The following is a 121,896-nucleotide window of genomic DNA, read 5'->3' as shown; positions in this document are numbered from 1 at the left end:
AATGCTACAGTTATCCATGATGCGACAACTAGATGGAGAAGTTTCGAGATGTACGTTTGAAGTGTTGAAATCTTACATGATCAACTTTCCTGTGTGTTCAAGGCTTCTTTTTACGGTCTATGGCGCGAGGAAACTGCGCAGACAAGGTGATCTAAACTATCTGATTGGCCAGCAGTTACCTTCAGTTACCTTCTACCTTCAGACACATGAAATGGTTCAAAATGGGAACACTTTGCCTTCCCAGAGCTAGGGTTGCTGAATCAAGTGCACATACTGCCAACAGTGCGAAACAAATAAAAGACGTTGGAATGCAAGGCTTTATCGTTGGGTTTTTACAGAAATGTTTGGTGATCGACTAGGAATCCCTTGGAGATCAACCAGACGATCACGAATGACCGGCTGGTGACCACTGTGCTAGGCTATTATCCCCCTGTGTGTTTTCTCTCTGTAGAGAAGCCGTGTGCCCTGTTCTGTTCCCCATCATTAACCCTGTGTGTTCTCTCTGTAGAGAAGCAGTGTGCCCTGTTCTGTTCCCCCATCATTAACCCTGTGTGTTTTCTCTGTAGCGAAGCCGTGTGCCCTGTTCTGTTCCCCCATCATTTACCTCCTGTGTGTTCTGTCTGTAGAGAAGCAGTGTGCCCTGTTCTGTTCCCCCATCATTATCCCCCTGTGTGTTCTCTCTGTAGAGAAGCAGTGTGCCCTGTTCTGTTCCCCCATCATTATCCCCCTGTGTGTTCTCTCTGTAGAGAAGCAGTGTGCCCTGTTATGTTCCCCCATCATTAACCCTGTGTGTTCTCTCTGTAGAGAAGCTGTGTGCCCTGTTCTGTTCCCCCATCATTATCCCCCTGTGTGTTCTCTCTGTAGAGAAGCAGTGTGCCCTGTTATGTTCCCCCATCATTAACCCTGTGTGTTCTCTCTGTAGAGAAGCAGTGTGCCCTGTTCTGTTCCCCATCATTAACCCTGTGTGTTCTGTCTGTAGAGAAGCAGTGTGCCCTGTTCTGTTCCCCCATCATTAACCCTGTGTGTTCTCTCTGTAGAGAAGCAGTGTGCCCTGTTCTGTTCCCCATCATTAACCCTGTGTGTTCTCTCTGTAGAGAAGCTGTGTGCCCTGTTCTGTTCCCCCATCATTAACCCTGTGTGTTCTGTCTGTAGAGAAGCAGTGTGCCCTGTTCAGTTCCCCCATCATTAACCCTGTGTGTTCTCTCTGTAGAGAAGCAGTGTGCCCTGTTCTGTTCCCCATCATTAACCCTGTGTGTTCTCTCTGTAGAGAAGCAGTGTGCCCTGTTCGGTTCCCCTGTGGGGAGAGATTCCCCCATCCTGGTGGCAGAGAGAGTGATGGATGGAACACCATGTGGACCATACAAGTCAGACCTGTGTGTCAACTGCAGGTGTCAGGTACTTACACACATGCACACATATGCAAACTCAATGCATGCAGATGCACAATCTCACACACACAAGGCAGACTTGTGTGTCGATTAAGAAAAATAATGTGTTATGCACATTCCACACATGAGAATCCCGGTGCTGGGTTAAAAGAAAACGAAGATAAAGAAATTATAAGAAATTCCTGTAGCCATTAAGCACTGGGGACCAGCAATATTCTGTGTCCACACCTCTCATTTCCTTAGAGTTGTGTGTCAATGTCAATGGACTGCTCAAATCAGAAGTGCTGATGGCAATTATACTGAACAAAAATATAAACACATGAAAATGCAACAAGATCCCCAAAATGTTGTGAACAAATTTGTTTACATCCTTGTTAGTGAGCATTTCTCCTTTGTCAAGATAATCCATCCACCTGACAGGTGTGGCATATCAAGAAGCTGATTAAACAGCATGGTCATTACACAGGTGCACCTTGTGCTGGGGACAATAAACAGCCACTTTAAAATGTGCAGTTTTGTCACACAACACAATGCCACAGATGTCTTAATTTTGAGGGAGCGTGCAATTGGCATGCTGACTGCAGGAATGTCCACCAGAGCTTTTGCCAGAGAATTGAATGTTAATTTCTCTACCATAAGCTGCCTCCAACGTCGTTTTTGAGAATTTGGCAGTACGTCCAACCGGCCTCACAACCACAGACAACGTGTAATCATGCCAGCCCAGGCCCTCCATATCTGGCTTCTTCACCTGCGGGATCGTCTGAGACCAGCCACCCAGACAGCTGATGAAACTGAGGAGTTTTTCTGTCTGTAATAAAGCCCTTTTATGGAGAAAAACTCATTCTGATTGGTTGGACCTGGCTCCTCAGTGGGTGGGCCTGGCTCCTCAGTGGGTGGGTCTATGCCCAGTCATGTGAAATCCATAGATTAAGTCTTAATGAATTTATTTCAATTGACCGATTTCCTTATATCAACTGTAACTCAGTAAAATCGTTGAAATTGTCACATGTTGCATTTATATTTTTCTTCAGTATAGCTATAAGCGGTGCAATGTTTCTGGCTGTTCCTCCTACCCTTGGCCTTCCTCTACTACCCTGCCCCACTCCCTCTGTCCTGTGACAGAAACCCTGCTCAGTCAGAGAGAGATGATGGGACCTGTCAGTAGTTTACTGGAGTAGGGTTTTCTCTCTGTAGGTCACTGGATAAGGGTATTCTCTCTTTAGGTCACTAGTGAAGAGTTTTCTCTTTGTGCTGGTGGATTTAATTGTCTCTTACAATATGGCAGACTGGTGGCTTCAAAGCCTCTCATTGGCCAATACATAGAAATCTTCCTAGTGGTTGTCTCACTGGTGAATGTTATAATAAACTGTGCCAGCCTGTAGAAAGTTCTATCTTGTTTTGTTATATTCCAGACCTCATAGTTTTTTATGCTTTTAGAGTTTTCATACATTCATTGCAGTCGGCGCCCCTCTGTCTGATTCATATCGCTTCATTTCTAATGATAGTTGTCGATTAGATCGACTGATTGCAATTGAATCGCGTGTTCACTACATAAGTGAATGAAAGCTCTTAACATTTGCATATCCAAACCTTCTGTCTGCCAGCCCCCGTATCGAGAAGCGACACCTCGACAAAAATATATTGAATGTGGGCGGAACTTCCGGCTGAGTGCACCCGGAAGATTTGGATGCAAGTTTCTCAGACGTTCATCCATATGTTCGCTTTTTATGTATCGATCACTGGTTTTTATTTAATTTAGGTAATTTTATAAACTCAATACCGGGACGATGTTGTCTTTAGATTTCCTTGATGATGTCCGGCGGATGAATAAGCGCCAGGTATGTACGATAATATTGTTTTTGATGTTGTGTGAATGTGACGGATTTTTCCAAGGCTAGTTAGCTAGCTATCTAGTTATGCTAGCAACATTAGCCGGCTGGTTAATAACACGTTGCTTAAAATGTCAAGTCGGCTATGCTAACTAGCTACCCAGCTTTCCGTGTGGTCTTAATCATGTGCAAAGAAAATTACCCTGCTAGTTAAATACGTTACATCGCCTATTGAACATGCATGATAAACTGGGTTGTCAAAATAACTAGCTTGCCAACTTCCAAAATCAATGTAGCTTTAGCCAGTACAATTTCCTCTCTGCCTAAATATGGTGTTACTTCAGTCTTCTTCAAACCTGGTGCTGAGGACCTACAGTGTGCAGACTTTATTCCAGCCTAAGTTACTAGTTTCTACTAGATCCTGCTGATCACCAAACCCTTTATTAAGTGAAACATATGTATTAGTACTGGGTTGGGACAAAAGCCTGCACACCTGGTCCCCAGGACCAGCTGTTGGTAGATATAGTTATTATGAAGTTGTTATAAGCGAACACTAGCTTATCCTTGTCTCCACCTGACAACCTGTCTTATTTGTTTTCAGCTCTACTACCAGGTGCTGAATTTTGGTATGATAGTGTCCTCAGCCCTGATGATCTGGAAAGGACTGATGGTCGTGACAGGCAGCGAGAGCCCTATTGTTGTTGTTCTCAGGTAAAGCATTGGTGTTGGATTTATGTAGATGGTGTGCTTTTCAATACACTCGAAGCGCTTTACATAGTAAGGGGAAATTTGCCACTTTCACAACCAAAGTGTAGCACCAACATACCTACTGTTTGTCTGAAGCGCATCTGCTAATTTTCAGTAACCTGTCTATCCTTGACTGTAACATGTCCTTGGTTTCAGTGGAAGTATGGAACCTGCTTTCCATCGAGGAGACCTTCTGTTCCTGACAAACCGGGTCGAGGACCCCATCAGAGTCGGAGAGATTGTGGTCTTCAGGATAGAGGGCAGAGAGATCCCCATAGTACACAGAGTACTAAAGATTCATGAAAAGTTGGTCTATGATGTTTCTGTAGTTATTGAAATGCGCTAGTTCTCTCTCAGGATAGTTCTCTTTGTTTGTTACAAGTTTAAGAAGGCCTACTTCCCCCAAAAAGTTTGTATTGCTACATAACTCAAACGAGGCTCTAAATATTCTATAATATTTCTTACCTCGTATATGTTTTTTTAGTATATGCTGGGTAACTGAATAAATGTCATTGTCAGAGCAACTTCATAAGCTGCTCTGGGGCCAGGAAATCGATGTAGGACATCCAAACTAAATCTAAATGTTTTTTATCTCCAGGGAAAATGGCGAAATCAAGTTCCTGACCAAAGGTGACAACAACTCTGTAGATGACAGAGGGCTGTACAAGCCGGGACAGCACTGGCTAGAGAAGAAAGATGTGGTGGGACGAGCCAGAGGGTGAGCATTTATCTCATTCCACTAGAGTGATACTAGGCTTAGTCTGCTGTATGACTTCAGTCTCATGCTTCACTTCACTGGATCTATATGATACCATTTCCCTTGAGATATTATTTTGTGCAAAACTAAACTGAACTTGAGTCTGTGCTCATCTACCCTGTAGTAGTGGAAGGGCTCAAGCATGGTTTAAAGTTATCCATCACAGTGATGGATTTGAGATCAGTGTAGATCCGCAATAAACATCTCAGGGGGAAAGGTGGGGGGCTGATTTGGAGATCACATATCCTAATATGAAGTAATATTTTCCCAAATAAATGTATATCAAATATGTGATTTTCTCTGTTACACTGTGTGTACTGAACTGACATACTGTTGCTGACACTCGGATGTTCAGATGAAAATGGCAGTTTAAACGTTAAGAAAAATTGTCCATTTGTCACATCCCAACACTCGAGGCGCATTCAAGTTGCGAGAGCAGTTTTGGCAAATGTATTTTGAAAGCGGGTTTGGCCTTTTTAAAACAACATTTTAAGAGGAGGATCCCAGTTTTCCATTGCTACCACGTTTATTTCTCTACTCCTTCAATTATGCGAGTGGCATCATTTTAGAAATGCTCTGGTTACAACAGAGCATGGTTTAGGCACTTCTGCGCAAAGTAGTGATGGGTAGTTTGCGAACAAACTGCTTTTTTTAAACGATTAGGTTATTTTTCGCAAAACATTTTTTTTCTTCAGTTTATTTGACTCCCTGATGTGCATACTGTTGCTTTTTGATCTCCAGACATCAACTATCTGCAGATAAATTATAAAAAATATTCTCTGAAGATGGTAATTCCTCAGTGCAGGAACCATACTGTGAGGAGAGACCCTCATTCTGCACTACGCAATTTTTTCAGTGCTTTACAGTTTTTTGTCTTTTTGTTTTTGCAAGCCATCTAATAATTCGGTCAGGACAAAATGTATTTGAACTCAAATTTCACGATCTGACATAATGGTAGGTAACATTTTAGGCTTTAAATTAGGGGTTGACCATTTTTCATGGTTTTATGTACATTTCTAAGCACTACTGATGAGGAGCCGTTTGAGAGCCAAATGATCCGGCTCACCGAAAAGACTCTGAATCAATATGCAACAGCTCTAAAAGGGGCAACGGTGTCTTAAATGGGCAATGACAGTTTGTAATAGAAACCAAAAATATCACATTTTTCGAGTGAATATTAATTAATTCATATACAGTATATTTATAATAAAAGTATAGTTATTAATAACAATCAGGATGTTGTGTCCAATGGGTAAATGCAGATGGACAAACTCCATGCTTCAGCCTATGTACATTTTAGTCACTATGGTGCATCAGTTGGGCTACAGGTGATATTGCTTATAGCATATCTGATAATATAGACCATGCATAGGCTATATGCATGGTCCAATATGATTTTACCAATATTTTATTGGACACATTTCTGGAGGTGGTAATTTAATTTGAAATGGTTTCAGCATAATTTTATTTTCATTTTGGAGTCGAATGTCCCTTTACAAAGTCAGCAGAACTGAGCTTCTCAGTCTTCTACTTACAAATTATCCCAGGGTGGACCCCGGACCCCCTAAGGAAGGGGACTGGAATTGGTCAAACTCGCAGTTCAGGTCTAAAACATGTACACATATCCTCTTTCCCTGAAAGCATGATGGCCATGACTTTCTTACATGAAAGGGCAGGTTAACTTGACCCCAGAAAAGTTTCAGTCACAGGAATTTTTTTGTTGCTTTAACCCTTCTCAAACTTTAAAGTACTACTTAAGTAGTTATTTTTGTGTGTGTCTGTAGTTGGCTTTACTATTTATGTTTTTGGTGAACTTTTACTTCACTACATAAAAAATTAAAAAAACACCTTTTATTTAACCAAGTAAGCCAGTTGAGAACAAGTTCTCATTTACAACTGCGACCTGGCCAAGATAAAGCAAAGCAGTGCGACACAAACAACAATACAGAGTTACACATGGAATAAATAAGCGTACAGTCAATAACACAATAGAAAAAAAGAAAGTCTATATACAGTGTGTGCAAATGGCCTGAGGAGGTAAGGCAATAAATAGGCCATAGTAGCGCAATAATTACAATTTAGCAAATTAGTACTGGAGTGATAAATGAGCAGATGATGATGTGCAAGTAGAGATACTGGTGTGCGAAAGAGCAGAAAAGTAAATAAAAACAATATGGGGATGAGGTAGGTAGATTGGGTGGGCTATTTACAGATGGACTATGTACAGCTGCAGCGATCGGTTAGCTGCTCAGATAGCTGATGTTTAAAGTTAGTGAGGGAAATATAAGTCTCCAGCTTCAGCAATTTTTGCAATTCGTTCCAGTCACTGGCAGCAGAGAACTGGAAGGAAAGGCGGCCAAAGGGGGTGTTGGCTTTGGGGATGACCAGTGAGATATACCTGCTGGAGCGCGTGTTACGGGTGGGTGTTGTTATCGTGACCAGTGAGCTGAGATAAGGCAGAGCTTTACCTAGCATAGACTTCTAGATGACCTGGAGCCAGTGGGTCTGGCGACGAATATGTAGTGAGGGCCAGCCGACTAGAGCATACAGGTCGCAGTGGTGGGTGGTATAAGGGGCTTTGGTAACAAAACAGATAGCACTGTGATAGACTGCATCCAGTTTGCTGAGTAGAGTATTGGAAGCTATTTTGTAGATGACATCGCTGAAGTCGAGGATCGGTAGGATAGTCAGTTTTACTAGGGTAAGTTTGGCGGCGTGAGTGAAGGAGGCTTTGTTGCGAAATAGAAAGCCGATTCTAGATTTAATATGAGTCTGGAAGGAGAGTTTACAGTCTAGCCAGACACCTAGGTATTTGTAGTTGTCCACATATTCTAGGTCAGAACCGTCCAGCGTAGTGATGCTAGTCAGGCGGACGGGTGCGGGCAGCCAACGGTTGAAAAGCATGCATCTGGTTTTACTAGCATTTAAGAGCAGTTGGGGGCCATGGAAGGAGTGTTGTATGGCATTGAAGCTCGTTTGGAGGTTAGTTGTAGTGTCCAAAGAAGGGCCAGATGTATACAGAATGGTGTCGTCTGCGTAGAGGTGGATCAGGGAATCACCCGCAGCAAGAGCGACATCATTGATATATACAGAGAAAAGAGTCGGCCTGAGAATTGCACCCTGTGGTACCCCCATAGAGACTGCCAGAGGTCCGGACAACAGGCCCTCCGATTTGACACACTGAACTCTGTCTGAGAAGTAGTTGGTGAACCAGGCGAGGCAGTCATTTGAGAAACCAAGGCTATTGAGTCTGCCGATAAGAATACGGTGATTGACAGAGTTGAAAGCCTTGGCCAGGTCGATGAATACGGCTGTACAGTACTGTCTTTTATCGATGGCGGTTATGATATCGTTTAGTACCTTGAGCGTGGCTGAGGTGCACCCGTGACCAGCTCGGAAACTGGATTGCACAGCGGAGAAGGTGCGGTGGGATTCGAAATGGTCAGTGAAATGTAAAAGTCTCACCCCCTTTGAAGAGGAGGATGACCACGGCAGCTTTCCAATCTTTAGGGATCTCGGACGATACGAGAGGTTGAACAGACTGGTAATAGGGGTTGCAACAATGGAGGCGGATAGTTTTAGAAATAGAGGGTCCAGATTGTCTAGCCCAGCTGATTTGTACGGGTCTAGGTTTTGCAGCTCTTTCAGAACATCTGGATTTGGGTGAAGGAGAAGCTGGGAAGGCTTGGGCAAGTAGCTGCGGGGGAGACGGCGCTGTTAGCCGGGGCTGGGATAGCCAGGAGGAAAGCATGTCCAGCCGTAGAGAGATTGTTATTGACATTTTCAATTATCATGGATTTATCGGTGGTGACCGTGTTACCTAGCCTCAGAGCAGTGGGCAGCTGGGAGGAGGTGCTCTTGTTCTCCATGGACTTTACAGTGTCCCAAAACTTTTTTGAGTTAGAGCTACAGGATGCAAATTTCTGTTTGAAAAAGCTGGCCTTTGCTTTCCTGACTGACTGCGTGTATTGGTTCCTGACTTCCCTGAACAGTTGCATATCGCGGGGACTATTCGATGCTAGTGCAGTCTGCCACAGGATGTTTTTGTGCTGGTCAAGGGCAGTCAGGTCTGGAGTGAACCTACATTTTTTGAAAGGGGCATGCTATTTAAGATGGTGAAGAAATTACTTTTAAAGAACGACCAGGCATCCTCGACTGACGGGATGAGGTCAATATCCTTCCAGGATACCCGGGCCAGGTCGCAGAAGTGTTTTAGGGAGCGTTTGACAGTGATGAGGGGTGGTCGTTTGACCGCGGATACAGGCAACGAGGCAGTGATCGCTGAGATCCTGATTGAAAACAGCAGAGGTGTATTTGGAGGGCAAGTTGGTCAGGATAATATCTATGAGGGTGCCCATGTTTATGGATTTAGGGTTGTACCTGGTGGGTTCCTTGATGATTTGTGTGAGATTGAGAGCATCTAGCTTAGCTTGTCGGACTGCCGGGGTGTTAAGCATATCCCAGTTTAGGTCGCCTAACAGAACGAACTCTGAAGATAGATGAGGAGCAATCAATTCACATATGGTGTCCAGGGCACAGCTGGGAGCTGAGGAGGGTCTATAACGGGCGGCAACGGTGAGAGACTTATTTCTGGAGAGATTAATTTTTTTAATTAGAAGCTCGAACTGTTTGGGCATAGACCTGGAAAGTACGACAGAACTTTGCAAGCTATCTCTGCAGTATATTGCAACTCCTCCCCCTATGGCAGTTCTATCTTGACGGAAAATGTTGTAGTTGGGTATGGAACTCTCAGAATTTTTGGTGGCCTTCCTAAGCCAGGATTCAGACATGGCAAGGACATCAGGGTTGGCGGAGTGTGCTAAAGCAGTGAGTAAAACAAACTTAGGGAGGAGGCTTCTGATGTTAACATGCATGAAACCAAGGCTTTTTCGATTACAGAAGTCAACAAATGGGAGGGCCTGGGACATTCCTAAAGAAAATAATGTACTTTTTTGCTCCGTACATTTTCCCTGACACCCAAACATTTTTCAATTCACACACTTATCAAGAGAACATCCCAGGTCATCACTACTGCCTCTGATCACAAATGCTTCGTTTGTAAATTATGTCAGTGTTGGAGTGTGCCCCTGGCTATCCGTATATCGAAAATGTTGCCGTCTGATTTGCTTAATATAAGGAATTTGAAAGGATTTTGCTTTGACTTTTGATACTTAAGTACATTTTAGCAATTCCATTTACTTTTGATACTTAAATATATTTAAAACCAAATACTTTTAGACTTTTACTCAAGTAGTATTTTACTGGGTGACTTTTACTTGTCATTTTCTATGAAGGTATCTTTACTTTTACTCAAGTACGACAATTGAGTACTTTTTCTACCACTGTATTTAACTATTGAAGATGTAATGTTAGGTAATAATTTACTTGAAATATACATCATAACAGCGTCATGACATTGTCATGAACATGTCATCTGATGTTGAAGGTCAATTTTGTCTCCAGGTTTGTGCCATACATAGGAATCGTTACCATTCTGATGAACGACTATCCCAAATTCAAGGTAAGATATTTTACATCGTCATCACTAGAAGGAAAATCACAATAAATTTTATGAATTGTTTACTAAATTCAGCCTTATTAGGAGCGTTATGCAGGTACTCTAAAGGTTAGAGCCTGACCAGCAGCCAGACACTAAACAGTGGGAGAGTAACTGGCAGACGGAAACGTGTTGGTTTCAGATCCTCGGAACAGGGATACTAGTGTTTTGTTGTTCTTCCCCTTCCCAGTACGCTGTTCTCTTCCTGCTGGGTCTGTTTGTCCTGGTCCATCGGGAGTGAGGAAGAGACTACCTAACTATCTGCCACGGAGGAAGAATTGGAAATCCCCACCCCACCATGCCTTTCAAGACAGAATTATGTTGATTATGTCAAATGAAGTTGCTTTTTCTGTACCATATGTTTTGAATTGTCTAGAAATGTGGATAGTGTTTACATTATAAAAAACAAGCGTTCATTATTTTTGTGAGGGAAATTAGATATAAGTTAAGTAGAATAAAGAGCTGTATTTCTTTATTTTATTTTTTTCAGAACATGAATCCAACATTTTAGATGGTTAATTGTGTATTTTGTTTTCACTTTTAATGAGGTTTTGCTTTGCTTGAAATATTGAATGACAAGTGATATGTTTGACATTAAATATGACATCTGTTACCCTCTATCCTGCATTCTGGTAACTTATGCATCTAGTGTTTTTTCTTATATTCAAGCATAACTTCACTAAAACACATTTGTGCATCTTCAAAATTCCATTATTTTACATGCAGGCTAAATATGACATTTACATTTTAGTCATATAGCAGACACTCTTATCCAGAGCGACTTAGTTAGTGCATTCATCTTAAAATGGCTAGGTGGGACAACCACATATCTCATTCATGGTAAGCACATTTTTTATATACACTGAACAAAAATACATAGTGTTGGTCCAATGTTTCATGAGCTAAAATAAAAGAACCCAGAAATGTTTAATATGCACAAAAAGCTTGTTTCTCTCAGCATTTCTCCTTTGCCAAGTTAATCCATCCACCTGATGTGTGTGGCAAATCAAGAAGCTGATTAAACAGCATGGTCATTTCATAGGTGCACCTTGTGCTTGGGACAATAAGCAGACCTCTAAAATGTGCAATTCTGTCACCACACAATGCCAGATGTCAGGGAGTGCAATTGGCATGCTGACTGCAGGAATGTACACCAGAGCTGTTGCCAGATAATTGAATGTTAATTTCTCTACCATAAGTAGCCTCCAACGTTGTATAAGAGAATCTTGCAGTACATCCAACCGGCCTCACAACCACAGGCCAAGTGTATGGCGTTGTGTGGGCGAGCAGTTAGCTGATGTCAACGTGAACAGAGTGCCCCATGGTGGCGATGGGGTTATGGGCAGGCATAAGCTACAGACAAAAACAATTGCATTTTATCGATGGCAATTTAAATGCACAGAGATACTGTGACGAGATCCTGAGGCCCATTGTCGTGCAATTAATCCGCCACCATGACCTCATGTTTCAGAATGATCATACATGGCCCTATGTAGCAAGGATCTGTACACAATTCCTGGAAGCTGAAAATGTCCAAGTTTTTCTATGGCCTGCGTACTCACCAGACATGTCACCCATTGAGCATGTTTAGGATGATCTGGATCGACATGTACGAGAGTGTGTTCCAATTCCCGCCAATATCCAGCAACTTTGCACAGCCATTGAAGAGGAGTGGGACAACATTCCACAGGCCACAATCAACAGCCTGATCAGCTCTATGCGAAAGAGATGTGTCACGCTGCATGAGGCAAACGGTGATCACACCAGATATTGGTTTTCTTATCCACGCCCCTACCTTTTTTTTTAAGGTATCTGTGACCAACAGATGCAGATTTGTATTCCCAGTTGTGAAATCCATAGATTAGGGCCTAATGAATTTATTTCAATTGACTGATTTCTTTATATGATCTGTAACTTTATAATCTTTGAAATTGTTGCATGTTGCGTTTATATTTTGGTTCATTATATATGTGCAGTCAAAAGTTTGGACACACCTACTCATTCAAGGGATTTTCTTTTCTTGGGTTGAGGTTGGAAATTGTGGAGGCCAAGTCATCTGATGCAGCACTCCATCACTCTCCTTCTTGGTCAAATAGCCCTTACACAGCCCGGAGGTGTGTTGGGTCATTGTCCTGTGAAAAACAAATGATAGTCCCACTTAGCGTAAACCAGATGGGATGGCGTATTGCTGCAGAATGCTGTGGTAGCCATGCTGGTTAAGTGTGCCTTGAATTCTAAATAAATCACTGACAGTGTCACCAGCAAACCACCATCACACCTCCTCCATGCTTCACGGTGGGAACCAAACATGCGGAGATCATCCAGTCACCTACTCTGCGTCTCACAAAGACACGGCGGTTAGAACCAAAAATTGCAGATTTGAACTCATCAGACCAAAGGGCAGATTTCCACCGGTCTAATGTCCAATGCTGGTGTTTCTTGGCCCAAGCAAGTATCTTCTTCTTATTAGTGTCCTTTAGTAGTGGTTTCTTTGCAGCAATTTGACCATGAAGGCCTGATTCATGCAGTCTCCTCTGAACAGTTGGTGTTGAGATGTGTCTGTTACTTGAACTCTGAAGCATTTCTTTGGGCTGCAATTTCTGAGGCTGGTAACTCTAATGAACTTATCCTCTGCAGCAGAGGTAACTCTGGGTCTTCCTTTCCTGTGGCGGTCCTCATGAGAGCCAGTTTCATCATAGCGCTTGATGGTTTTTGCGACTGCACTTGAAGAAAGTGTTCTTGAAATGTTCTGGATTGACTGACTTTCATGTCTTAAAGTAATGATGGACTGTAATTTCTCTTTGCTTATTTGAGCTGTTCTTTCCATAATATGGACTATCTTCTGTGTACCACCCCTACCTTGTCACAACACAACTGTTTGGCTCAAATGCATTAAGAAGGAAAGAAATTCCACAATTTAACTTTTAACAAGACACACCTGTTAATTGAAATGCATTCCAGGTGACTACCTCATGAAGCTGGTTGAGAGAACGCCAAGAGTGTGTAAAGCTGTTATCAAGGCAAAGGGTGGCTACTTTGAGAACCTCAAATATAAAATATATTTTGATTTGTTTAACACTTTTTTGGTTGCTACATGATTCCATATGTGTTATTTCATAGTTTTGATGTCTTCACTATTATTCTAAAATGTAGAAAATAGTTCAAATTAAGAAAAACCCTTGAATGAGTAGGTGTGTCCAAACTTTTGACTGGTACTGTATATATATATATAAAAATCAGTCAAGGCGTATGAAAACGTTCGGAAGGCACTGTATGTCAAAAGGGCAAACATCAGTTCAGAATATTGTAAAAAAACTAAAATGTATATATATATATATATACATTTTAGTTTACAGTACCAGTCAAAAGTTTGGACACACCTACTCATTCAAGGGTTATTCTTAATTTGAACTATTTTCTACATTTTAGAATAATCACCGTTTGCCTCAACTAAAATGTATATATATACATTTTAGTTTTTTTACAATATTCTGAACTGATGTTTGCCCTTTTGACATACAGTGCCTTCCGAACGTTTTCATAAGCCTTGACTTCTTCCACATTTTGTTGTGTTACAGCCTGAACACACAATAGCCCATAATGACAAAGAGAAAACATGTTTTTAAAAATGTTTGCACATTTATTGAAAATAAAATACAGAAATGTTTCATTTACATAAGTGTTCACACCCCTGAGTCCATATATGTTAGTCACCTTTGGCCTTGATTACAGCTGTGAGTCTTTCTGGGAAAGTCTCTAAGAGCTTTGCACACTTGGATTGTACAATATTTGCACTTTATTATTTTTTTTAATTCTTCAAGCTCTGTCTAGTTGGTTGTTGATCATAGCTAGACAGACATTTTCAAGTCTTGCCATAGTTTTTCAAGACGATTTAAGTAAAAACGGTAACTAGGTCACTCAGGAACATTCAATGGCATCTTGGTAAGCAACTTTAATTCAATGGCCTTGTGTTTTACGTTATTGTCCCGCTGAAAGGTGAATTTGTCTCCCGGTATCTGTTGGAAAGCAGAGTGAACCAGGTTTTCCTCTAGGATTTTGCTTGTGCTTAGCTCTATTCCGTTTCTTTTTATCCTAAACAAACTCCCCAGTCCTTGCCGATGACAAGCATACCCATAACATGATGCAGCCACCAGCATGCTTGAAAATATGCAGAGTGGTGCTCAGTGATGTGTTGTGTTGGATTTGCCCTTAAAACATAACGTTTTGCATTCAGGACATACAATGAAATTATTTGCCACATATTTTGCTGTTTTACTTTAGGATGAATGTTTTGGGATATTTTATTTAATTCTGTGCAATGCATTATTTTCACTCTCGTTTAGGTTAGTATTGTGGAGTAACTACAATGTTGTTGATTCATCCTCAGTTTTCTCCTTTCACAGCCATTAAACTCTGTAACTGTTTTAAAGTCACCATTGCCCTTATGGTGAAATCGCTGAGTGGTTTCCTTCCTCTCCAGCAACTGAGTTAGGAAGTACGCCTGTATCTTTGTAGTGACTGGGTGTATTGATACACCATCCAAAGTGCAATTAATAACTTCACCATGCTCAAAGGGATATTCAATGTCTGCTTTTGTTATTTTTACCCATCTACCAATAGGTGCCCTTCTTTGCAAGGTATTGGAAAACCTCCCTTGTCTTTGTGGTTGAATCTGTGTTTGAAATTCACTGCTCGACTGAGGGGCCTTACAGATAATTATATATGAGGGTACAGATATGAGGTAGTCATTCAAAAAATCATGTTAAACACTATTGTTACGCACAGAGTGAGTCCATGCAACTTATTATGTTACTTGTTAAGCAAAGTTTTACTCCTGAATTTATTTAGGCTTGCCATTCATAGCAAAGGGATTGAATTATTATTGATTCAAGACATTTCAGAAGAAAAAAAATGATGAATTTCTAAGAATGTCTAAAAACATAATTCCGCTTTGACATTATGGAGTATTGTGTGTAGGCCAGTGATGCAAATCTCAATTTTATCCATTTTAAATTCAGGCTGTAACACAACAAAGTATGGTCAAAGGGTGTGAATACTTTCTGAAGGCACTGTATATGCTCTCATGGTGAGGAGGAAGAACTAAGAATAAACAAAGTTACTATGAAGATGTTATGAAGGATAAATATTTGCCTCTTCAAATCAAGCGTTTTAAAGCTTTGGGACGCAACCTGACAAAGGGCCTTATTCAATAAACACTGTACAGCATCCAAATATTCTTGAGACGCGGCCAAACAGTATTCCTCCCACACCGTTAAAATTGTTACACAATAAAACAATAAATACAACCATATTTTATACATTATTTATTAACAGATATTAAGGCAGATTTTGCTCACGGTCTTCAGCCTTTACAGTTTCCCTGATGGTATGAGTTAAAATTCTAAATAACCGTGGGTGGTCACAGTCTTAAAATCATCTTGCATTTATGGAGGATGTTGCTATTGTAGAGTGATAGATGGTTTGATGGTGGTAGACTGGGATTTTAAAGCACAGCAGTTACCGCAGTTTGTTTTACTTCACATTCAGACAATCTTAAAAGGACATGCAGTCTAGATGTGGTCCTCGTTTGCTTATACCATTTCTAATTTATCTAATGGTGAATCCCTATACGTCTTTATATAGAATACTGGAAATCCCTCCAACATAGTCTAATCCCCACCAAAGAGTTAATCAGGTATGTTTGGGGGACACCAACACTTTCCAGGTCTCTAGGGAATTACCTGCATTGACTCAGTCTGTAGGTACTTCACACATCCTTCAGGCACTTTAAGATGAAATAACCTCTAATCAGTGAGCCCTTCAAATTCATGGTTCCATGCGAGTCGAGTCCAGCTCGACCACAGACCTCAATCAACCTTTCAAGTATTGTCTTTGTCAAGGTAATTTCATTTATTAAGAGGCAGTTTCCCGGTCACAGATTGCGTTTAGTCCTGGACAAAAAAGCAACTTTTAAGCCATTTTATTCCCTTTGTGTTATTGAAAATTGCTTGTAAGTAAACATTTTCACGGTTAAGTTTACACCTGTTGTATTCGGTGCATGTGACAAATACAATTTGATTTGATTTGATGGAGATTTTACATTGACCATGCTTTTATTCCAGAACTAGGCTTAATCTGTGCCCTGAGAAACCACCCCAGATGTCTGAACGTACTTTGTCTCTCTTGCATCAAACTCCTTCATCAATGCACTTGGTTGTCTTGATAGTCCATTCATACTATCCTAATTTCTGTCACACAAACCCACGGCACCCAGACTAAATGAAGGAACAGTGTGACTGGTGTCTTGGATGTCAAAGGTTAGACAGGGGACAAAACCAAGTAGTAGGCCTAGTTCTCTTAACGTCCCAGTTAGCACCCTGAAGTGTCAAAAAGGACACTGTCTCAACAGCTTTAGTTCTAGGGTGAGAATCAGCAAGTCCTCTTCTGCATCTCAAAGGGCACCCGATTCCATAGTGCACTACATTTGATCAAAGCACTACGGGCCCTGGTCAAAAGTAGTGCACTACATAGGGAATAGGGTGCCATTTGGGGTCCAAGCCCTCCTGTCCTAAGACCGGAGGCTGAGGTCCGCGGGACTGAGACCGACGGTCCAGTGACCACGACTGCCTGTGTGCCACAACTGACAGCCAAATGTCAGGCTACTCATGTGGAACTAAGGCCTTGGGGGTGTCTTGGCAGGAAATAATGTTTGCATCCCAAATGGCACCCTATTCCCTACATAGCCCATGGTGCTCTAGTCAAAGTAGTGCACGATGTATAGGGTTCCATTTGTGTTGGCCTGAATTTCCTGCCATGCATCCATGGTGTAAGGAAAGCTGAAGGGATCTGTTGTGGGCAGAGCTGATAATGGACCTAATTTACACCTCCAATCATTTCTCCTAAAATATACATTTATCTCAAGGGGCTAATACCGACTTCTCTGTTGATAATACATATATATAAGTAGAGCTGCTGCATCACCCCCAGAAACATCTGAATAATAAAAAAAATATGAATAAAATGTTGTTGTTTTTTTTAAAGGAAAAAAATGTACTCAAAAAAGTACTGCCTTTGCTAGTCCTGTATTAGCGGACTGATAAAGCCGTCTGTAATATGATCAACCACTTCAATAGTTGCATTGCAGAGTTCTCCAAAATAGGCCTATTCATCTATAGATTAGTCTTCTAAACTAAGAATATTGGAATATTCCCCCTGCAGTGCTCTTAATTGAGTTTACTATGGACTAATTCATTATGAAATAATTGACATGTTGACATCGACATGTTTCCACATAGCTGTTGACACTGATAGGCTATGTTTAAACCACCTGTTGTTCGAGCTAATCGCCCGTAATTTACGCAGCAAATATCATTTATAGATTTAAAGATTACGCACGAATCATTATGTTGTGACCGATTTAAACTGTGAGAATGACTGACCGCTTGGGTTTGGTCAACAACCATGCTTGTGAATTGCTCTGCATAAAATTCCCCTGACTTCGTGTCGTTGTCACGCAAGAGAGCCCACCCAGATCAGCATGGTATAAATGCAGCATCGGATGGGGTTGAAAGTCTGTCACGAATAACTGCGCTTCTATTGCCATTTGGAAATTTTGCGAGAGTTCTATAGCCTATTTCTTCCGTAGAGATGTCCGGATTTTTTTTGAACGTTTGCCAACTTGGTTTTTTTACCCACCTTGTGCTTTTTTCTTACATTTCTGTAACCACTTCAGTGAGTTTTGATTTAACCGAACTTGGAAATAAAGTTGCGAAAATTAAAGTTAATCAAAGAGGGAATCTTTGGGCGACAGGTAAGGCATGCGAAGGCTATTCTCAATCTCATCTACAACACAGCATACAATTGTGAAAGTCAAATCTGGCATTTATATATATTTTATTCCTAATTACAACAATGGATTAACTCTAGCTCTTATCAAAGACAGCTATATTTACTCTTTCAGAATATAGACTTTCAACATGTTAGGAAATATTTCATTTCACTTGAGAATCAAATGACCAAAATATAACTTTCTCTTACCTCCAAGGTCATTTTATGGGCAAGAAGAGTGTCATGGATAGCCCTCTGCTCCAGTCTCCCGATGAGCAGTCTGTGGATGCGTTCGAGGTCGCCTTGAGTCCGGAGCAGAACGGGATGGGAAATCTCTTCCAAGATATGCTGAGGGTCGCGTTGCAAGCACAACTCATAGATGACACAGAGAACCGCTCTAAAAACCAGGTGAGCTATCAACAACACCAACCTGTATATGACCATAGATTTATCTGTACAATTTATAATGAGACTATCTTGTGTCAAAATTGCATTGTTTAATTAATGGCATTATCTTAACCAGGTGAGCCTCAACCGGTCTGACGAGATTTAACTGTGCAGTAGAAAATACATGTCTACTGCATTATTTAATGGCATTTTCTTAATATCCCATAGGAGACTGGATTGTTGATGAAGATATTAGAGAGCTACATTCAAAACAACAGAAAGTGATGCAGAAGTCTATCATAATGTTCCTTATAACCAAGCAGAAGTCATCCAGTCTATGTCTATAAAGGTTTTGGTGAATATGGAATCAAATCTCATATGCTTTAACATGATTGTAAAATGTCTGTTCAGTTTACAGTTGACCAAAATGCTATTTGCAATGTCACTGGATCTGAAATGAAGGGTGAATCAAATGTACATGTGTATTTATTGTTTTTGAGGATGTGCTGCATTGTATTGTTGATATTAAATTATTTATATTCAATAAAACCAATTATTTTCTAATTCTTTGACATTTACCGTACAATAAATTATTAAAAGGTTCCAAAAAGGAAAAGTTAAGGTTTTCATACTTGAGGTATGAACAGTTTATCAGGGTTGCAGAGTATGTCCTGTATACTGGACGGTTCTGACTTAGAGTATGTGGACAACTACAAATACCTGGGTGTCTGGTTAGACTGTAAACTCTCCTTCCAGACTCACATTAAGCATCTCCAATCCAAAATGAAATCTACCTTCACTCATGCTGCCAAACATACCCTCGTAAAACTGACCATCCTACCGATCCTTGACTTCGGCGATGTCATTTACAAAATAGCCTCCAACACTCTACTCAACAAATTGGATGCAGTCTATCACAGTGCCATCCGTTTTGTCACTAAAGCCCCATATACTACCCACCACTGCGACCTGTACGCTCTCGTTGGCTGGCCCTCGCTTCATACTCGTCGCCAAACCCACTGGCTCCAGGCCATCTACAAGTCTCTGCTAGGTAAAGTCCCCCCTTATCTCTGCTCACTGATAGCAGCACCCACCTGTAGCACGCACTCCAGCAGGTATATCTCACTGGTCACCCCTAAAGCCAATTCTTCCTTTGGCCGCCTTTTCTTCCAGTTCTCTGCTGCCAATGACTGGAACGAACTGCAAAAATCACTGAAGCTGGAGACTCATATCTCCCTCACTAGCTTTAAGCACCAGCTGTCAGAGCAGCTCACAGATCACTGCACCTGTACATAGCCCATCTGTGAATGGCCCATCCAACTACCTCATCCCCCATACTGTATTTATTTATTTATCTTTCTCCTTTGCACCCCAGTATCTCTACTTGCACATTAATCTTCTGCACATTCTACCATTCCAGTGTTTAATTGCTATATTGTAATTACTTCGCCACCATGGCCTATTTATTGCCTTACCTCCCTTATCCTACCTCATTTGCACATACTGTATATAGACTTTTTCTACTGTTTTATTGACTGTATGTTTGTTTATTCCATGTGTAACTCTGTGTTGTTGTATGTGTCAAACTTCTTTGCTTTATCTTGGCCAGGTCACAGTTGCAAATGAGAACTTGTTCTCAACTAGCCTACCTGGTTAAATAAAGGTTAAATAAAAAAATGTAAAAAATACTCCAGGGAATTGTAAGAACGGAATCCGTTAGTTTTACTGACAAAAATAATTCCTCGTCCCCTCATAGCCTACACACATAGACCAAAAACTAAGGGGAACGCAGCATACCATCGTAATAATCATTCCACAATGTGAAATTCAAGGCATGATATCATCAGGCACTTCAGAAGACCAATAAAGTTATTTAATAACACAGAGAGATATGAACAAGACCCATTCTTCACTTAAAATCGTCTCATTACTACTTGTTGACTGGAAGACTAGTCTACTAATTGACTACATTCTCATGTGTTTGTCTCCTGAAGCTTTAATTGAAGACACAGAGAGAAAACTCCAAATTGATCTGACTGATAAATAACTTTTTATTTTTTAATACAAAGATTCTGTACTTGAGAATAGTATAAATCACATTATCACCATAATGCTCTGACTAATAAATAAACATTTTGATTCTGTCCTTGAGAATTGAAATCCCATTATGTTGTGGAAACAGGGTTTATTAAAAATGCACAAAACAGTACAAGTGGATAGATATTCATTCTGTCAGTTTCTGTCCCCTTTAACACTGATATTGACTGATATTCCATAGGGGCCTAAACCAGATGACTTTAGTCAGCCAGGGAAGAGAAGCTTCACTTTTCCTCAGGATTATAGCAGGACTGAGAAATCAACAGATTGTACTCACAGCGTGAGTGAGAGAAAATAACTTGCTTTTTATGCGAGCAAATATAACAAGTGTGTACTAAAAATCAAGTTGAAGCAAGCAACACTTACTTACATAAACACTACATGTGGGCGCCTTACATAAATAATGTATATTCATGATTTAATGTTTAAATCTTGTCTTTAAACTGAAAAAAATCAATATGGTACTCACATTCACCATTTCTCTCAGTATCGTCCAGTCTCTCAGTATTCAATCTCTTATTATCCAACTCATTTTTTATTATCTGGCTTTTTTTGCATGAAGGGATGATCTCTGGCCTTCTCAATCAATAATGGCAATGTAATGTATTTCACCTTTATTGCCCTGAGACAACCCATTGTATTATAAACTGAACCAATAACATTAGCCAACTGTATTTCAATGACATTTACATTTATGGTAGCCAATAGCCACATTTCCCCATCTCACCTGGGTGCTTGATCATTCAGTAAGGTCTGCACCCTGGGTCTGCTCACTCCCACCACACATCTGCCACTTCAGTTCAGACCCACTTCAAACATTCTGTTCACGCTCAAAAACACACCTGAGAACACACCTGTTTAGGATTCCTTTTAAATAACCCAATGGCATTCTCTTTGATGTCTTTGTGTCCTCACCTGTCTGACTCCTCCCTCATGTCTGATGTCTGATGTTCTATTGTTTTGCCTCTGTATTTGTCAGTTATCTCTCTACTGCTCTGTACCAGGGTTGGGGTCAATCCCATTTACATTCCAGTCAATTCAGAAAGTAAACCAAATTCCAATTCCATATTTTTCTAATTGAAAAGCATTCAAATGGGAATTTCAGCGTATTTCCTGAATTGACTGGAATTGAAATGGAATGGACCCCTACCCTGGTCTGTACTGTCTGATGTTTGAACTCTTCATTTTTTTTATCATTATGTTAGGTGACCTCCTATGTCACAAATAAATGCCATATCCTCAGCACCCAATGTCTGAAAAGCACTCCTACAATCCAGTCAGAGGTCTCTGTATAATAGAGGTTAGATGATTGATTAGATGAGGAAGTTTTCTAATGAAGTATATTAGGTATTGTCCTTGTGTTCTCTTCACACAGCATGAATGTATTTGTCACTCTGGGTCTTGATTACTTCCAGCTGTGTAGTTCTAATACACTAACACCTCTTCTCACATTGTTGTCTTATGTGGTTGATTTATGATTGTTCCTCTTCAAATGTTTTCTGATTGAAGTTTCCCAGTTGTAATTACTGTTTATAAACTGGGTGGTTTGAGCCCTGAATGCTGATTGGCTGACACCTGTGGTATATCAGACCGTATACTGTATGCCGCGGGTATGACAAAACATTTATTTTTACTTCTCTAATTACTTTGGTAATCAGTTTATAATAGCAATAAGGCACCTAGGGGCTTTGTGGTGTGGCCAATATACTATGGCTAAGGGCTGTATCCAGGCACTCCGTGTTGTGACGTGCTTAAGAACAGCCCTTAGCCATAGTATATTGGCCATATACCACACCTCCTCAGGCCTTATTGGGGATTGGGGATGACACACAAGTATACATAATATATTTTATACATGTAGGTTACACATTAATATTACCATATTATGCATGGTAACATGTGTTGCATAGTGTTATTATCATTATTATTACTAGCCTTGCATAGCTCCCAGATACACCGTCAGTATGGAGTAGGAGGAATACATTCTCCTACACAGAATTCATTCAGCTATATTGAATTAGGCTATAATCAGTGGCCCCTCGACTAGCCTATGTACATGCATGACACCTCTGGGGAAATGCTTTTACATTTAATTAGGCTGTCTCTTCAGAATGATATGCTAAATCTCAAAGTGTCATCATGATGTAATTTGTAGATACAGTAAATAAATAAACAAACAATCAACAGTTTGAATGGTCAGATGAGGTAACACCCACCCATGTATAGGCTACAGTGTAGCACATCATACCATAGTCTTAATTGTATTTCGTAATGAACAGTTGATTTAATTGAAATGTAATTGTCTTTCAGTGACTAATAGCTCGCAGCCTTGCACACATCGCACCGAATGTGTCTGCCGATCGTCCCGCGCGCTGTGTTTTGACCACCCACTGCAGACGTCTGACTGCCGACATTTTTCAAGCGGTTCCACAGGTAAAATAGGTGCGCAGTGCGTTCGCAAATTACGTTCCGAGGTGTTAAGTACTCTCGGCCAGTAAACGCTATTGGTGTGTCTGAGCCCTAAGAAGTGCATGACTGTAATGTTTTCAATGTTGGTCATTGAGTAAGTAGTAGGCGGCATCCCCAGTTAGAGTATGACGTGCTAGTCCAGCCCGCCGGCCCCCAACACTAGATCTCCACTGACATATGCTCCTTCTCTCCTTGGGGAAGAGAGATTGAATTTATCATCTCAATGGCCTTTCCTTGCTTCCCACTCACTCCAATACCCAAATCCCAGTTTTGCCTTCCTTGCGTGGTAGAATATACACAGTGATCTGTCTCCTCTGACAGTCACATACACATCTGCTGACATGTCTAGCTGGAGGCTGATAGGATATTAACCAGGTTAATGATGAGGAGGGCAACAGGCAGACAGACAGCCGAGGAAGCAGTCATTTGCTCTCATGAACGCACTAATGTTGATTGGGTGGACAGCTTCTTTATTAAGAAAGTAAACTATGTCCTTATATCACTTGATAGTGACACAGATATCACATTCATATAGATGACTCAAAGATATCCTGTATGAAGCCAATTTCATTTGCTTTTGGAGTTGTTTTGTGGTAATCATCATTTTGCAATGTTGGGTTGGCAGATGTTTTGTTTTTCTAAATTTACAGGGAGATATGAAGTGGTTTAAATGTATTTTGGGGCAGTAACTCCCAGCACCACAAATAACCTAAGCGTGTTAGTGTGTGTGTTAACCCTCTTCTGAATGGTTTAATTACCCCCACAATAAAAGTATACTGAAGGAACAGGTCAAGCCATTGAAATGCTGATGGTGAGAGAATGAATCATTACGCTTCTGTTTATGACATCAGTATGATGAGTAGACTGATTCCAATATAACAACAATTGTTCCTGGTTCAAATGTATGTTTGTAAAACAAAGATTATAGCATATGCCTGGACAATTTGAATGAAATACTAACAGTTTGTCTTGTTAGTTAGGTCATGATTTCCCGCCCTAAACGGATCCAAAAAATACATTTGCTCTGAATACCAATGAAACTCTTGGTGAAAGTTAGCCATAGAGACTTGTTATCATGATGCAAAAATGCATTTGGCTCCCGCTTATATTACCTTTGGCTGACTGATAGATGGATCTAGGTAGCATTTAATAGCTCAATAAAGGAAAGGCTTTAGGCAAGGGCTATAGCCCACAACCCCAGAGATAATGTAGACCCTAAGGTATTCATTCTGTCTAATTTCAAACCCTTGATGTTGGCTGTCAGGTAGAGGTAATTCATCAGTTTTATAATGCAAACTCACGAGACCATACCGGTATGTGGGTTTAACCGTTTGAATATAATCAACACATAAAACCCAGTGGATCTGAGAAAGACATTGGGAACACATTGGGATCTGCGTGCTTTGAGAAACACACAATCCTCTCACAGGAGTTTTGAGTGTGTGTGCATCAATATTTTGTCTCCTGTTGTACAGAAATTGATGCAAGTCAAAGCTAACAACTGAGGGGGTATACTGCCACCTTCTGGTATGAATGATCATTTTCCTGTCTGAGTTTTTCTAATCTTTTGCTGCTTACTCACTGCCTATCAGTTTTTAAACCCTCATTTATGGTAGCTATTAGTATAGGCCTTGTATGTGTGTACTATGTACGGTATGTGTGTATGTGCGTCTCATATTTTGTGTTTGATTGATATATTTTTGATCATTAAAAGCTACTAGGCATGTTGGAGTTAATTGAAACTAATCTGTAATCTATTTTAACAAAACAAGTTATACATTGTATCAATTCATAATGTTACAGTATCCTACAGTTTACTGTCTGCAGGTACTGCTGGATATTGGGCGGTCTTTATTTGCAGATGATGGGGCCTTCTGGAAGAGGGGAAGATATGTACCATACATAGTCAGGAAAGTACAGGAAGAAATTGATGAGGTAGAGCGGTGGGCATTAATGTGGGGATTCAGGTTCTTTGTAGAGAAAACTCAGACAATGTTCTTTACCAGGAGGAAAGTGGTAGATGAGGTACGCCTGAGGTTGTACGAGAGAACTGGAGAGTGTGGGGGTCTTCAGGTTCCTTGGGGTGTACTTTGACACTAGGCTGACCTGGGCAGAACACATTGAGAGAGTGGTGGGAAAGTATAAGAAGGTACTAAATGCGATGCACTGTCTGACAGGGATGGAATGGGGGGCTGTGTATTCCTCACTGAGGACCATGTATGTTGCATTGATTCCATCTGTAATAGACTTTGAGCGTATGGTTCAGCAGCCCGGACCTCACTGAAAAGATGTCATACAGGCACTAGGACTCAGAATATGTAGTGGGGCATTTCGGACCTCCCCAGTGTCAGGTGGAGATGAGGGAGATGCCATTGCAGATTAGGAGACAGCAGCTGGCAATTAACGATTGGCTCAACCTATAGGGACATGGGGCGTCTCCTCCTGTGAAAGGGGTGCTACAGGCATGCTGGGAACATGAGCTTTGGGTGATGGGTAGTTATTCCCTCCGTAAGGCAATCAAACAGGCAAAACGTCAGTACAGAGACAAAGTGGAGTCGCAATTCAACGGCTCAGACACGAGACGCATGTGGCATGGTCTACAGACAATCACGGATTACAAAGGGAAAACCAGCCACACCGAAGTCTTACTCCCAGACAAGCTAAACACCTTCTTCGCCCGCTTTGAGGATAACACAGTGCCACCGACGTGGCCCGCTCCCAAGGACAGTGGGCTCTCGTTCTCCGTGGCCGACGTGAGTAAAACGTTTAAGCGTGTTAACCCTCGCAAGGCCGCCGGCCCAGACGGCATCCCTAGTCACGCACTCAGAGCATGAGTAGACCAGCTGGCTGGAGTGTTTACGGATATATTAAATCTCTCCTTTATCCCAGTCTACTGTCCCCACCTGCTTCAAGATGGACACAGCTGATTGCATAAGACAGCATCCAACAGGAAGGTGTGATTTTTGCCAGGAAACAGACAGTGGTGCATGTGCTGATATAGTGTGAGCAGTATGAAAGGGAAGAGAGACTGAGATCCAGTATGAGGGAGAAGGGGATACAGGAATTGAGTTTAATGAGCATACTAAGTAGAACATCATCAAATCAAATCAAATGTTAATGGTCACATACAGATGGTTAGCAGATGTTATTGTGAGTGTTGCGAAATGCTTGTGCTTCTAGTTCTGACATTGCAGAAATATCTAACAAGTAATCTAACAATTCTACAACAACTACCGAATGCACACAAATCTAAGTAAAGGGATGGAATAAGAATAAATACAGTTGAAGTCGGAAGTTTACATACACTTAGGTTGGAGTGATTAAAATTCGTTTTTCAACCACTCCACAAATTTCTTGTTAACAAACTATAGTTTTGGCAAGTCGGTTAGGACATCTACTTTGTGCATGACACAAGTCATTTTTTCCAACAATTGTTTACAGATTATTTCACTTATAATTCACTGTATCACAATTCCAGTGGGTCAGATGTTTACATACACTAAGTTGACTGTGCCTTTAAACAGTTTGGAAAATTCCAGAAAAGGATGTCATGGCTTTAGAAGCTTCTGATAGGCTAATTGACATAATTTGAGTCAATTGGAGGTGTACCTGTGGATGTATTTCAAGGCCTACCTTCAAACTCAGTGCCTCTTTGCTTGACATCATGGGAAAATCAAAAGAAATCAGCCAAGACCTCAGAAAAGAAATTGTAGACCTGGTTTGGTTCATCCTTGGGTGCAATTTCCAAACCTCTGAAGGTACCACGTTCTTCTGTACAAACAATAGTACGCAAGTATAAACACCATGGGACACGCAGCCGTCATTCCGCTCAGGAAGGAGACGCGTTCTGTCTCCTAGAGATGAACGTACTTTGGTGTGAAAAGTGCAAATCAATCCCAGAATAACAGCAAAGGACCTTGTGAAGATGCTGGAGGAAACCGGTACAAAATAATCTATATCCACAGTAAAACGAGTCCTATATCGACATAACCTGAAAAGCCGCTCAGCAAGGAAGAAGCCACTGCTCCAAAACCGCCATAAAAAAGCCAGACTACGGTTTGCAACTGCACATGGGGACAAAGATCGTACTTTTTGGAGAAATGTCCTCTGGTCTGATGAAACAAAAATAGAACTGTTTGGCCATAATGACCATCGTTATGTTTGGAGGAAAAAGGGGGATGCTTGCAAGCGGAATAACACCATCCTAACCGTGAAACACGGGGGTGGCAGCATCATGTTGTGGGGATGCTTTGCTGCAGGAGGGACTGGTGCACTTCACAAAATAGATGGCATCATGAGGAGGACAATTATGTGGATATATTGAAGCAACATCACAAGACATCAGTCAGGAAGTTAAAGCTTGGTCGCAAATGGGTCTTCCAAATGAACAATGACCCCAAGCATACTTCCAAAGTTGTGGCAAAATGGCGTAAGGACAACAAAGTCAAGGTGTTAGAGTGGCCATCACAAAGCCCTGACCTCAATCCTATAGAAAATGTGTGGGCAGAACTGAAAAAGTGTGTGCGAGCAAGGAGGCCTACAATCCTGACTCAGTTACACCAGCTCTGTCAGGAGGAATGGGCCAAAATTCACCCAACTTATTGTGGGAATCTTGTGGAAGGCTACCCGAAACGTTTGACCCATGTTAAACAATTTAAAGGCAATGCTACCAAATACTTATTGAGTGTATGTAAACTTCTGACCCACTGGGAATGTGATTAAAGAAATAAAAGCTGAAATAAATAATTCTCTCTACTATTATTCTGAAATTTCACATTCTTAAATAAAGTGGTGATCCTAACTGAACTAAGACAGGGATTTTTACTAGGATTAAATATCAGGAATTGTGAAAAACTGAGTTTAAATGTATTTGGCTAAGGTGTATGTAAACTTCCGACTTCAACTGTACATATAAATATATGGATGAGCAATGACAGAGCGGCATAGGCAAGATGCAATAGATGGTATAAAATACAGTATATACATATGAGATATGAGTATGAGTAATGTGAGTAATGCAAGATATGTAAACATTATTCAAATGGCATTATTAAAATGACTAGTGATACATTTATTAAAGTGGCCAACGATTTCAAGTCTGTATGTTGACAGCAGCCCCTCTGTGTTAGTGACGGCTGTTTAACAGTCTGGTGGCCTTGAGATAGAAGCTGTTTTTCAGTCTCTCGGTCCCAGCTTTGATGCACCTGTACTGACCTCGCCTTCTGGATGGTAGCGGGGTGAACAGACAGTGGCTCGGGTGGTTGTTGTCCTTGATGATCTTTTTGTCCTTCCTGTGACATCGGGTGCTGTAGGTGTTCTCGAGGGCAGGTAGTTTTCCCCCTGTGATGCGTACCACCCTCTGGAGAGCCTTGCGGTTGTGGGAGGTGCAGTTGCCGTACCAGGCGGTGATGCAGCCTGACAGGATGCTCTCAATTGTGCATCTGTAAAAGTTTGTGAGGGTTTAAGGTGACAAGCCAAATTTCTTCAGCCTCCTGAGGATGAAGAGGCACTGTTGCACCTTCTTCACCACACTGTCTGTGTGGGTGTACCACTTCAGTTTGTCCGTGATGTGTACGCCAAAGAACTTAAAACTTTCAACCTTCTCCACTGCTGTCCCGTCGATGTGGATGTGGGGGGGGGGGGTGCTCCCTCTGCTGTTTCCTGAAATCCATGATCATCTCCTTTGTTTTGTTGACGTTGAGTGAGAGGTTGTTTTGCTAACACCACACTCTGAGTGCCCTCACCTCCTCCCTGTTGGCTGTCTCATCGTTGTTGGTAATCAAGCCTAGTACTGTTGTGTCGTCTGCAAACTTGATGATTGAGTTGGAGGCGTGCATGGCAACGCCTCTTGTCCAAATGGGTTAGGGCAGTGTGCAGTGTTATGGCAATTGCATCATCAGTGGACCTATTGGGGTGGTATGCAAATTGAAGTGGGTCTAGGATGACAGGTAAGGTGGAGGTGATATGATCCTTGACTAGCCTCTCAAAGCACTTCCTAATGGCAGAAGTGAGTGCTACAGGGCGATAGTAATTTAGTTCAGTTACCTTTGCCTACTTGGGTACAGGAACAATGGTGGGCATCTTGAAGCATGTGGGGACAGCAGACTGGGATAGGGAGAGATTGAATATATCCGCAAACACACCAGCCAGCTGGTCTGCACATGCTCTGAGGACGCGGCTAGTCATGCCGTCTGGGCCGGCAGCCTTGCAAGGGTTAACATGTTTAAATGTCTTACTCACGTTGGCCACGGAGAAGCAGAGCCCACAGTCCTTTGTAGCGGGCCGCGTCGGTGGTACTGTATTATCCTCAAAGCGGGCAAAGAAGGTGTTTAGTTTGTCTGGAAGCAAGACGTCGGTGTCCGTGACGTGGCTGGTTTTGTTTTTGTAATCCGTGATTGTCTGTAGACCCTGCCACATACGTCTCGTGTCTGAGCCGTTGAATTGCAACTCCACTTTGTCTCTAACTGACATTTTGCTTGTTTGATTACCTAGTGGAGGGAATAACTACACTGTTTGTTTTCGGCTATAATCCCAGTCATGGTTAAATGCGGTGGTTCGTGCTTTCAGTTTTGCGCGAATTCCGCCATCTATCCACGGTTTCTGGTTAGGGTAGGTTTTAATAGTCACAGTGGTTACAACATCTCCTATACACTTCCTTATAAACTCACTCACCGAATCAGCGTATACGTTGATATTATTCTCTGAGGCCACCCGGAACATGTCCCAGTCCGCATGATCAAAACAATCTTGAAGCGTGGATTCTGATTGGTCAGACCAGCGTTGAATAGTTCTTAACACAGGTACATCCTGTTTGAGTTTTTGCCTAAAGGAAGGGAAAGGGAGCAGCAAAATGGAGTCGTGGTCAGATTTGCCAAAAGGAGGGTGGGGGAGGGCCTTGTATACATTGTGGAAGTTAGAGTAGCAGTGATCCAGAGTTTTGCCAGCGCGAGTACTACAGTCAATATGCTGATAGAATTTATGCAAACTGGAAACCATATATCCTGAGGCTGCATTTATTGTCGCTGTGGATTTTAACAAAGCAAATTTGAGAACAAGGCTTCCTAAAGTTCCTTGAGGGCCGTCGTGGTATCGGCTTGAGGAGAGATATACACGGCTGTGACAATAACCGAGGAGAATTCTCTTGGGAGATAATACAGTCAGCATTTGATTATGAGGAATTCTAGGTCAGGTGAACAAAATGACTTGAATTCCTGTATGTTGTTACGACGTACACTGAATCCAGGTGGCATTATCGACTCCTACAGCATATCCCAAGAGAGCCATGTTTCTGTGAAACAGAGTATGCTACAATCCCTTATGTCTCCCTGGAAAGCAACCCTTGCCCTAATTTAATCTACCTTGTTATCTAGAGACTGGACATTAGCAAGTAATATACTTGGAAGCGGTGGGTGGTGTGCGCGCCTCCGAAGTCTGACCAGAGGATCGCTCTGTCTACCTCTTCTCTGGCGGCGTTGTTTTGGGTCAGCCTCTGGAATCAGCTCAAATTCCCTGGGTAGTTCGGACAAAGGATCCGCTTCGGGAAAGTTGTATTCCTGGTCGTAGTGCTGGTAAATTGATGCCGCTCTGATATCTTATATTTCTTCCCAGCTGGATGTAATAACACTTAAGATTTTCTGAGCTAACAATGTAAGAAATAATACATTAAAAAATAAAATAATAATGCAACATTTCCTAAGGACTCTCTGTCAGCACCCTTTTATTTACATTTTTTACATTAGATACAGTGTAATTGTTTATATTTTTTATAGGAGAAACAGGGCTGGCAGGTAGGATTTACGTATGATTCCTCTCCCTCTAGCTCACACTCCAATACAGTAGGTAGCAGTAATGACCCATAACAGTGGATGCCATCCGCCGATAAACCCCACAGAAGAAGTTTACCGTCGGGTTGTTTTGATGATCTCATCTGCACACGTGACATATCCGCTCTTTTGGCGATTTTGTTGAAGAAGGCAGTGGGGCAGAACCTACCACTGCACTGAGGTATAATAAGAACGGACAGGACAGCCATTTTTTATCATAACAACATCCATGATCCAGCCGAAATTACAGTAACATATTTGGATTCCAGCGCAACCATGGGCCAGTGTGGGATTACTTCATCAAAGACCGTCCTGGTGTTTCTGAATTTAATATTCTGGGTAAGATATCACGAACTTGTTTCAAAACATGTATTTGACGCTAGGTAGTCAAGGTTGAGATTAATTACAGTACGCAACAGAAATTGCTAACGTTAGCTGCAGCAAAGGGAGGCGTCTGCTAACATTAGCTAGCTCACGTTAATTCTCTACAAAATGAATATGTGGAGCTTTCCAACCATCTTGTCTAGTTTGTTTATTAAAATATACATTGTTTCTGAAATGTATGTTTTGCTGTTATTGCAAGCACGGGTAGAACAAGGACAGGTAGCCGGCAGATCCGACCCGTTGGTGGGCAGGACAGCATTCCTGTGTATATAAGACACTTTCCGTAAATGGCTGCTGTTGCCACATGTTAGCTAACATGTGGAAGAAAACGTCTGAACGACTACTAGTTTTAATTATACAATCTTCTCAGCGTAACAGTTGGGATAATGGGACAATTCGGAGTACAACACATTTCCCATCCCTGGATTAAAGTACATTTAACGAGTTATATCTCGCGCCGGCTTCGCGGTGTCAGAGACTAATGCAGCTGTGAGCAAGCGTGTCGGATCTGCTGGCTAATGCCGGACAGGCATTTGCCATTGTTGTTAGATCTAGCTTTTAGCTAGCTAACCGTCTGACATTTAATGCTGCAATTTGTTGCATGAAACCCCGCGAGATTGAATGAAATACTGCATAACGGTGGGTAAGACTATATGCACGATTGTAGTTTGTGCCAGTCAGTTTAGCAGAAAACGTATCACCACAGAGAACAATGAAAAACATCTTTGGTATCACTGTGAGAGACCTAGCTAGCCTTCTAGCTAACGCCTAGCCGCCATGCGCCGATGTCCCCGACATTTCATTGCAGTATCAGTGTTTTCACAAATTAGTATTTCATATTGTTTAGGCCTAACCTCTCACCCAATCTCATCTGATAGTAGCCTGACTACTCACACTAAATTATTACGCTGCTCTATCGTTCGCGACATACTTTAATTACCGAGAAGAAACTAACGGGCGTAGAGTTTGGGCCGAGCAAGGAGTCTGGGTAGCAGCCAGACAAATCTGATAGTGCTTGGTAATACAGTGTGCTACAATGTTCACTTAGCTTAGTTTTACATGACTGAGGATTCCCCTGTTTTCTTTTTTTTTTTAAACAACATTTCCAATTGCAATATAATAGCAAAAAAAACATAGGACATCACTACACATGTATTTTTCTCTGAGGAAACATAAAATAGCATGAAAGTAAAATCCCAATACATGAATTGCCAGTGACAACAGCTTTAAAAGTTAGTGTTTTTAAAAATATTGACCAATTGTAGATATTTTATTAAATATTGAATTTCAAGGGAAAATATATTGCATTTAAGGACAGATTTCAAGTAGTTTTGTTTTTATTTGAATAACATTGTCTCATTGTAAATACCTGGGTCATATTAATGAAATAAAAAATTGTAATTACTTAACTGACTCCAAAATAACTTAAGTCACACTTTATCACAAAAAAGGCATATGTCCTCTTAAGTCCATGAATTTAGACAAGTTATTGCAAGGGTATATTTTGTGCAAGTTTTTAAAGTGAAACTGAGGATACCCTTGCTACACACCAGCAGCTAGCCAGTGACCACATACCAACATTGTTTTAACAAACACACACAAAGCTATGTCTCAGTCTGCACACAATATTGGAGTTTCTTTCTGATAAGCAAAAAAACGTTGGATGTTACATGCCTGACCCAGACTCTTTCTCTTGCTCTGTCTCCCTCTCACTGCCCCCTCTCTAGGCTGCAGCTGGAATTCTGTGTTACATTGGAGCCTATGTGTTCATCACATATGATGACTATGACCACTTCTTTGAGGATGTGTACACCTTGATCCCAGCCTCCATTATAATAGCAGTCGGGACTCTGCTGTTTATCATTGGGCTGATTGGATGCTGTGCCACAATACGGGAAAGCTCCTGCGGACTAACAGCTGTAAGTATTGAAAAGCACATGGATAGAAATGTAATTTGTATAATGCAGGTAAATGTAATTTCTAGTCTTTGGACTAGATGTTGAATTGATCATATCTCTTCTCTTTGCTCTGCAGTTTGCTGTCATTCTCCTGCTGGTGTTTGTCACAGAAGTTGTTGTGGTTGTTATTGGCTATATCTACAGAGCTAGGGTTAGTATTGGCCTACTGTCTAGTGTCTTATCACACAATAACAATAGAAAAGGGTGAATGGGAATGCAGTTTGTTAGAATTTAATATGAATGGTACAATTCTTGCACAGATGAAATTGATGTTGTTGCTTGTACTCAGGTGGAAGATCAGGTGAACCACTCCATTCAGAAGGTGTATGATGAATACAATGGCACCAACACAGATGCCCCCAGCCGTGCCATCGACTATGTGCAGAGACAGGTGACAGATTTATTTCTCCTGACATGTTTAAAAAAAAATCACTATAGGCGAGTTTGCAGGTGCCTACAACAGTCTCACTCTCTCTCCCCGTCTCTCTCCCACCCTCTCCCCCGTCATAGCTCCACTGCTGTGGCATTCACAAGTACTCTGACTGGAGGAATACTCGCTGGTTCAAAGAGTCCAGAAACAACAGTGTTCCAGTCAGCTGCTGTAAACCCAACATCAGCAACTGTACTGGAACCATGAGCCGGCCTGGTGACCTCTACCCAGAGGTAAGAGAGAACACGCACACCCAAGCGTTTCCTTTAGCCGGTAAATAGCCCAATGAAAATAAATATTGTCTATAAATGGTCCTTTGTAGCTCAGTTGGTAGAGCATGGCGCTTGTAACGCCAGGGTAGTGGGTTTGAATCCCAGGACCACACCAACGTAAAATGTTTGCACGCATGACTGTAAGTCACTTTGGATAAAAGTATCAGCTAAATGGCATTTATTACAAATCCCATTGGCTATGCATGGTGATTGGTTCAGGTTGTCTTTCAATCGTATCATCTCTCTACTATGCCTGTCTGTCTTGAGAGTGCGCTCTCAGTAGAGAACTTACAGCATTGTATCAACTGGTACCGGCCCACAAGGTTTCCCATGCCAGTCAATCTGAAAAGTGTTCACTGTATTTTAAAGAGAATTTACAGACATCATACAAGTCCACCAAGGAGGAATATTTAGATGAATTCATTTTGCTTCCCCCCTCTTCCTCCTAATCTAATGCCTAATCAAGTATCTTAAAATGCTGGATACCGTGCAAATCAAGTTAGCTAGTTGGCTAACTAGCTACCGTACCAAGAATGGAGGCACAGAACTTATTTTTAAATTAACACTGAAACAGGATATTATGCAAGGAGCTAACGTTCACTTCGTAGGCCCTCATTTCTCCTTGCATATTTATTGTAGTCACTTGCATGTGGTGTCAATGAATTGTCAGTGGGCACTCCTAGAAAACCATTACCTAACACATGACGGCATTCAAATGGGAATCTATTTGATTTGGTTGGACATTCGACCGGCACATTTCCTTCCTAAAGAAAATACTGACATACACACACATGTTTTTAATATTTGTATTTTTTTCCTCTAGGGCTGTGAAGCTCTTGTTGTGAAAAAGCTGAAAGAAATCATGATGTATGTCATTTGGGCTGCTCTGACCTTCGCTGCAATACAGGTAAACAAATATAGGCAGGTAGCCTAGTGGTTAGAGCGTTGGACATGTAACCAAAAGGTTGCAAGATCGAATCCCCGAGGTGTCAAGGTAAAAATCTGTAGTTCTGCTCCTGAACAAGGCAGTTAACCCACTGTTCCTACACCGATATTTGAGTCCTTCTGTAATAACATCTGAACCAGGTGCATGTTAACTAGAGCTGCAGTAATGTCCTCCTGCAGTGGGAGTCTCTAGTCTAGTAGGCCTCGAGCTGCTGCTGAGAAGCTGACCTGATTGTGTCAAATCGCTTTTTCAATGTTTCAACACTACCTTATGGGGACATCACAACATGGGTTCTGCTGACCAGTCACTTCCCTTCTCCTTATGAGGATAACTTGGTCTATTTGTGGAGTCACTGGATGCATGTGATTATGAAATGCAGTCTCATGAGTCATAATGTAGCTGCAGGTGTCCCAAACAGCCACGGTTGTCTCTGGGATGGGGGAGATCAGGAAGAAACATATCCACCAAAAAGGTGTAAAGTGGTAGAAAACTCGAAGTTGAAGCACTCTAGTGGGTTTTAATATAGAGAGCCTTTATTCTCCAGGCATAAAGAGCATTTAAAGACCAACCCTGATGAAGGCATGCGTCACATTGTGCAGGTGTTAATGCTCAATGTACCCGGTTAATGAAGACTAGAGTGCCTCGACCTGTTTTTTTCCCCCCACCTTTTTTGTAGGTATGATTCTTCTGGTTCTCCTTTTTGTTCTCCTTCATTCGAAGAACTTCACTTCACACACCAAGTTCTCTTCAATTAATCAAATCACGTGTGATGGCATGGCACGGCACAAGGCAGGGACAGAAACCCTGCACTACTGTCGCTCTAGGAGCAGGACTCCTGGAAATTCTAGTCTTTCACAACAAGACTATCTGGCCAGTGCACGTGACATTTTATTCTGGGTGCAGCGATGATGATAATGCTACCTATGCATACTGTTGTACTCCTCCTTCTGCCTGTAGATGCTGGGGATGCTGTGTGCCTGTGTGGTGCTGTGCAGGAGGGGGCACGACCCGGCCTATGAGCTACTGGTCACCGGAGCAACCTACGCATGAGGAGGACACCGGCCTGGCCCGCACCAAGGGCTCCACCAATAAGAATAAAGAAAAGAAGCCTCAACTGACATGTCCACAATTTGTAGTTTTCAGCAGTAGTAAGCTCAAGCACACCTTGCACAGGATAACTATTGGGTATACACTGGTGATTTGGGGGGGGGGGGGGTCTGTGAAAATAATTATTTATTGAACATGCTTTGTAACTTTATTTTAAATGTTTGTTTTTTAGACACTATGGAACGCCTAAGGCCAAAGTTGTTAAATGGCAAATAGATATTGTTGTTTTTCTTTTGCTCAAGAAATACAGCCTTGCCTATTTTCTTTTCCCTTTTGGGGACCATGGGAGGATTAGGGGCTCTTTATAGAAGAGAACTACTGCTCAGTGCAATATGTGGAATGTACTCCTTTCTCATGTGTCAGTTTGCACTATGACTAGAGCTCTGGAGGTATTTAAGGAATATTTAATCATGTGAATATTAGAAGTACCTTTATCTATGAGGGACCCTGTAGTTTACCACTAAATTGTGAGTCAGTCAACCCATCTCCAGTCTCCATTCATAGGTAGTGTAGAGGTACTTTACCAGTGTTACCTAAGACCCATGTGTAGATAGAGCTTTGTGTTACAAGTTGGTACATATGTAGGTGTTTTCCGACACACACATTACATTCTAATACCAAGTATGAAAGGGAAGGGGTGAATCTCAATTGTATTTTCTTGATTCCCTTGTCCTTTCTCATTGCCTCCTTTTTAAAATGCACTGGAGGAGAAGATCCAAGTGGAGAAACCTCAGATCTGTGCATTGAGAAGCTGAGGAGGGAGGACATGAGGAATACAATTGAGTCACTCGAGATTCAAACCTGCCTGGGAATTTGATGTAAACCACCAAAGAATTGGGTTTGGGACTGAGGGAGTCACTTTTGTTTTGTATTTTTGTGGCATTGTGTATTATTTTTCAAACAGAAGTTGATATTTAGACTTGTAGCATTGCAGAATATAATGTGAAACAAAATCATGTAAATAGATTGTGGAGAGGAAAGAACTTTGATTGAAATAAACCTCCTAAATGTAAACTAAAACATGTTTTATTGATCAACTGAAGCACCCCTTTTCAATGTATCTTCAAAGTAAACATGACATATTTTATGAATCAAATATCAAATACAGTACAGCTGTTGGTCTTGATTCAGATACACTTCTACTTTCTCTCGTAGATCACTTCTCAGGTTGGTGTAGACAAGTGCAGTTATTTTATCCTCACACATATTTACAGTTGATACAGTTTAAATATTGACTAGTTTTCTGTATGGTATCTGAGATTCCCTACAGGGCTGTGAAAAAGTATTTGCCCCCTTTCTGATTTTTACTTTTTCATATTTTTGATTCTGAGTTTTCAGATCTTCAACCAAAACCTAATATTAGATTAAAGGGCCGGAGTTTACAAATGACAACAAATTAATAAAGTTATACAACACCCAATTCCCCTGTGTGAAAAAGTAATTGCCCTCCAACGCTCAGTAACTTTGTGCCACCTGTAGCTTCAATGACTGCAACCAAATGCTTCCTGTAGTTGTTCAGTCTCACATCGCTGTGGAGGAATGTTGGCCCACTCTTGCATGCAGTACTGCTTTAACTCAGTGACATTTGTGGGTTTTCAAGCATGAACTGCTTGTTTCAAGTCTTGTCACAACATCAAAATTGGGATTAGGTCTGGACTGTGACTAGGCCATTCTAAAACAAAAAAAATGGGATCCATATCATCCAAATAGTTGATTCAAGTTTGCAAAAAAGCACATGCATGATCATCAAGACTCTTGAATGTTCTATGGACAGATGAGTCAAAAGTATAACTTTTTGGATGACATGGGTTCCATTATGTCTAGTGAAATCCAAACACTGCATTCTACACTAAGAACCTTATACCCACAGTCAAGTATGGTGGTAGTGTGATGGTTTGGGGATGCTTTGCTGCCTCAGGACCTGGACGACTTGCCTTAATAGAAGGAACCATGAATTCTGGTCTGTATCAGAATTCTACAGGAGAATGTCAGACCATCCGTCTGTGAGCTGCATCTGGGTTATGCAGCAAGTCAATGATCCAAAACACAATCAAGTCTACATGAAAGGGCTAAAAAGCAACAAATGTGTTTTGGAATGGCCTAGTCAAAGTCCAGACCTAATCCCAATTGAGATGTGGCAGGTCTTGAAACGAGAAGTTCATGCTTGAAAACCCACACGTCTCTGAGTTAAAGCAGTTCTGCATGGAAGAGTGGGACAAAATTCCTCCACAGCGACGTGAGACTGATCAGCAACTACAGAAAGCTTTTGGTTGGAGTCATTGCAGCTAAATGTGGCACAACCAGTTATTGAGTGTAAGGGGGCAATTACTTTTTCACACAGGGGCATTGGGTGTTGCATAACTTTGTTTATGAAAGAAGTATGTAATTGTTGTGTTATTTCTTCACTCAGGTTCCCTTTATCTAATATTTGGTTTTGGTTGAAGATCTTGTAAAATTCAGTATAAAAAATTAGCAAAATTAGAGAGAATTTGAAAGGGGGCGAATACTTTTTCACAGCACCTTATGTATGTAGTATGCCTGTTGGGTGAAAAGACTGACAATCTCTGTTGCAGCATAGCCTAATAGTTAATGGGGAACACACAGTCATGACTCATGTTTCAAGTCAGTTCAGTGAGTCATCTCTACTGCTGGAGAATCTATTACTCCGAAGTCTTGAACGAAGGATCAGAACATCTGAGTAAGAAGCAGAAAGGGGGTCCGCATAGTAAGGTTTTGAAGACTAAAGTATGTATGGGTGATTGTGCATGAGTATGTGTGTGTGAATCCGTGTACCTGTGTGCATGAGTGTGTGCGCGTGCGTGTGTGTGTCCATGCATGAATGTGTGTGTGACTATGTCTAGACTTTGGCCAGGTAGGAGCCAGGTACCAGCCCAACCTGTCCGTTTCTCTCCACTGTCCACCAGCCGTCTTCACTCTGTTCTATCACCAACACCACATCCCCTTTAGACACTGACAGCTCCTCTGGGTCCTGGGAGCACAGGGAACATATTGTTAGTAGTAGAAGTATGAGGCTTTGAATTACTGTATGGCTCATATACAGTACACACATACAGTATAATACAGATCAGTGGAAAAGTTTATGTAAACATGATCCATCAATATCTCAACTAGTTATATTTAATGTCAGACGCATCACAGAGTTCTGTAATGACGTCTGTAACTTGACACATGTAACCGTGTACGCAGGTTTCACCTGTAACATGACACATGTAACCGTGTACGCAGGTTTCACCTGTAACATGACACATGTAACCGTGTACGCAGGTTTCACCTGTAACATGACACATGTAACCGTGTACGCAGGTTTCACCTGTAACATGACACATGTAACCGTGTACGCAGGTTTCACCTGTAACATGACACATGTAACCGTGTACGCAGGTTTCACCTGTAACATGACACATGTAACCGTGTGTGCAGGTTTCACCTGTAACTGTGTGTGCAGGTTTCACCTGTAACTGTGTGTGCAGGTTTCACCTGTAACATGACACATGTAACCATGTATGCCGGTTTCACCTGTAACATGACACATGTAACATGACACATGTAACCGTGTGTGCAGGTTTTCACCTGTAACATGACACATGTAACCGTGTATGCAGGTTTCACCTGTAACTTGACACATGTAACTGTGTGTGCAGGTTTCACCTGTAACATGACACATGTAACCGTGTTTGCAGGTTTCACCTGTAACATGACACATGTAACCGTGTTTGCAGGTTTCACCTGTAACTGTGTGCAGGTTTCACCTGTAACATGACACATGTAACCGTGTTTGCAGGTTTCACCTGTAACTGTGTGCAGGTTTCACCTGTAACATGACACATGTAACCGTGTTTGCAGGTTTCACCTGTAACATGTCACATGTAACCGTGTTTGCAGGTTTCACCTGTAACTTGGCATCTGTATTCGTGTATGCAGGTTTCACCTGTAACTTGACACCTGTAACTGTGTGCAGGTTTCACCTGTAACTTCACACCTGTAACTGTGTGTGCAGGTTTCACCTGTAACTTGACACCTGTAACTGTGTGCAGGTTTCACCTGTAACTTGACACCTGTAACTGTGTGCAGGTTTCACCTGTAACTTGACACCTGTAACTGTGTGCAGGTTTCACCTGTAACATGACACATGTAACCGTGTACGCAGGTTTCACCTGTAACATGACACATGTAACCGTGTACGCAGGTTTCACCTGTAATACGACACATGTAACCGTGTACGCAGGTTTCACCTGTAACATGACACATGTAACCGTGTACGCAGGTTTCACCTGTAACATGACACATGTAACCGTGTATGCAGGTTTCACCTGTAACATGACACATGTAACATGACACATGTAACCGTGTGTGCAGGTTTCACCTGTAACATGACACATGTAACCGTGTATGCAGGTTTCACCTGTAACTTGACACATGTAACTGTGTGTGCAGGTTTCACCTGTAACATGACACATGTAACCGTGTTTGCAGGTTTCACCTGTAACATGACACATGTAACCGTGTTTGCAGGTTTCACCTGTAACTGTGTGCAGGTTTCACCTGTAACATGACACATGTAACCGTGTTTGCAGGTTTCACCTGTAACTGTGTGCAGGTTTCACCTGTAACATGACACATGTAACCGTGTTTGCAGGTTTCACCTGTAACATGACACATGTAACCGTGTTTGCAGGTTTCACCTGTAACTTGGCATCTGTATTCGTGTATGCAGGTTTCACCTGTAACTTGACACCTGTAACTGTGTGCAGGTTTCACCTGTAACTTCACACCTGTAACTGTGTGCAGGTTTCACCTGTAACTTGACACCTGTAACTGTGTGCAGGTTTCACCTGTAACTTGACACCTGTAACTGTGTGTGCAGGTTTTACCTGTAACTTGACACCTGTAACTTGACACCTGTAACTGTGTATGCAGGTTTCACCTGTAACTTGACACCTGTAACTGTGTGCAGGTTTCACCTGTAACTTGACACCTGTAACTGTGTGCAGGTTTCACCTGTAACTTGACACCTGTAACTGTGTGTGCAGGTTTTACCTGTAACTTGACACCTGTAACTTGACACCTGTAACTGTGTATGCAGGTTTCACCTATAACTTGACACCTGTAACTGTGTGCAGGTTTCACCTGTGCAGAGTAGTCATAGAACACCATGAAGGTATCATCATCCTCATCGGTTGTCACTGCAGGCAGGGCCGCTGCAGCTGCAGACTGGAAGCCAGGTATGGCTGCATACACTCCATCTGAACTCTCAGGCACTGTTTGACCAACAGGTGGCGCCGCTGGCTCGGAAGTTGAACCCTCACTGATACTCATCTTTGAACCAGAGTTTCGTGGCAGAAGATTGGAGAACCTGCACAAATATTTTTCATGTCACATTCTCAAATATATATGAATGTGTAGATGATGTATAGCTATGATAATGTAGTGATACAATGTCCATATTAGAATTCCTATGCATTCAACTGTTATTCCAGTGTTACAAAGTGATAGAGCTTGTTTCGCAGAAACACTATGGGGTGGTTTCCTGGACACAATTTAGCCTACTCCTCAATTGTCTTCAGGAAACTGCCCCTACGAGTCCCAAGTTCTGCTAACTGACCTTTTCCTGACCCCTCCCCCTCCGAAGCGAGCGCTGACGTTGTTGTCGCCCGTTGGCGATGGCTCCCTCTCATAGTAGTTCTCAAACACAATGGGGTCTAGAGAGAAGAGGATGGAAGTCCACAGAAATTAAGCATAGCCAATAGAGCTGTATTGCGTATAATATTACAAATGGCAAATGTTATTAAGAGGAACTGTTACACTTGAAAAGCAGAGACACACAGTACAAACCCGTTACAATTACTCTAAGAAGTGTTTGCCATTGGTGCCAATGTTGACAGCAACCCTGGCCCTTCACGCTCTGTTCATGTATTCAGTGATCTCTTACCTGGTGGACTTGAACCTGTTGTCTTCATCTCTATGAAACAGTTGTTATCTGCTGTGATGTCACACGTCTCCAGAATATTCCTCACCTCCTCGTAAAACTGTAAAAAAAACATTTCTCATATTCATGCTCAGTCTTCAAAGAGGCTTCATTGATTTAAATTGTTCTGGGTTGACAAATAGGATCCATTTCGGTTGATCACCAGATACATTGCATGTTAGGCAGTGTAGTACTGGTACTAATAGAGTTTAATGTAGACAGTAGTTCATGGACCCATACATAATCCATTTGCTTATTGTCTGAAGTGTGGTCATTGTTGAGCTCACCTCGTCGTCTTTGACACATTGCATAGAGAAGTGATTACAGTGGTCCCAGAGGGCACACCTCAGGATAGTGATGCGGTCCACCTCCTGCTGCTGAAACACCTGGAACAGCAGATACCCACATACAGTACACACCTTTAATCATCTATCCCTATATATACACACTGAACAAAAATATAAATGTAACGTAAAGTGTTGGTCCCATGTTTCATGAGATCCCAAAAATGTTCCATACACACAAAAAAACGTATTTCTCTCAAATTTTGAGCACAAATTTGTTAACATCCCTGTTAGTGAGCATTTCTCATTGCCAAGATAATCCATCCACCTGACAGGTGTGGTATATCAAGAAGCTAATTAAACAGTATGATCATTACACAGGTGCACCTTGTGCTGGGGACAATAAAAGGCCAATCTAAAACGTGTCGTTTTGTCACACAACAGAATGCCACAGATGTCTCAAGTTTTGAGGGAGTGTGCAATTGACATGCTGACTGCTGGAATGTCCACCAGAACTGTTACCAGAAAAGTGAATGTTCATTTATCTATCATAAGCCACCTCCAACGTCTTTTTAGAGAACTAGGCAGTACGCCCGACCGGCCTCACAACCGCAGACAATGTGTATGCTGTCATGAGGGCGAGCGGTTTGCTGATGTCAACGTTGTGAACAGAGTGCCTCATGGTGGCGGTGGGGTTATGGTATGGGCATAAGCTACAGACAACGAATGCAATTGCAATTTGAATGCACAAAAATACCGTGACGAGATCCTGAGGCCCATTTTTATATCTGTGATATCTGTGACCAACAGATGCATATTGGTATTCGCTGTCATGTGAAATACATAGATTAGTGCCTAATGAATTTATTTAAATTAACTGATTTCCTAATATGAACTGTAACTCTATAAAATAAATGAAATGGTTGCATGTTGCATTTATATTTTTGTTAAGTATACAATCTGGCTCAAAAGCGACTGCAAACATTAAGGAGGCTAACCAGGCGTAACCAGGCTCTGCATACATTAAGGAGGCTAACCAGGCGTAACCAGGCTCTGCATACATTAAGGAGGCTAACCAGGCGTAACCAGGCTCTGCATACATTAAGGAGGCTAACCAGGCGTAACCAGGCTCTGCATACATTAAGGAGGCTAACCAGGCGTAACCAGGCTCTAAATAGCTTTACAAGCTACTGTAATAGCTGATTCATCAGGCTTACCTGCTCAATCGGTAACATTCAATATTGTGCTTTGAGAGGCACCATGCTTGATTGTGAATGACATACTCTGACCTACACTCTTCGAAAAAAAAGGGTTCCAAAAGGGTTCTTTGGCTGACGTCATAGAGTAACCTTTTTTGGTTCCATGTAGAACTCTGTGTAAAGGGTTCTACATGGAACCCAAAAGGGTTCTACCTGGAACAAAAAGGCATCTTCAAAGGGTTCTCCTACGGGGAAAGCCGAAAGAACCCTTTTAGGTTCTAGATAGCACCTTTTTGTTCTAACAGTGTAGTCTATTCTGGATGTATGTACATAAGCCACAAGGGGGTGTTATACTGAGAGATATAGGCCTACTCAGACATACTGCGGAAGGGGGTGTGGTGTGCTGTGGTGTGAGGTTGTAGTTGGGCTAGTAACAGTTGTGGGTGGGTGCAATGTGAAAAGTTGTTGCTGTGTAACAGAGAGCTCTAACCTCACATGTGCTCTTGTGTGTTCCCTCCCAGTCCTGACGAACTCTCTCCAGCTGCTCTACGTTCAACATGTATTGTTTCTCTGTACAGGTGGAGCACAACAGGGGTTAGGGAATACTTTACATTTATTGCATCCTAAGCAGTCTTCTTTACTTGGATTACAATAATAAATAAATGTTTTTTAAATAATCAGATAAATGATAATACATTCGTAATGGATTTACAGATTCATTGATTCATTCATCCATTGATATTATCACCAACAAAGAAAAGTACAGAATATTGTATGGTATGATTGAGACCTGCTTCAGTGACGGCTTGTCTGCATTGCTTGGCCTTGTGTTGTACCTGAGAAAGACAGCAGTAGAGGAACTGGTCATGCTCTGAATCAAAACGGGACTGCTAAACCAAAAAATAAAAGAGACAGTTCTCCTTTAGAAGAAAATATCAGGATGTGTTCTCTTTACTCTCCTGACTCTCTGTTCCTCTACAGCACACAGAACAAACATTTCTAATAAATAGATAACTAAATTCCAGGGATTGCCTTCATTTCGTTGGACATTCATTTGTAAATGCCTTGCATTATAACCAACTTAGACTCACAGAACCAGTCTAGTTTACAAGAAAATAAGAAAAAAAGAGGTGGGTAAACTGATCGCTGGCCGTGGTGAAAAAAGTAACACTTCCTATTCTTTCAATGCATTTTTCTACAAAAGGTGGATGAACTGTTGGGAAAAAGAAGAAAGTGGGTAGACTGCGTTTATTTGCGTTTTCCTCCACTATACCACTGTTTTACTTGTAGTAGGAAAACAGTAACAAAGGGAACTGTTTCGTAGCCTTCTCTGATACTGAGAAATTGAGTTGCAGTAGCACAACAAGAACTAAAGTTCATTCGGAGAGTATTCAGACCTTTCCCCATTTTATTACGTTACAGCCTTATTCTAAAATGTATTAAATCGTTTTTTTTGTGTCATCAATCTACACACAATACCCCATAATGACAAAGCAAAACAGGTTTTTACACATTTTCACAAATGTATATATAAAAAAAGGAAATATTACATTTACATTACTATTCAGACCCTTTACTCAGGACTTTGTTGCAGCACCTTTGGTAGTGATCACAGACTCAGAGTCTTCTTGGGTATAACGCTACAAGCTTGGCACACCTGTATTTGGGGAGTTTCTCCCATTCTTCTCTGCAGATCCTTTCAAGCTCTGTCAGGTTGGATGGGGAGCGTCGCTGTACAGCTATTTCCAGGTCTCTCCAGAGATGTTCGATTGGGTTCAAGTCCGAGCTCTGGCTCAAGGACATTCAGAGACTTGTCCCGAAGCCACTCCTTATCTTGGCTGTGGGCTTAGGGTTGTCCTATCCGAAGGTGAACCTTTGCCCCAGTCTGAGGTCCTGAGCACTCTGGAGCAGGTTGTCATCAAGGATCTCTCTGTACTTTGCTCTTTCCCTCGATCCTGACTAGTCTCCCAGTCCCTGCCGCTGAAAAACATCCCCACAGCATGATGCTGCCACCACCCTGCTTCATTTTAGGGATGGTGCCAGGATTCCTCCAGATGTGACGCTTGGCATTCAGGCCAAAGAGTTCAATCTTGGTTTCATCAGACCAGAGAATCTTGTTGAATCTTGTTTTTCATGGTCTGAGAGTCCTTTAGGTGGCTTTTGGCAAACTCCAAGTGGGCTATCATGTGCCTTTTACTGAGGACTGGCTTCCGTCTGGCCACTCTACAATAAAGGCCTGCTTGCTACAGAGCTGGTTGTCCTTCTGGAAGGTTCTCCCATCTCCACAGAGGAACTCTGGAGCTCTGTCAGCGTGACCATCGGGTTCTTGGTCACCTCCTTGACCAAGGCCTTTCTCCCCCGATTGCTCAGTTTGGCTGGGCGGCCAGCTCTAGGAAGACTCTTGGTGGTTCCAAACTTCTTCCATTTAAGAATGATGGAGGCCACTGTGTTCTTGGGGACCGTCAATGCTGCAGACATGTTTTTGTACCCTTCCCCAGATCTGTGCCTCGACCCAATCCTGTCTCAGAGCTCTACGGAAAATTCCTTCGACCTCATGGTTTGGTTTTTGCTCTGACATATACTGTCAACTGTGGGACCTTATATAGACAGGTGTGTGCCTTTCCAAATCATGTCCAATCAATCAATTGAATTTACCACAGGTGAACTCCAATCAAGTTGTAGGAACATCTCAATGGATGATCAATGGAAACATGAGGCACTTGAGCTCAATTTCGAGTCTCATAGCAAAGGGTCTGAATACTTATGTAAATAAGGTATTTCTATTTTTATTTTTAATACATTTGCAAACATATTATGACAACCTGTTTTCGCTTTGTCATTATGGGTTATTGTGTAGAGACTGATGAGTAAAAAATATAATTTAATCCATTTTAGAAGAAAGGCTGTAAGGTAACTAAATTTGGAAAAAGTGAAAGGGTCTGAATACTTTCCGAATGCACTGAATAACTAGGTGTATTACATGTGTATAATTGCAGGGTTGGCAGTGGTGTTACCTTCTCAGACTGGTTTGGTGTTGTGGCTGTGTGTGTGTAATTCCAGGTATGGAGGATTACAATACTTTCTCAGACTGTTTGGGGGCTGTGTGTTTGTATAGTTCCAGAGTTTGGGGAGGTGGTGTTACCTTCTCAGACTGTTTTGGTGTTGTGGCTGTGGTGCTCCTGTCAGCAAGCTGCTCTGCCTCGTCTGCTTCTTTACATTTCTGCTCATAGGACTTCTTAGACTGGAGATGGACAGAAGAGACATTCAGGGAATCATCATTGAAGCAGCCACAGTGGTCTGTGGTGTCATGTTTTATGTAACAATCAATAAAACCTGTAGCAATGTTGGATCTCTGTGAAACTGTATGTAACTGTATGCAATGTCAAAATGGCGAATGGTGCAGTCCTCACTCAGCAGTTTAAGCAAACATTTAGGTCAATATGTATTTCTGGCTTCAGATTGGTTGTTTCTTGTACAGGATAATCAGTCTTCACCGCTTTAGCTCCATTTATGTCACTCTGCCATTGGCTCTTGTCACTTGTCTCACCACAGAGTAGCCTAACGATGTAGCTAATCTATTCGGTATGTAAATGCTCGCATAGAGAATATGGTTATACAGTGCCTTCGGAAAGTATTCAGACCCCTTGACTTTTTCAACATTTCGTTGCGTTACAGCTTTATTCTAAAATTGATTAAATAAAAAATGTAATCCTCAGCAATCTACACACAATACCCCATAATTATAAAGTGAAAACATGTTTGTAGAATTTTTTGCAAATGTATTAAAATAAAAAACAGTATTCAGACACTTTGCTATGAAACTCGAAATTGAGCACAGGTACATCCTGTTTCCACTGATCATCCTTGAGATGTTTCTACAACTTGATTGGAGTCCACCTGTGGTAAATTAAATTGATTGGATATGAGTTGTAAAGGCACACACCTGTCAAATAGGGTCCTACAGTTGACAGTATATGTCAGAGCAAAAACCAAGCCATGAGGTTGAAGGAATTGTCTGTAGAGTTCTGAGACAGGATTGTGTCGAGGCACAGATCTGGGGAAGGGTACAAAACATTTCTGCAACATTGAGGGTCCCAAAGAACATAGTGGCCTCCATCATTCTTAAATGGAAGAAGTTTGGACACTAAGACTCTTCATAGAGCTGGCCGCCCAGCCAATCGGGGGAGAAAGGCCTTGATGAAAACCTGCTCCAGAGTGCTCAGGACCTCAGACTGGGGTGAAGGTTCACCTTCCAACAAGACAACAACCCTAAGCACACAGCCAAGACAATGCAGAAGTGGCTTTGGGACACGTCTCTGAATGTCCTTGAGTGGCCCAGCCAGAGCCTGGACTTGAACCCGATCAAACATCTCTGGAGACACCTGAAAATAGCTGTGCAGCGACGCTCCCCATCCAACCTGACAGAGCTTGAGAGGATCTGCTGAGAAGAATGGGAAAAACTCCCCAAATACAGGTGTGCCAAGTGTCATACCCAAGAATACTCAAGGCTGTAATCGCTGCCAAAGGTTCTTCAACAAAGTACTGAGTACTTATGTAAATGTAATATTTCAGTTTTTTATTTTTAATACATTTGCAAAAATGTGTAGAAAACTTTTTTTTCTTTGCCATTATGGGGTATTGTGTGTAGATTGATGAGGGAAAGAAAACAGTTTAATCCATTTTAGAAGTCAAGGGGTCTGAATACTTTCCCAAGGCACTGTATACAGGGTGTTATACAGGGTGTAAGTATGATACTGTAATGATACTCACGAAAATATGCCCAAGTTTATGTATATTTGAGCAATAAGGCCCGAGGAGATGTGATATGTGGACAATATGCCACAGCTAAGGACTGTTCTTCCCCTTTACGCAACGTGGAGTGCCTGGAATACAGCCCCTTAACTGTGATATATTGACCATATACCACAAACCCCCGAGGTGCCTTATTAGTATTTTATAAACTGGTTACCAACGTAATTAGACCACAAAAATACATGTTTTTGTCATACCCGTGGTATACGGTTTGATATACCAGCCATCAGGACTCAAATCACCCGGTTTTTAATTGAGCATAAATCATGAGACTATGAGAGGTGAGATCCATATTGATGCAGACCAAAATGTTCATTTTCAAGGCCTGTGTTATCCTACCAGTTCCCCACTATAATAGGGCCAAAGTCTGTGGTTGGTGTGTAGGTGTGTGTGTCTATACTTTGTTTCCTACCCTCTTCCTCTTGCAGAATTGCACTGTGATGTATGTTCTCTCTTGGGTAGCTCACCCATCTCTGAGACGTAGCTAGGTCTACTGGGTGTAATGTCAGCCTTCCTCTTTTCTGGGTATGAACGCTTACACTGCACTCAGAAAAACAGGTTCCAAAAGTGTTCTTTGGCTGTCCCCATAGGAGAACCCTTTTTGGTTCCAGCTGGAACCCTTTTGGTTTTCAGGTGGAATCCTTTGGGTTCAATGTAGAACACTCTGTGCAAAGGGTTCTACCAGGAACCAATAGGGTTCTTCAAAGGATTCTCATTTCACATTTAAGTCATTTAGCAGACGCTCTTATTCAGTGACTTACAGGAGCAATTATGGTTAAGTGCTTTGCTCAAGGGCACGTAGGCAGATTTTTCACCTAGTCTGCTCTGAGATTCAAACCACTGACCTTTCAGTTACTGGCCCAATGCTCTTAACTTAAATGCTAGACTACCTGCCACCTGTCTCCTATGGGGACATCTGAAGCACCCTTAAATTCTAGATACCTATTTTTCTAAGCATGTGGATAAAGTCCCACTTTCAGACTGTTATATTACCATCTGTGTATGTACCTCAGTACTTAAGCTGACTTACTAAGTCAGTATGTAATTCCCTGAGTAAATAGTATGCCTACCTCCATGGTCTTCTTGTATAAGGACACCTTCATCTTCTGAACTTTCTCCATAATCCCCTCAAACTGAACGAGGACAAACAACATGGTTGAAATTTACTGGCACCTACTGGCACAGGTTTTCAAAATGTATTTTCAAAATGAAATAAGCACTCAATAACACATTTCAAACCTTTTTCCTCTGTTCTTTCTGTCGCTCTCTGAATATTTCCATCTTCTTGATCTCTTCCCGTAACATTCCGGATAGCTGGATATGCAGATTCCCGATGTTTTCAATTTCTGTCAAAGGAAACAGTTGTTTTAGTAAACTGTCATTGGGCTTTGTTGTGAGAGATGCAGTAGACAGGATAAACTTACGTGTTTTAAGTTGATCAAAGGAGGCTTTCAGAGTGCTGAAAAAATAGGAATGATGCATTTATCAATAACAGGTAGTGTAGCATACTAAATACTAGTTAAACACAGTATGCATAAACAGATTGCCAAATCACTGCATTCAACTGTATCTAGATATCAATGACTTGTCATGGTGCCACCTGTCAACAGAGGGCAGCAGACACTGTCCTAGAGACATTAACGACACTCTGGTGTGTCCAATTTATTCATTATGATTTCCCTGTTAAAAGAGGTGTGTTTTCTGTTGTCTTTTGCAGAAGCTTGAATTGTTTACCGTGTGCGGTCGTTTCCTGAGTGAGGTTTTGAGACTTAGTGTTTGTTGTTTTTTCATGTGTACTGTGATCCTGCGGCTACTGTTTCTCAGTAAAGTATGTTTATCCTTAACCACTGATTCCTCGTCTGGTCTCTTCTCTGCACCTGGGTCCAACCTTACCACGTCACAGCAAGCTTCTGCACCAAACGGACCCAGCAGAGATCACTCAGATCAAGAATGTTGTAACCCACCAAGGAGCACTGCTGGGGCGGCAGCAAGAACAACTCTCCCAAATATCAGAGACCCTCCTGGCACTTACCTACTCCCTCCAACCACAGTCCAACCTTAACCCAAGTGGGGCCAATGTCCAAGTCTCATCGCCCAGCGCTACAGATGTCGCCGTAGTTCCTCCAGGGAACCTGCACCGGGAACCCAAGATCCCAGCCCCTGAGCGGTATGACGGCCACCCGGGAGGATGCAAGGGGTTCCTTCCTCATTCAGTGTTCTCTGGTGTTCGAGCTACAGTCCTTCTCATTCCACACCAATCGGCCATGATCGCCTACATCATCTCTCTACTCTCGGGCAAGGCCCTGGCGTGGGCAATGGCGGTGTGGGAACAGCAGCCACCATCCTGCAGCTCCATATTAGCCTTCATTGCTGAGTCTTCGACCACCCAGTCGGCGGAAGAGAAGTGGCCAGTTGCAGACTTCGCCATTGAGTTCCACAACCTCGCCTCCGAGAGTGGGTGGAATACGGAGGTCCTGTTAACTGCTTTCCACCAGGGTTTGTCTAACTCCAAGGATGAACTGGCCTCTCGGGAACTGGGAGAGGACCTTGAGTCCCTGATAACGCTGGCAATCAGGATCGACAACCGCCTTGAGAATGCGTGAGACAGCGCCTTTTTGACTCCACCCCAGTATCTCGGTTTCCTGAGCACCTTAAGCCCCCGGAAACCAGCATTGAGGAGCCCATGCAGCTGGGACCCACACGTCTGAGTCCACAGGTGCATGACAGGTGCATTCGTGACGGCTGCTGCCTCTACTGCGGAGGTCTCGGCCATCTCTGTGCTACATGTCCAGAGCTGACGGGAAACGCCAGGGCTCGCCAGGACAAGGGGAGACCCTGACGAGCTGTGCAGCTACCTCCCAATCACTGTCTGTCACTACTCGCAACCATCCACTGGGACAACCGTCAGCACCAGATTCAAGCCTTCATGGACTCCGGGGCCACAGATAATGTTATTGATCAGGACTTTGCCAGATAATTACCAATCACCTGCGTGAAATGTCCCATCCCTCTGCAGATTCAAGCCCTCGATGTACGGCCCATTTTCTCCAGTCAGGTGGAATATCAGACCAAGTATATTCTACTGCAGGCTGGGGTGAAACACTCAGACTCTTAGTTTTCTTTTGATCGCTGCTCCCGAGAACCCCCTTATCCTAGGGTACCCCTGGATAGCACTACATAACCCACTATTTTCCTGGTCCAAGGGATACCTACTAGACTGGGGTAAGGACTGCCAGACTAAATGTCTAAGACCCCCACCAAGAGCCTCGCCATGTCCTCCTGCATCCCTTGAAGTCCAAGACTTCTCCGCTATCCCTCCTGAATACTTCAACCTCCTGGAGGCCTTCAGTAAGAGGCAAGCCACCACCCTTCTTCCACATTGTTCATACGACTGTGCCATAGAACTCCTACCCGGCTCCACACCTACTCAGGGCCGTCTGTACTATCTCTCAATCCCTGAAGCAGGCTTCGTGGGTAAGAAGGATGGAGGCCTGCGTCCTTGCATCGATTACAGAGGGCTGAACTGGATTACAATCAAGAATCGTTACCTCCTACCCCTGACCTCCGCCGTCTTGGAGTTGGCCCAATTCTTCACCAAATTGGACCTCCACAACGCTTAAAATCTGGTGAGCATCAGGGAGATGAGTGGAAAACTGCCTTTAACACCCCTAGTGGACACTATGAGTATTTAATCATGCCCTTCGGATTATTGAACTCACCGGCAGTCTTTCAAGCATTGATCAATGACACTCTTAGGGATATGTTGAATCGGTTTCTCTTTGTTTACCTCAATGACATCCTGATCTTCTCCAAAACCCTTCCGGAACACATACTGCACGTCCGCCAAGTCCTGAGACGCCTCCTGCAGAGCCAACTATATGTCAAGGTAGAGAAGTGTGAGTTCCACGTATCCCAAGTTTCCTTCCTGGGTCACATTATCTCAACCGCAGGCATCCAAATGGACCCCAAAAACGTTGAGGCGGTCGCCGACTGGCCCCGTCCCACCTCACTCAAGCAGGGCCAGCGGTTCCTCGGGTTAAACAATTTTTACAGGCGTTTTATACTCAACTTTGGTGCAGTGGCAGCGCCTCTCACGGTCCTAACCCGCAAGTCAATTTGCCCAGCGTCGTCCGGGTTTGGCCGGGGTAGGCCGTCATTGTAAATAAGAATTTGTTCTTAACTGACTTGCCTAGTTAAATAAAGGTTACATTATTATTATTTTTAAGTCCCAGGCCCGTTTTTACTAGACTCCTGAGGCTGACAGGGTATTCACGGAGCTCAAGGGATGTTTCACCTCTGGACCCATCCTCGTTCATCCTGATCCTACTCGGCTCTTTGTGGTAGAGGTGGAAGCCTCGGACACCGGAGCAGGGGTGGTCCTTTCATAGCAGAACGAGGAGGACAAGAAACTGCACCCATGCGCTTTTCTCTCCAAGTGTTTCTTGCCAGCGGAACGCAACTATGATGTAGGCAACTGTGAGCTCTTGGCAGTTAAGTGGGCCCTTGAGGGGTGGAGACACTGGTTGGAGAGGGCACCTCATCCTTTCATGATCTGGACGGACCATAAGAACTTGGTCTCCATTCAAGAAGCCAAGAGGTTGAACACTCGCCAGGCTAGGTGGGCTGTTTTTAAACGGGTTCGATTTCACACTAGCCTATCGCCCAGGATCCAAGAATCAGAAAGTATACGTCCTGTCCCACCAACACGATACCTCTAACGCCCATCATCCCCAGCTCCCGCATTGTGGACCCTGTGATATGGAGTACTGAGACCACGGTCCGACAAGCCCAGACAGGAGAACCTGACCCAAGGCGATAATGATTTCCCTGTTAAGAGGTGTGTTTTCTGTTGTCCTTTGCAGAAGCTTGAATTGTTTACTGTGTGCGTTTGTTTCCTGAGTGAGTTTTCAAGACTTAGTGTTTGTTGTTTCAAGTGTACTGTGATCCTGCAGCTCCCGTCCTCAGTAAATTATTATGTTTATCCTTAACCACTGATTCCTCGTCTGGTCTCTTCTCTGCGTCCAACTTTACCATGTCACTTGACTGGCTTATTAGCAATGGTGCAAAGATTAACTGTGCGAACAGGAAACTGGATTGAGGATGCACACACAAACATTTTCTCTCTCTCTCTGGTGGCAATGATTCCACGAGGGCTAGTATGTGTGACTTAATGGCATTGTGTGCCACTACTGAACCCTGACTCTATCATTATTATGTTCTAACAATACCACTATATTATTCTATTGACTACCTATTATATTGCCTGTGAAGTGGTTGTGGCATATAAGCAAGTAGCAGGCGCACCACGCCAGGTTATGGCAAATTATTTAAAGAAAAAAAAGAACATTACATTTGATTTGGGCCAACGTCTCCCCCCCCCAAGTTATTTGTATCTGTTATGACAACATTTTGGCTAACTTATGCACAGTAGGTATTATGGAAATTGTCCAAACATATCATCTCTATATATGTATGTAACCAGCCATTTACCTGATCTCTGTCTGCCCCCCAGCTTTACGTGCTATTGTCACCAGATCCTTCCCATACCTCTCTTCTGCCATGGCCCTGTAAACAGACAAACAGGCAGACTTAAAAGTGCTGTGTTTTGTAGTGTAGACCAGTCTTTGAGTTGTATGAACATTCCGATTCAGTGTGCAATCACTGCTGACCATCCCTGCGTGCATTTTGTATGAAGTTTTAATGACGTCAGAGAAACCCTACCTCATCTTCAGCAGTTCCTCCACATCTTTGCACATCCGCCTGCCATCACATAGTCTCTGAATCAGAACCTCATAGCCCAGATGATTAGTGAAATCAACTCCCTACAGAGAGAGAAAGAGATGTGTTGTAATCCATAGTTACACAATAGTTACAACATAAACGTTTGACTCTAAACTGCCCATTGGTTTTCTCTGTATTTAGTGGCACATACTGAACAGTTAGATTCCACAGAAGTTGGAACTTGTTTAGGGATTGGTTCCCATAGAATGGGGTCTTGTGTCTTTACAACATGGTATATGAACCTGGTGAAATTCACAAAGCATTTAAGATTAATATTACGTTTTCACTGAAATGTGCCTTGCGTCATAACTTGTTACAGTACTTACAAACAACAGACAATATAGTCAGAAGACTGTCCAGAGGACCGTAGAATATTCACTTTGAACAACTTTTAGTTGCAGACAGCATAATAGAAACCCATTTAATATGTTCTCTTTCATGTCTGAAGATGACAGGTAGATTATCAACTGTTGCCTTGGATGCAAATCTATCTGGAAAATGAGAGGGCTAAATTCGTAACCACCGTGAGCAGGAAGGGAGCCATAGCAACCAACGCCTCAGGGAACACCTGTGGAAAAATACTATGATACCTCACAAGTTAAACAGAATATAACAAATTAAAATGAGGAAATTGTGGTGAAAGCACAGTGCATATCCTACAGTGCATATCTAAGGGGTTAGCAGTAAGAGTTGAACGCAGACCTTTCCAGCTTTCCCACATCACTCATTTCAGTTCCAAATTTCATTGGCATGTTATTACTGTGGACATCATATTCTGTCAGACAATTGTCATATTTTAGAAACCTAATACCTGTTTGCTTTAAAAGGCTCACTACACTTTCAAGTCTGTAAATGGTTGAGAATCAACAAAATACTAATATTTCTGGATAGAGATTTTTAAATGAGTTATCAGTAGACTATCTAGTTATATCTAGTTACACACACCAACGCAGAACATTAAGAGACAAAGGTAGCAGACTGAGTGAACTTACCCAAAAGGCATCTTTAAACAGCAAGGGAGTCATTCTGTGTTATACATGTACTTCCTCAAAGTTCAATGTTAATATCCTCTTTATCAACTTTTACAAAAAACATAAACCACTTAAGTTTTACAGATTCCTTATTGAGATAATATATATATATATATATATATATATATATATATATATATATATATATATATGAAGGACAACTCCAGAATGCCTCAGCTGTTATAACTGCAATATCACTGTTGAACTTTGAATTGGGCTTGAATGAGGAAGAAGTACCCTGTGATGTCACGATCCACAGACACAGCCTCTTGCTGAGATATGTAGATAACTACAGTTTTGATTATTATTTGAATAATATATCATATAGAATTTCAGACCTAAAACGGATTCATAGACTATATTGGGCACAGCTTGTGCCCTTGTTCATGAAGAATAGCCATTGATTTGATTATATCCAGGGTGTATCACATCTGGCCGTGATCGGATTTCCATAGGGCGGCGCACAATTGGCCCAGCGTCGTCCGGGTTTGGCCGGGGTAGACCGTCATTGTAAATAATAATTTGTTCTAAATTAAATGACTTGCCTAGTTAAAAAAAGGTTTAAAAAAATACACTAAAATGTATTATAAATAATATCTGTATAAATATAGTTTTTTATTTATGTTTAATAATATGTTTGATATGCCTACAGTATGTGCTTTCCAATTAACCGCTGCTTGTAAAAGCCATCCTATCCACCTGTGAACATCAGACAACTAACTGAACTTTAACAGCTAACAAATACCGACCTCTAGTGGTTTACTCAGGGAGATACATAAACCATCCCCTTGAAAGTTGAAACAACGTAGCAGCACAACGTTAAACATTAGGCCTACATGTTGTGGTTACATATTCAAATTCTTGAAAAGGACCATGCAGGTAAAATGCCATCAACGGGACGGGAAGTAAACCAAGAGGCAGAATGATATCGAGGTTCGATCCAATAATTAATAGCGTCGATATTTATTTTCTGGTCCTCTGATGTGTATTTTTTTCAACAACTTGCTAAATAGGCTCAGCCTACGCTCGTACCTATGACAAGATGACAGCGTCATCCTTCAGAATGGACATCCCATGGACTGGACATAGTAAGGCATGTGTACGTTTGGTAAATTTTTATTTTGCACTATTCTCAGTGCCGCCACTTGCCCATGGGTATAGGCCTAAGTATCACATTAAGGTACTGGTCCCCATAACTGTTTTTTGTTGCATTTATACACTGGAATATGGAGTATTGTTTTTCTAATTTCAACGGGAGTGCAAATAAACATACTTTATTCAGATTAGGGCTACAATAAATTAATGTTTCACAATATGACCACAAGAGGGAGACACAGACCTTTTCTGCTCTCCTCATGGCACTAAGCATTAACGCACAATAAAATACTGTATAGGTCCACCAAATCCCACTAGACCGAAAATCGACCCAAAACCTAAATCTCAGTTTTATGTTTCAATTGTGCCCTGGGTATGTGTGACTGAGGACATGGTAACACATGGATGAACAAACACATGAAAGCCTATTGATTTTCAGAGTGAGAAAGGATGGCTGTGTGGTGTCTCAGTCTCTCACTGTCCTCCTGATCAATAAGATGTGTGAAAATCCGAAGGTTCTCTCTCTCTCTTAGCAGGGGAATCACCTAGTTACTATTATCTACCCAGAGACAGAGACAGGTTACAGAGGGCATTACAATCAATACAGACAGTTCAGCACTAGAATTATAGCACTCTGTCTGACAAAACGATAGGCCTGAGGTACTGGGCTTGCAAGTTAACATTTTCAACTCCTCAGTATTGTTTGTCATCAACTCATTTATTACCAATAATGCCACCGGACCCTAAATAATCCCAAGGGTTTTAGTGATGGAGCTTTGCCCCTTCTCTACACTCTTAGAAAAAAAAAGGTGCTATCTAGAACCTTAAAGCGTTCTTCGTCTGTCCCCATAGGACAAGGGGGGGGGGGCAAAGTATGGCCTGCGGGCCGTATCCGGCCCGATGGGCACTTCAATCCGGCCCGCGAGACATTTACAAAAAAAATATATGTATATTTTTTTTTGTAAACATTTCTTCTCCCCAATTTCATGGTATCCAATTGGTAGTTACAGTCTTGTCTCATCGCTGCAACTCCTGTACAGACTTGGGAGAGCGAAGGTCGAGAGCCATGCGTTCTCCGAAACACAACCCTGCCAAGCCGCACTGCTTCTTGACACACTGCTTGCTTAACCCAGAAGCCAGCCGCACCAATGTGTCAGAAGAAACACCGTACACCTGGTGACCGTGTCAGCGTGCGTGCGCCTGGCCTGCCACAGGAGTCGCTAGTGTGCGATGGGACAAGGAAATTCGGCCTGCCAAACCCTCTCCTAACCAGGACGATGCTGGGCCAATTGTGCGCCGCCTCATGGGTCACCCAGTCACTGCCAGCTGTGACACAGCCTGGGATCAAACCCGGGTCTGTAGTGATGCCTCATGCACAGCGATGCAGTGCCTTAGACCGCTGCACCACTCGGGAGGCCCCCGCAAATTGATTTTAACAAACAATACGTCCCCAAAAAATCCGTCCCTCCGTTGAATTTCAATATCCTGATGTGGCCCTCGAGCCAAAAAGTTTGCCCACCCCCTGCCATAGGAGAACCCTTTGAAGGACCCTTTTTTGGTTGCAGGTAGAACCATTTTGCTTACAGGTAGAACCCTTTCTACAGATGGTTCTACATGGAACCCAAAAGGGTTCTACCTGGAACCAAAAAGGGTTCTCCCATGGGGACAGCCGAAGGACCCTTTTGGAACGCTTTATTTTCTAACAGTGTACATCATCCTCAAAAGTTTTTAATCCTTCCAGTCTGGATGAATAGGGGAATTGACATTTATCCAGCCTATTAGCTATGGCTACTGATTCCTGCACCCCAGGGTCCGTGTGAGCAGGTCTATCTACGTGTTGGACCCCGTGTGAGGGCTCTAATGGAGGGTCAGGCAGCACTAGAAATCAGCTGTGTAGTCATGTCCTACCCAGGCCAATGGGTCCACATACACACACAGCCTCCACACAGGGGCTCCCTAGAGTGGCAGTTATTGAACTGTGACAAACGAGCCGTGTCAGGGCCAGGACTAGCCTCCTACCTGGGGGAATGACCTTCCCATTAACCAACCACTGGTGTATTCCCCCTCCTCAGTCTCCTCAGATAGGGTTACACAGGGAGGCAGATCATTCACCGCAGTCCATTGTCCCCACTGCCATAGAGTTTTTCCCAATGACTGTATGGAGTTTTCACCCGTTTCAACTTGTGAAGTTATTTTCCACTCTTTTCATTTCCAGGTCCATATTGTTATGTCCATTCAGTATGTGTGTATTGGTATACAGTATGTAGGTGTGTGTGTTGTGCAACTGAGCATGCATATATTCCTATGACTTGACCTGAGTGTGTTTGCCTGCCTGAGTGCTTGCTTGCGTGTGTGAGGCTCTGTGCCTCTGGGGTAGTGTGAGTGACTTCACTGCTTTCACACATTTTCCATCCCTTCATCCCTCCTTCCCTCCATCTCTCCATCCTCTATAATCTCCAATCGACTATTGGCACCAGCCCTTTATCGCCACCTCCCCTCCGATGCCCTGGGTACGTGTGTGTGTGTGTGTGTGTGTGTGTGTGTGTGTGTGTGTGTGTGTGTGTGTGTGTGTGTGTGTGTGTGTGTGTGTGTGTGTGTGTGTGTGTGTGTGTGTGTGTGTGTGTGTGTGTGTGTGTGCGTGTGTGCGCGTGCGTGAGCTGTGTATCCCCTTCTCCGACTCTGGTGAATAGGAATGCAGTGAAGTGAGCATTGATTGGTCACGTTAGTGGAAACATGTTAGTATCCTGACAGATGGATGGATAATGATGTGTAGGCAGCAGTGCAGGGGCCTGTAGTTGTTAGTGAGATGATCCGCTGTCATAATAATACAGTTCATAAAACCAACAGCTGGGGACCGTCCCAAATGGCACCCTATTCCCTAAATAAAGCACTACTTTTAACCAAGGCCCTGGGCTCTGGTCAAAGGTAGTGCAGTCTGGTCAAAAGTAGTGCACTTTGTAGGGAATAGGGTGCCATTTTGAACACTGATTACAACCCAGGACCCAAGACATTGAAGCCAATGAACAAAGCGAGCTGAAGCGAGCCTTTGGCTTTCTCACATTTGATCTAAATCTAGCTTCAAATGAAACATTTATTAGCAGGTTAATCAGCCGTATCACTCCTAAGATCGAGGGGCTTAATCAATCTGATCCTCCTCGTCCATTACTCCCTGCTGTGTTCCCTATGGCTACTGGGGTCTGGGCAGCAGGGCCGGGGAAGCTCTCTTCCTCTCTCTTTCTCGCACGCACGCACACACAAACACACAGTTGTATGTTGATGTGGATTTTCTGTTAAATATTTGATCAGCCCTGATGTCACAGTCTGGTAACCCATGGCTACAACATTTTGGATCCTTTAGTTGTTGTTTTCAACGTCCTGTGGTCTGGTCCTATAAAGAATAGTTGAGTTCTCCTGAAAGGGGACAAATAGATGTTCAGAAGAACCAGAGGGGGTGTAGCAGGCTGCTAGGTGACCCCAGTGAGAGGGTGCATGCCAGGGGCAGAACCTGCCCCCTGCCTGGGTCCCACTGACCGACTGGATGCTTGTGTTGGTCTAATTTTCCCCACGGCTGGTCCCTCCATGGGGACCCCTGTCCTCTACATCTGCACCCAGGGCTCCCCATACTGCTTTGCCCTCCTACACATCCCACTTTCTTTCTTCTCCTCCCCCTCCGCTTAGGCCTCTTCATGTTTCTATCCCTCCTGGTGAGGCTCTCAAGGCCTGGCCTTTTGCCATCCCGGCCACTGTGTGTGTGTGTGTGTGTGTGTGTGTGTGTGTGTGTGTGTGTGTGTGTGTGTGTGTGTGTGTGTGTGTGTGTGTGTGTGTGTGTGTGTGTGTGTGTGTGTGTGTGCGTGTGTGTGCGTGTGTGTTGTGTGCGTGTCCGGAGAGATAGGAGTAAGGCTGCTAATTTGCTATGTGGGTTCAGAGAGCTGACCAGACACACTAACATGTTACACACCTCACAGCCCACACAGAGAGCTGACCAGATACACTAACATGTTACACACCTCACAGCCCACACAGAGAGCTGACCAGATACACTAACATGTTACACACCTCACAGCCCACACAGAGAGCTGACCAGACACACTAACATGTTACACACCTCACAGCCCACACAGAGAGCTGACCAGATACACTAACATGTTACAAACCTCACAGCCCACACAGAGAGCTGACCAGACACACTAAAATGTTACAAACCTCACAGCCCACACAGAGAGCTGACCAGACACACTAACATGTTACACACCTCACAGCCCACACAGAGAGCTGACCAGATACACTAACATGTTACACACCTCACAGCCCACACAGAGAGCTGACCAGATACACTAACATGTTACACACCTCACAGCCCACACAGAGAGCTGACCAGATACACTAACATGTTACAAACCTCACAGCCCACACAGAGAGCTGACCAGACACACTAACATGTTACACACCTCACAGCCCACACAGAGAGCTGACCAGATACACTAACATGTTACACACCTCACAGCCCACACAGAGAGCTGACCAGACACACTAACATGTTACACACCTCACAGCCCACACAGAGAGCTGACCAGATACACTAACATGTTACACACCTCACAGCCCACACAGAGAGCTGACCAGACACACTAACATGTTACAAACCTCACAGCCCACACAGAGAGCTGACCAGATACACTAACATGTTACACACCTCACAGCCCACACAGAGAGCTGACCAGACACACTAACATGTTACACACCTCACAGCCCACACAGAGAGCTGACCAGATACACTAACATGTTACAAACCTCACAGCCCACACAGAGAGCTGACCAGACACACTAACATGTTACACACCTCACAGCCCACACAGAGAGCTGACCAGATACACTAACATGTTACAAACCTCACAGCCCACACAGAGAGCTGACCAGACACACTAACATGTTACACACCTCACAGCCCACACAGAGAGCTGACCAGACACACTAACATGTTACACACCTCACAGCCCACACAGAGAGCTGACCACCAGACACACTAACATGTTACACACCTCACAGCCCACACAGAGAGCTGACCACCAGACACACTAACATGTTACACACCTCACAGCCCACACAGAGAGCTGACCAGACACACTAACATGTTACACACCTCACAGCCCACACAGAGAGCTGACCAGATACACTAACATGTTACACACCTCACAGCCCACACAGAGAGCTGACCACCAGACACACTAACATGTTACACACCTCACAGCCCACACAGAGAGCTGACCACCAGACACACTAACATGTTACACACCTCACAGCCCACACAGAGAGCTGACCAGATACACTAACATGTTACACACCTCACAGCCCACACAGAGAGCTGACCAGATACACTAACATGTTACACACCTCACAGCCCACACAGAGAGCTGACCAGATACACTAACATGTTACACACCTCACAGCCCACACAGAGAGCTGACCAGACACACTAACATGTTACACACCTCACAGCCCACACAGAGAGCTGACCAGATACACTAACATGTTACACACCTCACAGCCCACACAGAGAGCTGACCAGACACACTAACATGTTACACACCTCACAGCCCACACAGAGAGCTGACCAGACACACTAACATGTTACACACCTCACAGCCCACACAGAGAGCTGACCAGACACACTAACATGTAGATGTTGTTGCTTTTTTCTTCTCTTTCAGTGATGGCATCCATTATTTAGACAATTACAGTGGTAACGTGGCTGTTATCTGAGGCATTACCCCAGAATGACAGCATCAAATCTTAGATGAAATACAGTCGGCTGAAACATTTCTGGCTTCTCTACTATAGTGCTACTTCTAAGGATGAGTCTATCGAATACCTTTTAAAAATAAGACACAATTACATATTCCCACCAGCAGGAAGGGCTGTTGAGACTTTTCCTTTTCTTAACGTTTCCTCTGACATTCCTTTTGTTTTCTGGTTAGTATCACAATGCTGTGACGGCTCCTGGTGAGAGAATTATCACTGGCCATTGCCCTGGTCATCCTGCACAGGCCAGCGATTGATGACAGAGGGTAAACACTCACTGTGTGTAGCTGAAAGGTGAGGGACAGACTGTCTAAAGGTGCCATTGTGTGTGTGCGTGCGTGTGTGTGTCCGTGCCTGCGTGCTGCATGCATGCGTATATGAACAGGGAGGAAGGACCTTCCCCCCGTGACTTGCTCTGTCTGTGTGACTCAGAGTTTAGCAGAGTTCCCCAGCTAGCCTCAGTAGTTTAGCAGAGTTCCCCAGCTAGCCTCAGTAGTTTAGCAGAGTTCCCCAGCTAGCCTCAGTAGTTTAGCAGAGTTCCCCAGCCAGTCTCAGTAGTTTAGCAGTTCCCCAGCCAGCCTCAGTAGATTAGCAGAGTTCCCCAGCCAGTCTCAGTAGTGTAGCAGAGTTCCCCAGCCAGCCTCAGTAGATTATCAGAGTTCCCCAGCCAGTCTAAATAGTTTAGCAGTGTTCCCCAGCCAGGCTCAATAGTTTAGCAGAGTTCCCCAGCCAGCCTCAGTAGATTAGCAGAGTTCCCCAGCCAGCCTCAGTAGTTTATCAGAGTTCCCCAGCCAGCCTCAGTAGTTTAGCAGAGTTCCCCAGCCAGACTCAATAGTTTAGCAGTGTTCCCCAGCCAGGCTCAATAGTTTAGCAGAGTTCCCCAGCCAGCCTCAGTAGTTTAGCAGAGTTCCCCAGCCAGCCTCAGTAGTTTATCAGAGTTCCCCAGCCAGCCTCAGTAGTTTAGCAGAGTTCCCCAGCCAGACTCAATAGTTTAGCAGAGTTCCCCAGCCAGCCTCAGTAGATTAGCAGAGTTCCCCAGCCAGCCTCAGTAGTTTAGCAGTTCCCCAGCCAGCCTCAGTAGCTTAGCAGTACCCCAGTCAGCCTCAGTAGTTTATCAGAGTTCCCCAGCCAGCCTCAGTAGTTTATCAGAGTTCCCCAGCCAGCCTCAGTAGTTTAGCAGAGTTCCCCAGCCAGCCTCAGTAGTTTAGCAGAGTTCCCCAGCCAGCCTCAGTAGTTTATCAGAGTTCCCCAGCCAGCCTCAGTAGTTTATCAGAGTTCCCCAGCCAGCCTCAGTAGTTTAGCAGAGTTCCCCAGCCAGACTCAGTAGTTTAGCAGAGTTCCCCAGCCAGCCTCAGTAGATTAGCAGAGTTCCCCAGCCAGCCTCAGTAGTTTAGCAGTTCCCCAGCCAGCCTCAGTAGCTTAGCAGTACCCCAGTCAGCCCCAGTAGTTTAGCAGAGTTCCCCAGCCAGCCTCAGTAGTTTATCAGAGTTCCCCAGCCAGCCTCAGTAGTTTATCAGAGTTCCCCAGCGAGCCTCAGTAGTTTAGCAGAGTTCCCCAGCCAGCCTCAGTAGTTTAGCAGAGTTCCCCAGCCAGCCTCAGTAGTTTAGCAGAGTTCTCCAGCCAGACTCAATAGTTTAGCAGAGTTTGCCCAGCCAGCCTCAATAGTTTAGCAGAGTTCCCCAGCCAGCCTCAGTAGTTTAGCAGAGTTCCCCAGCCAGCCTCAGTAGTTTAGCAGAGTTCCCCAGCCAGCCTCAGTAGTTTAGCAGTTCCCCAGCCAGCCTAAGTAGTGTAGCAGAGTTCCCCAGCCAGCCTCAGTAGTTTAGCAGAGTTCTCCAGCCAGCCTCAGTAGTTTAGCAGAGTTCCCCAGCCAGCCTCAGTAGTTTAGCAGAGTTCCCCAGCCAGCCTCAGTAGTTTAGCAGAGTTCCCCAGCCAGCCTCAGTAGTTTAGCAGAGTTCCCCAGCCAGCCTCAGTAGTTTAGCAGAGTTCCCCAGCCAGCCTCAGTAGTTTAGCAGAGTTCCCCAGCCAGCCTCAGTAGTTTAGCAGAGTTCCCCAGCCAGCCTCAGTAGTTTATCAGAGTTCCCCAGCCAGCCTCAGTAGTTTATCAGAGTTCCCCAGCCAGCCTCAGTAGTTTATCAGAGTTCCCCAGCCAGCCTCAGTAGTTTATCAGAGTTCCCCAGCCAGCCTCAGTAGTTTAGCAGAGTTCCCCAGCCAGCCTCAGTAGTTTAGCAGAGTTCCCCAGCCAGCCTCAGTAGATTAGCAGAGTTCCCCAGCCAGCCTCAGTAGTTTAGCAGTTCCCCAGCCAGCCTCAGTAGCTTAGCAGTACCCCAGTCAGCCTCAGTAGCTTAGCAGAGTTCCCCAGCCAGCCTCAGTAGTTTATCAGAGTTCCCCAGCCAGCCTCAGTAGTTTATCAGAGTTCCCCAGCGAGCCTCAGTAGTTTAGCAGAGTTCCCCAGCCAGCCTCAGTAGTTTAGCAGAGTTCCCCAGCCAGCCTCAGTAGTTTAGCAGAGTTCTCCAGCCAGACTCAATAGTTTAGCAGAGTTTGCCCAGCCAGCCTCAATAGTTTAGCAGAGTTCCCCAGCCAGCCTCAGTAGTTTAGCAGAGTTCCCCAGCCAGCCTCAGTAGTTTAGCAGAGTTCCCCAGCCAGCCTCAGTAGTTTAGCGAGTTCCCCAGCCAGCCTAAGTAGTGTAGCAGAGTTCCCCAGCCAGCCTCAGTAGTTTAGCAGAGTTCCCCAGCCAGCCTCAGTAGTTTAGCAGAGTTCCCCAGCCAGCCTCAGTAGTTTAGCAGAGTTCCCCAGCCAGCCTCAGTAGTTTATCAGAGTTCCCCAGCCAGCCTCAGTAGTTTATCAGAGTTCCCCAGCCAGCCTCAGTAGTTTAGCAGAGTTCTCCAGCCAGCCTCAGTAGTTTAGCAGAGTTCCCCAGCCAGCCTCAGTAGTTTAGCAGAGTTCCCCAGCCAGCCTCAGTAGATTAGCAGAGTTCCCCAGCCAGCCTCAGTAGTTTAGCAGTTCCCCAGCCAGCCTCAGTAGCTTAGCAGTACCCCAGTCAGCCTCAGTAGTTTAGCAGAGTTCCCCAGCCAGCCTCAGTAGTTTAGCAGAGTTCCCCAGCCAGCCTCAGTAGTTTATCAGAGTTCCCCAGCCAGCCTCAGTAGTTTATCAGAGTTCCCCAGCGAGCCTCAGTAGTTTATCAGAGTTCCCCAGCCAGCCTCAGTAGTTTATCAGAGTTCCCCAGCCAGCCTCAGTAGTTTATCAGAGTTCCCCAGCCAGACTCAATAGTTTAGCAGAGTTCCCCAGCCAGCCTCAGTAGATTAGCAGAGTTCCCCAGCCAGCCTCAGTAGTTAAGCAGTTCCCAGGCAGCCTCAGTAGCTTAGCAGTACCCCAGTCAGCCTCAGTAGTTTAGCAGAGTTCCCCAGCCAGCCTCAGTAGTTTATCAGAGTTCCCCAGCCAGCCTCAGTAGTTTATCAGAGTTCCCCAGCGAGCCTCAGTAGTTTAGCAGAGTTCCCCAGCCAGCCTCAGTAGTTTAGCAGAGTTCCCCAGCCAGCCTCAGTAGTTTAGCAGAGTTCCCCAGCCAGACTCAATAGTTTAGCAGAGTTCCCCAGCCAGCCTCAGTAGTTTAGCAGTTCCCCAGCCAGCCTCAGTAGCTTAGCAGTACCCCAGTCAGCCTCAGTAGTTTAGCAGAGTTCCCCAGCCAGCCTCAGTAGTTTATCAGAGTTCCCCAGCCAGCCTCAGTAGTTTAGCAGAGTTCCCCAGCCAGCCTCAGTAGTTTAGCAGAGTTCCCCAGCCAGCCTCAGTAGTTTAGCAGAGTTCTCCAGCCAGACTCAATAGTTTAGCAGAGTTTGCCCAGCCAGCCTCAATAGTTTAGCAGAGTTCCCCAGCCAGCCTCAGTAGTTTAGCAGAGTTCCCCAGCCAGCCTCAGTAGTTTAGCAGAGTTCCCCAGCCAGCCTCAGTAGTTTAGCAGTTCCCCAGCCAGCCTCAGTAGTGTAGCAGAGTTCCCCAGCCAGCCTCAGTAGTTTAGCAGAGTTCTCCAGCCAGCCTCAGTAGATTAGCAGAGTTCCCCAGCCAGCCTCAGTAGTTTAGCAGAGTTCCCCAGCCAGCCTCAGTAGTTTATCAGAGTTCCCCAGCCAGCCTCAGTAGTTTATCAGAGTTCCCCAGCGAGCCTCAGTAGTTTATCAGAGTTCCCCAGCCAGCCTCAGTAGTTTATCAGAGTTCTCCAGCCAGACTCAGTAGTTTAGCAGAGTTCCCCAGCCAGACTCAGTAGTTTAGCAGAGTTCCCCAGCCAGCCTCAGTAGATTAGCAGAGTTCCCCAGCCAGCCTCAGTAGTTTAGCAGTTCCCCAGCCAGCCTCAGTAGCTTAGCAGTACCCCAGTCAGCCTCAGTAGTTTAGCAGAGTTCCCCAGCCAGCCTCAGTAGTTTAGCAGAGTTCCCCAGCCAGCCTCAGTAGTTTAGCAGAGTTCCCCAGCCAGCCTCAGTAGTTTATCAGAGATCCCCAGCCAGCCTCAGTAGTTTATCAGAGTTCCCCAGCCAGCCTCATTAGTTTATCAGAGTTCTCCAGCCAGACTCAATAGTTTAGCAGAGTTCCCCAGCCAGACTCAATAGTTTAGCAGAGTTCCCCAGCCAGCCTCAGTAGATTAGCAGAGTTCCCCAGCCAGCCTCAGTAGTTTAGCAGTTCCCCAGCCAGCCTCAGTAGCTTAGCAGTACCCCAGTCAGCCTCAGTAGTTTAGCAGAGTTCCCCAGCCAGCCTCAGTAGTTTATCAGAGTTCCCCAGCCAGCCTCAGTAGTTTATCAGAGTTCCCCAGCGAGCCTCAGTAGTTTAGCAGAGTTCCCCAGCCAGCCTCAGTAGTTTAGCAGAGTTCCCCAGCCAGCCTCAGTAGTTTAGCAGAGTTCCCCAGCCAGCCTCAATAGTTTAGCAGAGTTCCCCAGCCAGCCTCAGTAGTTTAGCAGTTCCCCAGCCAGCCTCAGTAGTGTAGCAGAGTTCCCCAGCCAGCCTCAGTAGTTTAGCAGAGTTCCCCAGCCAGCCTCAGTAGTTTAGCAGAGTTCCCCAGCCAGCCTCAGTAGTTTAGCAGAGTTCCCCAGCCAGCCTCAGTAGTTTATCAGAGTTCCCCAGCCAGCCTCAGTAGTTTATCAGAGTTCCCCAGCGAGCCTCAGTAGTTTATCAGAGTTCCCCAGCCAGCCTCAGTAGTTTATCAGAGTTCTCCAGCCAGACTCAATAGTTTAGCAGAGTTCCCCAGCCAGCCTCAGTAGTTTAGCAGAGTTCCCCAGCCAGCCTCAGTAGTTTAGCAGAGTTCCCCAGCCAGCCTCAGTAGTTTAGCAGTTCCCCAGCCAGCCTCAGTAGTTTAGCAGAGTTCCCCAGCCAGCCTCAGTAGTTTAGCAGTTCCCCAGCCAGCCTCAGTAGTGTAGCAGAGTTCCCCAGCCAGCCTCAGTAGATTAGCAGAGTTCCCCAGCCAGCCTCAGTAGTTTAGCAGAGTTCCCCAGCCAGCCTCAGTAGTTTAGCAGAGTTCCCCAGCCAGCCTCAGTAGTTTATCAGAGTTCCCCAGCGAGCCTCAGTAGTTTATCAGAGTTCCCCAGCCAGCCTCAGTAGTTTAGCAGAGTTCCCCAGCCAGCCTCAGTAGTTTAGCAGTTCCCCAGCCAGCCTCAGTAGCTTAGCAGTACCCCAGTCAGCCTCAGTAGTTTAGCAGAGTTCCCCAGCCAGCCTCAGTAGTTTAGCAGAGTTCCCCAGCCAGCCTCAGTAGTTTATCAGAGTTCCCCAGCCAGCCTCAGTAGTTTATCAGAGTTCCCCAGCGAGCCTCAGTAGTTTATCAGAGTTCCCCAGCCAGCCTCAGTAGTTTAGCAGAGTTCTCCAGCCAGACTCAATAGTTTAGCAGAGTTCCCCAGCCAGACTCAATAGTTTAGCAGAGTTCCCCAGCCAGCCTCAGTAGATTAGCAGAGTTCCCCAGCCAGCCTCAGTAGTTTAGCAGTTCCCCTGCCAGCCTCAGTAGCTTAGCAGTACCCCAGTCAGCCTCAGTAGTTTATCAGAGTTCCCCAGCCAGCCTCAGTAGTTTATCAGAGTTCCCCAGCCAGCCTCAGTAGTTTATCAGAGTTCCCCAGCCAGCCTCAGTAGTTTAGCAGAGTTCCACAGCCAGCCTCAGTAGTTTAGCAGAGTTCCCCAGCCAGCCTCAGTAGTTTAGCAGAGTTCCCCAGCCAGCCTCAATAGTTTAGCAGAGTTCCGCAGCCAGCCTCAGTAGTTTAGCAGTTCCCCAGCCAGCCTCAGTAGTGTAGCAGAGTTCCCCAGCCAGCCTCAGTAGTTTAGCAGAGTTCCCCAGCCAGCCTCAGTAGTTTAGCAGAGTTCCCCAGCCAGCCTCAGTAGTTTAGCAGAGTTCCCCAGCCAGCCTCAGTAGTTTATCAGAGTTCCCCAGCCAGCCTCAGTAGTTTAGCAGAGTTCCCCAGCCAGCCTCAGTAGTTTATCAGAGTTCTCCAGCCAGACTCAATAGTTTAGCAGAGTTCCCCAGCCAGACTCAGTAGTTTAGCAGAGTTCCCCAGCCAGCCTCAGTAGATTAGCAGAGTTCCCCAGCCAGCCTCAGTAGTTTAGCGAGTTCCCCAGCCAGCCTCAGTAGTTTAGCAGTTCCCCAGCCAGCCTCAGTAGTTTAGCAGAGTTCCCCAGCCAGCCTCAGTAGTTTAGCAGAGTTCCCCAGCCAGCCTCAGTAGTTTATCAGAGTTACCCAGCCAGCCTCAGTAGTTTAGCAGAGTTCCCCAGCCAGCCTCAGTAGATTAGCAGAGTTCCCCAGCCAGCCTCAGTAGTTTAGCAGTTCCCCAGCCAGCCTCAGTAGCTTAGCAGTACCCCAATCAGCCTCAGTAGTTTAGCAGAGTTCCCCAGCCAGCCTCAGTAGTTTAGCAGAGTTCCCCAGCCAGCCTCAGTAGTTTATCAGAGTTCCCCAGCCAGCCTCAGTAGTTTATCAGAGTTCCCCAGCCAGCCTCAGTAGTTTATCAGAGTTCCCCAGCCAGCCTCAGTAGTTTATCAGAGTTCCCCAGCCAGCCTCAGTAGTTTATCAGAGTTCCCCAGCCAGCCTCAGTAGTTTATCAGAGTTCCCCAGCGAGCCTCAATAGTTTAGCAGAGTTCCCCAGCCAGCCTCAGTAGTTTAGCAGTTCCCCAGCCAGCCTCAGTAGCTTAGCAGTACCCCAGTCAGCCTCAGTAGTTTAGCAGAGTTCCCCAGCCAGTCTCAGTAGTTTATCAGAGTTCCCCAGCCAGCCTCAGTAGTTTATCAGAGTTCCCCAGCGAGCCTCAGCAGTTTAGCAGAGTTCCCCAGCCAGCCTCAGTAGTTTAGCAGAGTTCCCCAGCCAGCCTCAGTAGTTTAGCAGAGTTCCCCAGCCAGACTCAATAGTTTAGCAGAGTTCCCCAGCCAGACTCAATAGTTTAGCAGAGTTCCCCAGCCAGCCTCAGTAGATTAGCAGAGTTCCCCAGCCAGCCTCAGTAGTTAAGCAGTTCCCCAGCCAGCCTCAGTAGTTTAGCAGAGTTCCCCAGCCAGCCTCAGTAGTTTAGCAGAGTTCTCCAGCCAGCCTCAGTAGTTTAGCAGAGTTCCCCAGCCAGCCTCAGTAGTTTAGCAGAGTTCCCCAGCCAGCCTCAGTAGATTAGCAGAGTTCCCCAGCCAGCCTCAGTAGTTTAGCAGTTCCCCAGCCAGCCTCAGTAGCTTAGCAGTACCCCAGTCAGCCTCAGTAGTTTAGCAGAGTTCCCCAGCCAGCCTCAGTAGTTTATCAGAGTTCCCCAGCGAGCCTCAGTAGTTTATCAGAGTTCCCCAGCCAGCCTCAGTAGTTTAGCAGAGTTCCCCAGCCAGCCTCAGTAGTTTAGCAGAGTTCTCCAGCCAGACTCAATAGTTTAGCAGAGTTTGCCCAGCCAGCCTCAATAGTTTAGCAGAGTTCCCCAGCCAGCCTCAGTAGTTTAGCAGAGTTCCCCAGCCAGCCTCAGTAGTTTAGCAGAGTTCCCCAGCCAGCCTCAGTAGTTTTGCAGTTCCCCAGCCAGCCTCAGTAGTGTAGCAGAGTTCCCCAGCCAGCCTCAGTAGTTTAGCAGAGTTCTCCAGCCAGCCTCAGTAGATTAGCAGAGTTCCCCAGCCAGCCTCAGTAGTTTAGCAGAGTTCCCCAGCCAGCCTCAGTAGTTTGAGTTTCTCAGCCAGCCTCAGTAGTTTATCAGAGTTCCCCAGCGAGCCTCAGTAGTTTATCAGAGTTTCCCAGCCAGCCTCAGTAGTTTATCAGAGTTCTCCAGCCAGACTCAATAGTTTAGCAGAGTTCCCCAGCCAGACTCAATAGTTTAGCAGAGTTCCCCAGCCAGCCTCAGTAGATTAGCAGAGTTCCCCAGCCAGCCTTAGTAGTTTAGCAGTTCCCCAGCCAGCCTCAGTAGCTTAGCAGTACCCCAGTCAGCCTCAGTAGTTTAGCAGAGTTCCCCAGCCAGCCTCAGTAGTTTAGCAGAGTTCCCCAGCCAGCCTCAGTAGTTTATCAGAGTTCCCCAGCCAGCCTCAGTAGTTTATCAGAGTTCTCCAGCGAGCCTCAGTAGTTTATCAGAGTTCCCCAGCCAGCCTCAGTAGTTTAACAGAGTTCTCCAGCCAGACTCAATAGTTTAGCAGAGTTCCCCAGCCAGACTCAATAGTTTAGCAGAGTTCCCCAGCCAGCCTCAGTAGATTAGCAGAGTTCCCCAGCCAGCCTCAGTAGTTTAGCAGTTCCCCAGCCAGCCTCAGTAGATTAGCAGTACCCCAGTCAGCCTCAGTAGTTTAGCAGAGTTCCCCAGCCAGCCTCAGTAGTTTATCAGAGTTCCCCAGCGAGCCTCAGTAGTTTATCAGAGTTCCCCAGCCAGCCTCAGTAGTTTAACAGAGTTCTCCAGCCAGACTCAATAGTTTAGCAGAGTTCCCCAGCCAGACTCAATAGTTTAGCAGAGTTCCCCAGCCAGCCTCAGTAGATTAGCAGAGTTCCCCAGCCAGCCTCAGTAGTTTAACCTCTTGGGGCTAGGTGGGACGCTAGCGTGCCACCCGTGGTGCACTCCATCAACAGCAGGTGCATTTCAAGAGCGGCAAATTTGAATCCAAATAAATGTCAAAATTCAAATTTTTCAAAAATACAACTATGTTACACCATTTGAAAGATAAACATCTCCTTAATCTAACCACGTTTTACGATTTCAAAAAGGTTTTACGGCGAAAGCATAAATTTAGAGTATGTTAGGACAGTACATTTACAAGAGTTGTGTGTAATGTTTTGTCAAGTCAAAGACAGGGTCACCAAAACCATAAAACCAGCTAAAATGATACACTAACCTTTTACAATCTCCATCAGATGACACTCCTAGGACATTATGTTAGACAATGCATGCATTTTTAGTTCTATCAAGTTGATATTTATATCCAAAAACAGCGTTTTACTATGGCATTGATGTTGAGGAAATCGTTTCCCTCCAATAACCGGCAGTCAAGTCAGCGTCACAAATTAAATAATTAAAATTAGAAAACATTGGTAAAATATTATATTGTCATTTAAAGAATTATAGATTTACATCTTTTGAACGCAATCAACTTGCCAGATTTAAAAATAACCTTACTGGGAAATCACACTTTGCAATAATCTGAGCACTGCGCCCAGAAAAATACGCGTTGCGATACAGACTAGACGTCATGTTGGGGAGATCTAAAATCGAAAATACTATGTAAATAATCCATTACCTTTGATTCTCTTCATCAGATGTCACTTCCAGGTATCACAGGTCCATAACGAATGTAGTTTTGTTCAAAAAAGCTCATCATTTATGTCCAAAAATCTCCGTCTCGTTAGCACATGATGTAAGCCAGCCGGACTTCTCGTCATGAACGAGGGGAAAAAATATATTTCCGTTCGTTCAAACATGTCAAACGTTGTATAGCATAAATCATTAGGGCCTTTTTAACCAGAACATGAATAATATTCAAGGTGGACGAATGCATACTCTTTTATAACGTATTGGAACGAGGGTACCCAACATCAACTCGCGCGCAAGGTGTCTAATGGGCCATCATCGTTCCATGGCTCTTGTTCGGTCAGATCTCCCTCCAGAAGACTCAAAACACTTTGTAAAGGCTGGTGACATCTAGTGGAAGCAATAGGAAGTGCCAAAATATTCCTAAACCCCTGTGTTTTTCAATGGGATAGGTTTAAAGTCAATACAACACATCAGGTATCCACTTCCTGTCAGAAAATGTCTCAGGGTTTTGCCTTCCAAATGAGTTCTGTTATACTCACAGACACCATTCAAACAGTTTTGGAAACTTTAGAGTGTTTTCTATCCATATATAATAAGTATATGCATATTGTAGTTACTGGGTAGGATTAGTAACCAGATTAAATCGGGTACATTTTTTTTATCCAGACGTGCAAATGCTGCCCCCTAGACCCAACAGGTTAACAGAGTTCTCCAGCCAGACTCAATAGTTTAGCAGAGTTCCCCAGCCAGACTCAATAGTTTAGCAGAGTTCCCCAGCCAGCCTCAGTAGATTAGCAGAGTTCCCCAGCCAGCCTCAGTAGTTTAGCAGTTCCCCAGCCAGCCTCAGTAGATTAGCAGTACCCCAGTCAGCCTCAGTAGTTTAGCAGAGTTCCCCAGCCAGCCTCAGTAGTTTATCAGAGTTCCCCAGCGAGCCTCAGTAGTTTATCAGAGTTCCCCAGCCAGCCTCAGTAGTTTAACAGAGTTCCCCAGCCAGACTCAGTAGTTTAGCAGAGTTCCCCAGCCAGACTCAGTAGTTTAGCAGAGTTCCCCAGCCAGCCTCAGTAGATTAGCAGAGTTCCCCAGCCAGCCTCAGTAGTTTAGCAGTTCCCCAGCCAGCCTCAGTAGCTTAGCAGTACCCCAGCCAGCCTCAGTAGTTTAGCAGAGTTCCCCAGCCAGCCTCAGTAGTTTATCGGAGTTCCCCAGCCAGCCTCAGTAGTTTATCAGAGTTCCCCAGCGAGCCTCAGTAGTTTAGCAGAGTTTCCCAGCCAGCCTCAGTAGTTTAGCAGAGTTCCCCAGCCAGCCTCAGTAGTTTAGCAGAGTTCCCCAGCCAGCCTCAGTAGTTTAGCAGAGTTCCCCAGCCAGCCTCAGTAGTTTAGCAGAGTTCCCCAGCCAGCCTCAGTAGTGTAGCAGAGTTCCCCAGCCAGCCTCAGTAGTTTAGCAGAGTTCCCCAGCCAGCCTCAGTAGTTTAGCAGAGTTCCCCAGCCAGCCTCAGTAGTTTAGCAGAGTTCCCCAGCCAGCCTCAGTAGTTTAGCAGAGTTCCCCAGCCAGCCTCAGTAGTTTAGCAGAGTTCCCCAGCCAGCCTCAGTAGTTTATCAGAGTTCCCCAGCCAGCCTCAGTAGTTTAGCAGAGTTTCCCAGCCAGCCTCAGTAGTTTAGCAGAGTTCCCCAGCCAGACTCAGTAGTTTAGCAGAGTTCCCCAGCCAGCCTCAGTAGTTTAGCAGAGTTCCCCAGCCAGCCTCAGTAGTTTAGCAGAGTTCCCCAGCCAGCCTCAGTAGCTTAGCAGAGTTCCCCAGCCAGCCTCAGTAGTTTAGCAGAGTTCCCCAGCCAGCCTCAGTAGTTTAGCAGAGTTCCCCAGCCAGCCTCAGTAGTTTAGCAGAGTTCCCCAGCCAGCCTCAGTAGTTTAGCAGAGTTCCCCAGCGAGCCTCAGTAGTTTAGCAGAGTTCCCCAGCCAGCCTCAGTAGTTTAGCAGAGTTCCCCAGCCAGACTCAGTAGTTTAGCAGAGTTCCCCAGCCAGACTCAGTAGTTTAGCAGAGTTCCCCAGCCAGCCTCAGTAGTTTAGCAGAGTTCCCCAGCCAGCCTCAGTAGTTTAGCGGAGTTCCCCAGCCAGCCTCAGTAGCTTAGCAGAGTTCCCCAGCCAGACTCAGTAGTTTAGCAGAGTTCCCCAGCCAGCCTCAGTAGTTTATCAGAGTTCCCCAGCCAGTCTCAGTAGTTTAGCAGAGTTCCCCAGCCAGCCTCAGTAGTTTAGCAGAGTTCCCCAGCCAGACTCAGTAGTTTAGCAGAGTTCCCCAGCCAGACTCAGTAGTTTAGCAGAGTTCCCCAGCCAGCCTCAGTAGTTTAGCAGAGTTCCCCAGCCAGCCTCAGTAGTTTAGCAGAGTTCCCCAGCCAGCCTCAGTAGCTTAGCAGAGTTCCCCAGCCAGCCTCAGTAGTTTATCAGAGTTCCCCAGCCAGCCTCAGTAGTTTAGCAGAGTTCCCCAGCCAGCCTCAGTAGTTTAGCAGAGTTCCCCAGCCAGCCTCAGTAGTTTATCAGAGTTCCCCAGCCAGCCTCAGTAGTTTAGCAGAGTTCCCCAGCCAGCCTCAGTAGTTTAGCAGAGTTCCCCAGCCAGCCTCAGTAGTTTATCAGAGTTCCCCAGCCAGCCTCAGTAGTTTAGCAGAGTTCCCCAGCCAGCCTCAGTAGTTTAGCAGAGTTCCCCAGCCAGCCTCAGTAGTTTAGCAGAGTTCCCCAGCCAGCCTCAGTAGTTTAGCAGAGTTCCCCAGCCAGCCTCAGTAGTTTAGCAGAGTTCCCCAGCCAGCCTCAGTAGTTTAGCAGAGTTCCCCAGCCAGCCTCAGTAGTTTAGCAGAGTTCCCCAGCCAGCCTCAGTAGTTTAGCAGAGTTCCCCAGCCAGCCTCAGTAGTTTAGCAGAGTTCCCCAGCCAGACTCACTAGTTTAGCAGAGTTCCCCAGCCAGCCTCAGTAGTTTAGCAGAGTTCCCCAGCCAGCCTCAGTAGTTTAGCAGAGTTCCCCAGCCAGTCTCAGTAGTTTACCAGAGTTCCCCAGCCAGTCTCAGTAGTTTACCATAGTTCCCCAGCCAGCCTCAATAGTTTAGCAGAGTTCCCCAGCCAGCCTCAGTAGTTTAGCAGTTCCCCAGCCAGTCTCAGTAGATTAGCAGAGTTCCCCAGCCAGCCTCAGTAGTTTAGCAGAGTTCCCCAGCCAGCCTCAGTAGTTTAGCAGAGTTCCCCAGCCAGCCTCAGTAGTTTAGCAGAGTTCCCCAGCCAGCCTCAGTAGTTTAGCAGAGTTCCCCAGCCAGCCTCAGTAGTTTAGCAGAGTTCCCCAGCCAGCCTCAGTAGTTTAGCAGAGTTCCCCAGCCAGCCTCAGTAGTTTAGCAGAGTTCCCCAGCCAGCCTCAGTAGTTTAGCAGAGTTCCCCAGCCAGCCTCAGTAGTTTAGCAGAGTTCCCCAGCCAGCCTCAGTAGTTTAGCAGAGTTCCCCAGCCAGCCTCAGTAGTTTAGCAGAGTTCCCCAGCCAGCCTCAGTAGTTTAGCAGAGTTCCCCAGCCAGCCTCAGTAGTTTAGCAGAGTTCCCCAGCCAGCCTCAGTAGTTTAGCAGAGTTCCCCAGCCAGCCTCAGTAGTTTAGCAGAGTTCCCCAGCCAGCCTCAGTAGTTTAGCAGAGTTCCCCAGCCAGCCTCAGTAGTTTAGCAGAGTTCCCCAGCCAGCCTCAGTAGTTTAGCAGAGTTCCCCAGCCAGCCTCAGTAGTTTAGCAGAGTTCCCCAGCCAGCCTCAGTAGTTTAGCAGAGTTCCCCAGCCAGCCTCAGTAGTTTAGCAGAGTTCCCCAGCCAGCCTCAGTAGTTTAGCAGAGTTCCCCAGCCAGCCTCAGTAGTTTAGCAGAGTTCCCCAGCCAGCCTCAGTAGTTTAGCAGAGTTCCCCAGCCAGCCTCAGTAGCTTAGCAGAGTTCCCCAGCCAGCCTCAGTAGTTTAGCAGAGTTCCCCAGCCAGCCTCAGTAGTTTAGCAGAGTTCCCCAGCCAGCCTCAGTAGTTTAGCAGAGTTCCCCAGCCAGCCTCAGTAGTTTAGCAGAGTTCCCCAGCCAGCCTCAGTAGTTTAGCAGAGTTCCCCAGCCAGCCTCAGTAGTTTAGCAGAGTTCCCCAGCCAGCCTCAGTAGTTTAGCAGAGTTCCCCAGCCAGCCTCAGTAGTTTATCAGAGTTCCCCAGCCAGCCTTAGTAGTTTAGCAGAGTTCCCCAGCCAGCCTCAGTAGTTTAGCGGAGTTCCCCAGCCAGCCTCAGTAGTTTAGCAGAGTTCCCCAGCCAGCCTCAGTAGTTTAGCAGAGTTCCCCAGCCAGCCTCAATAGTTTAGCAGAGTTCCCCCGCCAGCCTCAGTAGTTTAGCAGAGTTCCCCAGCCAGCCTCAGTAGTTTAGCAGAGTTCCCCAGCCAGCCTCAGTAGTTTAGCAGAGTTCCCCAGCCAGCCTCAGTAGTTTAGCAGAGTTCCCCAGCCAGCCTCAGTAGTTTACCAGAGTTCCCCAGCCAGTCTCAGTAGTTTAGCAGAGTTCCCCAGCCAGCCTCAGTAGTTTAGCAGAGTTCCCCAGCCAGCCTCAGTAGTTTAGCAGAGTTCCCCAGCCAGCCTCAGTAGTTTAGCAGAGTTCCCCAGCCAGCCTCAGTAGTTTAGCAGAGTTCCCCAGCCAGCCTCAGTAGTTTAGCAGAGTTCCCCAGCCAGCCTCAGTAGTTTAGCAGAGTTCCCCAGCCAGCCTCAGTAGTTTAGCAGAGTTCCCCAGCCAGCCTCAGTAGTTTAGCAGAGTTCCCCAGCCACCCTCAGTAGTTTAGCAGAGTTCCCCAGCCAGCCTCAGTAGTTTAGCGGAGTTCCCCAGCCAGCCTCAGTAGTTTAGCAGAGTTCCCCAGCCAGCCTCAGTAGTTTAGCAGAGTTCCCCAGCCAGCCTCAGTAGTTTAGCAGAGTTCCCCAGTCAGCCTCAGTAGTTTAGCAGAGTTCCCCAGCCAGCCTCAGTAGTTTATCAGAGTTCCCCAGCCAGCCTCAGTAGTTTAGCAGAGTTCCCCAGCCAGCCTCAGTAGTTTAGCAGAGTTCCCCAGCCAGACTCAATAGTTTAGCAAAGTTCCCCAGCCAGCCTCAATAGTTTAGCAGAGTTCCCCAGCCAGCCTCAGTAGTTTAGCATAGTTCCCCAGCCAGCCTCAGTAGTTTAGCAGAGTTCCCCAGCCAGCCTCAGTAGTTTACCAGAGTTCCCCAGCCAGCCTCAGTAGTTTAGCAGAGTTCCCCAGCCAGCCTCAGTAGTTTAGCAGAGTTCCCCAGCCAGCCTCAGTAGATTAGCAGAGTTCCCCAGCCAGCCTCAGTAGTTTAGCAGAGTTCCCCAGCCAGCCTCAGTAGTTTAGCAGAGTTCCCCAGCCAGACTCAGTAGTTTAGCAGAGTTCCCCAGCCAGACTCAGTAGTTTAGCAGAGTTCCCCAGCCAGCCTCAGTAGATTAGCAGAGTTCCCCAGCCAGCCTCAGTAGTTTAGCAGTTCCCCAGCCAGCCTCAGTAGTTTAGCAGTTCCCCAGCCAGCCTCAGTAGTTTAGCAGAGTTCCCCAGCCAGCCTCAGTAGTTTAGCAGAGTTCCCCAGCCAGCCTCAGTAGTTTAGCAGAGTTCCCCAGCCAGCCTCAGTAGTTTAGCAGAGTTCCCCAGCCAGCCTCAGTAGTTTAGCAGAGTTCCCCAGCCAGCCTCAGTAGTTTAGCAGAGTTCCCCAGCCAGCCTCAGTAGTTTAGCAGAGTTCCCCAGCCAGCCTCAGTAGTTTAGCAGAGTTCCCCAGCCAGCCTCAGTAGTTTAGCAGAGTTCCCCAGCCAGACTCAGTAGTTTAGCAGAGTTCCCCAGCCAGCCTCAGTAGTTTAGCAGAGTTCCCCAGCCAGCCTCAGTAGTTTAGCAGAGTTCCCCAGCCAGTCTCAGTAGTTTAGCAGAGTTCCCCAGCCAGCCTCAGTAGTTTAGCAGAGTTCCCCAGCCAGCCTCAGTAGTTTAGCAGAGTTCCCCAGCCAGCCTCAGTAGTTTAGCAGAGTTCCCCAGCCAGCCTCAGTAGTTTAGCAGAGTTCCCCAGCCAGCCTCAGTAGCTTAGCAGAGTACCCCAGCCAGCCTCAGTAGTTTAGCAGAGTTCCCCAGCCAGCCTCAGTAGTTTAGCAGAGTTCCCCAGCCAGCCTCAGTAGTTTAGCAGAGTTCCCCAGCCAGCCTCAGTAGTTTAGCAGAGTTCCCCAGCCAGCCTCAGTAGTTTAGCAGAGTTCCCCAGCCAGCCTCAGTAGTTTAGCAGAGTTCCCCAGCCAGCCTCAGTAGTTTAGCAGAGTTCCCCAGCCAGCCTCAGTAGTTTAGCAGAGTTCCCCAGCCAGCCTTAGTAGTTTAGCAGAGTTCCCCAGCCAGCCTCAGTAGTTTAGCAGAGTTCCCCAGCCAGCCTCAGTAGTTTAGCAGAGTTCCCCAGCCAGACTCAGTAGTTTAGCAGAGTTCCCCAGCCAGCCTCAGTAGTTTAGCAGAGTTCCCCAGCCAGCCTCAGTAGTCTAGAAGAGTTCCCCAGCCAGCCTCAGTAGTTTAGCAGAGTTCCCCAGCCAGCCTCAATAGTTTAGCAGAGTTCCCCAGCCAGCCTCAGTAGTTTAGCAGAGTTCCCCAGCCAGCCTCAGTAGTTTAGCAGAGTTCCCCAGCCAGTCTCAGTAGTTTACCAGAGTTCCCCAGCCAGCCTCAGTAGTTTAGCAGAGTTCCCCAGCCAGCCTCAGTAGTTTAGCAGAGTTCCCCAGCCAGCCTCAGTAGTTTAGCAGAGTTCCCCAGCCAGCCTCAGTAGTTTAGCAGAGTTCCCCAGCCAGCCTCAGTAGTTTATCAGAGTTCCCCAGCCAGCCTCAGTAGTTTAGCAGAGTTCCCCAGCCAGCCTCAGTAGTTTATCAGAGTTCCCCAGCCAGCCTCAGTAGTTTATCAGAGTTCCCCAGCCAGCCTCAGTAGTTTATCAGAGTTCCCCAGCCAGCCTCAGTAGTTTAGCGGAGTTCCCCAGCCAGCCTCAGTAGTTTATCAGAGTTCCCCAGCCAGCCTCAGTAGTTTAGCAGAGTTCCCCAGCCAGCCTCAATAGTTTAGCAGAGTTCCCCCGTCAGTCTCAATAGTCTAGCAGAGTTCCCCAGCCAGCCTCAGTAGTTTAGCAGAGTTCCCCAGCCAGCCTCAGTAGTTTAGCAGAGTTCCCCAGCCAGCCTCAGTAGTTTAGCAGAGTTCCCCAGCCAGACTCAGTAGTTTAGCAGAGTTCCCCAGCCAGCCTCAGTAGTTTAGCAGAGTTCCCCAGCCAGCCTCAGTAGTTTAGCAGAGTTCCCCAGCCAGCCTCAGTAGTTTACCAGAGTTCCCCAGCCAGTCTCAGTAGTTTACCATAGTTCCCCAGCCAGCCTCAGTAGTTTAGCAGAGTTCCCCAGCCAGCCTCAGTAGTTTAGCAGTTCCCCAGCCAGTCTCAGTAGATTAGCAGAGTTCCCCAGCCAGCCTCAGTAGTTTAGCAAAGTTCCCCAGCCAGCCTCAGTAGTTTATCAGAGTTCCCCAGCCAGCCTCAATAGTTTAGCAGAGTTCCCCAGCCAGGCTCAATAGTTTAGCAGAGTTCCCCAGCCAGCCTCAGTAGATTAGCAGAGTTCCCCAGCCAGCCTCAGTAGTTTAGCAGTTCCCCAGCCAGCCTCAGTAGTTTAGCAGTTCCCCAGCCAGCCTCAGTAGTTTATCAGAGTTCCCCAGCCAGCCTCAGTAGTTTAGCAGAGTTCCCCAGCCAGCCTCAGTAGTTTAGCAGAGTTCCCCAGCCAGCCTCAGTAGTTTAGCAGAGTTCCCCAGCCACCCTCAGTAGTTTAGCAGAGTTCCCCAGCCAGCCTCAGTAGTTTAGCGGAGTTCCCCAGCCAGCCTCAGTAGTTTAGCAGAGTTCCCCAGCCAGCCTCAGTAGTTTAGCAGAGTTCCCCAGCCAGCCTCAGTAGTTTAGCAGAGTTCCCCAGCCAGACTCAGTAGTTTAGCAAAGTTCCCCAGCCAGCCTCAATAGTTTAGCAAAGTTCCCCAGCCAGCCTCAGTAGTTTAGCAGAGTTCCCCAGCCAGTCTCAGTAGTTTACCAGAGTTCCCCAGCCAGTCTCAGTAGTTTTACCATAGTTCCCCAGCCAGCCTCAGTAGTTTAGCAGAGTTCCCCAGCCAGCCTCAGTAGTTTAGCAGAGTTCCCCAGCCAGCCTCAGTAGTTTAGCAGAGTTCCCCAGCCAGCCTCAGTAGTTTAGCAGAGTTCCCCAGCCAGCCTCAGTAGTTTAGCAGAGTTCCCCAGCCAGACTCAGTAGTTTAGCAGAGTTCCCCAGCCAGCCTCAGTAGTTTAGCAGAGTTCCCCAGCCAGCCTCAGTAGTTTAGCAGAGTTCCCCAGCCAGCCTCAGTAGTTTAGCAGAGTTCCCCAGCCAGCCTCAGTAGTTTAGCAGAGTTCCCCAGCCAGCCTCAGTAGTTTAGCAGAGTTCCCCAGCCAGCCTCAGTAGTTTAGCAGAGTTCCCCAGCCAGCCTCAGTAGATTAGCAGAGTTCCCCAGCCAGCCTCAGTAGTTTAGCAAAGTTCCCCAGCCAGCCTCAGTAGTTTATCAGAGTTCCCCAGCCAGCCTCAGTAGTTTAGCAGAGTTCCCCAGCCAGGCTCAGTAGTTTAGCAGAGTTCCCCAGCCAGCCTCAGTAGTTTAGCAGAGTTCCCCAGCCAGCCTCAGTAGTTTAGCAGAGTTCCCCAGCCAGCCTCAGTAGTTTAGCAGAGTTCCCCAGCCAGCCTCAGTAGTTTAGCAGAGTTCCCCAGCCAGCCTCAGTAGTTTAGCAGAGTTCCCCAGCCAGCCTCAGTAGTTTAGCAGAGTTCCCCAGCCAGCCTCAGTAGTTTATCAGAGTTCCCCAGCCAGCCTCAGTAGTTTAGCAGAGTTCCCCAGCCAGCCTCAGTAGTTTAGCAGAGTTCCCCAGCCAGCCTCAGTAGTTTAGCAGAGTTCCCCAGCCAGCCTCAGTAGTTTAGCAGAGTTCCCCAGCCAGCCTCAGTAGTTTAGCAGAGTTCCCCAGCCAGACTCAATAGTTTAGCAAAGTTCCCCAGCCAGCCTCAATAGTTTAGCAAAGTTCCCCAGCCAGCCTCAGTAGTTTAGCAGAGTTCCCCAGCCAGTCTCAGTAGTTTACCAGAGTTCCCCAGCCAGTCTCAGTAGTTTTACCATAGTTCCCCAGCCAGCCTCAGTAGTTTAGCAGAGTTCCCCAGCCAGCCTCAGTAGTTTAGCAGAGTTCCCCAGCCAGGCTCAGTAGTTTAGCAGAGTTCCCCAGCCAGACTCATTAGTTTAGCAGAGTTCCCCAGCCAGCCTCAGTAGTTAGCAAAGTTCCCCAGCCAGCCTCAGTAGTTTAGCAGAGTTCCCCAGCCAGCCTCAGTAGTTTAGCAGTTCCCCAGCCAGCCTCAGTAGCTTAGCAGTACCCCAGTCAGCCTCAGTAGTTTAGCAGAGTCCCCAGCCAGTCTCAGTAGTTTACCATGGTTCCCCAGCCAGCCTCAGTAGTTTAGCAGAGTTCCCCAGCCAGTCTCAGTAGTTTAGCAGAGTTCCCCAGCCAGCCTCAGTAGTTTAGCAGTTCCCCAGTCAGCCTCAGTAGTTTAGCAGTTCCCCAGCCAGCCTCAGTAGTTTATCAGAGTTCCCCAGCCAGCCTCAGTAGTTTATCAGAGTTCACCAGCCACCCTTAGTAGTTTAGCAGAGTTCCCCAGCCAGCCTCAGTAGTTTAGCGGAGTTCCCCAGCCAGCCTCAGTAGTTTATCAGAGTTCCCCAGCCAGACTCAGTAGTTTAGCAGAGTTCCCCAGCCAGCCTCAATTGTTTAGCAGAGTTCCCCCGTCAGTCTCAATAGTCTAGAAGAGTTCCCCAGCCATCCTCAGTAGTTTAGCAGAGTTCCCCAGCCAGCCTCAATAGTTTAGCAAAGTTCCCCAGCCAGCCTCAGTAGTTTAGCAGAGTTCCCCAGCCAGTCTCAGTAGTTTACCAGAGTTCCCCAGCCAGTCTCAGTAGTTTACCATAGTTCCCCAGCCAGCCTCAGTAGTTTAGCAGAGTTCCCCAGCCAGCCTCAGTAGTTTAGCATAGTTCCCCAGCCAGCCTCAGTAGTTTAGCAGTTCCCCAGCCAGTCTCAGTAGTTTAGCAGTTCTCCAGCCAGCCTCAGTAGTTTATCAGAGTTCCCCAGCCAGCCTCAGTAGTTTAGCAGTTCCCCAGCCAGCCTCAGTAGTTTAGCAGAGTTCCCCAGCCAGCCTCAGTAGTTTATCAGAGTTCCCCAGCCAGCCTCAGTAGTTTAGCAGAGTTCCCCAGCCAGCCTCAGTAGTTTAGCGGAGTTCCCCAGCCAGCCTCAGTAGTTTATCAGAGTTCCCCAGCCAGCCTCAGTAGTTTAGCAGAGTTCCCCAGCCAGCCTCATTAGTTTAGCAGAGTTCCCCCGTCAGTCTCATCAGTTTAGCAGAGTTCCCCAGCCAGCCTCAGTAGTTTAGCAGAGTTCCCCAGCCAGCCTCAGTAGTTTAGCAAAGTTCCCCAGCCAGCCTCAGTAGTGTAGCAGAGTTCCCCAGCCAGACTCAGTAGTTTAGCAGAGTTCCCCAGCCAGCCTCAGTAGTTTAGCAGAGTTCCCCAGCCAGCCTCAGTAGTTTAGCAGAGTTCCCCAGCCAGCCTCAGTAGTTTACCAGAGTTCCCCAGCCAGCCTCAGTAGTTTACCAGAGTTCCCCAGCCAGCCTCAGTAGTTTAGCAGAGTTCCCCAGCCAGCCTCAGTAGTTTAGCAGAGTTCCCCAGCCAGCCTCAGTAGTTTAGCAGAGTTCCCCAGCCAGCCTCAGTAGTTTAGCAGAGTTCCCCAGCCAGCCTCAGTAGTTTATCAGAGTTCCCCAGCCAGCCTCAATAGTTTAGCAGAGTTCCCCAGCCAGGCTCAGTAGTTTAGCAGAGTTCCCCAGCCAGCCTCAGTAGATTAGCAGAGTTCCCCAGCCAGCCTCAGTAGTTTAGCAGAGTTCCCCAGCCAGCCTCAGTAGTTTAGCAGAGTTCCCCAGCCAGCCTCAGTAGTTTAGCAGAGTTCCCCAGCCAGCCTCAGTAGTTTAGCAGAGTTCCCCAGCCAGCCTCAGTAGTTTAGCAGAGTTCCCCAGCCAGCCTCAGTAGTTTATCAGAGTTCCCCAGCCACCCTCAGTAGTTTAGCAGAGTTCCCCAGCCAGCCTCAGTAGTTTAGCGGAGTTCCCCAGCCAGCCTCAGTAGTTTATCAGAGTTCCCCAGCCAGCCTCAGTAGTTTAGCAGAGTTCCCCAGCCAGCCTCAGTAGTTTAGCAGAGTTCCCCAGCCAGACTCAGTAGTTTAGCAGAGTTCCCCAGCCAGCCTCAGTAGTTTAGCAGAGTTCCCCAGCCAGCCTCAGTAGTTTAGCAGAGTTCCCCAGCCAGTCTCAGTAGTTTACCAGAGTTCCCCAGCCAGTCTCAGTAGTTTTACCATAGTTCCCCAGCCAGCCTCAGTAGTTTAGCAGAGTTCCCCAGCCAGCCTCAGTAGTTTAGCAGAGTTCCCCAGCCAGGCTCAGTAGTTTAGCAGAGTTCCCCAGCCAGACTCAGTAGTTTAGCAGAGTTCCCCAGCCAGCCTCAGTAGTTTAGCAAAGTTCCCCAGCCAGCCTCAGTAGTTTAGCAGAGTTCCCCAGCCAGCCTCAGTAGTTTAGCAGAGTTCCCCAGCCAGCCTCAGTAGCTTAGCAGTACCCCAGTCAGCCTCAGTAGTTTAGCAGAGTTCCCCAGCCAGCCTCAGTAGTTTAGCAGAGTTCCCCAGCCAGCCTCAGTAGTTTAGCAGAGTTCCCCAGCCAGCCTCAGTAGTTTAGCAGAGTTCCCCAGCCAGCCTCAGTAGTTTAGCAGTTCCCCAGTCAGCCTCAGTAGTTTAGCAGAGTTCCCCAGCCAGCCTCAGTAGTTTATCAGAGTTCCCCAGCCAGCCTCAGTAGTTTATCAGAGTTCCCCAGCCAGCCTTAGTAGTTTAGCAGAGTTCCCCAGCCAGCCTCAGTAGTTTAGCAGAGTTCCCCAGCCAGCCTCAGTAGTTTAGCAGAGTTCCCCAGCCAGCCTCAGTAGTTTAGCAGAGTTCCCCAGCCAGCCTCAGTAGTTTAGCAGAGTTCCCCAGTCAGTCTCAGTAGTTTAGAAGAGTTCCCCAGCCAGCCTCAGTAGTTTAGCAGAGTTCCCCAGCCAGCCTCAGTAGTTTAGCAGAGTTCCCCAGCCAGCCTCAGTAGTTTAGCAGAGTTCCCCAGCCAGCCTCAGTAGTTTAGCAGAGTTCCCCAGCCAGCCTCAGTAGTTTAGCAGAGTTCCCCAGCCAGCCTCAGTAGTTTAGCAGAGTTCCCCAGCCAGCCTCAGTAGTTTAGCAGAGTTCCCCAGCCAGCCTCAGTAGTTTAGCAGAGTTCCCCAGCCACCCTCAGTAGTTTAGCAGAGTTCCCCAGCCAGCCTCAGTAGTTTAGCGGAGTTCCCCAGCCAGCCTCAGTAGTTTATCAGAGTTCCCCAGCCAGCCTCAGTAGTTTAGCAGAGTTCCCCAGCCAGCCTCAATAGTTTAGCAGAGTTCCCCCGTCAGTCTCAATAGTCTAGCAGAGTTCCCCAGCCAGCCTCAGTAGTTTAGCAGAGTTCCCCAGCCAGCCTCAGTAGTTTAGCAGAGTTCCCCAGCCAGCCTCAGTAGTGTAGCAGAGTTCCCCAGCCAGACTCAATAGTTTAGCAGAGTTCCCCAGCCAGCCTCAGTAGTTTAGCAGAGTTCCCCAGCCAGCCTCAGTAGTTTAGCAGAGTTCCCCAGCCAGCCTCAGTAGTTTAGCAGAGTTCCCCAGCCAGTCTCAGTAGTTTACCATAGTTCCCCAGCCAGCCTCAGTAGTTTAGCAGAGTTCCCCAGCCAGCCTCAGTAGTTTAGCAGTTCCCCAGCCAGTCTCAGTAGATTAGCAGAGTTCCCCAGCCAGCCTCAGTAGTTTAGCAGAGTTCCCCAGCCAGCCTCAGTAGTTTAGCAGAGTTCCCCAGCCAGCCTCAGTAGTTTAGCAGAGTTCCCCAGCCAGCCTCAGTAGTTTAGCAGAGTTCCCCAGCCAGCCTCAGTAGTTTAGCAGATTTCCCCAGCCAGCCTCAGTAGTTTAGCAGAGTTCCCCAGCCAGCCTCAGTAGTTTAGCAGAGTTCCCCAGCCAGCCTCAGTAGTTTAGCAGAGTTCCCCAGCCAGCCTCAGTAGTTTAGCGGAGTTCCCCAGCCAGCCTCAGTAGTTTATCAGAGTTCCCCAGCCAGCCTCAGTAGTTTAGCAGAGTTCCCCAGCCAGCCTCAATAGTTTAGCAGAGTTCCCCAGCCAGCCTCAGTAGTCTAGCAGAGTTCCCCAGCCAGCCTCAGTAGTTTAGCAGAGTTCCCCAGCCAGCCTCAGTAGTTTAGCAAAGTTCCCCAGCCAGCCTCAGTAGTGTAGCAGAGTTCCCCAGCCAGACTCAATAGTTTAGCAAAGTTCCCCAGCCAGCCTCAATAGTTTAGCAAAGTTCCCCAGCCAGCCTCAGTAGTTTAGCAGAGTTCCCCAGCCAGTCTCAGTAGTTTACCAGAGTTCCCCAGCCAGTCTCAGTAGTTTTACCATAGTTCCCCAGCCAGCCTCAGTAGTTTAGCAGAGTTCCCCAGCCAGCCTCAGTAGTTTAGCAGAGTTCCCCAGCCAGGCTCAGTAGTTTAGCAGAGTTCCCCAGCCAGACTCAGTAGTTTAGCAGAGTTCCCCAGCCAGCCTCAGTAGTTTAGCAGAGTTCCCCAGCCAGCCTCAGTAGTTTAGCAGAGTTCCCCAGCCAGCCTCAGTAGTTTAGCAGAGTTCCCCAGCCAGCCTCAGTAGCTTAGCAGTACCCCAGTCAGCCTCAGTAGTTTAGCAGAGTCCCCAGCCAGTCTCAGTAGTTTACCATAGTTCCCCAGCCAGCCTCAGTAGTTTAGCAGAGTTCCCCAGCCAGCCTCAGTAGTTTAGCAGAGTTCCCCAGCCAGCCTCAGTAGTTTAGCAGAGTTCCCCAGCCAGCCTCAGTAGTTTAGCAGTTCCCCAGCCAGCCTCAGTAGTTTATCAGAGTTCCCCAGCCACCCTTAGTAGTTTAGCAGAGTTCCCCAGCCAGCCTCAGTAGTTTAGCGGAGTTCCCCAGCCAGCCTCAGTAGTTTATCAGAGTTCCCCAGCCAGACTCAGTAGTTTAGCAGAGTTCCCCAGCCAGCCTCAGTAGTTTAGCAGAGTTCCCCCGTCAGTCTCAATAGTCTAGCAGAGTTCCCCAGCCAGCCTCAGTAGTTTAGCAGAGTTCCCCAGCCAGCCTCAGTAGTTTAGCAAAGTTCCCCAGCCAGCCTCAGTAGTTTAGCAGAGTTCCCCAGCCAGACTCAATAGTTTAGCAGAGTTCCCCAGCCAGCCTCAATAGTTTAGCAAAGTTCCCCAGCCAGCCTCAGTAGTTTAGCAGAGTTCCCCAGCCAGCCTCAGTAGTTTAGCAGAGTTCCCCAGCCAGTCTCAGTAGTTTACCATAGTTCCCCAGCCAGCCTCAGTAGTTTAGCAGAGTTCCCCAGCCAGCCTCAGTAGTTTAGCAGAGTTCCCCAGCCAGCCTCAGTAGTTTAGCAGAGTTCCCCAGCCAGCCTCAGTAGTTTAGCAGAGTTCCCCAGCCAGCCTCAGTAGTTTAGCAGAGTTCCCCAGCCAGCCTCAGTAGTTTAGCAGTTCCCCAGCCAGCCTCAGTAGTTTAGCAGAGTCCCCAGCCAGCCTCAGTAGTTTATCAGAGTTCCCCAGCCAGCCTCACTAGTTTAGCAGAGTTCTCCAGCCAGACTCAATAGTTTAGCAGAGTTCCCCAGCCAGCCTCAATAGTTTAGCAGAGTTTGCCCAGCCAGCCTCAATAGTTTAGCAGAGTTCCCCAGCCAGCCTCAGTAGTTTAGCAGAGTTCCCCAGCCAGCCTCAATAGTTTAGCAGAGTTCCCCAGCCAGCCTCAGTAGTTTAGCAGAGTTCCCCAGCCAGCCTCAGTAGTGTAGCAGAGTTCCCCAGCCAGTCTCAGTAGTTTACCATAGTTCCCCAGCCAGCCTCAGTAGTTTAGCAGAGTTCCCCAGCCAGCCTCAGTAGTTTAGCAGAGTTCCCCAGCCAGGCTCAGTAGTTTAGCAGAGTTCCCCAGCCAGACTCAGTAGTTTAGCAGAGTTCCCCAGCCAGCCTCAGTAGTTTAGCAGAGTTCCCCAGCCAGCCTCAGTAGTTTAGCAGAGTTCCCCAGCCAGCCTCAGTAGTTTAGCAGAGTTCCCCAGCCAGCCTCAGTAGCTTAGCAAGTACCCCAGCCAGCCTCAGTAGTTTAGCAGAGTTCCCCAGCCAGCCTCAGTAGTTTAGCAGAGTTCCCCAGCCAGCCTCAGTAGTTTAGCAGAGTTCCCCAGCCAGCCTCAGTAGTTTAGCAGAGTTCCCCAGCCAGCCTCAGTAGTTTAGCAGAGTTCCCCAGCCAGCCTCAGTAGTTTAGCAGAGTTCCCCAGCCAGCCTCAGTAGTTTAGCAGAGTTCCCCAGCCAGCCTCAGTAGTTTAGCAGAGTTCCCCAGCCAGCCTCAGTAGTTTAGCAGAGTTCCCCAGCCAGCCTCAGTAGTTTAGCAGAGTTCCCCAGCCAGCCTTAGTAGTTTAGCAGAGTTCCCCAGCCAGCCTCAGTAGTTTAGCAGAGTTCCCCAGCCAGCCTCAGTAGTTTAGCAGAGTTCCCCAGCCAGCCTCAGTAGTTTAGCAGAGTTCCCCAGCCAGCCTCAGTAGTTTAGCAGAGTTCCCCAGTCAGTCTCAGTAGTTTAGCAGAGTTCCCCAGCCAGCCTCAGTAGTTTAGCAGAGTTCCCCAGCCAGCCTCAGTAGTTTAGCAGAGTTCCCCAGCCAGCCTCAGTAGTTTAGCAGAGTTCCCCAGCCAGACTCAGTAGTTTAGCAGAGTTCCCCAGCCAGCCTCAATAGTTTAGCAGAGTTCCCCAGCCAGCCTCAGTAGTTTAGCAGAGTTCCCCAGCCAGTCTCAGTAGTTTACCAGAGTTCCCCAGCCATTCTCAGTAGTTTACCATAGTTCCCCAGCCAGCCTCAGTAGTTTAGCAGTTCCCCAGCCAGCCTCAGTAGTTTAGCAGTACCCCAGTCAGCCTCAGTAGTTTAGCAGAGTTCCCCAGCCAGCCTCAGTAGTTTAGCAGAGTTCCCCAGCCAGCCTCAGTAGTTTAGCAGAGTTCCCCAGCCAGACTCAGTAGTTTAGCAGAGTTCCCCAGCCAGACTCAATAGTTTAGCAGAGTTTGCCCAGCCAGCCTCAATAGTTTAGCAGAGTTCCCCAGCCAGCCTCAGTAGTTTAGCAGAGTTCCCCAGCCAGCCTCAATAGTTTAGCAGAGTTCCCCAGCCAGCCTCAGTAGTTTAGCAGAGTTCCCCAGCCAGCCTCAGTAGTTTAGCAGAGTTCCCCAGCCAGCCTCAGTAGTTTAGCAGAGTTCCCCAGCCAGCCTCAGTAGATTAGCAGAGTTCCCCAGCCAGCCTCAGTAGTTTAGCAGAGTTCCCCAGCCAGCCTCAGTAGTTTATCAGAGTTCCCCAGCCAGCCTCAGTAGTTTAGCAGAGTTCCCCAGCCAGCCTCAGTAGTTTAGCAGAGTTCCCCAGCCAGCCTCAGTAGTTTAGCAGAGTTCCCCAGCCAGCCTCAGTAGTTTAGCAGAGTTCCCCAGCCAGCCTCAGTAGTTTAGCAGAGTTCCCCAGCCAGCCTCAGTAGTTTAGCAGAGTTCCCCAGCCAGCCTCAGTAGTTTAGCAGAGTTCCCCAGCCAGCCTCAGTAGTTTAGCAGAGTTCCCCAGCCAGCCTCAGTAGTTTAGCAGAGTTCCCCAGCCAGCCTCAGTAGTTTAGCAGAGTTCCCCAGCCAGCCTCAGTAGTTTAGCAGAGTTCCCCAGCCAGCCTCAGTAGTTTAGCAGAGTTCCCCAGCCAGCCTCAGTAGTTTAGCAGAGTACCCCAGTCAGCCTCAGTAGTTTAGCAGAGTTCCCCAGCCAGCCTCAGTAGTTTAGCAGAGTTCCCCAGCCAGCCTCAGTAGTTTAGCAGAGTTCCCCAGCCAGACTCAGTAGTTTAGCAGAGTTCCCCAGCCAGCCTCAGTAGTTTAGCAGAGTTCCCCAGCCAGCCTCAGTAGTTTAGCAGAGTTCCCCAGCCAGCCTCAGTAGTTTAGCAGAGTTCCCCAGCCAGCCTCAGTAGTTTAGCAGAGTTCCCCAGCCAGCCTCAGTAGTTTAGCAGAGTTCCCCAGCCAGCCTCAGTAGTTTAGCAGAGTTCCCCAGCCAGCCTCAGTAGTTTAGCAGAGTTCTCCAGCCAGCCTCAGTAGATTAGCAGAGTTCCCCAGCCAGCCTCAGTAGTTTAGCAGAGTTCCCCAGCCAGCCTCAGTAGTTTATCAGAGTTCCCCAGCCAGTCTCAGTAGTTTAGCAGAGTTCCCCAGCCAGGCTCAATAGTTTAGCAGAGTTCCCCAGCCAGCCTCAGTAGATTAGCAGAGTTCCCCAGCCAGCCTCAGTAGTTTAGCAGAGTTCCCCAGCCAGCCTCAGTAGTTTAGCAGAGTTCCCCAGCCAGCCTCAGTAGTTTAGCAGAGTTCCCCAGCCAGCCTCAGTAGTTTAGCAGAGTTCCCCAGCCAGCCTCAGTAGTTTATCAGAGTTCCCCAGCCAGCCTCAGTAGTTTATCAGAGTTCCCCAGCCAGCCTCAGTAGTTTAGCAGAGTTCCCCAGCCAGCCTCAGTAGTTTAGCAGAGTTCCCCAGCCAGCCTCAGTAGTTTAGCAGAGTTCCCCAGCCAGCCTCAGTAGTTTAGCAGAGTTCCCCAGCCAGCCTCAGTAGTTTAGCAGAGTTCCCCAGCCAGCCTCAGTAGTTTAGCAGAGTTCCCCAGCCAGCCTCAGTAGTTTAGCAGAGTTCCCCAGCCAGACTCAATAGTTTAGCAGAGTTCCCCAGCCAGCCTCAGTAGTTTAGCAGAGTTCCCCAGCCAGCCTCAGTAGTTTAGCAGAGTTCCCCAGCCAGCCTCAGTAGTTTAGCAGAGTTCCCCAGCCAGCCTCAGTAGATTAGCAGAGTTCCCCAGCCAGCCTCAGTAGTTTAGCAGAGTTCCCCAGCCAGCCTCAGTAGTTTATCAGAGTTCCCCAGCCAGCCTCAGTAGTTTAGCAGAGTTCCCCAGCCAGCCTCAGTAGTTTAGCAGAGTTCCCCAGCCAGCCTCAGTAGTTTAGCAGAGTTCCCCAGCCAGCCTCAGTAGTTTAGCAGAGTTCCCCAGCCAGCCTCAGTAGTTTAGCAGAGTTCCCCAGCCAGCCTCAGTAGTTTAGCAGTACCCCAGTCAGCCTCAGTAGTTTAGCAGAGTTCCCCAGCCAGCCTCAGTAGTTTAGCAGAGTTCCCCAGCCAGCCTCAGTAGTTTATCAGAGTTCCCCAGCCAGCCTCAGTAGTTTAGCAGAGTTCCCCAGCCAGCCTCAGTAGTTTAGCAGAGTTCCCCAGCCAGCCTCAGTAGTTTAGCAGAGTTCCCCAGCCAGCCTCAGTAGTTTAGCAGAGTTCCCCAGCCAGCCTCAGTAGTTTAGCAGAGTTCCCCAGCCAGCCTCAGTAGTTTAGCAGAGTTCCCCAGCCAGCCTCAGTAGTTTAGCAGAGTTCCCCAGCCAGCCTTAGTAGTTTAGCAGAGTTCCCCAGCCAGCCTCAGTAGTTTAGCAGAGTTCCCCAGCCAGCCTCAGTAGTTTAGCAGAGTTCCCCAGCCAGACTCAGTAGTTTAGCAGAGTTCCCCAGCCAGCCTCAATTGTTTAGCAGAGTTCCCCAGTCAGTCTCAGTAGTTTAGAAGAGTTCCCCAGCCAGCCTCAGTAGTTTAGCAGAGTTCCCCAGCCAGCCTCAGTAGTTTAGCAGAGTTCCCCAGCCAGCCTCAGTAGTTTAGCAGAGTTCCCCAGCCAGACTCAGTAGTTTAGCAGAGTTCCCCAGCCAGCCTCAGTAGTTTAGCAGAGTTCCCCAGCCAGCCTCAGTAGTTTAGCAGAGTTCCCCAGCCAGTCTCAGTAGTTTAGCAGAGTTCCCCAGCCAGCCTCAGTAGTTTAGCAGAGTTCCCCAGCCAGCCTCAGTAGTTTAGCAGAGTTCCCCAGCCAGCCTCAGTAGTTTAGCAGAGTTCCCCAGCCAGCCTCAGTAGTTTAGCAGAGTTCCCCAGCCAGCCTCAGTAGTTTAGCAGAGTTCCCCAGCCAGCCTCAGTAGTTTAGCAGAGTTCCCCAGCCAGCCTCAGTAGTTTAGCAGTACCCCAGTCAGCCTCAGTAGTTTAGCAGAGTTCCCCAGCCAGCCTCAGTAGTTTAGCAGAGTTCCCCAGCCAGCCTCAGTAGTTTAGCAGAGTTCTCCAGCCAGACTCAATAGTTTAGCAGAGTTCCCCAGCCAGCCTCAATAGTTTAGCAGAGTTTGCCCAGCCAGCCTCAATAGTTTAGCAGAGTTCCCCAGCCAGCCTCAGTAGTTTAGCAGAGTTCCCCAGCCAGCCTCAATAGTTTAGCAGAGTTCCCCAGCCAGCCTCAGTAGTTTAGCAGTTCCCCAGCCAGCCTCAGTAGTGTAGCAGAGTTCCCCAGCCAGCCTCAGTAGTTTAGCAGAGTTCTCCAGCCAGCCTCAGTAGATTAGCAGAGTTCCCCAGCCAGCCTCAGTAGTTTAGCAGAGTTCCCCAGCCAGCCTCAGTAGTTTATCAGAGTTCCCCAGCCAGCCTCAGTAGTTTAGCAGAGTTCCCCAGCCAGCCTCAGTAGTTTAGCAGAGTTCCCCAGCCAGCCTCAGTAGTTTATCAGAGTTCCCCAGCCAGACTCAGTAGTTTAGCAGAGTTCCCCAGCCAGCCTCAATTGTTTAGCAGAGTTCCCCAGTCAGTCTCAATAGTTTAGCAGAGTTCCCCAGCCAGCCTCAGTAGTTTAGCAGAGTTCCCCAGCCAGCCTCAGTAGTTTAGCAGAGTTCCCCAGCCAGCCTCAGTAGTTTAGCAGAGTTCCCCAGCCAGACTCAGTAGTTTAGCAGAGTTCCCCAGCCAGCCTCAGTAGTTTAGCAGAGTTCCCCAGCCAGCCTCAGTAGTTTAGCAGAGTTCCCCAGCCAGCCTCAGTAGTTTAGCAGAGTTCCCCAGCCAGCCTCAGTAGTTTAGCAGAGTTCCCCAGCCAGCCTCAGTAGTTTAGCAGAGTTCCCCAGCCAGCCTCAGTAGTTTAGCAGAGTTCCCCAGCCAGCCTCAGTAGTTTAGCAGAGTTCCCCAGCCAGCCTCAGTAGTTTAGCAGAGTTCCCCAGCCAGCCTCAGTAGTTTAGCAGAGTTCCCCAGCCAGCCTCAGTAGTTTAGCAGAGTACCCCAGCCAGCCTCAGTAGTTTAGCAGAGTTCCCCAGCCAGCCTCAGTAGTTTAGCAGAGTTCCCCAGCCAGCCTCAGTAGTTTAGCAGAGTTCCCCAGCCAGACTCAGTAGTTTAGCAGAGTTCCCCAGCCAGCCTCAGTAGTTTAGCAGAGTTCCCCAGCCAGACTCAGTAGTTTAGCAGAGTTCCCCAGCCAGCCTCAGTAGTTTAGCAGAGTTCCCCAGCCAGCCTCAGTAGTTTAGCAGAGTTCCCCAGCCAGCCTCAGTAGTTTAGCAGAGTTCCCCAGCCAGCCTCAGTAGTTTATCAGAGTTCCCCAGCGAGCCTCAATAGTTTAGCAGAGTTCCCCAGCCAGCCTCAGTAGATTAGCAGAGTTCCCCAGCCAGCCTCAGTAGTTTAGCAGAGTTCCCCAGCCAGCCTCAGTAGTTTATCAGAGTTCCCCAGCCAGCCTCAGTAGTTTAGCAGAGTTCCCCAGCCAGCCTCAGTAGTTTAGCAGAGTTCCCCAGCCAGCCTCAGTAGATTAGCAGAGTTCCCCAGCCAGCCTCAGTAGTTTAGCAGAGTTCCCCAGCCAGCCTCAGTAGTTTAGCAGAGTTCCCCAGCCAGCCTCAGTAGTTTAGCAGAGTTCCCCAGCCAGCCTCAGTAGTTTAGCAGAGTTCCCCAGCCAGCCTCAGTAGTTTAGCAGAGTTCCCCAGCCAGCCTCAGTAGTTTAGCAGAGTTCCCCAGCCAGCCTCAGTAGTTTAGCAGAGTTCCCCAGCCAGCCTCAGTAGTTTAGCAGAGTTCCCCAGCCAGCCTCAGTAGTTTAGCAGAGTTCCCCAGCCAGCCTCAGTAGTTTAGCAGAGTACCCCAGTCAGCCTCAGTAGTTTAGCAGAGTTCCCCAGCCAGCCTCAGTAGTTTAGCAGAGTTCCCCAGCCAGCCTCAGTAGTTTAGCAGAGTTCCCCAGCCAGCCTCAGTAGTTTAGCAGAGTTCTCCAGCCAGACTCAATAGTTTAGCAGAGTTTGCCCAGCCAGACTCAATAGTTTAGCAGAGTTCCCCAGCCAGCCTCAGTAGTTTAGCAGAGTTCCCCAGCCAGCCTCAGTAGTTTAGCAGAGTTCCCCAGCCAGCCTCAGTAGTTTAGCAGAGTTCCCCAGCCAGCCTCAGTAGTTTAGCAGAGTTCCCCAGCCAGCCTCAGTAGTTTAGCAGAGTTCCCCAGCCAGCCTCAGTAGATTAGCAGAGTTCCCCAGCCAGCCTCAGTAGTTTAGCAGAGTTCCCCAGCCAGCCTCAGTAGTTTATCAGAGTTCCCCAGCCAGCCTCAGTAGTTTAGCAGAGTTCCCCAGCCAGCCTCAATAGTTTAGCAGAGTTCCCCAGCCAGCCTCAGTAGATTAGCAGAGTTCCCCAGCCAGCCTCAGTAGTTTAGCAGAGTTCCCCAGCCAGCCTCAGTAGTTTAGCAGAGTTCCCCAGCCAGCCTCAATAGTTTAGCAGAGTTCCCCAGCCAGCCTCAGTAGTTTAGCAGAGTTCCCCAGCCAGCCTCAGTAGTTTAGCAGAGTTCCCCAGCCAGCCTCAGTAGTTTAGCAGAGTTCCCCAGCCAGCCTCAGTAGTTTAGCAGAGTTCCCCAGCCAGCCTCAGTAGTTTAGCAGAGTTCTCCAGCCAGCCTCAGTAGTTTAGCAGAGTTCCCCAGCCAGACTCAGTAGTTTAGCAGAGTTCCCCAGCCAGCCTCAGTAGTTTAGCAGAGTTCCCCAGCCAGCCTCAGTAGTTTAGCAGAGTTCCCCAGCCAGCCTCAGTAGTTTAGCAGAGTTCCCCAGCCAGACTCAATAGTTTAGCAGAGTTCCCCAGCCAGCCTCAGTAGTTTAGCAGAGTTCCCCAGCCAGCCTCAGTAGTTTAGCAGAGTTCCCCAGCCAGCCTCAGTAGTTTAGCAGAGTTCCCCAGCCAGCCTCAGTAGATTAGCAGAGTTCCCCAGCCAGCCTCAGTAGTTTAGCAGAGTTCCCCAGCCAGCCTCAGTAGTTTAGCAGAGTTCCCCAGCCAGCCTCAGTAGTTTAGCAGAGTTCCCCAGCCAGCCTCAATAGTTTAGCAGAGTTCCCCAGCCAGCCTCAGTAGTTTAGCAGAGTTCCCCAGCCAGCCTCAGTAGTTTAGCAGAGTTCCCCAGCCAGCCTCAGTAGTTTAGCAGAGTTCCCCAGCCAGCCTCAGTAGTTTAGCAGAGTTCCCCAGCCAGCCTCAGTAGTTTAGCAGAGTTCCCCAGCCAGCCTCAGTAGTTTAGCAGAGTTCCCCAGCCAGCCTCAGTAGTTTAGCAGAGTTCCCCAGCCAGCCTCAGTAGTTTAGCAGAGTTCCCCAGCCAGCCTCAGTAGTTTAGCAGAGTTCCCCAGCCAGCCTCAGTAGTTTAGCAGAGTTCCCCAGCCAGCCTCAGTAGTTTAGCAGAGTTCCCCAGCCAGCCTCAGTAGTTTAGCAGAGTTCCCCAGCCAGCCTCAGTAGTTTAGCAGAGTTCCCCAGCCAGCCTCAGTAGTTTAGCAGAGTTCCCCAGCCAGACTCAGTAGTTTAGCAGAGTTCCCCAGCCAGCCTCAGTAGTTTAGCAGAGTTCCCCAGCCAGCCTCAGTAGTTTAGCAGAGTTCCCCAGCCAGCCTCAGTAGTTTAGCAGAGTTCCCCAGCCAGCCTCAGTAGTTTAGCAGAGTTCCCCAGCCAGCCTCAGTAGTTTAGCAGAGTTCCCCAGCCAGCCTCAGTAGTTTAGCAGAGTACCCCAGCCAGCCTCAGTAGTTTAGCAGAGTTCCCCAGCCAGCCTCAGTAGTTTAGCAGAGTTCCCCAGCCAGCCTCAATAGTTTAGCAGAGTTCCCCAGCCAGCCTCAGTAGTTTAGCAGAGTTCCCCAGCCAGCCTCAGTAGTTTAGCAGAGTTCCCCAGCCAGCCTCAGTAGTTTAGCAGAGTTCCCCAGCCAGCCTCAGTAGTTTAGCAGAGTTCCCCAGCCAGCCTCAGTAGTTTAGCAGAGTTCCCCAGCCACCCTCAGTAGTTTAGCAGAGTTCCCCAGCCAGCCTCAGTAGTTTAGCGGAGTTCCCCAGCCAGCCTCAGTAGTTTATCAGAGTTCCCCAGCCAGCCTCAGTAGTTTAGCAGAGTTCCCCAGCCAGCCTCAGTAGTTTAGCAGAGTTCCCCAGCCAGCCTCAGTAGTTTAGCAGAGTTCCCCAGCCAGCCTCAGTAGTTTAGCAGAGTTCCCCAGCCAGCCTCAGTAGTTTAGCAGAGTTCCCCAGCCAGCCTCAGTAGTTTAGCAGAGTTCCCCAGCCAGCCTCAGTAGATTAGCAGAGTTCCCCAGCCAGCCTCAGTAGTTTAGCAGAGTTCCCCAGCCAGCCTCAGTAGTTTATCAGAGTTCCCCAGCGAGCCTCAGTAGTTTATCAGAGTTCCCCAGCCAGCCTCAGTAGTTTATCAGAGTTCTCCAGCCAGACTCAATAGTTTAGCAGAGTTCCCCAGCCAGACTCAATAGTTTAGCAGAGTTCCCCAGCCAGCCTCAGTAGATTAGCAGAGTTCCCCAGCCAGCCTCAGTAGTTTAGCAGTTCCCCAGCCAGCCTCAGTAGCTTAGCAGTACCCCAGTCAGCCTCAGTAGTTTAGCAGAGTTCCCCAGCCAGCCTCAGTAGTTTAGCAGAGTTCCCCAGCCAGCCTCAGTAGTTTAGCAGAGTTCCCCAGCGAGCCTCAGTAGTTTAGCAGAGTTCCCCAGCCAGCCTCAGTAGTTTAGCAGAGTTCCCCAGCCAGACTCAGTAGTTTAGCAGAGTTCCCCAGCCAGCCTCAGTAGTTTAGCAGAGTTCCCCAGCCAGCCTCAGTAGTTTAGCAGAGTTCCCCAGCCAGCCTCAGTAGATTAGCAGAGTTCCCCAGCCAGCCTCAGTAGTTTAGCAGAGTTCCCCAGCCAGCCTCAGTAGTTTAGCAGAGTTCCCCAGCCAGCCTCAGTAGTTTAGCAGAGTTCCCCAGCCAGCCTCAGTAGTTTAGCAGAGTTCCCCAGCCAGACTCAGTAGTTTAGCAGAGTTCCCCAGCCAGCCTCAGTAGTTTAGCAGAGTTCCCCAGCCAGTCTCAGTAGTTTAGCAGAGTTCCCCAGCCACCCTCAGTAGTTTAGCAGAGTTCCCCAGCCAGCCTCAGTAGTTTAGCGGAGTTCCCCAGCCAGCCTCAGTAGTTTAGCAGAGTTCCCCAGCCAGCCTCAGTAGTTTAGCAGTTCCCCAGCCAGCCTCAGTAGTTTATCAGAGTTCCCCAGCCAGCCTCAGTAGTTTAGCAGAGTTCCCCAGCCAGCCTCAGTAGTTTAGCAGAGTTCCCCAGCCAGCCTCAATAGTTTAGCAGAGTTCCCCAGCCAGCCTCAGTAGTTTAGCAGAGTTCCCCAGCCAGTCTCAGTAGTTTAGCAGAGTTCCCCAGCCAGCCTCAGTAGTTTAGCAGAGTTCCCCAGCCAGCCTCAGTAGTTTAGCAGAGTTCCCCAGCCAGCCTCAGTAGTTTAGCAGAGTTCCCCAGCCAGACTCAGTAGTTTAGCAGAGTTCCCCAGCCAGCCTCAGTAGTTTAGCAGTTCCCCAGCCAGCCTCAGTAGTGTAGCAGAGTTCCCCAGCCAGCCTCAGTAGTTTAGCAGAGTTCTCCAGCCAGCCTCAGTAGATTAGCAGAGTTCCCCAGCCAGCCTCAGTAGTTTAGCAGAGTTCCCCAGCCAGCCTCAGTAGTTTATCAGAGTTCCCCAGCCAGCCTCAATAGTTTAGCAGAGTTCCCCAGCCAGGCTCAATAGTTTAGCAGAGTTCCCCAGCCAGCCTCAGTAGATTAGCAGAGTTCCCCAGCCAGCCTCAGTAGTTTAGCAGAGTTCCCCAGCCAGCCTCAGTAGTTTAGCAGAGTTCCCCAGCCAGCCTCAGTAGTTTAGCAGAGTTCCCCAGCCAGCCTCAGTAGTTTAGCAGAGTTCCCCAGCCAGCCTCAGTAGTTTAGCAGAGTTCCCCAGCCAGCCTCAGTAGTTTAGCAGAGTTCCCCAGCCAGCCTCAGTAGTTTAGCAGAGTTCCCCAGCCAGCCTCAATAGTTTAGCAGAGTTCCCCAGCCAGCCTCAGTAGTTTAGCAGAGTTCCCCAGCCAGTCTCAGTAGCTTAGCAGAGTTCCCCAGCCAGCCTCAGTAGTTTAGCAGAGTTCCCCAGCCAGCCTCAGTAGTTTAGCAGAGTTCCCCAGCCAGCCTCAGTAGTTTAGCAGAGTTCCCCAGCCAGCCTCAGTAGTTTAGCAGAGTTCCCCAGCCAGCCTCAGTAGTTTAGCAGAGTTCCCCAGCCAGCCTCAGTAGTTTAGCAGAGTTCCCCAGCCAGCCTCAGTAGTTTAGCAGAGTTCCCCAGCCAGCCTCAGTAGTTTAGCAGAGTTCCCCAGCCAGCCTCAGTAGTTTAGCAGAGTTCCCCAGCCAGCCTCAGTAGCTTAGCAGTACCCCAGTCAGCTTCAGTAGTTTAGCAGAGTTCCCCAGCCAGCCTCAATAGTTTAGCAGAGTTTGCCCAGCCAGCCTCAATAGTTTAGCAGAGTTCCCCAGTCAGCCTCAATAGTTTAGCAGAGTTCCCCAGCCAGCCTCAATAGTTTAGCAGAGTTCCCCAGCCAGCCTCAGTAGTTTAGCAGTTCCCCAGCCAGCCTCAGTAGTGTAGCAGAGTTCCCCAGCCAGCCTCAGTAGTTTAGCAGAGTGCCACATCCAGCCTCAGTAGTTTAGCAGAGTTCCCCAGCCAGCCTCAGTAGTTTAGCAGAGTTCCCCAGCCAGCCTCAGTAGTTTAGCAGAGTTCCCCAGCCAGCCTCAGTAGTTTAGCAGAGTTCCCCAGCCAGCCTCAGTAGTTTAGCAGAGTTCCCCAGCCAGCCTCAGTAGTTTAGCAGAGTTCCCCAGCCAGCCTCAGTAGTTTAGCAGAGTTCCCCAGCCAGCCTCAGTAGTTTAGCAGAGTTCCCCAGCCAGCCTCAGTAGTTTAGCAGAGTTCCCCAGCCAGCCTCAGTAGATTAGCAGAGTTCCCCAGCCAGCCTCAGTAGTTTATCAGAGTTCCCCAGCCAGCCTCAGTAGTTTATCAGAGTTCCCCAGCGAGCCTCAGTAGTTTATCAGAGTTCCCCAGCCAGCCTCAGTAGTTTATCAGAGTTCCCCAGCCAGACTCAATAGTTTAGCAGAGTTCCCCAGCCAGACTCAATAGTTTAGCAGAGTTCCCCAGCCAGCCTCAGTAGATTAGCAGAGTTCCCCAGCCAGCCTCAGTAGTTTAGCAGTTCCCCAGCCAGCCTCAGTAGCTTAGCAGTACCCCAGTCAGCCTCAGTAGTTTAGCAGAGTTCCCCAGCCAGCCTCAGTAGTTTAGCAGAGTTCCCCAGCCAGCCTCAGTAGTTTAGCAGAGTTCCCCAGCCAGCCTCAGTAGTTTAGCAGAGTTCCCCAGCCAGCCTCAGTAGTTTAGCAGAGTTCCCCAGCCAGACTCAATAGTTTAGCAGAGTTCCCCAGCCAGACTCAGTAGTTTAGCAGAGTTCCCCAGCCAGACTCAGTAGTTTAGCAGAGTTCCCCAGCCAGCCTCAGTAGATTAGCAGAGTTCCCCAGCCAGCCTCAGTAGTTTAGCAGAGTTCCCCAGCCAGCCTCAGTAGTTTAGCAGAGTTCCCCAGCCAGCCTCAGTAGTTTAGCAGAGTTCCCCAGCCAGCCTCAGTAGTTTAGCAGAGTTCCCCAGCCAGCCTCAGTAGTTTAGCAGAGTTCCCCAGCCAGCCTCAGTAGTTTAGCAGAGTTCCCCAGCCAGACTCAATAGTTTAGCAGAGTTCCCCAGCCAGCCTCAGTAGTTTAGCAGAGTTCCCCAGCCAGCCTCAATAGTTTAGCAGAGTTCCCCAGCCAGCCTCAGTAGTTTAGCAGAGTTCCCCAGCCAGCCTCAGTAGTTTAGCAGAGTTCCCCAGCCAGCCTCAGTAGTTTAGCAGAGTTCCCCAGCCAGCCTCAGTAGTTTAGCAGAGTTCCCCAGCCAGCCTCAGTAGTTTAGCAGAGTTCCCCAGCCAGCCTCAGTAGTTTAGCAGAGTTCCCCAGCCAGCCTCAGTAGTTTAGCAGAGTTCCCCAGCCAGCCTCAGTAGTTTAGCAGAGTTCCCCAGCCAGCCTCAGTAGTTTAGCAGAGTTCCCCAGCCAGCCTCAGTAGTTTAGCAGAGTTCCCCAGCCAGCCTCAGTAGTTTAGCAGAGTTCCCCAGCGAGCCTCAGTAGTTTAGCAGAGTTCCCCAGCCAGCCTCAGTAGTTTAGCAGAGTTCTCCAGCCAGACTCAATAGTTTAGCAGAGTTCCCCAGCCAGCCTCAATAGTTTAGCAGAGTTCCCCAGCCAGGCTCAATAGTTTAGCAGAGTTCCCTAGCCAGCCTCAGTAGATTAGCAGAGTTCCCCAGCCAGCCTCAGTAGTTTAGCAGAGTTCCCCAGCCAGCCTCAGTAGTTTAGCAGAGTTCCCCAGCCAGCCTCAGTAGTTTAGCAGTTCCCCAGCCAGCCTCAGTAGTTTATCAGAGTTCCCCAGCCAGCCCCAGTAGTTTAGCAGAGTTCCCCAGCCAGTCTCAGTAGTTTAGCAGAGTTCTCCAGCCAGACTCAATAGTTTAGCAGAGTTCCCCAGCCAGCCTCAATAGTTTAGCAGAGTTTGCCCAGCCAGCCTCAATAGTTTAGCAGAGTTCCCCAGCCAGCCTCAGTAGTTTAGCAGAGTTCCCCAGCCAGCCTCAGTAGTTTAGCAGAGTTCCCCAGCCAGCCTCAGTAGTTTAGCAGAGTTCCCCAGCCAGCCTCAGTAGTTTAGCAGAGTTCCCCAGCCAGCCTCAGTAGTTTAGCAGAGTTCCCCAGCCAGCCTCAGTAGTTTAGCAGAGTTCCCCAGCCAGCCTCAGTAGTTTAGCAGAGTTCCCCAGCCAGCCTCAGTAGTTTAGCAGAGTTCCCCAGCCAGCCTCAGTAGTTTAGCAGAGTTCCCCAGCCAGCCTCAGTAGTTTAGCAGAGTTCCCCAGCCAGCCTCAGTAGTTTAGCAGAGTTCCCCAGCCAGCCTCAGTAGTTTAGCAGAGTTCCCCAGCCAGCCTCAGTAGTTTAGCAGAGTTCCCCAGCCAGCCTCAGTAGTTTAGCAGAGTTCCCCAGCCAGCCTCAGTAGTTTAGCAGAGTTCCCCAGCCAGCCTCAGTAGTTTAGCAGAGTTCCCCAGCCAGCCTCAGTAGTTTAGCAGAGTTCCCCAGCCAGACTCAGTAGTTTAGCAGAGTTCCCCAGCCAGCCTCAGTAGTTTAGCAGAGTTCCCCAGCCAGCCTCAGTAGTTTAGCAGAGTTCCCCAGCCAGCCTCAGTAGTTTAGCAGAGTTCCCCAGCCAGCCTCAGTAGTTTAGCAGAGTTCCCCAGCCAGCCTCAGTAGTTTAGCAGAGTTCCCCAGCCAGCCTCAGTAGCTTAGCAGAGTACCCCAGTCAGCCTCAGTAGTTTAGCAGAGTTCCCCAGCCAGCCTCAATAGTTTAGCAGAGTTTGCCCAGCCAGCCTCAATAGTTTAGCAGAGTTCCCCAGCCAGCCTCAATAGTTTAGCAGAGTTCCCCAGCCAGCATCAATAGTTTAGCAGAGTTCCCCAGCCAGCCTCAGTAGTTTAGCAGAGTTCCCCAGCCAGCCTCAGTAGTTTAGCAGAGTTCCCCAGCCAGCCTCAGTAGTTTAGCAGAGTTCCCCAGCCAGCCTCAGTAGTTTAGCAGAGTTCCCCAGCCAGCCTCAATAGTTTAGCAGAGTTCCCCAGCCAGCCTCAGTAGATTAGCAGAGTTCCCCAGCCAGCCTCAGTAGATTAGCAGAGTTCCCCAGCCAGCCTCAGTAGTTTAGCAGAGTTCCCCAGCCAGCCTCAGTAGTTTAGCAGAGTTCCCCAGCCAGCCTCAGTAGTTTAGAAGAGTTCACCAGCCAGCCTCAGTAGTTTAGCAGAGTTCCCCAGCCAGCCTCAGTAGTTTAGCAGAGTTCCCCAGCCAGCCTCAGTAGTTTAGCAGAGTTCCCCAGCCAGCCTCAGTAGTTTAGCAGAGTTCCCCAGCCAGCCTCAGTAGTTTAGCAGAGTTCCCCAGCCAGCCTCAGTAGTTTAGCAGAGTTCCCCAGCCAGCCTCAGTAGTTTAGCAGAGTTCCCCAGCCAGCCTCAGTAGTTTAGCAGAGTTCCCCAGCCAGCCTCAGTAGTTTAGCGGAGTTCCCCAGCCAGCCTCAGTAGTTTAGCAGAGTTCCCCAGCCAGCCTCAGTAGTTTAGCAGAGTTCCCCAGCCAGCCTCAGTAGTTTAGCAGAGTTCCCCAGTCAGCCTCAGTAGTTTAGCAGAGTTCCCCAGCCAGCCTCAGTAGTTTAGCAGAGTTCCCCAGCCAGCCTCAGTAGTTTAGCAGAGTTCCCCAGCCAGCCTCAGTAGTTTAGCAGAGTTCCCCAGCCAGCCTCAGTAGTTTAGCAGAGTTCCCCAGCCAGCCTCAGTAGTTTAGCAGAGTTCCCCAGCCAGCCTCAGTAGTTTAGCAGAGTTCCCCAGCCAGCCTCAGTAGTTTAGCAGAGTTCCCCAGCCAGCCTCAGTAGTTTAGCAGAGTTCCCCAGCCAGCCTCAGTAGTTTAGCAGAGTTCCCCAGCCAGCCTCAGTAGTTTAGAAGAGTTCACCAGCCAGCCTCAGTAGTTTAGCAGTTCCCCAGCCAGCCTCAGTAGTTTAGCAGAGTTCCCCAGCCAGCCTCAGTAGTTTAGCAGAGTTCCCCAGCCAGCCTCAGTAGTTTAGCAGAGTTCCCCAGCCAGCCTCAATAGTTTAGCAGAGTTCCCCAGCCAGCCTCAGTAGTTTAGCAGAGTTCCCCAGACAGTCTCAGTAGTTTAGCAGAGTTCCCCAGCCACCCTCAGTAGTTTAGCAAAGTTCCCCAGCCAGCCTCAGTAGTTTAGCGGAGTTCCCAAGCCAGCCTCAGTAGTTTAGCAGAGTTCCCCGGCCAGCCTCAATAGTTTAGCAGAGTTCCCCCGTCTGTCTCAATAGTCTAGCAGAGTTCCCCAGCCAGCCTCAGTAGTTTAGCAGTTCCCCAGCCAGCCTCAGTAGTGTAGCAGAGTTCCCCAGCCAGCCTCAGTAGTTTAGCAGAGTTCTCCAGCCAGCCTCAGTAGATTAGCAGAGTTCCCCAGCCAGCCTCAGTAGTTTAGCAGAGTTCCCCAGTTTAGCAGAGTTCCCCAGCCAGCCTCAGTAGTTTATCAGAGTTCCCCAGCGAGCCTCAGTAGTTTATCAGAGTTCCCCAGCCAGCCTCAGTAGTTTATCAGAGTTCTCCAGCCAGACTCAATAGTTTAGCAGAGTTCCCCAGCCAGACTCAATAGATTAGCAGAGTTCCCCAGCCAGCCTCAGTAGTTTAGCAGTTCCCCAGCCAGCCTCAGTAGCTTAGCAGTACCCCAGCCAGCCTCAGTAGTTTAGCAGAGTTCCCCAGCCAGCCTCAGTAGTTTAGCAGAGTTCCCCAGCCAGCCTCAGTAGTTTATCAGAGTTCCCCAGCGAGCCTCAGTAGTTTAGCAGAGTTCCCCAGCCAGCCTCAGTAGTTTAGCAGAGTTCCCCAGCCAGCCTCAGTAGTTTAGCAGAGTTCCCCAGCCAGTCTCAGTAGTTTAGCAGAGTTCCCCAGCCAGCCTCAGTAGTTTAGCAGAGTTCCCCAGCCAGCCTCAGTAGTTTAGCAGAGTTCCCCAGCCAGCCTCAGTAGTTTAGCAGAGTTCCCCAGCCAGCCTCAGTAGTTTATCAGAGTTCCCCAGCCAGCCTCAGTAGTTTAGCAGAGTTCCCCAGCCAGCCTCAGTAGTTTAGCAGAGTTCCCCAGCCAGCCTCAGTAGTTTAGCAGAGTTCCCCAGCCAGCCTCAGTAGATTAGCAGAGTTCCCCAGCCAGACTCAGTAGTTTAGCAGAGTTCCCCAGCCAGCCTCAGTAGTTTAGCAGAGTTCCCCAGCCAGCCTCAGTAGTTTAGCAGAGTTCCCCAGCCAGCCTCAGTAGTTTAGCAGAGTTCCCCAGCCAGCCTCAGTAGTTTAGCAGAGTTCCCCAGCCAGCCTCAGTAGTTTAGCAGAGTTCCCCAGCCAGCCTCAGTAGTTTAGCAGAGTTCCCCAGCCAGCCTCAGTAGTTTAGCAGAGTTCCCCAGCCAGCCTCAGTAGTTTAGCGGAGTTCCCCAGCCAGCCTCAGTAGTTTATCAGAGTTCCCCAGCCAGCCTCAGTAGTTTAGCAGAGTTCCCCAGCCAGCCTCAGTAGTTTAGCAGAGTTCCCCAGCCAGTCTCAGTAGTTTAGCAGAGTTCCCCAGCCAGCCTCAGTAGTTTAGCAGAGTTCCCCAGCCAGCCTCAGTAGTTTAGCAGAGTTCCCCAGCCAGCCTCAGTAGTTTAGCAGAGTTCCCCAGCCAGACTCAATAGTTTAGCAGAGTTCCCCAGCCAGCCTCAGTAGTTTAGCAGAGTTCCCCAGCCAGCCTCAGTAGTTTAGCAGAGTTCCCCAGCCAGTCTCAGTAGTTTAGCAGAGTTCCCCAGCCAGTCTCAGTAGTTTAGCAGAGTTCCCCAGCCAGCCTCAGTAGTTTAGCAGAGTTCCCCAGCCAGGCTCAGTAGTTTAGCAGAGTTCCCCAGCCAGCCTCAGTAGTTTAGCAGAGTTCCCCAGCCAGCCTCAGTAGTTTATCAGAGTTCCCCAGCCAGCCTCAGTAGTTTATCAGAGTTCCCCAGCCAGCCTCAATAGTTTAGCAGAGTTCCCCAGCCAGCCTCAGTAGATTAGCAGAGTTCCCCAGCCAGCCTCAGTAGTTTAGCAGTTCCCCAGCCAGCCTCAGTAGCTTAGCAGTACCCCAGTCAGCCTCAGTAGTTTAGCAGAGTTCCCCAGCCAGCCTCAGTAGTTTATCAGAGTTCCCCAGCCAGCCTCAGTAGTTTAGCAGAGTTCCCCAGCGAGCCTCAGTAGTTTAGCAGAGTTCCCCAGCCAGCCTCAGTAGTTTAGCAGAGTTCTCCAGCCAGACTCAATAGTTTAGCAGAGTTCCCCAGCCAGTCTCAGTAGTTTAGCAGAGTTCCCCAGCCAGCCTCAGTAGTTTAGCAGAGTTCCCCAGCCAGCCTCAGTAGTTTAGCAGAGTTCCCCAGCCAGCCTCAGTAGTTTAGCAGAGTTCCCCAGCCAGCCTCAGTAGATTAGCAGAGTTCCCCAGCCAGCCTCAGTAGTTTAGCAGAGTTCCCCAGCCAGCCTCAGTAGTTTAGCAGAGTTCCCCAGCCAGCCTCAGTAGTTTAGCAGAGTTCCCCAGCCAGCCTCAGTAGTTTAGCAGAGTTCCCCAGCCAGCCTCAGTAGTTTAGCAGAGTTCCCCAGCCAGCCTCAGTAGTTTAGCAGAGTTCCCCAGCCAGCCTCAGTAGTTTAGCAGAGTTCCCCAGCCAGCCTCAGTAGTTTAGCAGAGTTCCCCAGCCAGCCTCAGTAGTTTAGTAGAGTTCCCCAGCCAGCCTCAGTAGTTTAGCAGAGTTCCCCAGCCAGCCTCAGTAGTTTAGCAGAGTTCCCCAGCCAGCCTCAGTAGTTTAGCAGAGTTCCCCAGCCAGCCTCAGTAGTTTAGCAGAGTTCACCAGCCAGACTCAGTAGTTTAGCAGAGTTCCCCAGCCAGCCTCAGTAGTTTAGCAGAGTTCCCCAGCCAGCCTCAGTAGTTTAGCAGAGTTCCCCAGCCAGCCTCAGTAGTTTAGCAGAGTTCCCCAGCCAGCCTCAGTAGTTTAGCAGAGTTCCCCAGCCAGCCTCAGTAGTTTAGCAGAGTTCCCCAGCCAGCCTCAGTAGTTTAGCAGTACCCCAGTCAGCCTCAGTAGTTTAGCAGAGTTCCCCAGCCAGCCTCAGTAGTTTATCAGAGTTCCCCAGCGAGCCTCAGTAGTTTAGCAGAGTTCCCCAGCGAGCCTCAGTAGTTTAGCAGAGTTCCCCAGCCAGACTCAGTAGTTTAGCAGAGTTCTCCAGCCAGACTCAATAGTTTAGCAGAGTTCCCCAGCCAGTCTCAGTAGTTTACCAGAGTTCCCCAGCAAGCCTTAGTAGTTTAGCAGAGTTCCCCAGCCAGACTCAGTAGTTTAGCAGAGTTCCCCAGCCAGTCTCAGTAGTTTAGCAGAGTTCCCCAGCCAGCCTCAGTAGTTTAGCAGAGTTCCCCAGCCAGCCTCAGTAGTTTAGCAGAGTTCCCCAGCCAGCCTCAGTAGTTTAGCAGAGTTCCCCAGCCAGCCTCAGTAGTTTATCAGAGTTCCCCAGCCAGCCTCAGTAGTTTATCAGAGTTCCCCAGCCAGCCTCAGTAGTTTAGCAGAGTTCCCCAGCCAGCCTCAGTAGTTTAGCAGAGTTCCCCAGCCAGCCTCAGTAGTTTAGCAGAGTTCCCCAGCCAGCCTCAGTAGTTTATCAGAGTTCCCCAGCCAGCCTCAGTAGTTTAGCAGAGTACCCCAGTCAGCCTCAGTAGTTTAGCAGAGTTCCCCAGCCAGCCTCAGTAGTTTAGCAGAGTTCCCCAGCCAGCCTCAGTAGTTTATCAGAGTTCCCCAGCGAGCCTCAGTAGTTTAGCAGAGTTCCCCAGCCAGCCTCAGTAGTTTAGCAGAGTTCTCCAGCCAGACTCAATAGTTTAGCAGAGTTCCCCAGCCAGCCTCAGTAGTTTAGCAGAGTTCCCCAGCCAGGCTCAGTAGTTTAGCAGAGTTCCCCAGCCAGTCTCAGTAGTTTACCATAGTTCCCCAGCCAGCCTCAGTAGTTTAGCAGAGTTCCCCAGCCAGCCTCAGTAGTTTAGCAGTTCCCCAGCCAGTCTCAGTAGATTAGCAGAGTTCCCCAGCCAGCCTCAGTAGTTTAGCAAAGTTCCCCAGCCAGCCTCAGTAGTTTATCAGAGTTCCCCAGCCAGCCTCAATAGTTTAGCAGAGTTCCCCAGCCAGGCTCAATAGTTTAGCAGAGTTCCCCAGCCAGCCTCAGTAGATTAGCAGAGTTCCCCAGCCAGCCTCAGTAGTTTAGCAGTTCCCCAGCCAGCCTCAGTAGTTTAGCAGAGTTCCCCAGCCAGCCTCAGTAGTTTAGCAGAGTTCCCCAGCCAGCCTCAGTAGTTTAGCAGAGTTCCCCAGCCAGCCTCAGTAGTTTAGCAGAGTTCCCCAGCCAGCCTCAGTAGTTTAGCAGAGTTCCCCAGCCAGCCTCAGTAGTTTAGCAGAGTTCCCCAGCCAGCCTCAGTAGTTTAGCAGAGTTCCCCAGCCAGCCTCAGTAGTTTAGCAGAGTTCCCCAGCCAGCCTCAATAGTTTAGCAGAGTTCCCCAGCCAGCCTCAGTAGTTTAGCAGAGTTCCACAGCCAGCCTCAGTAGTTTAGCAGAGTTCCCCAGCCAGCCTCAGTAGTTTAGCAGAGTTCCCCAGCCAGCCTCAGTAGTTTAGCAGAGTTCCCCAGCCAGCCTCAGTAGTTTAGCAGAGTTCCCCAGCCAGCCTCAGTAGTTTAGCAGAGTTCCCCAGCCAGCCTCAGTAGTTTAGCAGAGTTCCCCAGCCAGCCTCAGTAGTTTAGCAGAGTACCCCAGCCAGCCTCAGTAGTTTAGCAGAGTTCCCCAGCCAGCCTCAGTAGTTTAGCAGAGTTCCCCAGCCAGCCTCAGTAGTTTAGCAGAGTTCCCCAGCGAGCCTCAGTAGTTTAGCAGAGTTCCCCAGCCAGCCTCAGTAGTTTAGCAGAGTTCCCCAGCCAGACTCAGTAGTTTAGCAGAGTTCCCCAGCCAGCCTCAGTAGTTTAGCAGAGTTCCCCAGCCAGCCTCAGTAGTTTACCAGAGTTCCCCAGCCAGCCTCAGTAGTTTAGCAGAGTTCCCCAGCCAGCCTCAGTAGTTTAGCAGAGTTCCCCAGCCAGTCTCAGTAGTTTAGCAGAGTTCCCCAGCCAGCCTCAGTAGTTTAGCAGAGTTCCCCAGCCAGCCTCAGTAGTTTATCAGAGTTCCCCAGCCAGCCTCAGTAGTTTAGCAGAGTTCCCCAGCCAGGCTCAGTAGTTTAGCAGAGTTCCCCAGCCAGCCTCAGTAGATTAGCAGAGTTCCCCAGCCAGCCTCAGTAGTTTAGCAGAGTTCCCCAGCCAGCCTCAGTAGTTTAGCAGAGTTCCCCAGCCAGCCTCAGTAGTTTAGCAGAGTTCCCCAGCCAGCCTCAGTAGTTTAGCAGAGTTCCCCAGCCAGCCTCAGTAGTTTAGCAGAGTTCCCCAGCCAGCCTCAGTAGTTTAGCAGAGTTCCCCAGCCAGCCTCAGTAGTTTAGCAGAGTTCCCCAGCCAGCCTCAGTAGTTTATCAGAGTTCCCCAGCCAGCCTCAGTAGTTTAGCAGAGTTCCCCAGCCAGTCTCAATAGTTTAGCAGAGTTCCCCCGTCAGTCTCAATAGTCTAGCAGAGTTCCCCAGCCAGCCTCAGTAGTTTAGCAGAGTTCCCCAGCCAGCCTCAGTAGTTTAGCAAAGTTCCCCAGCCAGCCTCAGTAGTTTAGCAGAGTTCCCCAGCCAGCCTCAGTAGTTTAGCAGAGTTCCCCAGCCAGCCTCAGTAGTTTAGCAGAGTTCCCCAGCCAGCCTCAGTAGTTTATCAGAGTTCCCCAGCCAGCCTCAGTAGTTTAGCAGAGTTCCCCAGCCAGCCTCAGTAGTTTAGCAGAGTTCCCCAGCCAGGCTCAGTAGTTTAGCAGAGTTCCCCAGCCAGACTCAGTAGTTTAGCAGAGTTCCCCAGCCAGCCTCAGTAGTTTATCAGAGTTCCCCAGCCAGCCTCAGTAGTTTAGCAGAGTTCCCCAGCCAGCCTCAGTAGTTTAGCAGAGTTCCCCAGCCAGCCTCAGTAGTTTAGCAGAGTTCCCCAGCCAGCCTCAGTAGTTTAGCAGTTCCCCAGCCAGCCTCAGTAGTTTAGCAGTTCTCCAGCCAGCCTCAGTAGTTTAGCAGAGTTCCCCAGCCAGCCTCAGTAGTTTAGCAGAGTTCCCCAGCCAGCCTCAGTAGTTTAGCAGAGTTCCCCAGCGAGCCTCAGTAGTTTAGCAGAGTTCCCCAGCCAGCCTCAGTAGTTTAGCAGAGTTCCCCAGCCAGACTCAGTAGTTTAGCAGAGTTCCCCAGCCAGCCTCAGTAGTTTAGCAGAGTTCCCCAGCCAGCCTCAGTAGTTTAGCAGAGTTCCCCAGCCAGGCTCAGTAGTTTAGCAGAGTTCCCCAGCCAGCCTCAGTAGTTTAGCAGAGTTCCCCAGCCAGCCTCAGTAGTTTAGCAGAGTTCCCCAGCCAGCCTCAGTAGTTTAGCAGAGTTCCCCAGCCAGCCTCAGTAGTTTAGCAGAGTTCCCCAGCCAGCCTCAGTAGTTTAGCAGAGTTCCCCAGCCAGCCTCAGTAGTTTAGCAGAGTTCCCCAGCCAGCCTCAGTAGTTTAGCAGAGTTCCCCAGCCAGCCTCAGTAGTTTAGCAGAGTTCCCCAGCCAGCCTCAGTAGTTTAGCGGAGTTCCCCAGCCAGCCTCAGTAGTTTAGCAGAGTTCCCCAGCCAGCCTCAGTAGTTTAGCAGAGTTCCCCAGCCAGCCTCAGTAGTTTAGCAGAGTTCCCCAGCCAGACTCAGTAGTCTAGCAGAGTTCCCCAGCCAGCCTCAGTAGTTTAGCAGAGTTCCCCAGCCAGCCTCAGTAGTTTTTCAAAGTTCCCCAGCCAGCCTCAGTAGTTTAGCAGAGTTCCCCAGCCAGCCTCAGTAGTTAGCAGAGCTCCCCAGCCAGCCTCAGTAGTTTAGCAGAGTTCCCCAGCCAGCCTCAGTAGTTTAGCAGAGTTCCCCAGCCAGCCTCAGTAGCTTAGCAGTACCCCAGTCAGCCTCAGTAGTTTAGCAGAGTTCCCCAGCCAGCCTCAGTAGTTTATCAGTGTTCCCCAGCGAGCCTCAGTAGTTTATCAGTGTTCCCCAGCGAGCCCCAGTAGTTTAGCAGAGTTCCCCAGCCAGACTCAATAGTTTAGCAGAGTTCTCCAGCCAGACTCAATAGTTTAGCAGAGTTCCCCAGCCAGTCTCAGTAGTTTACCAGAGTTCCCCAGCCAGCCTTAGTAGTTTAGCAGAGTTCTCCAGCCAGACTCAATAGTTTAGCAGAGTTCCCCAGCCAGTCTCAGTAGTTTACCAGAGTTCCCCAGCCAGTCTCAGTAGTTTACCAGAGTTCCCCAGCCAGCCTCAGTAGTTTAGCAGAGTTCCCCAGCCAGGCTCAGTAGTTTACCAGAGTTCCCCAGCCAGGCTCAGTAGTTTACCAGAGTTCCCCAGCCAGCCTCAGTAGTTTTTCAAAGTTCCCCAGCCAGCCTCAGTAGTTTAGCAGAGTTCCCCAGCCAGCCTCAGTAGTTAGCAAAGTTCCCCAGCCAGCCTCAGTAGTTTAGCAGAGTTCCCCAGCCAGCCTCAGTAGTTTAGCAGAGTTCCCCAGCCAGCCTCAGTAGCTTAGCAGTACCCCAGCCAGCCTCAGTAGTTTAGCAGAGTTCCCCAGCCAGCCTCAGTAGTTTATCAGAGTTCCCCAGCCAGCCTCAGTAGTTTAGCAGAGTTCCCCAGCGAGCCTCAGTAGTTTAGCAGAGTTCCCCAGCCAGCCTCAGTAGTTTAGCAGAGTTCCCCAGCCAGACTCAGTAGTTTAGCAGAGTTCCCCAGCCAGGCTCAGTAGTTTAGCAGAGTTCCCCAGCCAGCCTCAGTAGTTTAGCAGAGTTCCCCAGCCAGCCTCAGTAGTTTAGCAGAGTTCCCCAGCCAGCCTCAGTAGTTTAGCGAGTTCCCCAGCCAGCCTCAGTAGATTAGCAGAGTTCCCCAGCCAGCCTCAGTAGTTTAGCAGAGTTCCCCAGCCAGCCTCAGTAGTTTATCAGAGTTCCCCAGCCAGCCTCAGTAGTTTAGCAGAGTTCCCCAGCCAGGCTCAGTAGTTTAGCAGAGTTCCCCAGCCAGCCTCAGTAGATTAGCAGAGTTCCCCAGCCAGCCTCAGTAGTTTAGCAGAGTTCCCCAGCCAGCCTCAGTAGTTTAGCAGAGTTCCCCAGCCAGCCTCAGTAGTTTAGCAGAGTTCCCCAGCCAGCCTCAGTAGTTTAGCAGAGTTCCCCAGCCAGCCTCAGTAGTTTAGCAGAGTTCCCCAGCCAGCCTCAGTAGTTTAGCAGAGTTCCCCAGCCAGCCTCAGTAGTTTAGCAGAGTTCCCCAGCCAGCCTCAGTAGTTTAGCAGAGTTCCCCAGCCAGCCTCAGTAGTTTAGCAGAGTTCCCCAGCCAGCCTCAGTAGTTTAGCAGAGTTCCCCAGCCAGCCTCAGTAGTTTAGCAGAGTTCCCCAGCCAGCCTCAGTAGTTTAGCAGAGTTCCCCAGCCAGCCTCAGTAGTTTAGCAGAGTTCCCCAGCCAGCCTCAGTAGTGTAGCAGAGTTCCCCAGCCAGCCTCAGTAGATTAGCAGAGTTCCCCAGCCAGCCTCAGTAGTTTAGCAGAGTTCCCCAGCCAGCCTCAGTAGTTTAGCAGAGTTCCCCAGCCAGCCTCAGTAGCTTAGCAGAGTACCCCAGCCAGCCTCAGTAGTTTAGCAGAGTTCCCCAGCCAGCCTCAGTAGTTTAGCAGAGTTCCCCAGCCAGCCTCAGTAGTTTAGCAGAGTTCCCCAGCGAGCCTCAGTAGTTTAGCAGAGTTCCCCAGCCAGCCTTAGTAGTTTAGCAGAGTTCCCCAGCCAGCCTCAGTAGTTTAGCAGAGTTCCCCAGCCAGTCTCAGTAGTTTACCAGAGTTCCCCAGCCAGCCTCAGTAGTTTAGCAGAGTTCCCCAGCCAGCCTCAGTAGTTTAGCAGAGTTCCCCAGCCAGCCTCAGTAGTTTAGCAGAGTTCCCCAGCCAGCCTCAGTAGATTAGCAGAGTTCCCCAGCCAGCCTCAGTAGTTTAGCAGAGTTCCCCAGCCAGCCTCAGTAGTTTATCAGAGTTCCCCAGCCAGCCTCAATAGTTTAGCAGAGTTCCCCAGCCAGGCTCAATAGTTTAGCAGAGTTCCCCAGCCAGCCTCAGTAGATTAGCAGAGTTCCCCAGCCAGCCTCAGTAGTTTAGCAGAGTTCCCCAGCCAGCCTCAGTAGTTTAGCGAGTTCCCCAGCCAGCCTCAGTAGTTTATCAGAGTTCCCCAGCCAGCCTCAGTAGTTTAGCAGAGTTCCCCAGCCAGCCTCAGTAGTTTAGCAGAGTTCCCCAGCCAGCCTCAGTAGTTTATCAGAGTTCCCCAGCCACCCTCAGTAGTTTAGCAGAGTTCCCCAGCCAGCCTCAGTAGTTTAGCAGAGTTCCCCAGCCAGTCTCAATAGTTTAGCAGAGTTCCCCCGTCAGTCTCAATAGTCTAGCAGAGTTCCCCAGCCAGCCTCAGTAGTTTAGCAGAGTTCCCCAGCCAGCCTCAGTAGTTTAGCAGAGTTCCCCAGCCAGCCTCAGTAGTTTAGCAGAGTTCCCCAGCCAGCCTCAGTAGATTAGCAGAGTTCCCCAGCCAGCCTCAGTAGTTTAGCAGTTCCCCAGCCAGCCTCAGTAGTTTAGCAGTTCCCCAGCCAGCCTCAGTAGTTTAGCAGAGTTCCCCAGCCAGCCTCGGTAGTTTAGCAGAGTTCCCCAGCCAGCCTCAGTAGTTTATCAGAGTTCCCCAGCCAGCCTCAGTAGTTTAGCAGAGTTCCCCAGCCAGCCTCAGTAGTTTAGCAGAGTTCCCCAGCCAGCCTCAGTAGTTTAGCAGAGTTCCCCAGCCAGGCTCAGTAGTTTAGCAGAGTTCCCCAGCCAGACTCAGTAGTTTAGCAGAGTTCCCCAGCCAGCCTCAGTAGTTTATCAGAGTTCCCCAGCCAGCCTCAGTAGTTTAGCAGAGTTCCCCAGCCAGCCTCAGTAGTTTAGCAGAGCTCCCCAGCCAGCCTCAGTAGTTTAGCAGAGTTCCCCAGCCAGCCTCAGTAGTTTAGCAAGTTCCCCAGCCAGCCTCAGTAGCTTAGCAGTACCCCAGCCAGCCTCAGTAGTTTAGCAGAGTTCCCCAGCCAGCCTCAGTAGTTTATCAGAGTTCCCCAGCCAGCCTCAGTAGTTTAGCAGAGTTCCCCAGCGAGCCCCAGTAGTTTAGCAGAGTTCCCCAGCCAGCCTTAGTAGTTTAGCAGAGTTCCCCAGCCAGACTCAGTAGTTTAGCGGAGTTCCCCAGCCAGCCTCAGTAGTTTAGCAGAGTTCCCCAGCCAGCCTCAGTAGTTTAGCAGAGTTCCCCAGCCAGGCTCAGTAGTTTAGCAGAGTTCCCCAGCCAGCCTCAGTAGTTTAGCAGAGTTCCCCAGCCAGCCTCAGTAGTTTAGCAGAGTTCCCCAGCCAGCCTCAGTAGTTTAGCAGAGTTCCCCAGCCAGCCTCAGTAGTTTAGCAGAGTTCCCCAGCCAGCCTCAGTAGTTTAGCAGAGTTCCCCAGCCAGCCTCAGTAGTTTAGCAGAGTTCCCCAGCCAGCCTCAGTAGTTTAGCAGAGTTCCCCAGCCAGCCTCAGTAGTTTAGCAGAGTTCCCCAGCCAGCCTCAGTAGTTTAGCAGAGTTCCCCAGCCAGCCTCAGTAGTTTAGCAGAGTTCCCCAGCCAGCCTCAGTAGTTTAGCAGAGTTCCCCAGCCAGCCTCAGTAGTTTAGCAGAGTTCCCCAGCCAGCCTCAGTAGTTTAGCAGAGTTCCCCAGCCAGCCTCAGTAGTTTAGCAGAGTTCCCCAGCCAGCCTCAGTAGTTTAGCAAAGTTCCCCAGCCAGCCTCAGTAGTGTAGCAGAGTTCCCCAGCCAGACTCAATAGTTTAGCAAAGTTCCCCAGCCAGCCTCAATAGTTTAGCAGAGTTCCCCAGCCAGCCTCAGTAGTTTAGCAGAGTTCCCCAGCCAGTCTCAGTAGTTTAGCAGAGTTCCCCAGCCAGCCTCAGTAGTTTAGCAGAGTTCCCCAGCCAGCCTCAGTAGTTTAGCAGAGTTCCCCAGCCAGCCTCAGTAGTTTAGCAGAGTTCCCCAGCCAGGCTCAGTAGTTTAGCAGAGTTCCCCAGCCAGCCTCAGTAGTTTAGCAGTACCCCAGTCAGCCTCAGTAGTTTAGCAGAGTTCCCCAGCCAGCCTCAGTAGTTTAGCAGAGTTCCCCAGCCAGCCTCAGTAGTTTAGCAGAGTTCCCCAGCGAGCCTCAGTAGTTTAGCAGAGTTCCCCAGCCAGCCTTAGTAGTTTAGCAGAGTTCTCCAGCCAGACTCAATAGTTTAGCAGAGTTCCCCAGCCAGTCTCAGTAGTTTACCAGAGTTCCCCAGCCAGTCTCAGTAGTTTACCATAGTTCCCCAGCCAGCCTCAGTAGTTTAGCAGAGTTCCCCAGCCAGCCTCAGTAGTTTAGCAGAGTTCCCCAGCCAGCCTCAGTAGTTTAGCAGAGTTCCCCAGCCAGCCTCAGTAGTTTAGCAGAGTTCCCCAGCCAGCCTCAGTAGTTTAGCAGAGTTCCCCAGCCAGCCTCAGTAGTTTAGCAGAGTTCCCCAGCCAGCCTCAGTAGTTTAGCAGAGTTCCCCAGCCAGCCTCAGTAGTTTAGCAGAGTTCCCCAGCCAGCCTCAGTAGTTTAGCAGAGTTCCCCAAGCCAGTCTCAGTAGTTTAGCAGAGTTCCCCAGCCAGCCTCAGTAGTTTAGCAGAGTTCCCCAGCCAGCCTCAGTAGTTTAGCAAAGTTCCCCAGCCAGCCTCAGTAGTGTAGCAGAGTTCCCCAGCCAGCCTCAGTAGTTTAGCAGAGTTCCCCAGCCAGCCTCAATAGTTTAGCAAAGTTCCCCAGCCAGCCTCAGTAGTTTAGCAGAGTTCCCCAGCCAGCCTCAGTAGTTTAGCAGAGTTCCCCAGCCAGTCTCAGTAGTTTAGCAGAGTTCCCCAGCCAGCCTCAGTAGTTTAGCAGAGTTCCCCAGCCAGGCTCAGTAGTTTAGCAGAGTTCCCCAGCCAGACTCAGTAGTTTAGCAGAGTTCCCCAGCCAGCCTCAGTAGTTTAGCAAAGTTCCCCAGCCAGCCTCAGTAGTTTAGCAGAGTTCCCCAGCCAGCCTCAGTAGATTAGCAGAGTTCCCCAGCCAGCCTCAGTAGTTTAGCAAAGTTCCCCAGCCAGCCTCAGTAGTTTATCAGAGTTCCCCAGCCAGCCTCAATAGTTTAGCAGAGTTCCCCAGCCAGGCTCAATAGTTTAGCAGAGTTCCCCAGCCAGCCTCAGTAGATTAGCAGAGTTCCCCAGCCAGCCTCAGTAGTTTAGCAGTTCCCCAGCCAGCCTCAGTAGTTTAGCAGTTCCCCAGCCAGCCTCAGTAGTTTAGCAGAGTTCCCCAGCCAGCCTCAGTAGTTTAGCAGAGTTCCCCAGCCAGCCTCAGTAGTTTATCAGAGTTCCCCAGCCAGCCTCAGTAGTTTAGCAGAGTTCCCCAGCCAGCCTCAGTAGTTTAGCAGAGTTCCCCAGCCAGCCTCAGTAGTTTAGCAGAGTTCCCCAGCCAGCCTCAATAGTTTAGCAGAGTTCCCCCGTCAGTCTCAACAGTCTAGCAGAGTTCCCCAGCCAGCCTCAGCAGTTTAGCAGAGTTCCCCAGCCAGCCTCAGTAGTTTAGCAAAGTTCCCCAGCCAGCCTCAGTAGTGTAGCAGAGTTCCCCAGCCAGCCTCAGTAGATTAGCAGAGTTCCCCAGCCAGCCTCAGTAGTTTAGCAGTTCCCCAGCCAGCCTCAGTAGTTTAGCAGTTCCCCAGCCAGCCTCAGTAGTTTAGCAGTTCCCCAGCCAGCCTCGGTAGTTTATCAGAGTTCCCCAGCCAGCCTCAGTAGTTTAGCAGTTCCCCAGCCAGCCTCAGTAGTTTATCAGAGTTCCCCAGCCAGCCTCAGTAGTTTATCAGAGTTCCCCAGCCAGCCTCAGTAGTTTAGCAGAGTTCCCCAGCCAGGCTCAGTAGTTTAGCAGAGTTCCCCAGCCAGACTCAGTAGTTTAGCAGAGTTCCCCAGCCAGCCTCAGTAGTTTTTCAAAGTTCCCCAGCCAGCCTCAGTAGTTTAGCAGAGTTCCCCAGCCAGCCTCAGTAGTTTAGCAGTTCCCCAGCCAGCCTCAGTAGTGTAGCAGAGTTCCCCAGCCAGCCTCAGTAGTTTAGCAGAGTTCTCCAGCCAGCCTCAGTAGCTTAGCAGTACCCCAGTCAGCCTCAGTAGTTTAGCAGAGTTCCCCAGCCAGCCTCAGTAGTTTATCAGAGTTCCCCAGCCAGCCTCAGTAGTTTAGCAGAGTTCCCCAGCCAGCCCCAGTAGTTTAGCAGAGTTCCCCAGCCAGCCTTAGTAGTTTAGCAGAGTTCCCCAGCCAGACTCAGTAGTTTAGCGGAGTTCCCCAGCCAGCCTCAGTAGATTAGCAGAGTTCCCCAGCCAGCCTCAGTAGTTTAGCAGAGTTACCCAGCCAGCCTCAGTAGTTTAGCAGAGTTCCCCAGCCAGCCTCAGTAGATTAGCAGAGTTCCCCAGCCAGCCTCAGTAGTTTAGCAGTTCCCCAGCCAGCCTCAGTAGTTTAGCAGAGTTCCCCAGCCAGCCTCAGTAGTTTAGCAGAGTTCCCCAGCCAGCCTCAGTAGTTTAGCAGAGTTCCCCAGCCAGCCTCAGTAGTTTAGCAGAGTTCCCCAGCCAGCCTCAGTAGTTTAGCAGAGTTCCCCAGCCAGCCTCAGTAGTTTAGCAGAGTTCCCCAGCCAGCCTCAGTAGTTTAGCGGAGTTCCCCAGCCAGCCTCAGTAGTTTAGCAGAGTTCCCCAGCCAGCCTCAGTAGTTTAGCAGAGTTCCCCAGCCAGCCTCAGTAGTTTAGCAGAGTTCCCCAGCCAGACTCAGTAGTTTAGCAGAGTTCCCCAGCCAGCCTCAGTAGTTTAGCAGAGTTCCCCAGCCAGCCTCAGTAGTTTAGCAGAGTTCCCCAGCCAGCCTCAGTAGTGTAGCAGAGTTCCCCAGCCAGACTCAATAGTTTAGCAAAGTTCCCCAGCCAGCCTCAATAGTTTAGCAAAGTTCCCCAGCCAGCCTCAGTAGTTTAGCAGAGTTCCCCAGCCAGTCTCAGTAGTTTAGCGGAGTTCCCCAGCCAGCCTCAGTAGTTTAGCAGAGTTCCCCAGCCAGCCTCAGTAGTCTAGCAGAGTTCCCCAGCCAGCCTCAGTAGTTTAGCAGAGTTCCCCAGCCAGCCTCAGTAGTTTAGCAGAGTTCCCCAGCCAGCCTCAGTAGCTTAGCAGTACCCCAGTCAGCCTCAGTAGTTTAGCAGAGTTCCCCAGCCAGCCTCAGTAGTTTAGCAGAGTTCCCCAGCCAGCCTCAGTAGTTTATCAGAGTTCCCCAGCGAGCCTCAGTAGTTTAGCAGAGTTCCCCAGCCAGCCTCAGTAGTTTAGCAGAGTTCCCCAGCCAGACTCAGTAGTTTAGCAGAGTTCCCCAGCCAGCCTCAGTAGTTTAGCAGAGTTCCCCAGCCAGCCTCAGTAGTTTAGCAGAGTTCCCCAGCCAGCCTCAGTAGTTTAGCAGAGTTCCCCAGCCAGCCTCAGTAGTTTAGCAGAGTTCCCCAGCCAGCCTCAGTAGTTTAGCAGAGTTCCCCAGCCAGCCTCAGTAGTTTAGCAGAGTTCCCCAGCCAGCCTCAGTAGTTTAGCAGAGTTCCCCAGCCAGCCTCAGTAGTTTAGCAGAGTTCCCCAGCCAGCCTCAGTAGTTTAGCAGAGTTCCCCAGCCAGCCTCAGTAGTTTAGCAGAGTTCCCCAGCCAGCCTCAGTAGTTTAGCAGAGTTCCCCAGCCAGTCTCAGTAGTTTAGCAGAGTTCCCCAGCCAGCCTCAGTAGTTTAGCAGAGTTCCCCAGCCAGCCTCAGTAGTTTAGCAGAGTTCCCCAGCCAGCCTCAGTAGTGTAGCAGAGTTCCCCAGCCAGCCTCAGTAGTTTAGCAAAGTTCCCCAGCCAGCCTCAGTAGTTTAGCAGAGTTCCCCAGCCAGCCTCAGTAGTTTAGCAGAGTTCCCCAGCCAGCCTCAGTAGTTTACCAGAGTTCCCCAGCCAGCCTCAGTAGTTTAGCAGAGTTCCCCAGCCAGCCTCAGTAGTTTAGCAGAGTTCCCCAGCCAGCCTCAGTAGTTTAGCAGAGTTCCCCAGCCAGACTCAGTAGTTTAGCAGAGTTCCCCAGCCAGCCTCAGTAGTTTAGCAGAGTTCCCCAGCCAGCCTCAGTAGTTTAGCAGAGTTCCCCAGCCAGCCTCAGTAGTTTAGCAAAGTTCCCCAGCCAGACTCAGTAGTTTATCAGAGTTCCCCAGCCAGCCTCAGTAGTTTAGCAGTTCCCCAGCCAGCCTCAGTAGCTTAGCAGTACCCCAGTCAGCCTCAGTAGTTTAGCAGAGTTCCCCAGCCAGCCTCAGTAGTTTATCAGAGTTCCCCAGCCAGCCTCAGTAGTTTATCAGAGTTCCCCAGCGAGCCTCAGTAGTTTAGCAGAGTTCCCCAGCCAGCCTCAGTAGTTTAGCAGAGTTCCCCAGCCAGACTCAGTAGTTTAGCAGAGTTCCCCAGCCAGCCTCAATAGTTTAGCAGAGTTTGCCCAGCCAGCCTCAATAGTTTAGCAGAGTTCCCCAGCCAGCCTCAGTAGTTTAGCAGAGTTCCCCAGCCAGCCTCAGTAGTTTAGCAGAGTTCCCCAGCCAGCCTCAGTAGTTTAGCAGAGTTCCCCAGCCAGCCTCAGTAGTTTAGCAGAGTTCCCCAGCCAGCCTCAGTAGTTTAGCAGAGTTCCCCAGCCAGCCTCAGTAGTTTATCAGAGTTCCCCAGCGAGCCCCAGTAGTTTAGCAGAGTTCCCCAGCCAGCCTCAGTAGTTTAGCAAAGTTCCCCAGCCAGCCTCAGTAGTTTAGCAGAGTTCCCCAGCCAGCCTCAGTAGTTTAGCAGAGTTCCCCAGCCAGCCTCAGTAGTTTAGCAGTTCCCCAGCCAGCCTCAGTAGCTTAGCAGTACCCCAGTCAGCCTCAGTAGTTTAGCAGAGTTCCCCAGCCAGCCTCAGTAGTTTAGCAGAGTTCCCCAGCCAGCCTCAATAGTTTAGCAGAGTTCCCCCGTCAGTCTCAATAGTCTAGCAGAGTTCCCCAGCCAGCCTCAGTAGTTTAGCAGAGTTCCCCAGCCAGCCTCAGTAGTTTAGCAGAGTTCCCCAGCCAGCCTCAGTAGTTTAGCAGAGTTCCCCAGCCAGACTCAATAGTTTAGCAGAGTTCCCCAGCCAGCCTCAGTAGTTTAGCAGAGTTCCCCAGCCAGCCTCAGTAGTTTAGCAGAGTTCCCCAGCCAGCCTCAGTAGTTTACCAGAGTTCCCCAGCCAGTCTCAGTAGTTTTACCATAGTTCCCCAGCCAGCCTCAGTAGTTTAGCAGAGTTCCCCAGCCAGCCTCAGTAGTTTAGCAGAGTTCCCCAGCCAGCCTCAGTAGTTTAGCAGAGTTCCCCAGCCAGCCTCAGTAGCTTAGCAAGTACCCCAGCCAGCCTCAGTAGTTTAGCAGAGTTCCCCAGCCAGCCTCAGTAGTTTAGCAGAGTTCCCCAGCCAGCCTCAGTAGTTTAGCAGAGTTCCCCAGCCAGCCTCAGTAGTTTAGCAGAGTTCCCCAGCCAGCCTCAGTAGTTTAGCAGAGTTCCCCAGCCAGACTCAGTAGTTTAGCAGAGTTCCCCAGCCAGTCTCAGTAGTTTAGCAGAGTTCCCCAGCCAGCCTCAGTAGTTTAGCAGAGTTCCCCAGCCAGCCTCAGTAGTTTAGCAGAGTTCCCCAGCCAGCCTCAGTAGTTTAGCAGAGTTCCCCAGCCAGCCTCAGTAGTTTAGCAGAGTTCCCCAGCCAGCCTCAGTAGTTTAGCAGAGTTCCCCAGCCAGCCTCAGTAGTTTAGCAGAGTTCCCCAGCCAGCCTCAGTAGTTTAGCAGAGTTCCCCAGCCAGCCTCAGTAGTTTAGCAGAGTTCCCCAGCCAGCCTCAGTAGTTTAGCAGAGTTCCCCAGCCAGCCTCAGTAGTTTAGCAGAGTTCCCCAGCCAGCCTCAGTAGTTTAGCAGAGTTCCCCAGCCAGCCTCAGTAGTTTAGCAGAGTTCCCCAGCCAGCCTCAGTAGTTTAGCAGAGTTCCCCAGCCAGCCTCAGTAGTTTAGCAGAGTTCCCCAGCCAGCCTCAGTAGTTTAGCAAAGTTCCCCAGCCAGCCTCAGTAGTGTAGCAGAGTTCCCCAGCCAGCCTCAGTAGTTTAGCAGAGTTCCCCAGCCAGCCTCAGTAGTTTAGCAGAGTTCCCCAGCAAGCCTCAGTAGTTTAGCAGAGTTCCCCAGCCAGCCTCAGTAGTTTAGCAGAGTTCCCCAGCCAGCCTCAGTAGTTTATCAGAGTTCCCCAGCCAGCCTCAGTAGTTTATCAGAGTTCCCCAGCCAGCTTCAGTAGTTTATCAGAGTTCCCCAGCCACCCTCAGTAGTTTAGCAGAGTTCCCCAGCCAGGCTCAGTAGTTTAGCAGAGTTCCCCAGCCAGACTCAGTAGTTTAGCAGAGTTCCCCAGCCAGCCTCAGTAGTTTTTCAAAGTTCCCCAGCCAGCCTCAGTAGTTTAGCAGAGTTCCCCAGCCAGCCTCAGTAGTTAGCAAAGCTCCCCAGCCAGCCTCAGTAGTTTAGCAGAGTTCCCCAGCCAGCCTCAGTAGTTTAGCAAGTTCCCCAGCCAGCCTCAGTAGCTTAGCAGTACCCCAGTCAGCCTCAGTAGTTTAGCAGAGTTCCCCAGCCAGCCTCAGTAGTTTATCAGAGTTCCCCAGCCAGCCTCAGTAGTTTATCAGAGTTCCCCAGCGAGCCCCAGTAGTTTAGCAGAGTTCCCCAGCCAGCCTTAGTAGTTTAGCAGAGTTCCCCAGCCAGACTCAGTAGTTTAGCAGAGTTCCCCAGCCAGCCTCAGTAGATTAGCAGAGTTCCCCAGCCAGCCTCAGTAGTTTAGCAGAGTTCCCCAGCCAGGCTCAGTAGTTTAGCAGAGTTCCCCAGCCAGCCTCAGTAGTTTAGCAGAGTTCCCCAGCCAGCCTCAGTAGTTTAGCAGAGTTCCCCAGCCAGCCTCAGTAGTTTAGCAAGTTCCCCAGCCAGCCTCAGTAGTTTAGCAGAGTTCCCCAGCCAGCCTCAGTAGTTTAGCAGAGTTCCCCAGCCAGCCTCAGTAGTTTATCAGAGTTCCCCAGCCAGCCTCAGTAGTTTAGCAGTTCCCCAGCCAGCCTCAGTAGTTCAGCAGAGTTCCCCAGCCAGCCTCAGTAGTTTAGCGGAGTTCCCCAGCCAGCCTCAGTAGTTTATCAGAGTTCCCCAGCCAGCCTCAGTAGTTTAGCAGAGTTCCCCAGCCAGCCTCAATAGTTTAGCAGAGTTCCCCCGTCAGACTCAACAGTCTAGCAGAGTTCCCCAGCCAGCCTCAGTAGTTTAGCAGAGTTCCCCAGCCAGCCTCAGTAGTTTAGCAGAGTTCCCCAGCCAGCCTCAGTAGTGTAGCAGAGTTCCCCAGCCAGACTCAATAGTTTAGCAAAGTTCCCCAGCCAGCCTCAATAGTTTAGCAAAGTTCCCCAGCCAGCCTCAGTAGTTTAGCAGAGTTCCCCAGCCAGTCTCAGTAGTTTACCAGAGTTCCCCAGCCAGCCTCAGTAGTTTTAGCAGAGTTCCCCAGCCAGCCTCAGTAGTTTAGCAGAGTTCCCCAGCCAGCCTCAGTAGTTTAGCAGAGTTCCCCAGCCAGCCTCAGTAGTTTAGCAGAGTTCCCCAGCCAGCCTCAGTAGCTTAGCAGTACCCCAGCCAGCCTCAGTAGTTTAGCAGAGTTCCCCAGCCAGCCTCAGTAGTTTATCAGAGTTCCCCAGCCAGCCTCAGTAGTTTATCAGAGTTCCCCAGCGAGCCCCAGTAGTTTAGCAGAGTTCCCCAGCCAGCCTTAGTAGTTTAGCAGAGTTCTCCAGCCAGACTCAATAGTTTAGCAGAGTTCCCCAGCCAGCCTCAGTAGTTTACCAGAGTTCCCCAGCCAGCCTCAGTAGTTTAGCAGAGTTCCCCAGCCAGCCTCAGTAGTTTAGCAGAGTTCCCCAGCCAGCCTCAGTAGTTTAGCAGAGTTCCCCAGCCAGCCTCAGTAGTTTAGCAAAGTTCCCCAGCCAGCCTCAGTAGTTTAGCAGAGTTCCCCAGCCAGCCTCAGTAGTTTAGCAGAGTTCCCCAGCCAGCCTCAGTAGTTTAGCAGAGTTCCCCAGCCAGCCTCAGTAGTTTAGCAGAGTTCCCCAGCCAGACTCAGTAGTTTAGCAGAGTTCCCCAGCCAGCCTCAGTAGTTTAGCAGAGTTCCCCAGCCAGCCTCAGTAGTTTAGCAGAGTTCCCCAGCCAGCCTCAGTAGTTTACCAGAGTTCCCCAGCCAGCCTCAGTAGTTTAGCATAGTTCCCCAGCCAGTCTCAGTAGTTTAGCAGAGTTCCCCAGCCAGCCTCAGTAGTTTAGCAGAGTTCCCCAGCCAGCCTCAGTAGTTTAGCAGAGTTCCCCAGCCAGCCTCAGTAGTTTAGCAGAGTTCCCCAGCCAGCCTCAGTAGTTTAGCAGAGTTCCCCAGCCAGCCTCAGTAGTTTAGCAGAGTTCCCCAGCCAGCCTCAGTAGTTTAGCAGAGTTCCCCAGCCAGCCTCAGTAGTTTAGCAGAGTTCCCCAGCCAGCCTCAGTAGTTTAGCAGAGTTCCCCAGCCAGCCTCAGTAGTTTAGCAAAGTTCCCCAGCCAGCCTCAGTAGTTTAGCAGAGTTCCCCAGCCAGCCTCAGTAGATTAGCAGAGTTCCCCAGCCAGCCTCAGTAGTTTAGCAGAGTTCCCCAGCCAGCCTCAGTAGTTTAGCAGAGTTCCCCAGCCAGCCTCAGTAGTTTAGCAGAGTTCCCCAGCCAGCCTCAGTAGTTTAGCAGAGTTCCCCAGCCAGCCTCAGTAGTTTAGCAGAGTTCCCCAGCCAGCCTCAGTAGTTTAGCAGAGTTCCCCAGCCACCCTCAGTAGTTTAGCAGAGTTCCCCAGCCAGGCTCAGTAGTTTAGCAGAGTTCCCCAGCCAGACTCAGTAGTTTAGCAGAGTTCCCCAGCCAGCCTCAGTAGTTTATCAAAGTTCCCCAGCCAGCCTCAGTAGTTTAGCAGAGTTCCCCAGCCAGCCTCAGTAGTTTAGCAAAGCTCCCCAGCCAGCCTCAGTAGTTTATCAGAGTTCCCCAGCCAGCCTCAGTAGTTTAGCAGTTCCCCAGCCAGCCTCAGTAGCTTAGCAGTACCCCAGTCAGCCTCAGTAGTTTAGCAGAGTCCCCAGCCAGCCTCAGTAGTTTATCAGAGTTCCCCAGCCAGCCTCAGTAGTTTATCAGAGTTCCCCAGCGAGCCTCAGTAGTTTAGCAGAGTTCCCCAGCCAGCCTTAGTAGTTTAGCAGAGTTCTCCAGCCAGACTCAATAGTTTAGCAGAGTTCCCCAGCCAGTCTCAGTAGATTAGCAGAGTTCCCCAGCCAGCCTCAATAGTTTAGCAGAGTTCCCCAGCCAGGCTCAATAGTTTAGCAGAGTTCCCCAGCCAGCCTCAGTAGATTAGCAGAGTTCCCCAGCCAGCCTCAGTAGTTTAGCAGTTCCCCAGCCAGCCTCAGTAGTTTAGCAGTTCCCCAGCCAGCCTCAGTAGTTTAGCAGAGTTCCCCAGCCAGCCTCAGTAGTTTAGCAGAGTTCCCCAGCCAGCCTCAGTAGTTTATCAGAGTTCCCCAGCCAGCCTCAGTAGTTTAGCAGAGTTCCCCAGCCAGCCTC

General features: G+C 47.9%; 3 protein-coding genes across 6 annotated transcripts; 2 read left to right on the top strand and 1 right to left on the bottom strand.

The window, feature by feature from the left end:
• The first annotated feature begins 3,054 nt into the window (after positions 1-3,054).
• On the top strand, positions 3,055-10,896 carry sc11a (Signal peptidase complex catalytic subunit SEC11A). The gene is given in 6 exon segments (NM_001141078.1): positions 3,055-3,226; positions 3,819-3,928; positions 4,121-4,270; positions 4,563-4,682; positions 10,185-10,242; positions 10,469-10,896. Coding segments are annotated over 6 exon segments (540 nt in total). The 5' UTR covers positions 3,055-3,175; the 3' UTR covers positions 10,520-10,896.
• A 19,975-nt stretch (positions 10,897-30,871) lies between these two features.
• LOC106587718 (tetraspanin-3) lies at positions 30,872-37,398 on the top strand. Its single transcript, XM_014176316.2, has 7 exons — positions 30,872-31,220; positions 32,993-33,184; positions 33,300-33,374; positions 33,513-33,614; positions 33,734-33,886; positions 34,749-34,832; positions 35,829-37,398. Exons 1-7 carry the CDS (start codon positions 31,158-31,160, stop codon positions 35,919-35,921), a joined length of 762 nt encoding a protein of 253 aa, XP_014031791.1. The 5' UTR covers positions 30,872-31,157; the 3' UTR covers positions 35,922-37,398.
• Positions 37,399-38,168: 770 nt separating this feature from the next.
• On the bottom strand, positions 38,169-55,286 carry LOC106587680 (proline-serine-threonine phosphatase-interacting protein 1). 4 transcript variants are annotated; one of them, XM_045708130.1, is made up of 15 exons: positions 55,033-55,286; positions 53,981-54,081; positions 53,750-53,824; positions 52,047-52,133; positions 49,684-49,718; positions 49,499-49,605; positions 49,330-49,392; positions 46,590-46,688; positions 44,238-44,283; positions 43,938-44,017; positions 42,252-42,350; positions 41,929-42,025; positions 41,602-41,698; positions 41,127-41,352; positions 38,169-38,967 (listed from the first exon to the last, which is right to left on the bottom strand). In XM_045708130.1, the coding sequence occupies exons 1-15, from the start codon at positions 55,063-55,065 to the stop codon at positions 38,836-38,838; spliced, it is 1,377 nt and encodes a 458-aa protein (XP_045564086.1). In that variant the 5' UTR covers positions 55,066-55,286; the 3' UTR covers positions 38,169-38,835. The 4 variants fall into 4 exon arrangements, with proteins under 4 accessions (XP_045564086.1, XP_045564088.1, XP_045564087.1 ...); XM_045708132.1 differs by lacking the exon at positions 55,033-55,286 and adding an exon at positions 54,192-54,995 and having other exon boundaries at positions 38,170-38,967; XM_045708131.1 differs by lacking the exon at positions 52,047-52,133 and having other exon boundaries at positions 38,171-38,967.
• Between the last annotated feature and the right edge of the window lie 66,610 nt (positions 55,287-121,896).

The sequence above is a fragment of the Salmo salar genome, chromosome ssa26 (genome assembly GCF_905237065.1).
Source record: "Salmo salar chromosome ssa26, Ssal_v3.1, whole genome shotgun sequence".
NCBI classification, from domain to species: Eukaryota; Metazoa; Chordata; class Actinopteri; order Salmoniformes; family Salmonidae; genus Salmo; species Salmo salar.
The sequence above is the reverse complement of the archived record's forward strand: the minus strand, read 5'-3'. Positions and strand labels throughout refer to the sequence as shown.

Excerpts from the sequence above, each read along its gene's own strand:
- LOC106587718 (XM_014176316.2), top strand. The coding sequence starts at position 31,158 with ATGGGCCAGTGTGGGATTACTTCATCAAAGACCGTCCTGGTGTTTCTG. Across the intron at positions 33,615-33,733 it reads TCGACTATGTGCAGAGACAG|CTCCACTGCTGTGGCATTCA; the intron begins GTGACAGATTTA and ends CCCCCGTCATAG. Across the intron at positions 33,887-34,748 it reads CTGGTGACCTCTACCCAGAG|GGCTGTGAAGCTCTTGTTGT; the intron begins GTAAGAGAGAAC and ends TTTTTCCTCTAG.
- LOC106587680 (XM_045708130.1), bottom strand. The coding sequence starts at position 55,065 with ATGACTCCCTTGCTGTTTAAAGATGCCTTTTGG. Across the intron at positions 52,134-53,749 it reads GGGGGGCAGACAGAGATCAG|TTGGCTCTGCAGGAGGCGTC; the intron begins GTAAATGGCTGG and ends CTTGACATATAG. Across the intron at positions 38,968-41,126 it reads TCTATGACTACTCTGCACAG|GACCCAGAGGAGCTGTCAGT; the intron begins GTGAAACCTGCA and ends CTGTGCTCCCAG.